This window comes from Galeopterus variegatus, unplaced genomic scaffold (assembly GCF_000696425.1).
Source record: "Galeopterus variegatus unplaced genomic scaffold, G_variegatus-3.0.2 Scaffold94, whole genome shotgun sequence".
Lineage (NCBI taxonomy): Eukaryota > Metazoa > Chordata > Mammalia > Dermoptera > Cynocephalidae > Galeopterus > Galeopterus variegatus.
The window spans coordinates 593,389-732,389 of record NW_007726205.1 but is presented as its reverse complement, the minus strand read 5'-3'; the positions used below and the strand labels follow the sequence as shown (position 1 = coordinate 732,389).

At 42.7% G+C, this 139,001-nt stretch overlaps 1 protein-coding gene across 1 annotated transcript; it reads right to left on the bottom strand.

The window, feature by feature from the left end:
* Positions 1-27,562: 27,562 nt before the first annotated feature.
* Positions 27,563-101,815, bottom strand: PRKX (protein kinase, X-linked). The gene is made up of 10 exons (XM_008582703.1): positions 101,787-101,815; positions 92,298-92,356; positions 90,234-90,402; positions 74,178-74,441; positions 55,841-55,960; positions 45,570-45,665; positions 41,114-41,171; positions 37,151-37,228; positions 34,305-34,453; positions 27,563-32,024 (listed from the first exon to the last, which is right to left on the bottom strand). The coding sequence occupies exons 1-9, from the start codon at positions 101,813-101,815 to the stop codon at positions 34,328-34,330; spliced, it is 999 nt and encodes a 332-aa protein (XP_008580925.1). The 3' UTR covers positions 27,563-32,024; positions 34,305-34,327.
* Positions 101,816-139,001: the final 37,186 nt, after the last annotated feature.

Here is a 139,001-nt window from a genome sequence, read left to right as displayed (position 1 = left end):
TTTTTTTTTTTTTTTTTTTTTTTTTTTTTTTTTTTTTGTCTTTTGTCTTTTTCCGTGTCCGGCAACGGATCGCAACCCTCAGTGTTGCCCCCGTACCGGACCAGGGACCGGCAACGGGATTGCAAACCTCGGCGTTGCTCCCGCGCCTCGCTCAGCCAGTGAGCGGGAGCCGGTCCATATGTGGGATCCGAACCCTCGGGCGGGAGCGCCACCGCGCTTCCCAAGCGGCGCACTACCCAGTGCGCCACCGGGCCGGCCCTAGAGAGTAATTTCTGATTTCAAATATTTTGATGGGTTGTAAGTGGAGATAGCTTCGGGAAAGGTTAGTGGGGGAGGAACAGGAAAGCTTTCAGCAGTGCTAGGCAGCTGAAGATTGAGGCCTAAATTAAATTAAATTAAAATGTCCACAGTGGAAATAGCAAAAATGAACATATATGATATATATACACACACATATAAAGGTACTTCAAAAAGTTCATGTAAAGATCCATATTATCTTCCCATCCTATTTTTCCACAAACATTTTGAAGTACCTTCATATATATTTGAGGCAGGAGAGCTAGAATAAGGCATTTTATCGATCCATGCTTGTATTTTTCATGAAAAATTTCTATTCCATTACTTATAATGTTCACTTAGAGTTACAGTTTTGGCAAAACTATGAAAAGTTTAATACAGAATTTTAGAAATGAGATATCACTATGAATGTTACTGCTACTTCTGCATCAAATGAAATTTGTCTGATCCTGAAAAAAAAAAAAAAAAAAAAAAAAAATGCCTTTCCTAAGTTAAATGAACAGGCAAATGTTTATTGACTCCTCCTGTGTCCTGGGCACAGAACAAAAATAAATATAAAATTCACATAATTTATAAAACAAACTGAGGAACATTCATATATAAATACAAACCAACTTCCAGGTAAAAATGGAAGCATGAGTTTTGGTATATAAATCCACAGATCCCCCAAAGAAGCCCATATTATTAGGCAGAATGTGACAAGTTTACCAAAACTTTAAATAATTTATACCACTAAGAATTTGGCAATTAGAACCAAAACGGTGATAGTATGAGTAAGACATCTGCAAACCACCTTCTCCCCACATCCAAAATAGCAGTAAACTAATGCTAAAGTCTGAATGGCCATGTCCCCCCAAAATTCATATGCTGAAATCCTCACCACCAAGGTGATGGTGTTAGGAGGTGGGGCCTTTGGAAGGTGATGAGGTCATGAGGGTGGAGCCTCATGAATGGGATTAGTGTCCTTATAAAAGAGACCCCAGAAAGCCCCCTCACCCCTTCCATCACATGAGAACACCGAGAGAAAGCACCCTCTGTGAATCAGAAAGCAAGCCTCATCAGATACAGAACCTGCCACACCTTGATCTTGGACTTCCAGCCTCCAGAGCTGTGAGCAATAAATGTCTGTTGTTTATAAGCCACCCAGTCTTAGGTATTTTGTTATAGTAGCCCAAATGGACTAATACAACCAGGAAAGAAACACAGTGGAAAAGAGAAATGCAATGGATCCTCATTAATGCCCAAGAAGTCACAAGGCACGGCTGACCATGACGTGAATACTCACACAACCAGAAGCCTAGAACAGCAACAATATGTTCTGAGTGAATCCGCCCAGCTAAGCTTCATTTTCAATCAGTTCTGAAAACAGAGAAACCATACTGCCCATCTAAATGACGGAGAGGACCACTGAAGAAGGAAAGGTGACTGTTTCTGAAAAAAAAAAAATCTATTGCAAAAGCATGAGAAATATGGTAAAATCAGGATGGACTGTATAGATGTAAAAATCTCCACTGATGATGGTGAACTTCCTAAGAAGTAGCAAATCTCAGATCATGCCCTGCAGAACATCGAAGCAGAGAAGCAGAAGTAAACTCAGAAGGTCCAAAACTCAGAGGAAAATGTTAATGTCATGCAAGTGGTAAGAGGTTTATTGTTATGGGGGGTTTTTTTGCTATGTCTTCATATGAAGAAGAGATCTGGCTACTCCCTATAAAAGGAATCATCCAAGAAGAGAAGCATCTGCAACCAAAAGAAATAGTAGAAGAAAACTTTTCTAAGTGGATAGAAGACCTGTGTCAGTGGATGAAAGGAGTCTACTGAATTTCAAAAAATAACCAATAAATAATTCAGTGATCCCAAACCGTAATGCACATGCCTAAAATAACCATGCTGAAAAAGAAATAGAAACAACATATTTTAAAGTATGAAATAAACTAACCCTGTTATATAAAACCATATCAATAAATTCTGCTTGGTGAATGGGAGCAGTGGAGGATTTATGCACTCAAATGCCTGCTGAGTCCAGCAGGTGAATTTATTATGAGGCAATTGGGCAAGAAAATACAGAGGTGAATGTTAAGAACTGAGGTTGCCCACTGAATCACACTGAATCATCTCCAACTGAGAATTTTTGTGCAGGGATGCTGGCTGGAGATGCTATAATCTTTTAAGGAAAATCACCAATAGGACTGTTTTATAATTCAAAAAAAATACTAAATTAAAAAATATTAAACATTTTAGAGACCACATGTGTAGACTGAAAAGCCCTGGTTTGCCTACAGTCACTGGGTAGTGACCTCTGACTGTGCTCATCTGCCTTGTCTAAGCTGCAAACATGCGGAAAATGTTCAGTCTCCTTTCCCAATTCCACTCTCCATCTCACCTTTTTTCCCCCTATTTTTGAGGGTCACACCAGATACAATTGCATGTCCAATGATTTCATTCTCCTGTTGGATTCCTCCTTTTTTTTATTCTCCTCTGCCACCTGAATTGGTAAGCCCAGGGCCAGCAGAGTGATAAGGGAAGGGGAGAAAAAGAATCGTAAGATTCATATCCCAGTGTACAGGTTAGGAAATGCACCAAAAGGGAGAAACATAGCTTTACCTAATAAAGAAATTTGGACATTATTGCCTGGCAGCAGTCCTGGAAACAAAAGAAAGAGTATCCCCATCTTAAAGAGGAGGAGCCTTCATGCAGATGGCTAAGGGATTTTTTACAAACAGCGAGGTCTAATGTTCAGCGTTGATATGTCTATCGTACTCACGCTGTGTCACTATGAAATTGAGATGCCTATAAAACATATAGGTTTGATAAGGAAGCAATAAAAGGAATAAAATAATGAAGGCAAGGCTCTGAACACCATAGTAACATCATAGCACCAGTGCTGCTAACCTACACCTCCAGAAATGGTTCAAAGGACACAGTAAGTCCTTGTTGCAATAGAATTACTTAAGTTCTTCTATTTGGGTTTTACAAGGAAAGGTGACCTCAAATGCTTGGAGAGTTCAAAGCCCTCAGACACCACTTCTCCATGCCAATGTGATGAAATCCCTCCTGGGCTCTCATAAAAGGCTCCAGATAAAATCCCAGGGCTTTTGTGAGATACCTTTTGTGGTCCGAACGTCTGTCCCCTCCAAAGCTCATGTGGAAGCCTAATCTCCAATGTGGCAGGGTCAAAAGGTCGGGCCTTTGGGAGGTGATTGGATCATGAGGGAATGGATTTATCCATTTATGAATTAATGGGTTAATAGATAAGTGGGTTATCATGGGAGTGGCACTCCTGGCATTGTAAAGAGACACAGAAGCATGTTAATGTGTTCTCTCTTGCTCAGCCCTTGTTATACAATACCCTGCATCACCAGGGGACTCTTCAGAGAGTCCCCACCAAGAAAAAGGTCCTCATCACATGTGCCCCTGGAACTTGGACTTCCCAGCCTCCAAAACTATAAGAAATAAATTCCATTTGTTTATAAATTACCCAGTTTCAGGTATTCTGTTACAAACAATAGAAAACAGACTAATCGAACACCCAAGACCCTACACGCCTCTTCCATCACCTCTCTACCCTCACATTGTCTTGTCTCCCAATCAGTGGTCCTCGACAGGACTGATGCCCTGTCTGTCCCACCTCCCACCCCAACCTGCAGAGAATGGGAAGCAAAGTCTGGAGACAGTTGCTGACATCCAGTGGGTAGGGCCTGGGGGTACACTGCTCAACACCCTACAGTGCACAGAACACCCCCCCCCCCGTGATGAGGAATTATCTGGTTCTAAATGTGGATAGTGCTCAGGTGCATAAACCCTAAACTTTTTGATCCAATGTGGCATCCTAAATTCCAGCCTCTGCTTGGCTCATCCTTTCTCCTTCATCTCTTTGTGTTTACCTAGCTAACTTCTACATTTTTGTTGTTCTTACTTGCATGTCAGTAGCAAGAGGTGAGTTGACTGTGCTTCTAATTCACAATCCCCATCACCCACAGCAAGACACTTCCTTTGTTAGCTTGTTTCTTCTCCTTTCACCCAGATCCCAACTCCCAGCGCCCAGCAGTCCCCTAGTGTGATCTGTTTCACATATGTCCTTAACCATGCCTGTGGTTTATAAAATACGTTGTGTTGCTCTCTAAGTATGTGTTTTCCATTTATATAAATAGGGTTGTGCTATAAATACCATTCCATTTCTTAATGTCTTTTACTCATCAAAATGTTTTTAAGACCCAATCATGTTGATACTTATCCAACTCTTCTGTTGCTTATCTCTCCTCAGTTTGCATCTACCATGTTTTAGGAGCTTATATGGGGATTCCTACCTAAACCCACCTTAATTTTTCAAAGCTATGTGAAATATCTCCTGTATGTGTCCCCTGACCCACTGTTGTAATAATTTCTCTGGGATTTGTACCTCGAATTGATACTGCTGGATCATGAGACGTCCACTTATGTAACAGCAATCTAAGGTCTTGGCATCATGCTTTTCAGAATGGCAGCCCAGCATTAACCCACAGCAAAAAGTTCCCATGTTCTCATACTCTTGAAGACATTGGGTATATTATGGTTTTATATAGCTTGCAATATTTATAGGTACAAAAATGTCTCTCACTGCTGCTTCAATTTGCAATTCTCTGATCATTATATTCTTACTTCTAAATAGGGTGTATTAGTCAAGGTTCTCCAGAGAGACAGAATCAATAGGATGTGTAATAAACATGTGAGGGGGGATTTATTAGTGGAATCAGCTCACACAATTGTGAAGTCCCATGATAGGCCGTCTGCAAACTGGATGCCCGTAGCATGACTCGGCCCAAGTCCGAAGGCCCCAGAACCAGGGAAGCAAATGGTGTCTTGGTGTAAGTTCTGGAATCCAAAAGCTGAAGAATATCAAGCTCTGATGTCCATGGGCGGGAGAGAAAGTGTATCCCAGCTCGCGTGAATAGAGAGAGAGATTCACCTTTTCTCTGTTTTTTGTTTTCTCCAGGCCCCCATCAGATTGGATGCTTCCTGCCCACATTGAGGGCAGGTCTTTCCCACCCGGTCCACTCAGCCTGTCATGCTAATCTCTGCTGGAAACACCCTCATGGACACACTTTAAGAAGATCGTTTTACCAGGTCTCTCGGTGTTCCTTAATCGAATCAATTTGACACCTAGAATTAACCTTCCCACAGGGCTTCCTCTTTTCTTGTATATAAAATACAATATACTACCCAGTAAGATATTAATTCACTGAATGTGTTAAAATAATTGTGGAGATATAAAAAAAATTACAGATCCTATCACTATATTTTGCCCCTTTTTTCTATGCAGTTCCCAGTCATTTTTTCTGCTAATTTCCAGGATTCGCATCAATATTCTAGACAATAATCCCCATTTTTTTTTTGTATTTGGGTGTTGCAAACAATGGCACACTTTCTATCATCTGTTAAACATTGTCTGTGATACCCTTTCCATCTCAGAAAGTCCTAATTTTGATGCAGTAAAACTCCTCATTTTTTTTTAAACCTATGATTTGTGCTTCTAGGATCTGGTTTAGGACATCTTTGCCCACTCCTGAGAACAGAGAGATATCATTCATTTTCTTTTATTGGCTTTATGATTCAATGTTTAGTACTTAAATCTTTAATCCATCTGGCAATGATCTTTGTCGGGGAAAAGGTGAGGATTCAGTTTTACTTGCCTCCATATCATGAACCAGTTTCCCCAACACCATCGTTTAAACAGTTCTATCCTTCCCTTATTTCTCATACAGAGAAGGCACTAACTCAGAGAAACCCACTTTTTTTCCACTTTTCTACTTGCTACTTTTAGCACTGGTAGCATACATTTTCTTGCTGCTTTGACATTTCAGTACACTATAACATTTGCGGATCAAATCCCCTTATTTGAATGTTTTCCCCCACAACTGACTTGATTCTGTTTAGATGTACAAATAATACCCGACTTACAATGGTTCACCTTATGATTTTTTTTTTTTTTACTTTATGTTGCTACAAAAGCCACATGCATTCAGTAGAAACTATACTTCAGGTACCCATACAACCATCCTGTTTTTCACTTTCAGCACATTATTCAATAAGTTATATGAGTTATTCTACATGTTATTATTCAAATATGTTTGTGTTAGATGATTTGTTTTAACTGTAAGTGTTCAGAGCACATTTAAGGTAGGCTGTGATGTTTAGCAGGCTAGATGTATTACATGTGTCTTTGACTTACAATATTTTCAATTCACGATGGGTTTATCAGGACATAACCCCATTGTAAGTCGAGGGGCACCTTTATATATTTTTTTATATCTGCACAATTAATTCAGCACATTCAATGAATTAGTGTCTTACTTGGTAGTATATTGTATTTTATACATATGTGTGTGTGTGTATTTGAGAGGGAATTCTCTTATTTATTTTAGCCTGAATTCCCACAAAAGAATAGCATGAGGCAAAACTTGTGTACAGGTAAGTTTTGGGGGGGATGCACTCCCATATAGCAAAAATAAAGAACAAGCAGGAATGAAGGGACAAAGAAAAAAACAATATAAGAATCCATTTGACTGGGTCATTTGGGGGTGGGACCTCCTGTGGTGCTAGTTGAATTCTGACACCGATTGTATTCCTTTCTTCCAAATTTGGCTCTTACCTCCTTTTAAAGTCTCCTTTGCATCTCAGATCCATCTCCTCTGGTCTATTCGATCATACTTTACTTGCAGCACATGCCAACTGCTATGGTTTGAATGTCTGTCCCCTCCAAAACACATGTTGGAACATAATCTCCATTGTTACACTGTTAAGAGAGTGGACAATCTGGCTGTAGCATTGGAAAGGTGGCGCCTTCAAGGACCAATACGGTTGTAGGGTTCTGCCCTCATAAATCCACTCATGGATTAATGGATTAATGGGATGGATTAATGGGTTATCATGGTAATGGGACTGGTGGCTTTATAAAAAGAGGAAGAGAGACCTCACCATGAGATGGCCTGCACCACCTTGGGACTCTGCAGAGAATCCTCACCAGCAAGAAGGTCCTCACTGGACACAGCCCCATGACCTTGGACTTTCCAGCCTTTAGAACTGTGAACGGGGCTGGCCCGGTGGCGCACTGGATAGTGCGCCGCTTGGGAAGCACGGTGGCACTCCCGCCCGAGGGTTCGGATCCCACATACGGACCGGTTCCCACTCACTGGCTGAGCGAGGCGCGGGAGCGACACCGAGGGTTGCGATCCCGTTGCCGGTCCCCGGTCCGGTGTGGGGGCAACACTGAGGGTTGCGATCTGTTGCCGGACACGGAAAAAAGACAAAAGACAGAAAAAAAAAAAAAAAAAAAAAAAAAAAAAAAAAAAAAGAACTGTGAAAAATAAGTTTATTTTCTTTATAAATTACCCAGTCTAGGCATTCTGTTATAAGCAGCAGAAAACAGACTGAGACACCCACCCAAACAGACTGAGACAGACACCCACCCAATGCAGGAAAAGGGAGCTGGGTGATTTTAACTCCTTCATTGCCTCCTCCCACAAATTTTCCTCCATTGTGCAACACCGTGCATACAAACAGTATGTTCTTATGAATTCTTGAGGTTCCTTCTCTTCTCCAACGCAGCATCCCCTGCCTCAGCTGATCAAGCACTTAATAACCTCCACTGAAGTCATCTCAATCCCCACCCCCCACATGCACACAAGGGCCAGTCCAGGTTCATTTCCTTTCCTTACCCAATGGCTCAGTTAGTGTTGAGTGTCTGGAACTAACACTTGCTAGACTACAGCTGATACACTCTCACACAAACAGTAGCCTTTCGTTAGAGCAGGACACTTCAAAATGTTTGTGGGAAAATAAAATTGAACGAATACAGATCTTCCCATGAATTTTTGAAGTTCGTGGAAGTTCATGGTGTTTTGTATTGTACAACTATGAAAGAAAGAAAGAGAGAGAGAGACAGAGAGAAAAGAACATTTTCTTTATTTTTTCATCTGTCAATGGACATTTGGGGTTGATCCCATATCTTAACTATTCAGAATAATGCTACAATAAACATGGAATTGTAGGTATCTCTTTGCTGTACTGATTTCCTTTTATTTTATTTTTTAATTGTAAATATCCAGTAGTCAGATTGCTGAATCATATTTGTTTCACCAAAATAAAATGTCAGAAAATGGAAAGTCATTAAATTTATTAAGGCAAATGCTATTCTTTGCCCAGAGAAACAAACTGCACCTGTATAAATATTAGATGCGGCAGGAAAGAACTGTTTACTTATTATGAGAAAGGCTTAAAGATACTGGGAAGGGAATCCTGCGTTTATTTTTCAAAACAAAATAATATTTAAATCCACTGTAACCCCAGTAGGAGACGTGACCATCTAAATTAATACAAATATAAAAAGTACTAAAATTACACAGTCCCATCTTCCAGGCATTACTCTACATAATGTTAAAATCATTTAGGATTTCTCATGTGTAGTATCACATACTGGAAGAGAAGGGGTTCAGTGAATGTCCAGCCCTGAAACAAACACAAGTTCAATATTTTTTTTTTCTCCAACTTTAAGAGCTCCGCCAACTCTGGGATAAAGTCCAATCCAGAGGAGAATATCACATTGTTAGCAACGGACCATTAAAGCACCCTGGAAAGATTGACCTATGTTGTGTTTTTTCAGGCTATTTTAAAAGACGATTTCTCTTTTTGACAATCCCTTTGCTTTAATGAATGGAAGGCTTGTTCTCTTATTCGTTAAAATTTGTTGTCTTTCAGTTAATCCCATTTAAACTCTTTTTCAGTGAAAGCATACAGAGATCATAAGGGATTATGCATCTGTCACCAACAACACACGACAGTGCTTTTGACTCATGGTTATCAGTTTAGTAAATAAAAATACAGGATAATCCCAAATATAAGTATGACCCAAACATTGCATGGGATATGCTTACACTAATAAAAATTATATATTGTTAACTCAAAATTCAAATTTAACTGGGAATCCCATATTTTATCTGGCAACCCAAGTTTTATGAATTAAAACAATTACTGTTTTCTTTTGTGTTTTTTTTTTTTTTTTTAAGTAGCACAGGTTAATATAATATACGAATTTACTCTTGGAAAAATATTTAATCATTGGCTCCTGAATGTACTTTAGAAAGTCAGACATGATGCTATGGTTTTTATTATTACTTTTCATTGACATGTATTGATTGCACATATTTATGGGACACAGAGTTCTATTTCAATACATGTGTACAATGTGTGATGATCAAATCAGGGTAATTAGCATATTTATTACCATAAAAATGTATCATTTCTTTGTGATGAGAACATTTGGTCTCCTCTCTTCTAGCCACTTGAAAACACACAATAAATTACAGATGTCTACCACTGCTGTACATCAGAACTTATTTTTTCTATCTAGCTGTGATTTGGTATCCAAACACTATTTTTACAGATATTTTTCTATTATTACAACATTTCAACACATTTTAATAAGCTATCACAAAAACCTAATAAGAACATACAAAATTATAATTTAATCATTCACATAAATTTAGATAAAAACACGTCTTAAAAATTGGCAAAAAAAAAAAAAAGTACTGTCATGAATTTACTGCTCAAGTCACAAAGTGGGTTTAAATAAAGGTTAGTTTTCGGGCCGGCCCGTGGCTCACTCGGGAGAGTGTGGTGCTGATAACACCGAGGCCCCAGGTTCGGATCCCATATAGGGATGGCCGGTTGGCTCACTGGCTGAGCATGGTGCTGACAACACCAAGTCAAGGGTTAAGATCCCCTTACCGGTCATCTTAAAAAAAATAAATAAAAAAAATAAAATAAAATAAAATAAATAAAGGTTAGTTTTCCCCCATGAACAACCAGACATACAACCTTTCCATTTTGGAACATGACCTTCAGCTATTTAAATTCTCTGAAAATGAAAACACATCTTTTAAACATGCGAGCGAACGCTTGTCACGGAATTGCAATGTTTCTTAGAAATTAAAATTGTCTTCCACTTCCAGGATTTTCTGAGATTAAATGAAAACATTTGAGCTTATCAGATGCCACCGGCACCCCATCAGAACCCTAAAGCAGATTCTAAGATAATCTTGCCTGAGGCATTTATAAAATAATAAACAGAGCTTACATCTGTTCTGCCCTGTTAAAAAAAAAAAAAAGAAAGCAATTATGGAAACATATAGTAATAATTATTCTGCCTTTAGTGAGCCAAAGACAGAGTGTAATCACTCCTGATAAACCACGGTCACCTGGTTATAGAGCAAAATGTTCCAAATCTTGTACTCTTTCCTGGAAACCATAATTATTTAGAGTGCATTCTTTGCATATACTAAATTCCAATTTTTTTTTGTTTTAAGAGGAGTACTATATCTATTTCTAAGACCCGTAATGAATCCTTGTCTCAATTTTTTCCTATAGCACTGGGAAATTACATTTGGCCTGAGGTTTCTGCAGACATAGTGAACTGTCACCTAAATAGATCCATAGATAGACTTTAACCTGCTCTTGCAACAGGTATCCGAGCCCCAGACAATCACGGGCTGCCAAGTGTTCAAACCGTGTTCAGAAAAGACACATGTCCAGCTGTAACCCATCCAGCTGTCTCTGCACCTCACTTCCGTTTTCTGCACCTCACTTTCCCCTTTCTGTCTCTAAATCTCAGCCAACCCCACAGCAGACCTGCAGTTGCTCTGATCCTATTCTGCCTCTGGTGGCTGCCCGGTTCACAAATCATTCTTTGCCAGTTAAAAACTATGTTAGATTTAATTTGTCTAAAGCTTTTCTTTTAACGTCATATATGATTGTAATGCCTAACATGTTTGCACGTCTCCAGGTGACAGTGACAGGGATGTGAGAAGTAGGTATCCAATCTGATTCCACAATTATTGAATGGTTGGATAGTAAACATGCATTCCTAGGATACTGAAGGCTGTTTCAAGAAAAGGAAAGGCCAGCTTGGGAAATGCTACGTACAAAACGTGCCCACCCACATGGCCCATGAACCAGCTCAAGCCAAAGCCATGTGATAAGAGCATAGAGAAATAAACTCAGGCACTTAGATGTGTATGGGATTTTAAATTATGCTGGCAATATTAATTTAGGTTTGTTGTCGAGATCCAAACCATAAAAAGAATAAAGAGGAATGGATCAAAAGTTACTCTTTTTCACCTTCCTAAATTTCCTCAGTTATTATATGTTTCATAGGTACGTTCTCAGACCTTTTGCGTGAATTTGGATCGACAAATGCATATTGAAAACTGTGTAGTTTGCATGGGTGCTTCATTTTTACAGAAAAGGAGTCACACTGGAACAACCTATTCTGCAAGTTGATTTCCAACGTATCAATGTCTTAGAAATATTTACTTCACCCAAAATAAAAGTCTTCTGGAATTTTTTGTTTTGTTTTAACTACTGCACCTTATTCTGTATTCTGGATGCACTGTGGTTTATTTTCAAATTCGTATCTAATTTTATGGTTATTTTTCAGACCATTTCTTTTTCTGTTTTGGTTACTAGCTTATTTTTTTTTTTTTTAGTGCTTTTAATGCACAGCAGTAAAACAAACCACCTCCCCAATAATTCCACCACACAGAAATTGCTGTTTTTTAAGTAAGCAACGTTCACGTGGTAAGAAAACTCAAACAATATTAGCATTATCTTTTCAGCATATGTGTCTTGCAAATATAAATCAAAAGAAAAGATGATCAATTATTCCTTTTAAATGTTTGTCAAATAAATACACATTTAAAGATATCAACTAGGAAAAAAGGTGATCGATAAAATGGGAAAATTATATAAACAATTATTTCACACATTAAAAAGCAACACATAGAAAGCAGCATAGATGATTAACTTCATTCATTTAAAGATGAAAGTCAAAATGAAATAATTTTTAGTTACACAATCGGCAAAGAAAATTTAAAAGTATATTAATCCTGCTCTCAAAGGTTTGAGAAAAGTTGTTTTTGTTTTTTTTAAATTATTGAGTGTAAGCAATTTGCCAATGTTTGTCAAACTATAAAATATGCATAAGCAACAAGTTTGGAGGAGAGAGAAGATGGTAGGCATTTGTCTATGTTCTTTTCCCACTTTTTTTCCACTGTGGTAAAATACAAATAACGTAGGGCTTGCCATTTTTACCATTTTTAAACATGCAATTCTGAGGAATTAGTTACATTCATAATGCTATGTGACCACCACCTCTAGTTCCAAAATTTTCTCAACATCCTAAACATAAACTCTGTACCCATTAAGCAATATCTATGCTCTTTCTATGTGCGAATGTTTAAACTTAAAATACTAAAGAGGTACATAAAGCAATGTCAGGAAGCCACATTTTTGCTGCATTCCTGAGGATCTTGGATGTGGGCAGGGAGTTGACTGGACCTGCTATTTCCACCTGATTCTTCCAGCAGGCAGGACACTCTAAGGCAGAGTTAAGAAGACCCTAAATGAAGCCCCGTAGCACCCAGACTGACCACAAGAATGGGATGAAAAGTCTTGTAAACAGTTCCTTGTTCCTCTGGGAACACTAAAATCAATCCACAATCCCTCCTGCCTTGCTCCAGCTCTGGAGAGGTGATTGTTACATTTTCAAGAATTGTGTGAGCCAGTGGTTAGCTTGTTGGCAGCCTGAAATCAGTCATGATGGGAGTCAGTGTTTACACCACAGCAATTGGCAGCAGCTACAATCAGGGCTTCATTTTATCCAGGAGAACTAGGTTACCAGCACATCATCACCCGCAACTGTCTAACCCTATTTAAATTTCCAGCTACAACAGAGTCTTCCATTTTCCTGGAGTCTTTTTAAACATGTATTGTTAATTGAACATATCTGTGGGGTGCAGTGTGCGGTGTCAGTACATGCATAGGTTGTACCATGATTTACATAGGGTAGACAGCATACCTCTCCCCTAAATGCTTATCTTTTCTTTGAGGTGATTTCATTCAAGATCCACGTTTCTAGCAATTTAGAGATAAACAATATAATACGTTGATCTCTAGTGAGCCCAGAACACCAGAACATTCTATCTACATGTAACTTTCCATCTCTTGGCTATTGCGAATAGTGCTGCAATGAACATGGGAGTGCAGGTGTCTCTCTGACAGATTTTATTTCCTGCGGATGCAGAGCCAGTTGTAGGAGGGCTGGGTCGTTGGGTGGTTCTATTTTTGGTTTTTTGAGGAAATGCATGTCAGTGTGTTATTTAAAGGGTTTTTTTCATCTCGTAAGCTGCAAGATGGTTTTCAAGCTGTGATGAAGATGTTGGTGGTGGTGGGAATAGATCAAATAATAAATGTGGGTGAAAGTTCAGAAGGCCTCTAGGAAAAACCCTGAGCTACCAAAGTGTTCTGCAAGTTAGCTAGAGGACACAGTAGCCTAAAGTTTTCGCAGACAAATGACTTCTTTGCACCACTTTCTCTTGAGGACAAGGCAGATGGATAAACTTGGAACAAAAAACATTCTCAATACAGAAATAAACTGTACTGTAATCTCACTATTACTTGGAATAATTTGCAAGACAGACAATACAGTACCTCAAAACATCTGCTAGTTTACTTTCAAATGTTACAAAAATACAGCAGGACCTTCATCTGCTAATGTATATTCAAACGTTCACACGGACAGTAAAACAATATCTAAAGTGGCACTCACATAAAGAGAAATTAATAAGTTTTATTTGGTGTTAAGTACCAAAAATAACATGAAAATCCTTTACTGTGTGATTAGCTGCCCAGTACAGAGGTTGAAGGAATGGCAAAGGAATCGTCTATAATGATTTCTTTAGAACTTTTGCTCCAAAGCATGATTACACTTGAGTGTAAGTATTTCCAACAAAGAGAAGCTGATTATCAGATTTGTTACTGATGCAGATTAGAGACAGACTCGCAGAATGTAAATTAATACAGCCATGATGGAAAGCAGTACAGAGGTTCCTCAAAAAACTAAAAATAGAGCTACCCTATGATCCAGCAATTCCAACACTCTGGGTATATATCCAAAGGAAATAAAATCAGTATGTTGAAGAGATATCTGCACTCCCATGTCTCCTGCAGCTCTATGCACAATAGGCAAGATATGGAATCAAACTATATGTTCATCAATGGATGATGCATAAAGAAAACATGGCTTGTATACATGATGGAATGCTATTCAGCCTCTAAAAGGAGGGAAGTTCTGTCATTTGCAACAACATGGATAAACCTGGAGAGCATTGTGTAAAGAGACATAATTCAGGCACGGAAAGAAAAATACTCATGATCTCTCTGACATGTAGAATCTAAAAAAGTCAAACTCAAAAGTAGAGACTGGAACGGTAGTTACCAGGGTCTGCGGAGTGGATGGAGGGAATGGAGAGATGTTGGTCAAAGGATGCAATATTTCCATTAGGCAGGAGGAGTAAATTATAAGTATTTGTGGTGCCAGATATGTTAATCACATTGATTCAATCGTACGACATTGTATATGTATACCATAGCATCACTTGGTACCCCACAAATACATACAATTATAATTTGTCAACTTCCAATACAAATGGCAAATAAAATCACAGAGCGAGAGAGAGAGAGAGAGAGAGAGAAGCAAATAAACAGTCTAGCAGGAGACTAAGGTATATTGGGAATCTAGGATGTGGTAAAATTGCTACTTCACTCATCAAGGAATAAACACTTTATTCAATGAATAATTAGTAAAAGTCATCAACTAAAAGAAAAAAAAATCCCTTACCACACTACATACATCAATAAATTCAAAGGGTTTATCATTTTGAATTAAAGTAATACTAATACTAATACTAATAATAAAATGAAAAACAAGTTGGTCATAGTGACATAATTTTGGTGAAATCCTATATGGTACCCAGCTGCCAGAAAACATAAGTTCAATTACATTAACACTTTTGTAATGTATTAGATCCATGTTATTATATACAACTATTAAGTACATAAAAAATGCATCAACACATTTTTGAGTAAAATATTAGTAATATATACAATGTGCCTCTATGGAAAATGGTATGGAGGTTCCTCAAACAATTGCAGATAGATCTACCATATGACCCAGCTATCCCACTGCTGGGAATATACCCAGAGGAATGGAAATCATCAAGTCGAAGGTATACCTGTTCTCCAGTGTTCATCGCAGCACTCTTTACAATAGCCAAGAGTTGGAACCAGCCCAAATGTCCATCATCAGATGAGTGGATACGGAAAATGTGGTATATCTACACAATGGGATACTACTCTGCTGTAAAAAAAGAATGAAATACTATCATTTGCAACAACATGGTTGGACTTAGAGAAAATTATATTAAGTGAAATAAGCCAGGCACAGAAAGATAAATACTTCATGTTCTCACTTATATAAGGGAGCTAATAAAAATAAATAAATAAATATATGAACAAATAATGGGTGGGGGTGGTAAAAAGACACAACAATCACAATTCCCTGAACTTGTTAAGACAAGTGAACAGATATGATGTAGTCGGGGGGGGGGGGGGGGGGGGAAGAGGGACAGGGGCAAGTGGAACAGGTAGAGGGTCACGAAAATCAACTATGATGTATATTGATACAATAAAAAATAAATAAATAAATAAATAAATTTAAAAGTTCATGGAAAAATAGAATTAAAACATAATACAAATCTTTCCATGAACTTTTTGAAGTGCCTCCATGTATAACAGATTGGAAGACAAAATGAAAGTGAAATGAACTGGTAAATATTTCCAATATATAGAAAGTTAAATTATGGAACTATGGAATAGTTTTGTACCCTGATTATGGACTGAAGGTTACACAAGTCTATACATATGATCACATGCATAATACTGCATAGTACTAGAGTGCAGAGTACTGTGCACCAGAAGGGAAAAAATGTGCATTAAAAAAAAAAAAGTGAGAACACCGCATAAGGTCTGTAGTTTAACTAATAGTAATATGCCAATATTAACTTTCTGGTTTTAACAGTGTGCTGTGGTTATGTAAGATGCTATCACTAGGAAAAGTGTTGTAGAGTACACCGGAACTCTGGCATTATGATCGCAACTTCTCGTGAGTCTTAAATGATTTCAAAAGAAAAAGAAAAAAACCCTGAATAACAGTAAGACTATACCTTAAACCCGCCTTTTAGACAAAGAAATGATTCCAAAAATGAAATTTAAGTTGCCAAAACGCATGGAAATATACTCAATCTTACCAATAAAGAAATGTGGACTGAAAATATTGATATCACTTCTTTACACCAATTCAGTGTCCAAAAATTACAAAAACTAGCAAAACTTGCTTTTATCATGATTATGAGAAATTTTCATTGCGTGTTGATGAGTGTAAATTGATATGGTGTTTCTGGATTGCAGTCGGCAATATCTGATCATAATTTAATTGTGCAGATCCTTTGATCTGAAAATTTGTTTTCTAGAAACGGATCCTATCAACACACCCACCCACACATGCAAACACGCCATGGCACGCATATGCGTGCACTGGTTATTTTATACAGTATTGTTTGTGATGTAAAAATGGCAAACCACTTAATTCTCTGTTTTTTTTATAAGGCCATTGGATAAATGACAGGGCACCTTATCCATAAAGTGACTATCACACCATCACTGAAAATAAACATGCATGCTGATTAGGAGTTTTACGTGACAAATGTACCTCCAACATCCCAGAAACACAACAGAGAACAAAACCAAAGACCAGATTCTCTGCTTGCTTGGATTTTGCTTTCTACTAAGAAGAGGTAAAATAGATAAATAAGAAAAGTATATAATGCACTGAAAAGTGCTCAGTGATATAAACAAATAATTTATTAGGGAAAGGGTAGAAAGCATAGACAGAAATTAGCTGAAATTTTACATATAGTGCTGGAGGGATTGAGGAGATGTTTGAGAAAAGACCTGGAGATGGTGAAAGAGAAATCTGTGCTGATATTTAGGAGAAGGAAAGAGCCAGTGCAAAGGCCCTGTGGCAGGGGCTTATGGGATGTGCTCTAAATCTGCAAAGAAGCCAGAGCACTTGGAACTGAGCACACGGGGAGGAGACCAGGGGAGAATGGCATAGAAGCAATGACAGTGGATCTTAGAGAGCTTTCTGGACACAAAATTGACCCTCACATCAGTTGGAATGACATTGTCTTCAAGTGCAATAGGGAACCACTGGAAATTTTTGAGGAGAAAGGGAACCCACAGGAATAATTGCTCCTCTTGTTTGGAGAATGAGCAAACTGAAATGGAAACCAGCCAAGGAGCATGTCACCCATGGTGGCCCTGGTCAGAAAGAGAGGCTGGACTTGAACCCAGGCCTCTGAGGCATAGCAGGGGCTCTTTCAATCACACCAGGTGGTCTCCTCCTGTTTATGATTCAATACGTTGCTCATGTGAAATATTTTCAGCTTTGCAAAAGATCAGACTTGATGTGTTAGTGTTTAGCAGAAATTCCAAGATGGAATCAGAGAAAGAAGAGTACCCATTTTTTTAAAAAAAAGACATTTGCATATTCGCTGCAAGAATAAAGATTCATACAGAGATCTTCGTAGCCCTTTTCGCCTTAGTGCACAAGCACTTTTTGGTCTGTTTTGGCAACCCTCCAGATGGATGGACTTGTTTACAGTTTCTCTACCTGATGTCACTAACCCCATAAAAATGAAAGACTGCAAGGGCTCACAGCTGCTTTGGTGTTTTCACATGACATGTCATAGTTTCCAAAACTTGAGAGTGACTCTGTTGATTCAGGATCTTGCTTTTAGCATGTAGATTAATCTTGCAGTAAAAGCTTAAATAAGGATTGCCTTTGAAGTCTTGATTTTCTGTTTTTCTCTTTGTTAATGTCTCCCAAATGGTCCCCAATGTTAAAATAGTCTTTAAGGTGGTGGTTTTCCACCAGGGAAGATTTTACACTCAAGGGTACTTTTGGCAAAGTCTGGAGATATTTTCAGTTGTCACTACAGCGGTGGGGATTAAGGGTGTTATTGGCATCTGGTGGTTGGAGACCACGGACGCTGCTCAACACCCCACAGTGCACAGGACAGTCCCCACCACAGAGAATCATCCAGCCCCAATGTCAATAGTGCTGAGGTGGGGAGACCCTGGGTTAGCATGAGAGTATTTAACCATATCTCACCTACCTATCTCTATCTTTCCATCCATCCATCATCTATTTATTATTTATTATCTATTATCTATCTATCCATCTGTCATCTATCAATATCTAACTATTCATCATCTATCATTTGTCTATTCATCCACCCGTGTATCATCCATCTATATCCACCTACCAATCTATCCATCTCTCATCTCTACCTGTTGTTTATTATCTATCAATTATGCATATTTATCATCTATGTATATATTTATATATCATCTATTTATTGTCTATCTATCTATCATCTAGGGCAGTCATCTGCAATCAAGATTAATTTTTCCCCCAAGGGAAGTTTGTCAAAATCTGAGGATATTTCTGGTTCTGATAGCTGGGGAAGGTGTTTGCTCCTGGCAACGGGTGGGTGGAGCCCAGAGATGCTGCTAAACATCCTACACTGCACAGGATGGTCCCACACCAGAGAATGATTCAGCCCAAAATGTCAGTAGTGCCAAAGTTGGAAAAATCAGCTTTAGAGATGGAATTTGAATATTAAGGTCATGTGTGCCTTTATAAACATGTGAGTCACTAATTGCTCTCTTTGAAATATTTTCTTGGGGCTTCCAGTCAAGATGGTGGAATAGAAAGTCCGCAGCATCACTCTCTCCCACAAATCAACCAATTTACGACTATAAAAAAGCAACAACAGCCAAGCTGGGGCTGCTGGAGCTCAGGGGAAGAGGAGGGGAGACCTACAAAGTGCATGGAGGTGGGAGAAGCCATGATGAGAGAAAGAAAAAACTGCTCTGACAATTTTGTGCCATGGCCACTTTGAGGCTGGAGCTGCTGAGTGCATGGAGCAGGAGCCAGAAGAAGCCACAGCTGTGCCCTTTGGATGAAGTTGCTTTGAGGTAGCAGGGGAGAAGAGGGCCTTGGTGGTCCCTGGGCCAGCAAGACCACTAATAGGGTTCCCATGGATCCATACAGGAGCAAGGAGCCACAACAACTGAAAAAAAGGAGCCACTCAAAGGCCAGTTAGTTATCGCAAGGGACCGGCGCACAGTCCATCCCATGGGAAGTATTTGGAACACAGGTGGTGGGGGAGACAGACCCGCTGGGGGAACACTGGGGCACAGCAATAACAGCTGACTGGCACCCTAATCAGCACAGAACCACTCAGAGGACACTGGTAAGGAATATAGAATTGCATGGGGTGCAGTTTGATGAAAAGACTCAGGCCCAGATCAGAGTTTCTACACAACCCAGGTGCACTAGGTGTCTGGAGAGCTGGAAGTACCTGTAAAGTCAACCATTAAAACCTGAGCTGCACAAAATCCTTGCCTAGGGAATCAGCAGCAAAGCAGCAATTTAGCTCAACAACACAGCTCAAGTACTGGTTCCTACAGGAAATTCCCCCATTTTAGAAGTAAGCAAAGGACAAAAAATTAGTTCTGGCCCAGGCACACTGACAATGCCTCGGGGCCTACCTGGGGATCGGAGGTATGGAGCCAGGGACTGGAACCCCCTCCCACAACCAGGCACAGTACCTGTGCCTCAGGGCCCACCCAGGGACCTGAGGTCTGGAGTAGGGGACCAGACCCCCCTCTGACAACCAGGCACACTGCCAGTACCTCGGCACCCAGCTGGGGACCTGAGGCATGGATCTGGGGACTGGTTCCCCCTCCCACAACCAAGCACACAGCCAGAACCAAGGAGCATGCCAAAAACATCACATCCATGTGCGTGGCCCATGACAGCCACCACCATAACCATGGCTGCCACAAAAGTGGCTAGATGTCACAACCACCACATAGATGGTCCACCAGCCATTGGAGTGCATTGACACAAGGATGCTGGAGACCAGCTCCAGTCGAGTTGTGGGTACCCGAAAAGGGAGAGGGACGGTCGGTGAAAATAACAAACACAGACGGAAACCTCAATGCATCAATATGCATGTTCTCTCTCTGCCGGCTGTCAGCGTGTTGCAGCTGGAACACAATAGAGCATGAGACAATGTCTTTTATTTAGATTTTTCTCTGCAGGGAGTTTTGGGTACTATTTTTATTGTATCAGCAAGCTTGAATCAACAGTCCAAAAAGCAGGGAGGAAACCTTTTTAGAGGTCAGCACGTCTTAGGTAATCAACTCATGCTTCTTTTTCCTGGAATCAGGTTTATCAGATTGGCCATCCCTTCATTGTCTTAAGTTATCTTGTGACCTTTTTCTGTGAGCAAGCTGTGGTTAATATCCAACCTATTAACAGGGTGGCGGCTATTTTGTAGATAACCTATATCTATTCTTAAATGTAAATACAACTTTGCTGAAAGGAAAAATGTTAACATTTCTGTGGCCCTGTAATCTTGATCTAAATGTCAAAGTGTCCTAGTGCACAGCACCATCCCTCATAAAACCAGTTACACTTTTTTATTTTTCTAAGATCTAATTTTGTAGGTTTAATAATTTTACAGCATATATTTTTATCCCAATATCTAATTCTTAATGATTTATTTAAAACTGGACACCTCCAAGTAAAGGGGGTTCTACAGTTTTGTTCCCATATACTTAATTTGTCCCAATCATATAATTTCTCATTAATGCCAACCATTCTCTTGCCATTAACATAACCTCCAGTAAATGATGTTTGCCAGCTTACATCAGGCTGCAGCTCATATTTAGTCATGAGCGGTGCTTTTGGAACATATGTTGGTGTGGTCAATTTATCATAAGGGGATAATTTTAAATTGCCCAATTTACTCGGATCCTCTGTGGGAATGCTTAGTTCAATGACTACAAAGTCATTTGTGTTATTTTTATAATCTTTTGGGAATTCAGAGAACTGCCACGCTAACCAAAATATCAAAAGAGAAAAGGCAAAAGCCACGAAGCCGAGGCAGGAACCCTTACGGTTGCAGCAAGTGCTCGTAGCTGCGGCCTTGCCAACTCGGAGAGGGCAGCTCAAGCTGACTCCTTTAGGATCCTGCCATGCGTGGACCGCGCCACAAGGAGAGTCACCAGCAGAGACCAAAGAAAAGAACAGGATGTCTCTCTCCACAAAGCCCATTCCATAGTGACAGAAGTATCTGCTCTATGATAATATTGGGGGACCTGAGCACACCGCTCAGCATTGGACAGATCATCTGTGCAGGAAATCGACAGAGAAACCATTACTCTTTCAGAAGAATAGAAGAATTCTAGGGTTATCAGAGGTGGGAGGGGGGAAGGACGGGGATGGGGAGAGATTGGACAAGGGGCATAAAGAATAAGTATGATTTGTAACAATATGCGTACTAGTAACATTGATTTGATCCACAGATGTCAACATTGAACCCCCAAAATAGGTATAATCAATTATGATTCAATTAAAATTTTAAAAATGAATAAAAATAAATAAATAAAAGAAATATTTACTTTTTAATATTGGCCTTGATTGTACAATCGATGTGTTTTCTTCTGTTGAAGGAAACCAAAGTGTGAAAAGAGCAGGTGTCTTGGTGTTAGAATGACCCCTGGGGAAGCCTGAACACCACCTGTGTAGACAGGCGCTGACTCTATCAAGGTACACTGACTGGCAGATCTAGGGACAAAGGATAAAATCAGATAACCGTGAGGCTTCTTTAGAAGAGTACCACAAGCTTTGTCATTAACCAAAAATGTTTTAAATGTGAAAGCAACTGAGTAAAAAACAATACAAAAATTGCATTTATGATTAGTTTTATATTTTTAAAATATATTTTTAATATAAATATATTTTATATTAAAGTATATATATATATATATATTCTTTGGTGGCTGGCCAGTACAGGGATTGAACCCTAGACTATATTTTAATAGATTTGTGAAACCTATATAACAATGACCAAAGTAGATATTAATAGCAGAATAATTTTGCACATGATTAAGTAGGTATTACTTCTGGGCTGTGTTTACAGCTTATTTTCATTGTTATAAATATTATAATGCTTGCAATATTAAACATAATATTTACATATTGTAATAGTTTCAATTGTTTTAAGGAATTAAATTATTTTATTTTATTATTTATTTATTTATTTTTTCCCTTTTTGTCTTTTTTCCATGACCGGCAACGGATCGCAACCCTCAGTGTCGCGCCTGTACCGGACCGGGACCGGCTACGGGATCGCAACCCTGTGTTGCGCCAGTACCTCGCTCAGCCAGTGAGCGGCTGGTCTGTATGTGGGATCTGAACCCTCGGCGGGAGCACCGCCGCGCTTCCCAAGCGGCGCACTGTAGCAGTGCGCCACCGGGCCGGCCCCAGGAATTAAATTATTTTAAATAGTGATTGTTACAAATACGAGGGGTTAACCACAGTCCCCCCAAAAGATACATTTTAAAAATTGAGCCATCAAAATTCATTTTGCTTGGGTAAAAAGAGCAAATCTATGACTGTATTTGGAACCTAGAATGAGGATTATTTGTTGTTATCTAAAGAACATTTTTAGGAAGCAGAAAACAAATCAAACCTTCAGGGAAGATTAAGGAACAGAAAATGCTAGAGAATAGCCAAGGGAGATCAAGGTTAAGAAAATAAAATATGGGACCCAGAGAAAAGTAGATGGTTAAAATGGCAGGGTTTTCTATATCTTCGTTACTGAGACCAGCTAAATTCTTAATCCACACAAACTAAAACTCTGATGGGAAGTGGTTCAGGGTTAGGCACCTGGAATTTCACTAGCAGCTTTTCCCCTTTGGAAAGAAAACACACAAATGTATCCAGAACTCAAATGCCCGTCCAGATCTTCAAGGCGGCAGGGCTAGCTGAGGAGCCACCAGCTGCCAGGAGCTGACAGCAATATTCCACGACGGTTAAGGAAAGAAAATCCATCCAACTGGCATCCCAAGGTAGATAGTAAAAAAATAATGGCAACGGGTTGTGGCAATGGCAATTTTGACCCAACGCTTGTTAAAAAAAAAAAAAAAAAAAAGGCTGGACCCACTTTTTGTTAAAGTACAAATTTATAGGTACTGGGAACAGGGGCTGGAGAAAAGAAAATAGGACTCATATAATAACAGAACATTAAATGTACTGTAAAATGCACGTATCAGCCAGAATGCCACTGTGTGCCGTGTTCAGTGAGGCACATAAAAGTAAATGGATTCAAGTTTTTAACTCACAGATGTCATGAGAAAGAAAGCAACAGGTTCTGTCTCCACCCTAAGTGGCCTTTTCTCCCTCTTTAAATCATGAATATTGAGCTTCACTTTAATGTGCAAAAGCACAGATTGAGAGCAGTCATCTACCTTTTTTTAAATCAGCGTATTCATTGTTACAAATCAAACTGATTCTTTATGCCCCTTGTCCAATCTCTCCGCTTCCCCCTCTAATAAGCATAGATCTGTTCTCCCCATCTGATAGATTAACTGTTCCTCTGTTGTGGCCTAGGTGACCCGTCCATTGCTGGGACATGTGTGACCAGGTCCTCTATTATCTTAAAGCAGATGCTTCTTCTATTACTCTGGAGTGTGATTTGTGGAGAGAGAAGACCTCTCCTATTTTTTTGTTGTTGTTGTTGTTCTCTGCTGGTGCCTCTCCTGTGTCAATGCAGTTGACAGTCTGACGTGCCACCTGCTTGGTGGCTGTGACCACTGCTATAGAGACTAGCTGCTTTTGCAGCAGTCGTGGCAACTACAGCGGCTATGATGGGCGACCCACACGGAAACGGTGTTTTTGGTGTGCTCTTTACCTGCATGTGGCTCGGTGTGGGTGACCCTGGCGGGAAAATTGTTTTTGTAAACACTAAGCAAGACCCAAGAGGGGGTCACAGGTTCTATTTTCTAGGTCTCTACTAGTACTAAAAAATAACTTGAAATTAAACAGCAATCTACTTAACCATTAATAAGGTCATATTCGATAACAAGGTTTCTACACGCTTAATACTGTATGGTTTGGATTGCCTCGTTCAACTTTAGTTTCAGGTGTGTAGGGGTTTTGCTTGGTTCTATAAAATACGCTGAATGTATTTCTCACTGGGGTCACTGTAAAAATCTGAAAAACATCGATGTAGAAAATCTCTTGTTAAGCCCCAATTATTTTTAAGATTATATTCTTAATGTATTTTACAGTTTGGAGGCTGGGAAGTCCAAAGTTCAGGGAGCATTATCTGGTGAGGGTCTTCTTCTGGGTGGAAACTCTCTACAGGGTCCTGGGGTGACCAGGGTGTCACATGGTGAGAGTGGGCTGACCAAGAGACAAGCGACCTGCCCACTCACTCTCCTTATGAAGCCATCAGAACCACGCCCATGACTCCATGAGTGAGTCAATCCATGCACAAGGGCACAGTCCTCACAATCTAATCAACTCTCAAAGACCCCACTTTTCAAATACCATAATTGGCTTTCCCACCAATGGAAAGCATCAAGTCGAAGGTATACCTGTTCCCCAATGTTCATTGCAGCACTCTTTACAATAGCCAAGAGCTGGAATCAGCCCAAATGTCCATCATCGGATGAGTGGATATGGAAATTGGAATTTTAATGGGGATTGCATTAAATGGTTTGGAGGTTCCTTAAACAGCTGAAGATAGATCTACCATACGACGCAGCTATCCCACTGCTGGGAATATATCCAAAGGAATGGAAATCATCAAGTCGAAGGTATACTTGTTTCCCAATGTTCATTGCAGCACTCTTCACAATAGCCAAGAGCTGGAATCAGCCCAAATGTCCTTCATCGGATGAGTGGATACGGAAAATGTGGTATATCTACACAATGGAATATTACTCTGCTATAAAAACGAATGAAATACTGCCATTTGCAACAACATGGATGGACCTTGAGAGAATTATATTAAGTGAAACAAGTCAGGCACAGAAAGAGAAATACCACATGTTCTCACTTATTGGTGGGAGCTAAAAATAAATAAATAAATTCACACGCACACACAAAAAAAAACCGGGGGGGGGGAGGGGGAAAGAAGACTTAACAACTACAACTCCTTCAAGTTGATACAACAAGCAAACAGAAAGGACATTGTTGGGTGGGAGGGAGGAGAGGGAGGAGGGAGGGGGGTTTCTGTGATGGGCCATAATAATCAGCCACATTGTATATCGACAAAATAAAATTAGGAAAAAAAAAATAAGCACACTGTAAAATAACTTTAAGAACTCAGGTCTCTATAGATCAAATTATCTCTGTTCATTCCCTGCTTACTGGACTGACGTCACTTCTTCAACGCTGCCTTCAGTAATTTTAAAAAACAAATTTCCCTTTTTCCAAGGCACTTACTTTAAATGGCCTCTGCCCAGATCCTGATTCATTATGAAGAATTGTTTTTCGGCCAGTGGATTTCTGAGACATTGCCCCCAAGGGGACTACGAAAGCTGAATTTGCAGCAGGCTCCATGCCAGACATTTATAACTAGATATGAAAGCATGAAAATATTCTCTGTAATGTCCTTAAGAACTAAAGATGTTTCGGATGACTCAAGACACAAGCGGGCAGGTCCCAGCCTTCTCTGATTTTTGGACTGGGAGCTGGAGCTTTAATGGTCTTTGCCAGGGGCTGGGGAAAGGGGTTTAGGAGGGTTGCTGTTCAATGGGTGTAAAGTTTCAGTCCTGCAGGATGAAAAAGTTCTAGAGATCTGCCGTCCAACGTCATGTTTGACATAAACAATACTGTACCATACACTCACAACTTTGTTAAGAGGGTAGATCTCTTGTGCTTTTTATCTCAGTTGTTTAAAGAAAATTTGTCCGAGTGGTAGCTTCACATGTGGAAAGGGAGCTATTTCACGTACTGCTCAAAGACAACTTACCTGTGAAAATAAATTTGACCCCCCAAAAAGTTGATTGAGCAATTAAAGAGATTGCAGTTTTCTGCCTTATCGCAAAACAGCAAATCCCAAATTCCCTCACCGATCACACTCCCTGTAGGCCCTCACCCTTGACAGTTTTACCCAGCCTCCAATACAATCATCGGGAAATAGAGAACCTTATTATTCGTTTCTTCAAGGCACGTTTTACTATCTTCTTTTATTGTTGAAATGTCGTTTAGTACATTGGCATGAGAAGGTGCCAGATAAGAGTTCAGATCTCAGTTCAGTGTTTTTACTGTGAGACCATGTGTCAATAACAATGTCTTTCTCAGCCTCAATTTTCTTATCAAGGTGGGCAGGTGTCTTATCTCACGGTATTTTCGGTATGAAACTATACCGTATAAAAGCGTGCGTCCGCTCGCCCACATGGAAGGGGGGCTCCTGAGGCAGCAGACTTCCTCTCGGTCTCTGCAAGGAATACCAGAGACAGCAGGGCTTCACCTATCTGTTTTTCTTTAACATCCCTGGAACAAGGTCATCTGATCCTTTTGACAAGAATGCAGAACAAGCTTGGCTTTTTGCAAAGTAAGAGATCTCCAAGAACAGAATGTGTCTAAAAATATACACAGAATAGGCTAAGCACCTGCTCTATAGAAACTCCAGACCAAGCCCTGCTTAACTCCCAGGGAATTCTAGGAAGGGGCTGGAGGATCTTGGCCATAAGTAAATGGGCTTGTGTGTGTGTGACCCTCAGTTGGGGGTGATGCTCCAGCTCTTGGTAACAGCAAGTGCTCAATGTGTGTTAAAAATCACCTATTGATGGATTTGCAGTGATAAAGGCAAGATGTTTTCAGCAAGCTGCAAAACTGACTCAGAAAGCTAACGTCAATCAAATTAGTTAATTAACGCTTTTTACTACAATATGCTACTTCAATTCTAAAGGAATTTTTAGTTATAAAAGGGCTCAGGGACAGGATGTGTGGGTGTGTCATTATCAAACTTTATGGCAAATCAAAATAAAATTTCAGTTTCATAAAACTCAAAAAAAAAAATAAAAGTTCATTCCAAGCTACGTGAGCTGTAAGAGCAAGCAATAAAATATTTTAATTATTTATGAGGATGAGGGGTCACATTTCTAATTACTTGTTGAGGTGATCTGCAAAGTCAACGTAAGAGTGGGCAAATACCGGCCCAAGGTACAAATCTGGCCCTTGGATTGTGTTTGTCAATAAAACTTTATTGAAACACACCCATGCCCATTTGTTTACACTGTCTGTGTTTGCTTTCTGCACTCTGTGACAGACCTCATGTCCTTCAAAGCCCAAAAATATTTACCATCTGGCGATCTACAGAAAACGATTGCTGACCCCTGGATTAGATCAAAGCAGAAAAGCTAGAGCTTGTTCTGAGACAGAAGCAGACCAGAATGAGACTTCTTAGAAGATACAAAGTTTTATTAAACAAACCTGGAATCAATAATTATTACATAAATTAGACAGCAGTAAAATTTTCCTAGGGTCTATATACAAATCACAGTGATTTCCATTGTGCAACAAATAGAATGAGAAGTAGGCTTGTTTTTTCTTTTTTCTACATGAGAAGCTGGGGTCACCCTGCAGGGCTCCCTAAAATAGTCACATGGGCCCTAGAAGCACTAGAAACCTCTATGGGAGAGGCTGCCCATAGCCTGGTATGAAAAAATAATTTAGCAATGGAGGCTGTGCAGAGCTGAGGCCCAATCTCAGAAGACAAGGACGGACGGCTGAAAGGCTTCCAAAGCCAGTCACTAAAACATACGTGTAATGACTTTCACTTAAATAACAGAAGTGTCCACCATGGAAGACCCAACTAAAGCACAACAGATCTTCTCAAAACCCAGTAATTTACAGAAAACTGTTACAGAGAATTCCCCTTTTATGATGGAGGACTGTTCTGCTGGATGCAAGGCCATAGGAGTTTGCAAAGCAAACGTGATATAAAAACATTACACTGGGTGAAAACATACATCTCCCTGCCCACTTCCACACACACACACACACACGCACGCACACCCAAACTATTCAAACACATTAAGACATCTGTTTATGTCCTTTTTGTTTTTGTTAAGTGAACATCATCCACTCAAGTGGAATTACTACTGATAAGACCTCACCTCTGTTGGAAACAGGGATAAACGTTACCTAGGACAACCCACCATGTGTAAAATGCATGCTCGGTTGATGGACAGAAGAAAGATAAAGATCAGATTTTAACTCTGTACAATAGGTGTCTGCAATGGTGTAAAAATGATGCAAAGTCAACTGGCTGGGAAAGATAAAACCCAACCTGGTGTTTTCTTGCCTTTGTTAACCCAGGAGCTGCACCTCTCATCTTGATGGCTCTGGTGTGACGCTTTTGCAGCCTTAGGTGGTCAGGACTACAGAGGTGTGTCTTAGGGTCTTCCATTAACAGTATCAAGCCATAGTTTCACAGTTAAAATGGTCCAAAACCTAGAGGCAACGTCGGTCAAACACAGATTGGCAAATGCATCCCAAATCATTCACCTGTTTAGCTTTACAGTGCTTTTTCAATGAGGGGTGATTTCAAATAATTTAGTTTTTTCAGTATAGGTGTAAAGAATGATACAAAATGTTGCACTAGAAGTTTATTAACAAGTGATTGTGCAGTTGCTCAGTGTGCAATCTTATTCTGTTCCTGGGGTTTCTTCTGCTAATTCTGTCACATCAACAACAAAAATCATGATTTTTCCCATTGCTGGCAATAGTTTTTTTTTTATGCTGAGCAGAATTTAGACGACTGTTGGGAAGGAATCAGAAGTAGACCAGTGCAAACCTATGATAGATAAGCTGCATAATCAGTTGTGGTTTTATTCCCTTCCTGGCTTTAAGAATACCTTTAGCAGAGCATGCTGCTGGGATTCCTGCTTAGGAGAGCAAGATCCACACCAGTATAGTTCTTGCAATATATGCATTTCATAAAGATATTCCTCTACAGTACTCCTATTTAAGAAAATACTGCCAATGCATACAAGTACATAAAAAAAGATAAACCTACTGTTTTGTCCCATTACAAATTTTGTGATTATTTTCTTGGATTTTCCCCAGTATTTTGCACAGTGATTGTATGTGATCATCTACATGAAAATTTCAGAATGCCCCCACAGGATAAACTTTTCTTTAATTATATATAGTGGTTGTTCCATGTTCATGACTCATTTTGATTAAACCAGTCTTTGCACGACAGCTTATCACTTAATTCACTGCCCAGTCATGGGCAGTTAACACGCAGCACGTACCCCTTCGGATACTGAAATGCACACGACTGTCGAAAGTGGGTTTTTATCATCATCACATCGTTGGAATTCTTTTTAAGTTTTAGTTTATTTTGTATGGAGGCTTTTTACAGTATAATCAGTGCATACAAGGGTACTTCAAAAAGATCATGGAAAAACAGAATTAAAAGACAATATGAATCTTTCCTTGAGCTTTTTGAAGTACCCTGGTATTTGTTCAGAATTAAGGCAATGCATTCCTAGCTTTCTTGATGCTAATTTTCATTTTGAGACTAAATCTTGAATGGTAAGAACAAAACCTTAAAAATAGGCATACGGGTTAATGTGCCTATGTACAATTTTTTATGGTGTCCAAGAAAGGTGTTTCATCTATTTTATTTATGTAAACAGAATGCTCAAAAATATAATTTATGTTTATGGTCAGAGGACAAAAGACTTCTTCTTCTGTGTTCACATCTCAGTGAAGAATTTAACCTTCTAACACTCACTGATGAAAGGGTTCAGAAACTGCATGCTAAATTTGTTAGCCAACTTTAGCTCTCAATTTTTAATGCAAACAGTGTGGTAAGTGAGAAGCCAAGACCGAAAATACAGTTCTGTAGGAACATTTCCAAGGCTCACCATGTGAACCTAATTTTTCATTGAGTTATTCACTGTAAATAATATATTTTATTGAACTTTCTCATTACTCTGATTTACTGAGCTGCTGACACAACTTCCTGTAGAGAAGGTCTTTTATGCAAAGGGGGAGGGAAAGGTTTAGTTTCTTCAATGTCACTGTCTCTGAAGGTCTTTTTAAGGGGCACATTCACTTCCTTTTGCTTCCAAATCCACAAAGCCAGTGCCTTCTCACTTACGGATGGACTCTGCCAAATCTGAGAGGCCATGGCATTTCCTCTGACATTTTGCTACTTTAAAAAGTGTATGACTTTCCCTACGAAAAGCTCTCCACAGTACTAGATTTAAGTGCAGAAGAGAGAAGTCCTACGGGGAGAAGTCTCTTCCCAGGCACTCCACGGGAAAACAGCTCCAACAGCAAAGATCCCTGCAGGTGACTCCAGAGATCCTGAGCGGTGGAGATGTGAGAAAGAGTGAAGACTGAGGACACCCAAGCCTTCTCTTGTACTCATTCAATCACACCGCCCTGATCCCATCTGGTGAAAGCGCAGGATGCATGTAGGGTATCAGAGAAAAGGAAGAGGTGAGGAAGGGGTCTCTGAGGTCGGGGGGGGGGGTATCCCTATAGTCACCCAGGCACCCCCAGAAGGCTCTAGAACTTATTTCTCCAATGCACTAACCTCCACTGGGGTTGGGTCCCATGACCATCAAATGCACAACAGATTCTAGCAACATGTTTGGGCTGAGTCAGTAAACACAGCAGGTAGAGCTCATTTAGAATCAGGAAGAAAAAGGCAAACGGCAAAAAGCAAAGAAGATGAGTGATGTATGGTCCAGACCCTGAGGACCCCATCAATGTCCCACGTTTAGGGATGCATACATGGGAGACCCATATTTTGCAATATATGCATCATGACAAAGTCACCATCTGGGTGTTATGAAGTCAGTGCTAAGGAGACAACATTTGGAGACTGCTCTTTAGGGTATGCCTTCCTGACCAGTGCCCAAGAGAAAAATCTCACCCACTAATAATTCTGCACAAATCAATGAGTTTGACGGATGCAAACTGAACATTTACAAAAGAAATGAAACTGAGTCACATGCTGCAACCTACTGATCATGTGTTTCTTACTTTCTCCAAAATGAAAGGTAAGAGAAAATCTCTGCACGAAGGTCGTCTGTGCTGCTGAGCCAAACTTGTTATTCATGAGCTTCAGGACGTGCGTTTTGTTCAAGAGAGATTTAAAGTGGAATTTTAATAGGTAGCCATCCTCTTGTGCAATATAAAATTTTTGGATGTGACCAATTTCTTGAGCACGATGCATTCCTCAAAAAACTTTAATGACACTGAAGATACTCAGACTAAAATTCAACCTCATGTCTTCTTCCTTCCTTGTTTTGAGGTCTAGAGTAACCAGATATTAAGCACTAAAGATACTGGATATAGACCTTCCCATGATATTTTCTTCACAAATAACTATAAAATACATATAAGTTGGTAAAGATGCATGTGCCATCCTCTTTAGATTTTGTCCCCCAGAGAACAGTATTTTTGGAAAGAAAAAAATACCTTTTGAAAAATAAAAATCATAGGCTCTGCAAAGTATAAACATTTACATCACTGCACAATTTCTGTGCATCACTCTTTATATACACACATGCAATCTGTGGTTATACTTGAACAAGTCTAGTTCAGACTCATAAAGTTCAGTCTATGAGAAAAAACCCAAGAAATCACAGTAGGAACACAATGCTAAAGGATAAGATAAAATTGACAACCAAACAATTCTTTAAAACTTCCCACAGTGCAGTAGATTTCCAGTTCCTTAAATAACGTCAGGTCCATAAATTTCAAATGCTCTCCAATCTCTTTATATACATGTGAACGTATATAAATGTGGAAATGTCTTTATCACATCATGGACATTTCTTCAGGAGTGTGTATGTGAAATTCTTGTCTCAGGCAGGCTCAAGTCTTCCTGTTTCTAGCATGAAATAAGACAGAGGACTTTGTTAGTATCTGAATAAGTGGATACATTTTGTGATCACCTTAGTCATAACATTTATGTTTCCTTTTAATGAGTCATAACAGAAAACTTTCCTTGGCATCTCTTATTGCAAAGATCCTCGAAACTGAATCCTAAAAGCGGGTGTGGGATTTTCTAATAAAAAGACACTGTATGGTGTTATAAAGGTAGGTTTTACATGTTATATAATAATCCTCATGCATAAACAGATGAATTTATCCACAGACGAACTGCACAAAGAAAATAAGATCCCTGTTTCAACGCGTTTCACCAGAAAACTTTAAAGCAAGACAAAAAACATTTCATTATGACGTCAAAAAATAAAGCAAAGTGAGCTGTTTTCTTTACCATTTCTCCCAACCTCCTCCCTCCACGTGCTGGAAAGCATGCAGGATATCTCCAACAAAGAAAGGTTTGATCACACAGTTAATAATCAGCTCTCAAGTGCAGTCATTAACCTTAACTGGTGTCTTATCTATGGGGGAAGATATGGCTTCATGCAGAAACACCCCCCTGCATGGTACCTAATGCACCTGACCACTCTTCCCTACAAGCACCAAAGACAAAGACAGAGCTTGGTTCTGCTTCGTGTGCAAATTCCTCTTGGTAAAATTACTAAGAAAGACAACAACATTCATGTGTCTGGCTTTCAGAGGAGAGGAACAAAATCTAAATTTGTTGAATACAGAGAAAGCCATTTGGTCATGACATGACCTCTTGATTTCCAAAGATTCATCGTGAATATCATCAAATAGCCAAAGTATATTAAAGATGATTCCAGTTAGCAAAGATTCCATTTACACACACTTTCCCCAAGAATCTACATCACATTAAGAAAGGTTATTCCTCTCTGTGGAATCTTCTCGTAGCTGGGGCGGCTGGGGGAACAATGTCATAAAAGCCTTCCCCGCGTATAGCACAAAAATCCCTTGGAGACAGCTGTAAGTTTTAATGTCATGTATTGCATATATGTATCAAAATGTCACTCTAACTCCATAAATAAAGTACAATTTAAAAAATGGAAAAAAAAAAATCCATCGGAGGCTTTTTGTTTAAGTAAATTTCACACGTCCAGGGTCTGTATTAGAGAAAGGCTCTGCCCTTGTGGCTTATCTACTAAAAGCTCTTCATTGTAAAACAACCCAAGTCCTGTCCTCATTTTGAAGATTTACTGGATTGACATAATTTGTAAAATGTTGTGGGCAAAGCAGACTAAATGTAAACAGATTATGGAACATCTTGTAATTTTTAAAACCCATACGTAGGGTTCAGTAGCCTTGTTGAAGCTGATAAAGTTTAAGTCAGGGCACTCTTTACGTTAAGACAAACGAGCCATAATCATTCATTAAAAGTCATCACATACTGAGAGATTAAACTATGCCACAGAGACGTGTTAGGTTCTCATGGACATAGCTGGCTATTCCTCTTTCATTTTTTTCTCTATCATTTAAACTTTTATTCAGTTCTCCTCTTGTTATATCCAAGAAAATACCAGCAGAGAGTGAAGTTTTTTCATGGGCCACCTCTCTTAGCGGGAGAGTCCCCCGTCCCAAATCTCAGCAATGGCACGTCTGTTGCAAATAAGTTTGATCAGCCAATTAGCTTTCTGTTCCACATAATTGCGAAAATTGTAGAAATGGGAACAAAAATGGGAAAAACAAACTATGTCAATGAGTAGACATGTCAAAGACCATATTTTTTTTCTTGCTCGAATGTTATAGAAAAAAGGATCTCATTTAATTGGTACAATGGGGCAATTTATTGTTATTTCAGATGTTAATGGGTTAAATTTATTTATTTATTTTTTAAAATTGAAACATAATTGATTATATGTATGTGTGGGGTACAGAGTTGAATATCAGTACTTACGGGACGATCAAATCAGGATAATTATCATATTCATCATTAGAAAATGTAATCATTCTTTGTAACTTTAAAACTTAAAATCAGGAAGTAACTTAAAGGTCTTTACAACCCATAGTAAAAATAAATAGATAATTAAATAAATAGACCTTCAAAGGCTCAAGGAAATAGATTCAAGATAATAATAATATTTTGGTCATGTCAAATTAAGTCTAGCAAATTCCATGAGGTATTTGAGGTACATTTTTATGTAACAGAAAGAGACCTAAGGGTCATGTTCAGATGTAGAGGTTCTGATCCGGTAAACGCAGTATCACCAGGAGGTGGGGTAGTGCCAATTTCATCTTTTTGTAATGACTAAAATTAAAGGTGTACCTTCCAGACATGAGCTCCTGTCCTCAGAAATTCTTGAAGATTTCCAAATCTTCCTGTGTCACAGCAGGGGTGGTTTCCCAGTCATTCTCGGGATATGTTTCAAAATTGGAGGTATCTCCGTCGCCGGATATTTTGGGCACAATGGGGGGCTGTGGGATCCAGCCAAAACACAAAGACAAGTTTAGAAAGGGATGGTGGGCATTTGGACAGGGTGGTCATCTTTGTTTATGAACGTGGAAGGCTTGGAAGGAAGATGGTATGAGTAGGTGAGGTGAGGCTGTGCACCCTTAGTCTGATGGGTGCTTGTGTAGTTTCAGAGATTAAAGGAGGAAGGATGGTACCCAGTGCTTGCATCTCAAATTCTAAAAAGACAACTACCCAAGTTGTTTATTAAAGTGCGTACCCCCAGCTTGCCTAGGTCTGGGTGATTCTGATGTCACTGGTCCAATGGCCAGACTCTGGAAAATTCCAGTAAGATGGAAAGTGCACCAGACTCAGGTGTTAGGTATTATCACCAATGACACGCCTCAATCCTGAATCAATTAAAAGGGGGCCGTAGAGATTGAGAAGGGATTACCAAATTTTTCCCATAAAGGGACAATTAGTAAATATTTTCAGTTTTGTGGGCCATATGACTTCTGATGCAACTATCCACTCTGCCATTGTAGCGGGAAAGCTACCATAGACAACATGTAAATGTACGAGTATGGCTGTGTGTCAATAAAACTTTATTTAAAAAAACAAGTGATGGGCCAGATGTGGCCCACAGGTTAGAGTTGGCGGGCCCATTGATAGATTATTGCTGAAAGATTCTGTGGTGCACACACATAAAACTAGTTTTCTATAATCTTGCAACACTTACACTTTATTGAGAGCTGCCTTGTGTGTGGTGAGCACCGTCTCTCTCCTTAGCTTTCCTTATTTCACAACAAGGAACTTGAGGCTTGGTGATACTAGGGATCCTCAAGCCAAGACCAGGACATGAACCCAGATCTGTTCCCATCTTAAATCCCCAATGCTTCCTATGAGACAATTTCCATCACAAAATAGTTCAACCCATGTCCGAACGTATTTTATGTCGGTTCCAAAAAGATGATAAAAATTTACAAATTTGTACAAAGACATTTTAAATAAAGTAACTATAATAGTGTAATTTCCTTCTTTCTTTATACCTTCATCCAGTAAAAGAGCTATTTGTATAAATCAGGCACCACGATTAAACGGAAAATGCTATTCTGGCCTCCCAGAAATGTCACGCCCAGTCAAAAATCCTAGTGCACTCTCTCAATCATTTTTGCACATTGGGATCACTTGGTGAACATTCAAAAAGTTACACAAGTAAAATTGCATGAAGACACCCTTTTTTAACCATCGGCTTGGCAAAAATCCAAAAGCTGTACAGATCACAACTCTACTTTCTCTGTGGAGGGAAAAAAAAGCACTTTCAAACATTTCCCTTGGAATTACAAAAGGATACAACCTCTATGGAGAAATATGTTGCAAAATTACCTAAATTTCAAATACATTTATGCTTTGACCCAATGATCTCACTTCTGAAAATTCACCTTCACATAAATGAAATGTACCAAGACTATTCACTGTAGTAGAAGATTGGAAGGAAGTGATGTACCCATCAATTGAGGTCTGGTTAAGTAAAGTACAGCAGAGTCACACGATGGAACATGATGTCTTTTAGAAAGAATGAGAAAGCTATCCAGGTACATAGATAGATCTCCAGATTGTATTACGTGTAAAAAAAAAAAAAAAAAAAAAAAAAAGACCAGAACACTTTATGTACTATAGGTTTTGTATAAGAGTGGAGAAAATAAGACTATGTACATCCATATGGGTTTTTATTAGCTTAAAGAAACTCTGGAAGGATACACGGAAAGATCTAATAAAAAGTGATTACCTACAGGTGGCCTGGAGAAGATAGAGGGAAAAAAAAGTGAGACTCAGCGATAGATACACCTTTTTATATTGACTTGATTTTTGAACAATGTGAATGTATAAACTACTTGAATTATTATTTTTTTTAATGCAAGTGAGTACAATAGAATATTTAAAAGTGAAAATCTTGAAAAAAAAAATGATGTAAATCACCCCAAGGTCCAACCCCCATGGAACTCTGATCAGGCTGCTCTGGGGACTGGGAATTAACATTTCCAATAGCTGTCCATTGATTCTACAGCACAGCATTGAAAATGCTGCTATTGAGAAATTCTGCCAAAAACATGTCTGTTCCACCAAAGACATCCCAAAGAACATTCTGCATCTAATTGACCAACAGCACTGTGTTATCTGTGTTATCCCATTTCTTATTCCCCACTAAAAAGAGGAAAGGGATGAGATTCCTCAAAAGTTACAGAGAAAGTAAGAGATGAAGCCAGGTCTTTAATTAAAAAGTTGAGGTCTTCACCCTACTCTGGGCAGATCATTAGCAGTAAGATACTCACTGTATAGGGAACTTTGACAGGAAGAATAAGTTCGGTGTTCAGAGCTGACTAGAGCTCATAATATTATATGGTCTATTTCTAAATAGCTAGAAAAGATGATCTTGGCCATAATCCTCACAAAGAAAAGACAAATCTGCACACGATGGGTATGCTACCTACCCTAAGTAAATCATTGTACAGTATATGCATGTATTCAAATAACACGTGTACCCCACAGGTATATACAAATAAATTTTAAAAATTAAATTAAGAAATTCAACAAAGAGACAACTGGCTGTGCTGAGCATATTAATTATGTGTCAACCATAAATAAATGAGTCACAGAACCAGAGTCCGTCCTGGTTGACGGGAGCTAAAGCATGCTGTGTGGCCCACATACGTATGTTGTACCTTCAATTTCCTCTGCGGGACAGCTTCCCAGTCCACAGATCGGAACCACCGGTGCCGCTTCACGTCATTTGCACCATGCTTCAAAAAAAACCATGTGATTGTGAGCATATTGAATTTTGAAGGGCAGGAAAGAAAAATATTCCAAAGAATCTCTACATTATTTACTAAAGAAACAAACAAACAAAAGAGTTTGCTCTGTTTGGAGAAACTGTCTCTGGAGTGTGGGCTCCGAGGGAAAACTATACATGAAGTCGTTAGTGGTTCATTTTCTTTCTTTCGTAGCAGAAACAAATTGGGTTACGATGCTCATGAACGTGCTACTCTGGACAAAAGACTAGAGTGTGAATGTGATTTCAGCCTCTCCACCTAAATTGGGAAATGGTAATGTCTTGAGTTTGTCACCTGTTTACATCTTGACAATTTTATTCAGTATTTTACAGACACCCAAAGTAGAGTTCACTGAATGATGTACAGGTAGGTTCAACCTATGATTTTTTTTTTTAATTTTTATTTTGTCAATATACAATGTGGTTGATTATTATGTCCCATCACCGAAACCTCCCTCCCTCCTCCCTCTCCCCCCTCCCACCCAAGCGTGTCCTTTCCATTTGCTTGTTGTAAGAACTTTCAACCTATTATATTTTTGACTTACAATAGGTTTATCAGGATGTAACCCCATTGTAAGTTGAGGAGCATCTGGATGTATGAGGATTGGACTTACAACTTTTCTACTATACAACGGGTTTATTGGAGGCATTCAACGAATTTTTAACTGACAGTATTTTCAACATATCATGCATTGTGAAGCATCAATTTGCTAAGTATGATCCAGCAGTTAAATGTCAGGACTGGGAGTCAGACCCAGCATGCCCATCATCAGAGATCTTAACAATGACACACAGCACACTCTTCCCATCAACTATATTTATTGAGCTCTGTCTGCTTCATACTCAAGGATGAAATCAGGGACCAGCTAGCTGATGCGACGTGAGCTCCATGAATAAATTTAATATGAAGTTTTTAACATGTGTATTTGTTCACTTTTTTAAAAAAAGTGTTACTGGGCCAGCCTGGTGGCGCACTGGAGAGTGTGCCGCTTGGGAGCGCAGCGGCGCTCCCGCCGAGGGTTCAGATCCCATGTGGAGACCAGTTCCCGCTCACTGGCTGAGCGCGGTGTGGGCCCAACACCGAGGGTTGCGATCCCATTGCTGGTCCCCAGTACGGGCGCGACACTGAGGGTTGCGATCCCGTTACCGGTCAGTAAAAAAGACAAAAAGGAAAAAAAAAAAAGTGTTACTTATTTTTATACTCAAAAAGAGAATATTGTTCATGACCATATCTCTAAGAGGAAAGAAAGAATGATGCCAATTTTTTTCTAATTTTTTTTTGCAATCCTATGGTTTCATAATTCTTTTTTCTTTCTGTTGGGAAAAATATTTCCACCCATATCTAACTCAAACAACAAATGTCAACTGAGTTTTCCTTCAGTGATGCTGAGAATACAAATAAGACTTGATTTTTACCCTCGAGTAGATACAATTCTATTTTTAGTACTAAGGGGTGTGCACGTAACACATACACACACATACACCCACATACATCCACACCCACATATACACATGAGGGCACTTCAAAAAATTCATGGAAAGATTTGTATTGTCGTTTAATTTTATTTTTTCATGAACTTTTCGAAGTACCCTCATATAAAGTACACACAAACCTTGGTATCCAATGTAGAATTTTATCTACTATAATTTTATCTAACACGTGTGTGTGTGTGTGTATATATATGTATGTGTGTATGTATATACATACACACTTAGTATCCAGAGGGTAAAAGTATGCATATATATAAAGTTATATTACACACACACACACACACACACACACACACATATATATATTTGTACATGTGTATATATGTATAAGTGGGTATGATACGTATACACACGTGTGTATATATGTGTATTTGTGTATATATTTAAGTGTGTGCATATATGTATAAGTGTGTGAATATATATGCATGTGTGTATATATTATTTCCTTTTAATATGAAAGAACAGACAGCTTAAGTGCTAAAAATTTTCCAAGTATGTAGGACAGAGCAGTGTCCACAAAGCACAAAGGAGGTGGACAGCATGGGTATGCTTCCAGAAGAAAAAGGAAAGACACTCCCAGTGAAGAAAGAAAAGCAGCATGGTGTGACCATGACAGGTGCAGGCAGGGTGTGACAAGCACATCCCAGACAGTGTGATGGTTTCCCATGAAGACTGGTGATCACAGGGTAAGAAACACAGCACTGAGAGGACTCGGGGTGGCTGAACACCAAGCCACAGCCCTTGAGCTCTGTGCTACAAATGACAGATCCCCATTCACAGGGAAGAGAATGCAGTGATGGGGACGGGGGGACAATGGTATAGGCAGCTGTAGTACATCCTGACAGGGGATGCGGCACAGGACAGAAAGGGAGAGATGGCCAGAGCTGGGAGAAAGGCAAGGGTCCATGCACGTGGTACCTACTGGAGCACCTGCTCCTCTGGAACACATGTTCATTTTCATTAGGCAGTTTCTTTCTCAATCACAACAGCCAAGAGATGGAACCAACCTAAGTGTCCATTAATGGATGGAGAAAACAGATGAAGGAAACGTGGAGTAAACATACAATGGGCTATTCTGCTGTAAAAAGAAATGATGTTCTATCATGTGCAGAGACATGGATGGACCTGGAGGACATTATGTTAAGTGAAATAAGACAGGCACAGAAATAATAATAAATAATAACCCTAACCCTAATTATTATTATTATTACTATATTATTATTATTTTTATAAACAACCACACGATCTCACTCAAATGTGCAATCTAAAAAAGTTGAACCCATAGAAGCAGAGAGTAGATGGTGGATACCACGGGCTGGGCGTGGGAGGTGGGAACTGAGATGTTGGTCAAAGGATACAAACTTTGTTAGACAGGAGGAATTGGTTTAAGAGATCTACTGTGCAACATGCTGACTACAGGTAATAGCAATGTCCTGTATACTTGGAAATTGCTGAGAGTACATATTAAGTATTCTTACTGCACAAAAAGGTAACCGTAAGATCATGCTTCTTGATTAGCTTGACTTGGCCATTCCACTTGTGTGTGTGTGTGTGTGTGTGTGTGTGTGTGTGTGTGTGTGTGTGCGTAAAACATCATATCGTATACCACACATTTTGCAATTGTTACTTGTCAGTAAAACCCAAATTTCCCTCAGTGGATGAATGGACACACAGAAAATCTCGTCTATTCATATAATGGAATAAGGGATAAAGTACTGGTACAAGTTACAATACGGTACAATTACCAAGCAAATAATACAGTATGTGGAAGAAACCAGATACAAAATGTTTGGTACAATTCCACATATATGGAATAAAATAAAATCTAGAAAGACAGAAAGTAGATTAGTGGTTATTTAGGGCAAAGGCTGATAGAAGGACAGCAGAATCATAGCTGAAGTGCACAGGATTTCTTTTTAGAGGCCAAGAAAACGTTCTAAGATCGACCCTAGTGATGGTTGCACAGAACCACAAGTATATTAAAGCCATTGAATTGTATGCTTTATTTTATTTTATTTATTTAATTTTTTTGGTGGCTGTCCTGTCTGGGGATCCGAACCCTTAACCTGAGTTGTATACTTTAAATGGGTGAATTGTATGGTGCATGGATCCCCTTCCAATAAAGCTGTTTAAAAAATAAAAATAATGCTAATGACTTATAAACGGCTTTGTGCCACTTTGAAGTCAAGATGGGGATTAAACCCAATCTGAACTTGTTACTCCCAGAAACCCAGATTTGAAAATTTGGCCACTGATGACATAGGAATGCTGAGCCTTGGTTTATATTTACAAATATCAATGTTGGTGTTAAATGACAGAAACTTACACCAGGTACCACTTAATATATAAGGAATTAAATACTAACCTTCATGTTTCCCAACCGTCTCGTCCTGTCAACAACGAGGAGTTTCTTAATGAGGTCTCTATTTGTGAGAAGACAAAAAATAGACATGTTGACAGCGACCTAAGCAAACACAGAATGTCAGAGATCAAATCTACCCACTACGCATATGCGTTTAGACCTCAGTTCAATTTCCACTTTGACAAAATGTTTTCCAGCAGTTATTCCTTACCATGGTGGGCTTATAAATAATTTATGCAAAGCTGGCACACAGTTGGAGCTTAAGGGAAGACGGTTGATTAAATCTTTGTAAAGAAAATGTGCCTTTGGGGGCCGGCCCGGTGGCGCAGTGCGCCACTTGGGAAGCGCAGCGGCGCTCCCGTCGAGGGTTCGGATCCCACATACAGACCGGTTCCCGCTCACTGGCTGAGCAAGGCGCGGGAGCAACACCGAGGGTTGAGATCCCGTTGCCGGTCCCAGTCCGGTACGGGGGCGACACTGAGGGTTGCGATCCGTTGCCGGACACGGAAAAAGACAAAAAGGAAAAAAAAAAAAAAAAAGAAAATGTGCCTTTGGATAGGAAAGCGTGAGAAAATTGTGTGTCTGCCTGGAGGATTGAGATGCTCCACGTAAATGTACCTGTCAGGCTGTCCTAGCAAAATAGAAGACGTCTGCTTTTACCAAAATAAACAGTCACGCTTTGCCCCAGGGGGTCTACTTATTTGTGGGATGCCTGTTTTTAAAGGCTCCTTTTCCCATTAGGAGGAGTCTTTTCAAGTCGGCTCATTCAAATATATCTTCCCCCTAAATAACGGGCCAGGTCAGAATACAGCCAGCTGGTCCAGTTGGGATGAGAGGTTTGCGATCAGGTTAAAGATTTCCCTAAGACTGGGTAAGTCCTAAGATAAAATGTTATGGAAGTAAAAAGTGTAGCATCTGTGCATGCATGTGTGTGTACACATATAATATGCAGGGCACATTACGTATAACAATATCCAGGGATTTCAAACATATATTGGAAGTCCCCCAGGATAATCAAATACCCATTGCCCAGCTTTAAGTGTCTAAACTGACATAAACTATGCCCACTATGAGTAGCTCAAAGTCGGACCTGGGCCATGCTCTGGGTTCTGCAACCGGGGGGGAAAGGCATAGTCAGAGAAGTGACCTGACACCCTGGGTCTCTGTGTGGAAGCTGTGAGTTTCACTGGTCCCTTCAGATGTGACACATGGGCAGGGAATATCTGTAAACGCACAGCTCCCCAACACTGTGCATTCTGCGTCACAACAGGGGGTGTGTCAGATGTCACCCCTATCTATAAGAGAAAACCAGAGACTGTCCTCTCACCAAAGGCAGAGATTTGATGTCCATCCAGTAAAGGATAAAAGGTACTGAATACAAGAGCACTGAAAAGTCAGATGCCTTCCTAGGACGTACATGGAGTTTCCCCTTTACTATTGTGACATGCCAAAAAAGAAAAAAATCAAGGTCAAACACCACAGCCCTAAAACATTCCCAAATAAATGTGGAGGGTTTCTTCCCCCTATTATTTGCACCACTGTGCACCTCATTCTTCCACACTACCCAAAGCGATCTACAGATTCAATGCAATTCCCAACAAAATCCCAATGGCGTTCTTCACAGAAACAGAAAAAACAATCCTAACATTCACATGCAACACCCAAAGACCCCAAACAGCCGAAGCAATCCTGAGCAAAAAAAAATAAAGCTGGAGGCCTTACACTACCTGACTTCAAAACCAAACCAAATCATACTACAAAGCTATAGTCATCAAAGCTACAGTTTTTATGGTACTGGCATAAAAAGACATTCAGGTCAGTGGAACAGAACGGAGAACACAGAAATGAACCCACTTACAGCCAACTGATCTTCAACAAAGGCACCAAAAATACACACTGGGAAAAAGACAACCTTTTTAATAAATGGTGCTGGGAAAACTGGACATCCACATGTAGAAGAATCAAACTAGACCTGCACCTGTCGCTACATACAAAAATCAACTCAAAATGGATTAAAGACTTAAATAGAAGGCCTGAAACTTTAAAACTAAGCATACAGGAAACACTTCAGGATAGAGGACTGGGCACAGACTTTATGAATAAGAACCCAAAGCACAGGCAACAAAAGAAAAAAAATTTACAAATGGGATTATATCAAACTAAAAAGCTTCTGCACAGCAAAAGAATCAGTTAACAGAGTGAAAAGACAACCTACGCAGTGGGAGAAAATATCTGCAATCTATGCATCCCACAAGGGATTAATATCAAGAATATACAAGGGACTCAGACAACTTAGTGCATGTGCTTAAAGCTGACTGGACTGGGATTCAAAGAAAACAAAGGTTTATATAAAATACAAAATCCAAACTCTTGCAAAACTAGTTCTGAAAGCAAAGAATTCAGATGAGAAAGGGGGACCCAATACTGACACTGCATATAAAGGAACTGCAGAAGCATCGTGGCTGTGTGTGGGGACCTCGACCCAGGGATGGGATACACGTCTGCTGCTGATCTCTTCATAGACTGCAGCCAAAATTCTCCCTTTTTATTCACCGGCTGTGTTCTCTTGGATGAGACACTTCAAGGCATGAAAAAAATCACTGGGGGGTATGAGTATTAGCTCTACCAACTCAGCAACTAGCCCCAAAGCAAGACAAGTTTACATGGCCAAATATCAAAGTGGCGTGAACTAACCTGTGACCTTCAGAAACTAAGAATCAACCCTCTACTGTCACGGACACCCAGTGGACTGCTGTAGGGTCCCGCTTGCCATCGATTTGATAAGATTTTACAAATCATGGGAAGATGTGAAATTTTAGTCAACCACTCTTGGGAGCCCTCACAATAGTTGGCAAGGGAATTGGGGGTGGGACCCATCTAATGGGGACACCACAGTTGGTTTTCTCTTCTCAGGGAAGGTAAACTATGAGAAAAATGATCTGGGACCTTCACACTGATGATGGGATAAATGGCCTACAATGTATAGATACTGCCTTCGCTTGGAGAACTGTAAATTATTCCCAGCAAGAGGACAGGGGAATAAATCCCATGATTTTCTATAAAATTAAAAGGCTGTTTGCAAGAATCCAAGAAACGGTACACGCTTATTTCAGTAGTAGCAAATTCACCCACCAAAACACCTAAGTCATGTCCACCACAAGCTGGGATCTGCCAGCGTGCACCTGTGCCGAGGCAGCAGACGGTCACACCTTGCAGGCTTACCTGGGACAACTCCAGGTGGTCCAAGGTGCCCATCAATTGTCAGATGCCAGTGGGCATGACTGATTTTAACCCTATCATTTGGTAAATGGTGGGTAAATATATAACTTTATTTTAAAAGTGTGTGGCTATCCATGTGAAATGACGTCACTCAACTCAGGATTTGGGAAAGGAATCCTATATAATCTCTTTCATGTCTTTCTAGAGCAATTGACTTTTGAGTGCTAGATGTGTCCGTGGACATGTCCCTTCTAGATGACTTTTTTGTTCAATAGAGCCTCCTTTTCTCGCTCACCCTGTATACCAAACACAACACAAGCACAAACCACCACCAGCCAAAAGAAACACTGTCCCATTTTCTGTTCAGGACTAAGAAACCTTGATTAGGGTGAGGTGCATTCACCACTGACCAGACACAGCCGGAGGCCCCCATTAGGAGCACACTCATGAAAACCTGCTCTGTTTTCATGAAATAAGTTTTCTCTGAACTCGATTGGTACAAGCTATTTGGAAAAAAAAAAATAGCCAAAAATGAAATAGTTCTTGACTAAACACATTTAGCTCCATTTTGTAATCAGGAGGGGCTGGTATACTCATCTGGGAAATACAGTTAAACAATCAGAGATCAGGACTCACTATGGTGAAAAAATGCTAAAAGGTGTCCAGATTGAAAAAGGTAACTGGAAAACCAAAAGCATTACTATATTTTAAAAATACATATCTTTTTCCCCAGTTGCCACAACGTGCATGAAATGCACACACACACAGTTACTAACATTCAGCAAATGCCAACACGCTGGAACCCACATGCTCATTTAGCATTAAAAAGGACTTTAAGGATGAGCATCATTTAAGCAAGAGAGAAGAGATAAGGTTTGCTAAATCCATCAATGATTTTGCCAACCATGAAACTAGCTAGGAGAGGAGACTCATCCTTGTGAATACCAAAACTGCTCTCTCATAAAATACGATAACAAACTCCTTTATGTGCTAATTTTAAATATCATTTATCTCAAAGGGAATGAAATCTGGCCTAGAGTCATTAAAATGTCATATATCATTACAGTAGAATAATTAAAACCTTTTCCCTTTTGGTGGAAAAGATGACTGTCCTAAAATAGTTTTAAACACAGCACATTTAATAACGCAATATGCTATCCTGCCCAGCCTATGCTTTCACTGTGATTTTAGACGCTTTAAAAATAAACACACCCGATGATGAGGAAAACAGCTTACTTACTTTACAGTGAAATCCAAATGTCTGGGGAAATCGATTTTGCCTGCAAGAATTTTTTGATAAATGCCAAATGGGTTGTCATCAAAAAACGGAGGAAACCTGTCAGAAAAATAAACATCTATTTTTAGTGGACAGCAAGTCTGGAAAAATAGGCAGAAAATAATTTATTACACATATGCATTTTCTTTGCATAGCAAAGTCATCAATATCTCAAAAGGCACACAACAAACAGGTGATTCCACGAGGCAAAGCAGCCTGCCCTGCAGCCTGAATGAAGAAGTTACCTGGGAGAGGAGGTGATGACCACTTGGGAGTTGTTTGCTGCATAAATCACACTTTATCATATATTTCTGGCTCAAGTAGCCCCTCATGGTGTCAAAGCCAATATGTGAATCTCCCACACGGAAGAATTCATGTATGTTATACATGCAGAGGAAGATCAGTCAAATCAACATTGCTCTCTAGTTTGTATCTTTAGTCAACAAAGATCTAGTCCAGGGGTTGACAAATTACGGCCCACAGCCTGTTTTTGTCAATAAAGTTTTATTAGCAAACAGCCATGTCTGTTTGTTGTCTGTGTTTGGTTTTGAGCTACTACAACAGCACATTTGCTAGTTTCAACTGAGACTGTGTGGTTTGCAAAGCTGAAAACATTTACCCTCTGGCCCTTTACAGAAAATGTTTGTTGACCTTAAACTAGGGGAGAGAGAGACATATATGCAACTATAGCCTTGAAAACAGAGGTGAGACCTGTAAAAGCAACACTCTCAAATTATGCCTCATTGCCAGTACTAAAGATTGCAGTCCTGGTGTAGAAACCCACAGACCTATGTTTTCTAATGTCTGGAAATGGAAAAAAAAGAAAATCTGAAATAAGCTAAAGAAACAATACACATAAAACTACAAAGACCAAGATATAGAGAAGTCAACCAATAAATATATACTAGATCCTTACAGTAATTATATACTAGATACTTACATGTCCCCAGACAAAAGTTATACTTCTGATATTTTTTCTCATATTGTACAGGGCAAAGAATGTTAACTCAAAAGCATATTCTCTATCTAGCTTTTCAGAACTAAAGACTCTAACTCAGAAATACAAACAATTAAAATGTAAGATGGAGTTTTCAAATAATATCCTGATTGAAGACTATAAATTTCAATGAGCAAAAGTAATTCTCCTGTTGATTCCAAATTCTTTCCTGACATTAAAAAAAGAAAAAAAAACAAAAACAGACTGTAGTGGGTAGAATGGTGACCCCCAAAAGATACATCCACCTTCTTAACCTGATAACCTGTGAATGGGGCCTTATTTGGAAATAGAGTCTTGGCAGATGTCATTAAGTGAAGGGTCTTGAGATGAGGTCATCGTGCATCAGGGAGGCCCTAAATCCAATGACAACTGTCCTCAGAAGAGACAGAAGAGGAGACACAGACACAGAGAAGCCATGTGAGGACAGAGGCAGAGACTGGAGTGATGTGGCGACAAGCCCAGGGACGCCTGGAGCCACCAAGGGCTGGAAGAGGCAGGAAGGATCCTGCCCTGGAGCCTCTGGAGGGAGCACGGCCCTGCCACACCTGGACCTCAGACTCCTGCCTCCAGAGCTGGGAAAGGACACAGTCCTGTTGTTTAAGTGCCCCCAGTCTGGTAAGTTGTTATGGAAGCCCCAAAAAACCAATATACAAACTACACATTAACTGTCCAAATAGATGACAGAAAAATGAGTAGAAGAATTAAAAAAAAAAAAAAAATATATATATATATATATATATATATATATATAAAGAACGAAAATGCAGAAACCAGTGGGAAAGTTAGCAGAGAAGCAGAGATAGGTTCCATGAGAAACACAGGACACCAGATAAACATGAACGCTCGCCTGTGTGCAACATGGCCTTCAAATAGCCTTTTCTTAAACAAACAAACAAAAATTTCAATTCCTGAGTTTCACAGTTTGGCACAAGGGGGAGGTTTTCAACAGCCACATCTCCCTGAACTGCTGGTTCTAGAGTTACTACTGACCACAGATTGAAAATGACCCAGGCCAGAAGCAGAAGTGGGGATCTGGGTACAGACACATATCCAGTCCTTGCCAACAGTGAATTTAACGACCCCCAGTCAGCACTTAGAATTTTAGACCTTAGATTTTAACGACCCCAGTCAGCCCTTCCTCGTCCACCAGAAACGCTCTCTATCAGGGGTAGGGAAGCCTTATTTCCCCGTGTTCCGGGCTTGGGTGGTGGCCACATCTGAACACTTTCAGCTGTATGACTTCACTGGGGAACTGTACAAATCCAGGAACAGAACATTAAACTCCAGGAGAAAATGTGTCACACATACCTAGAAACATTTACGGAGAATATTAAACAAAGTGCTCTTAGGAAGCAGGCATGACTTGACAATATCATGGGAAAGGTATTTAACAAGTGGAAAAAATAATAACAGATGGGATCTAACTGATCTCGCCCCAAGGCATAGTAAAGCATACACGGCATGTGTCTCAGACCAGCACTTGTGCCCTCTGAAACCCTCAGATTTCTGTCCCTAAATGTAGACTGATGGCTTCCAATTCTAGGAAAGTGGGTAATGACTGCTCAGTGTACGCAATTTGGCATTTTAAGCAACTTAAGTTACCTATGGTGACAGGTACATTTGGAAGAGAAATCTGCTAATCGGCATAAATGCAGGCTCAAGAAATTCATCTTAAAAATTCATGGCAGGGCCGGCCCGGTGGCGCACTGGATAGTGCGCTGCTTGGGAAGCGCGGCGGCGCTCCCGCCCGAGGGTTCAGATCCCACATGCAGACCGGTTCCCGCTCACTGGCTGAGCGAGGCGCGGGAGCAGCGCCGAGGGTTGCGATCCCGTTGCCGGTCCCCGGTCCGGTACGGGGGCAACACTGAGGGTTGCGATCCGTTGCCGGACACGGAAAAAGACAAAAAGACAAAAAAAAAAAAAAGAAAGAAAAAAAAATTCATGGCAATCTTGCCAGTATCCGTGAAAATTAGTGTTTAAATTATTTTTATTTATACATATTTCTGGGGTAGAGAGTTGACTATCAGTATCTGTGTACAGTATGTGATGATCAAATCAGTATTATTAGCATGTTCATCATTACAAATTGTAATTACTTTTTGTGTCCCTTACCCAATCACTGTCTGTCCCCCGTTCCCATCTCTAGTGACTACAGGTCTGTTCTCTCCTTCTGAAAGTTCAACATTTTATGGCGGTCTTTCTTTCCTTGTTTCTTTGCTCCCACTTGTGAGTGAGAACATGGGGTATTTCTCTTTCTGTGCCTGGCTTACTTCACTTCACATAATTTCTGCCCATCTGAATCTTCCAGTAAAATGGGCTGTCCAGGAAAAACTGCCATAGGGCATGACTTGACGTTCTTTGTGACAGTCTCGGTGACCCTGGCTGGAGAAATACCATCCAGACCTACCATTAAGTGATAAAGACAGGGCTGACCTCAGAGAGCAGGTGCTTTGGAAATGAGGCCAGGGAAAGGAAGAACAGTGTTTTGGAGAGAGAAGAGAAGGGCAAAGGGTGGTCTCTATAATTTCAACATGATTTGACTTCATTATCAAAGATCCCTGCCCTGATACCCTCATATTTAAAAAATCAAATCTGTGCTCCTCACACAAAACAGCCTGGCTGAGATTTAAGAGGGGATGGAGAGCTCAGGAGTCACGTAAAGTGGCAGAAAAACAAAGTATGGGGGGATCCACGGGTTGGGGAGGAGTGTAGAGCAGGAAAAAGTCTGAGGGGTACCCTGTCTCAGTCATGATCACAGTGATTCTCAAAGTGGGGTCCCAGGGAACCCTAGGGCTCCCCAAGTTCATTGTAGGGGATTGTTGGAGTCCTTTGTCTGACTACAAAACTGAATGATGATGGATTTTCTTCGTACACCTCACCCAAAACAACATATCATAACAGGTAGGGGGCAGAAGAAGAGAGAAGAATCCAGCAGCCCTTAATTAAGCTGGATATTCAAGAGATTAGCCAAAATGTAAAACAAGGGCACTCTTGTCATAATATATTTTTAATTTTAGAAAGTATAGGATTTTTTAAATTTAAAAATGCTACTTACATCAACTTTTAGTGAGTTTATTATGGTTATTCCACACAAATGTATTATTATTTATATAAGGGGTCTTCAAAAAGTTTGTGGAAAGATTTGTATTATCTTCCAATTCCATTTTTGCATGAACTTGTTTAAGTACCCTCATCCATACACCTATTTATTTATATTTTAATCTCAATTTTAATTTTAAAGGCAGTCCATGTTGACTAATACAACCCACGTAAACACAGGTCTTTGGGTTGTTAATAACTTTCAGGACTGCAAAGGTCCTGAAGCCAAAATGTTTGAGAACCACTGAACTAACAGCTAACGCTACACATGGATGACGCTCCCAACACAGGCAAATTCCACTTTTCCTAAAAGCTTATCTGTAGTGTTAAACTCTCCATTAGGTGGATGAACATGGAGAAAATAATTGGAGAAATCAGAGCTGAGAGTGGGCTTGTGGGGAATGTTCATGAGTGATTCTGTTCCAGAATGTGCCATACAGATTGGATCGGACCTAACCATTTCTCATTCAACAAAAATAAAATCCTAGTCACCTCACGCCACAATCGCATGGCACATTTTACCCAACCAACAGTTTGCCCTGTACTTAATGAACAATGAAAGATTTAAATGACCCATTAAAGCAATAAACAAACAGACAGTATAGTCTCAATTGGTCATGCTAAGAGTGTGACTACAGAAAATGAACATCTAATAAGCAAGCTGGGGACAGGGCTGGGAAGGGAGGGGTGATGATTTTCATCCCAGACCATCTCCACTTCTGCATGCAAGTGCTCCCCCCAGCCACCAGGAAAAGTCCCAGAGCTCAAGGCAGCAAGGAAAATGACTTGCATGCAGTGCTCTTAACGGTGCTCAACACACACAAAACCAAGGTGGTTTCAGACCTGCTAAGTGATACAAATAAAACAGAAAGCGGTGAGTGGGTAGAGCAGGGCTCTGTGATCAGGTTGTAGCTGAGCCTGCAGCATGAGCAATGGAAGAGAAAAGTCCAGCCTGGGAGATGCCTGGTAGGAGCCCTGGTGTGCCCAGAATGTTTCCAGCTTCTTCAAGGAAAAGGTACCATGGGCAGGAGTGGGTGGGTGAGACGGTGAAGAAGCTCTGCAGGGGTCCAGGCAAGAGCCAAGGCTGGCTGGTGTGAAAGAAGAGCAGAGAAATGCCAGGCTAGGAATACATGTATGAATGGATTCATCACCTACAAACAACCCACCCAGGAAATGCACTCTATCTGACTAGACAAGTGGAAAATGGAAACAGAATTACTCCAAATAGATAGCTTCCTGCCTCACTCAAAATGTGACATTCAATATACTGTGCTTTGGATTAGGAGAAGATTTTAATTATTCAATTTTGATTATTCTAGTAATAGAACCTAATAACATATTAGTTTCTAATTATTTTATTTTCTATTCTAGTGAATTCTAATACTCTAATATATTATTACATATATTATACCCTATGTAATAGATCCTATTATCAGGATATATAATTACAATATGTAAAAATATATATTATATCTTAATAATTATTTTAATATAATTCTAATATATCCTAATATCTTATTCTAATTATATTCTATTACAATAATATTCCATTAAATCCTAACAACATTATGGTTTTTTAAAAACATAATTATTCATTCTTATTAGGAGAGATGGGATAATCAGAAATAGCAAAATAATGCTTATTCTATTAAACAACACATAGCAATTAATATGTACGAGGTTTAATTCAAGTATTTCACAAATATTGTCATTTAAGTCAATCCTTAAGACAAGCCTAAAACAAAGATTCAATTGCCATCTCCAATTAAAAGATGAGAAAACTGAGACACAGAAACTTTAAAAAACTTGTCCAGGCTCACATGGCTACTAAGTGTTAGAACTGAACTTTGAACTCAGACCCTTTGGCTCCAAAATCCACATTGTAATCACTTCACTATGCTGCATATTTTTTTTTCTTGGAAGAGCTTCTGTCTGGGGATATGTTTAATCTTTGAACATTTCTGCCTTTCCTACAGAGGCCCAAGAAAAATTGTACTTGTATGGTAGAGATCACTCCATAGGCAAAAATCAATATTTTTATGGGAGAATTTCCCTAGAAACCAGCTTAAAATACCTTTTTAACTCCTAATCACCTTAGAATCATTACTTTAGGAGTTAATAAGCCCTCACCTCTGTAGAATATGCATAAAGCAAATATACTTCACAGGGCCTGGTTTTCCAAAGCCTTGCAGTTTCAAATATTGACCTTACAAAGGACAGAAAATTTTCCCCAGGCTATAGTCCCTGTTGTAAGATAAAGAATTGTAACACAGCAAGGTTGCTGGCTCAAAGACAGACAGGTTACTGACTGACATGTAAAGATACTGGGAAATTGCTATAAGAAGAGAATGTTTGCTAAAATCAAGCTTTTATTAGTGGATCGACTTAATTGCATTATAGAATGTCACCTTGCTTGTCTTACTGAATGTTACCAGCTTCTATTGTTAAACTTGTTAAACTGTACTTAGCAAAAACCCCACCTATGTTCTCTTCCTGTAACTTCATGTTCTGGAGAATAAATGTGGAAAGAGAACCCCAATTCATGGTTAATTTCCCAAATGGAAGGAATGCCTCTCTCTTGAGGGTTACGGGAGATTAACCCCTTTTGGGGGCTTCTCACTGCTCAGAAGAGACGGGCTTTGAGTAATCTTTGGTGACTCCATCACCCAGGGGAAAAGGGCTGACAAATCCGTGGGAGGCAAAGCAACACACCTCCCTTTAGGAAAGACAGGTGACAAAATTCATGTACTGTATATGGCCTCATCGATTTCATAAACATATCTGGGAGCCAAGTGGCAGGAAGTATGCCTACCCTACAGGTGAAAACAGACATTGAGCTGTTCAGTGACTTCTCCGTGTCACAAAGATCCCTCACCTACAGATCCCTGAAAGGGCGCTATGAACTCAGCATAACCCCATGTGCCATCTGGTGAGTCTTCTCTTCTGCACCCATCCTGTTCCAGAGGAAGGAAGCCTGGTACAGTCTACGATTCTTCACAAATGAGACTTCCTGCAGTACAGGAATCATCTGTGACAAGGACCACAAACAGCAAGAATGAAGAAAAATCAGCTCTCTCAAAGAAAGCAGGCCCAGTTAACAGAATGACGGATTGCAGACTAGATTGTGTTGAATGTAACTGGCTCCTTCTTTCTTGGTAAAAATCCTAACAACATGATGTTTAATAGTATATTATACTCTCACAGCATTCTATAATATAGAATTATCCTAATAATAAAGACAAAACTTGGGGCATGTAAACCTCACTCTGCTGAAAACCACTGGAGTTCAGGATTCAACTCTCCTTGAGCAATGCTGTCCTCTTGTGGTCAGAACAATCACAGAAGGAAAATGGGCTGCAGACATCTGGGCGGAAGCTGATCAAAATGCACGAGTTATGGGCCGGCCCGGTGGCGCACTGGATAGTGTGCCACTTGGGAAGCGCGGCGGCGCTCCCGTCCGAGGGTTCGGATCCCACATACAGACCGGTTCCCGCTCACTGGCTGAGCGAGGCGCGGGAGCAACACCGAGGCTTGCGATCCCGTTGCCGGTCCCCAGTCCGGTACGGGGGCAACACTGAGGGTTGCGATCCGTTGCCGGACACGGAAAAAAGACAAAAGACAAAAAAAAAAAAAAATGCACGAGTTATGGGCCGGCCCGGTGGCGCACTGGATAGTGTGCCACTTGGGAAGCGCGGCGGCGCTCCCGTCCGAGGGTTCGGATCCCATATACAGACCGGTTCCCGCTCCCTGACTGCGCGAGGCGCGGGAGCAACACCGAGGCTGGCGATCCCGGTGCCGGTCCCCAGTCCGGTACGGGGGCAACACTGAGGGTTGCGATCCGTTGCCGGACACGGAAAAAAGACAAAAGACAAAAAAAAAAAAAAATGCACGAGTTATGGGCCGGCCCGGTGGCGCACTGGATAGTGTGCCACTTGGGAAGCGCGGCGGCGCTCCCGTCCGAGGGTTCGGATCCCATATACAGACCGGTTCCCGCTCCCTGACTGCGCGAGGCGCGGGAGCAACACCGAGGCTGGCGATCCCGGTGCCGGTCCCCAGTCCGGTACGGGGGCAACACTGAGGGTTGCGATCCGTTGCCGGACACGGAAAAAAAAAAAAAAAAAAAAAAAAAAAAAAAAAAAAAAAAAAAAAAAATGCACGAGTTATTTTTAACCTTCTGCTTTGCCTGGGACTTCACGGGCTACTGTGCACACCGAGAAGTTTAGTTCTATATGATTTGCTAGATATGCCTGAGTAAAGAGTAATGGAAAGTTCAAAAGACTAGATGGACGGACAGATGACAGTTTGGTAAACGGACAGTACATAGGTAGGAAGATGATAGACAGATGGATGGACGAATGGACAGAAAAAGGCAGAAAAGTAGCTGGATGAGTAGGTGGATAGACAGATGGATGGGTGGGTGACAGACATAGCCAAATAAATTCAGGTTTCCCTAGGTCCCACCCCCTTCACCCATCTCCTGTCCCAGTTGCGTGGTGCAATTCTTTGGCAGGAATTCCCCATAGTTGCTTTGACTCGTAAGGTCATCTGGGAAGTAAAGGATTACCTTTCTTTAGGAAACACAGCAGAGATACACACACGCGGCTATGCTCACTGTCAACTCAGCAAGTGCAGGCAGCGACTTGATTTACGAAGCGAGCTGTTGGAATTTCAGTCCTATGTACAGCCAGAAGTGGGTGCTCAGGGCTCCCTGTGCCACACCCTCTAGGAAGAAAGCCTCTCTTCCCGTCTTTGTTTCCAACCGAAAGGGAAGATTTCTGATTTCTGAGTAAAGGAAAAAAAAACTGTGGTCTTTGTCCCCACAGGGCATCAGAGAGATGTGGAAGGGGACCCAGGTGTTTGCTGAAACTGGAACCAAACTGTGAGGATGCAATTGTGTCTGTCTTTGAGACTCACTGGCAAGCAGCAGAAAGAGGAAAAAGGGAAAGAGAAAGAAAATAGTAGCAGGTAGAGTCGGCTGTGGCAAAGCATGTCACAGCGTCCCCACCGGTGTCCTGGACCCTTCCTGGGCTGGGCCACCTCTTGGCTGGAGCATCAGAGAGAAGAGCAAGCCTTTCGTTCAGATAACCACGTAAAGCTGACTGTGTCCTCTGCACACGTCGCTCCCTCCTTCCTAGAGGTTACTGCAGATGGTCTGCAACTTAGCGTGCTCCACTTAGAATATTCTGACTTTATGACGGTGGGAAAGTGATTGACATTCAGTAGAACGTAAATAAGTTACACGAGATGTTCAACACTTTGCTATAAAACAGGCTCCGGTTAGGTGACGTGCCCAACTGAGGCTAACGTGCATGTTCTGAGAATGTTTAAGGTCTGATGCACGGTAGGTCAGGTGCACTAAATGCAGTCACAACTTACGATACCTTCACCCTAGGACGGGCTTATTTGTACGGAACCCCATCGTTACGTCGAGAATCACCTGCATTTGGTAAAGGGCCATACTACTTAGTCTTCTTAGGGAATCCCAGACCTGTTAACATATATTCAAGATGTGAATGGCGAGATGAGGGTCAACCCCGAGTACAGGGTGTCTGAGCGTGGCGTGAACGCTGGATGGCTCTGGAAGGGTAACGTTAACACCGTGTCAAACGCTAGACTTGAACACTGAATCACTATGACACTTTGATGAACAATCAGCTTCCTTGTTATCTGCACAAGGTACAATGAGCCACCTCTCCTAACTTCCAAATCTCACCAAACACAAGTATGAGGCTTTTGGGGAAAAGAAAAAAAAAAATAAACACATTCTCTCCTTCCTCAAAGACTGCTCATTCACAAACTACTAAATCATATTTGACTGATCTACCTTTATCCAACCTGTGCATTCCTCATGTCTGCATGTTATTCCATGCAGAAGATTAATACCATATTTAAGGAAAGTACAGATATTTAGATTCAAAAATCTCAACAGGTGTGCACGAGTGGTTTTTTGCACAAGTTTGTGGCTTTTTACTCTTATTCAAATAAGTGCAATAGTTAACTCACACTGACAACCTCAGCAGTGTAAGATGGGAGTGCGGCCACACTAAATAAGTATTTGCAACCCCAAAGCACCGTTTTAGAGGTTAACAGAAATGGATGGATGCACAGGGCGCCGGCCTCCTGAGCTGACTGTACTCACCCTGAGAGCATCTCGAATATCAGGATGCCCAGCGCCCACCAGTCCACGGCTCTTCCATGGCCTTTGCTCTGGATGACTTCAGGAGCCAGGTACTCTGGCGTTCCACAGAGGGTCCACGTCCTGTATGGGTGACAGAGACAGGAGCCTGTAAAACTCAGCTGTTCATGGCTAAAGCACCAGCCTCAGAAGCTCTGTTACAATAGCTAAATTGATCAAAGCCACACTTTCTTCCCTCCTTTCTGTGCAAATACTTTATTGTGTAAAGACAGTAACATTGTCTTTGCTGACTCTTTTCCTGGGAAACTTTTATGAACCAATATAGAATGCCCCTAAGAATGTATACACTTGTTCGATGTGCATAAATATGCTGCTGATTCTGTCCCACAAGATGAAATTGAAAAGCACTGCAGATTTTCTTTTCAAAAGGTTTGAAGTGTTTTTGATGCTTTTTGGCACAGGGTCCTTGTGCGTTCGCTGTCATATTAATTTCATGGCCAGCGTTCTGAACCTGCCAGGCTAGGGACACTGGGTCGTTTTGGGTTCCAGCGGGGCCACATGCTCTGGGAGGGAAAATAATTCTCAAAAGGTAAGTGAAGACCTGAGAAAAATTTAGCTTCTAGCGCCACCTGGAGGACAGCAGACTGAAGCGAAGGGACTTTGCAGAGACAAGCTGAACCCAGCACCACATGGTGCCAGAAAAACAAGGCATCGAGTTGGGTGGCCCCAGAATTACATCCCCACGTGGAACTTTCTGGTTGGTTTAATTGTTATCTTTCTATTCCTGCTATCCCTTTCCTAATTTTTACAACAGAGGTTTGCATTTTCCATATAGCATGCAGTTTAGACATTCCAGCAGAAACTTTATGAATCTATACATTTTAAACAGGAAGAGGGTTCTCTGATAAGTGGGTTGGATGGCAGAGGAGGGGAATGTGGTTCCTTTCTCCTGCCCCTAATCTGTCATGTCCCTTAAGCCTTGGGAACCACCAGGTGATTCGAAGCAGAAAGCTCACACACTATCGGATGAGGTGTTATTAAGGCTAAACTCAGAAAGCATGTCCCCTCCTAAATTAAGTGTGTCCACTGGGTGCATGGATACGCATGTCAAGGACAGCAGATTTCCCCCCAGCTACATGCATGAACATCATGTTAGCTTCACCTTCACTGCTGATATTTTGTCTTTGGTGATTCTATTTTGTTCTTGTAGAAAAGAAAGAACTATTTAAAAAAATAGCTCACAGCCCCCTCCTCCCCAACACACACATGACCACTCATAAGAGTATTTCCTCTCTGTTTAAGAAGAATCACAGTGTTACCTAAAATCTATGGGTTTGGAATTTCTGCTGAAATCTCTAAATTGTATGTTATATGGAAAAGACAAGAAAAAAAATCTTAATTGTTTTCTTTTTCACATATCTCAATAGTGGGGATTCTGCTAAGAAAAACTCACCTGTGAAATGCTAAAGTTCTGATGAACGGATAAACAAATGTCATCTATCCAAACAGTGGAATACTATGCACAGCCATGAAAAGGAATCGAGTTCTGACACCTGCTACAACGTGGATGAACCTTGGACACAGCAGATCAGTGGAAGAAGCCAGACACGAAAGGCCACATATTCTCATTCTATTTATATGAAATGTCCAGAATATGCAAAGCCATAGAGAAAGCAGATTAGTGATTGCCAGGGGCTATGGTCGGGGGCATAGGGAGTGACTGCTAATGGGTACAGGGCTTCCTTTTGGGAGGACAATATTCTGGAACTAGACAGAGGTAATAGTTTTACATTGTGATTGCACTGACTGCCATTGAATTGCACGCTTTAAAATGGTTTAAATGGTGAATTTTGTGACATAAATTCTTAACACATTTTTTTCTCTTAAAGTTAAATAGTTTTCTTTGCCATGCCCCAAATACTGCATATTGGAAAACTTACTCAGATCTGAGAGACTGCCTAGTCTTGGGTGTATAAAAACACTCTTTTAATGGTATATCACTTATACCAGAATAAGCTGTTTTTAAAAAGTGGGGGGGGGGGGAAGTGCCTTGATGGTAAAACATGCTAACAGCTAATGACGGAAGGGATATTCTGCATTAGAGCTGACAATCCCCAAAGCCCACCTTAGACTTTCCTCTTCGAGGAGCCCTGTTTTTAAAAAGGGGGGGGGGGGGGAAGTGCCTTGATGGTAAAACATGCTAACAGCTAATGACGGAAGGGATATTCTGCATTAGAGCTGACAATCCCCAAAGCCCACCTTAGACTTTCCTCTTCGAGGAGCCCTGGTATGTCCCCCCTCTCTCCTTGCACCCAGAGCTGTAAAAATATAGCTGTGGACACCTCGCGATCCTGTGCTGTAAACTGGGCTTCTAGTCACCAAACTGCTACATGCTCAAGCCCATTGGGAGGACAGAGGACAGAAACAAACAAAACCTGCACCCAGCCCACAGGGAGATAACTCACGATCACAATTTTCAAGTATTCTAGGGTACGATGGCATAATGGGGGAAGTAACAAAAAAAAAGGGGGCAACAAAAAACAGCAATAACTGCAGAGGACTCTGATACAAACGTGAGGCTGGAGTTCTCTCTTCTTTAGCAAAACTCGGAAGGATTAGTATCTGTTCTTCCAGGTATAACTAGACTGTTGGACTCTGAGACTGGGAAGAAGACCTGGAAACCATTTGGTTCCAGCTTCTTTCTTGACATACGGCAAAAATCCAAGGAAATGAATGTCATTTGTGTGACTGTTGATTTGATTAAGTTTGATTGCATTTCTTTCTTTCTCACTGTTCCCATTTTTGGCTCGTTCTGTATCTCATTGCAAAAACTTTTTTTTCTGTACTGCTTTCTCACAGAATCGCTTTCATCCAAACTACACTTAGAGCTGCCATGTACTTGGTGGAAAAAAATACCACTCCTTCGTAATTTCGAGACCAACATAGAGCCATCTGAGACTGCTCATGTTTCCAAGACCTTCCTAAATTCTTTTTTTTTTTTGCCCTTTTTTTTTTGGAGACCGGCCGCCAGTGAGCGTCGTGAGTGCACAGGTCATCCCTATATAGGATCCGAACCCGCGGCGGGAGCGCAGCTGCACTCCCAGCGCCGCACTCTCCCGAGTGCGCCACGGGCTCAGCCCAAGATCTTCCCAAATTCTATCACTACTGTAACAACTAAAATTACCCTTTTGTTATGGATTCACATCTTATATATGCTTCATCCTCTACCCGGCATTTCTTCCCAGTCATTCAAAGTCTACATGATGCGTCACCTGTACAGAGAAACATTGCGACCTACATTGTCCACATATTCCCTGTTATGGTTAGAATACATCCCCCCAAAATATGTTTCCTAACCCTCAGGACCTCAGAATACAACTATATTTAGAGACAGGGTCTTTTTCAAGAGGTGATTAAGGTAAAAGAGGTCACTAGGGTGGGCCCTAATCCAATGGGACTGGTGTCCTTATAAGAAGAGGAGATTAGGACACAGACATGCACAGAGGTACGACCATGTGAGGACACAGGGAGAAGACGGTGTCTACAAGCCAAGGAGAGAGGCCTCAGGAGGAACCAGCCCTGTCACACCTTGATCTCAGACTTCCAGCCTCCAGGACTGTGAAACAATAAACATCTGTTGTTTAAGCCCCTAGTCTGGGGAATTTTGTTACGGTGGCCCTGGGAAATGCATACACCCGTCAGGTGTGACATATCACACCGGCCACTCACATGGTTAACTTACTTCTAAAGCCCCTGCAGTCTCTGCGGTACATATCACGTATCATACACTGTGCTGTGTCATGGACTGTAAGCTAAATGATGGCAGGGGAGTGAAACAGTTCAGAATACAATTTTGGGGGTCAGGACACTTGTCAGAACAATTCCAGGTGTTTGCTTCTTTAAACTCGCCTGCTAAGACCTTGATGAATGACTCGGTGTCACTAATAGGCTGGGACAGCTCAGAAAGAGGGTGCAGCTGGGATTTCTGTGAATGAGGACTTCAGGGCCTCCTCTGGCTGGTCCCCTGATCAGTGACAAAAGTCAAAGTGCAGAGACAATCCCTTCACACCCTCTGGGATGACAACTATGTAAAATAACAGAGAACAGAAAATAATGTTGGCGAGGATGTAAAGAAACGAAAACCTGGTGCACTGTTAGTGGGAACGTAAGTGCACCGACTGTGGAAAACAGTATGGTGGCTCCCAAAAAAGTTAAAAATAGAATTTTCATTTGATCCAGCAATTCCACTTCTAGGTCTATATCCAAAAGAACTGAAAGCAGAATCCGAAACATTTATTTGCACACCCACGTTCATAGCAGCATTATTGCCAACCACCAAGAGGGGGAAGCGACCCAGGTGCCCGTCAATCAACGAATGAATAAATGTGGTCCATCCACACAGTGGAATATTATACAGCATCATCAAGGCAGGCAATTCTGACACATTCTACAGCACGAGGGAACCTCGAGGACATCACGCTCAGTGAAAAAAGCCAGTCACAAAAGGACAAATACCATATGACTCCACTGATGTGACGTACCTAGAGTTGTCAAATTCATAGAGACAGAAAGCAGAACGGGGGTTTCCAGGGGCTGGGGGAGGGAAAATGGAAAATTAGGGTGCAACGAATACAGAATTTTAATCTTGCAAGATGAAAATAATTGTAGAGATGGATGGTGGTGATGGTTTCACAAGGTGAATGTCAGTGTCACAGAACTGTACAGCTAACAACGGTAAAGGAGGTGAATTTAAAGTCACGTACACTCTACCAGATTTTTTTTTTTAAGTGCAGAGACAGAGGAAGCTAAGAAAGCTGGTTGTCCCCCATGGAGAGGAGATGCAGAAAGATGCATCTGATAAAGTTGGGGCAAGGTGACAAGGACCTTGTCAGCCATTGGAAGATTGTGTGGCTTTGGGAAGGAGCTGGGATCAGTCACCCTAGAGAGAGAGGGCCCTGGCTAAGGCGTATCCAGTCGGTGCTCTGCTGCCCGGGAGAATGTCGCTTCGGGCTCTTAGTAATCCAGACCCCGAACACACTTGCAACCCAAGTCAGTCCCTCTTGCCAAGTGTTGCTCTTGTGCACAGGCAGAAGCAAGCAGCAACTTAAATGGAGAAAAATAGGGGCACTATGCAAAAGACCCTTCCTCAAACCAGAGCAGTGACAGAAAATACTCTACCTGGCAAGTTTACTATAAAAGCAACACAAAGCAAGTTCAGCAGAAGCTGGTCACAGATTCGTCTGCCGTCTGTTCTCTCTGCACAGCACCAAGCACGTTCAAAGCCTGTTTCATCCCTGGCATATCTGGCCCGATCCCTCCACATGCCTGGGGTGTGGACGCTGTCTGGGGTTTGGCCTCACAGAGTCCTTCCTCCAGGAACCCACCTGAAGTGTCCCTGCTGGTCTCTTCCCTTCCCCCTGCCGCACTTCCCTACTCCAAAATTCTCTTTTTCGATGACAGAATCTTCCCCGTTTAACCATCAGCCCTTGTGATCACAAGATCTGCACTAACATTTCCAATTCTGTTGGCAGGAGCAGGGAGGTCAGTTTGCACTGGCTTGGATGCGGATGCTGCAGGCTGATGTGAAATAAAAGCAGGGTGGGCCCCAGGGGAGACGGGAAAGGAAAGGAAATTTGAGAGAAGCTGAGTTCTTCCCCCGCAGAGAAAAGCAGGAAGGAGCTTACTCAACCCACCGATCTTTTCAAACATGCTATAAACAACCACCTCGCATCCATTGAAGAGCTTTTCACTCAGACTTAAGTCTATAAACAGAGTGTACGATGCACACTATTTTAGAAACATCCCTACCCCAGTCCACCCAACAGAAGTAAACTCCAAATCAGTCTTGGTCATGTTGACTCATGACACTTATGCAATTCTGCAGGGACATCAATGCACGATCCGTGAATGCCAGATGTCCAGCCTGGTCGCCCAAGATTTCCTGAAATGAGCTGGATGCCCAGATCTCAGCTGACATGGGGTAGAGGTGGCCACAGGTAATTTTATATGTATCAGGGGCAGCGTCTCCACTTACCTGTTGAAAGGTATTTTTGGCTCCATGTTAGGGTGAGAAGCACGTGCCTAAGTCTGAATAAATCTCCAGTTTCTAATGCACCTCACATAGCCTTACACCTCATTAGAGTCTTTCCTTCCTGCAAAAAGTCCCAATGCCATGCTGGATGGAGAAAGAGGCAGAGGTTAGGACTGCAGTGAACTTGCAGAGAACGGACAGCCCCGGATGCTGTTCCAAGACTGCGGGTCCAGGCTGCAAACTACCCAACGTCCTGCTCACATCTTTTTTTGCTCACCTGGCTTTTGGGGTAAAGGAAGATAACACCTGCTCTTCTCAGTTTTCTGAGCCTTATCAGTTCCACTATAGCAGGGGGCATGTTGACCAAGGAGGTGGAGTAGGACAGGGTTCTCAGTAACGTGTAGATGTCGAATTGCTCACGTGTTCCTCATCTCCCATTGCCCTCCATGATACCTGCGCTGGGTTGAACTGTGTCCCCCAAAAGTCCTAACCCCCAGTACTTGTGAATGGGACCTCTTTTGGAAATAGGGTCTTTGCGGATGTAACCAAGTTGAGGTCATCCTGGATTAGGACGGAGAGTGACCACTTAACAGGGATGGGGCTTCCTTTGGAGGTTAACAAAAATGTTCTGGAACTAGATAAAAATGAAGGTTGTACAACATGGGAAATGTATGAAATGCCATTGAATGGTGTACTTTAAAATGGTTAAAACGGTAAATTTCACAGTGTATTTTATCACAATTAAAAAGAGAGAGAGAGAGAAATGGATGCCTCCAAGTTTAGCTTCAGTCCAGTCTCTCTTACTTCCTAGCAAGTGGGTCTCCCCACATCTCCTCTGACCTATGGTCATCATTTTATCTGTGACAAGCATGTCACCTCCCTAACAGAGACAGAGAGAGGCCCAGGCCGCATAAGGAAAACCGTGCAAGCCCTGTACACTTGACTGTACAAACAACTGGATTTTTTTTCTATTTTCTAGGAAAGTGTCAGACAGTGTTGGGTCTAGGTTTGATAATGCAAGAAACAGATGTGACCTCAGTGTTTGTGGTGAAAATATGACGCATATGTACCTTCTTGCTGGAGTTTGGGTTGCAATAAGGAAACCTTGTGTTGGGTTTTTCATAAAAAGGCAAGTTTTCCTCCAGGCCGCGGTCCGTTCCTTGAACCGTCTGGTGGTCTATGCAACAGCTGAGAATTTCACGTCCTTCAAGGGGAAAGAAGCAGGTTGGAGAGCGTGGGGCAGTTTCTGGATGACAGTCCCAAGCCCTGGGAGAAGGTTCGCACTCGGACGAAGTGGGTTTTCTCTGGGACAACAGCTTCCAGATGCAACTTACCAGCAGGGGAAAAAGGGGGGCTTTTGCCAACCCCAGAATAAGAATCTGAACCGCCTGGTACTAACTGTAGCAAAATTCAAACAGGGCTTTAAGGAACGTAACAATAACCACTGCATATATTCCTTAAGGAGAACATCGGACACCTTATTTTTTTCCCTGATTTCCATTAAATATTCTAAGTAAGAATCTAAGGGGAAAGGTCTAAAGAAACGAGAAAGAGGGAAGAAAAGGGATGGACAATTCAGTCCCAAACTGAATCATGGTGCTGTTCCACAAATATGTACACGTGAATGTTTAAAAAAGAAAAAACAAAAAAAGAAACACTGAAGAAACTATTAAAGGAGACAGACACAAACATTTACCTAATAGGGATCAGAGTTTTCAACCCTAGGATGTACTGTATTTCACTATTAATTACATTAAAAGAAATTACATGCTTTGGGGGGGCAGGGGAAGAAACTAGAAAGTAGACATTCCTGGTATTTAAAATTATAAATGACTTTATATTTATAAATATATAAATTTGAATTTATAATTTAAAAATTATGTGTATAATATAATGTATTTATACACTTATAAAACTACATGTAATTATATGTAATCCATATTTCTATATAATTATTATCCATATATAATTAACTATATATTATTTTCTATAATTATAAATACTTTTATGAAAATACATTCATATTATATTATACATTATATTTATAATATATTATTTATATTATAATGTCTATTATATTATACATTATATCATAATGTATCTAATATAAATATTATAATATATAATGTGAATAATTATAATGTAATTATTCATAATTGTACATAATTACAATTTTTATGTATGTATAATTTTCAATTCTGGGAAGATATACATAACATAAAATTTCCCATTTTTTCCATAAAGTTAACCATTTTTAAGTGTACCATTTAATGGCACTGAGTACATTCACACCGTGGTGCAACCATCCACAGCAACCATTTTTCCAGAACTTTTTTTATCTCCTCAGATTGAAATTGTACCCAAACAAGTCCTTATTCCCTCCCTTTCCCCAGCCCCTGGCACCACCTGTTCTACTTTCTGTCTCTATGAATTCATGTCCCTTACTCTAGGGACCTCCTGTAAGTGGAATCACACGGGATTTATGTTTTTGTGCCCAGCGGATTGAATTCAGCACAGTACTGTCAAAGTACATCACTGTGTAGCACGTGTCTAAATTTTGTCCCTGTTCATGGGTGAATAATATTCCATGGCAGGGACACACCTCTTGGGCAGTGTTAACCAGTTCACAAAGCAGGTGGCCTCCCTGAGAGGTCGGCAAACTTCTGTAAAGGGCCAGATGGTAGATAGTTTCGTCTTTGTGGGCCATTGGTCCGCGTTGCGATTATTCAACTCTGCTGTTGTGGCTCAAAAGCCACCACTGACAATAAAGAAACAAATGGGGTCACTGTGTTCCAATAAAACTTTATTTAAAAAAGAAAACAATGGATTTGACCTATTAAGGTAGGGACAATTTAAGTATCCAAAAAAAAAAAAGGTTGTGTTGGGTTAAAAACATACTGGATCATGATAGATTCCTAAATTTTTTTTTAAATAAATAAAAGTTGTAGGTTACCGAGTGCAGGTCGGGATTCTGGAGACCCTTAAATAAAGAGTAAGAATCCAGTCTGCCCAATGCTTGTCCTGTAGAAAGGGTATTCCAGGGTCACCCCGTGGCTGCTGAGGGAAAGCACTTCTTTATAGAAGAATTCCAGCTAAGAAATGCAGAGGGATGGCAGAGAGAGGATGTCACCACTTGGTCACCTGTGCTGAAAAGCTGCAGCCACCCAACCAGCACGGGTGGGCCCCCGTCCACGGCCACCAGGTGGACGGGGCATGAGAGCGGGCGGTGGGCAGGGTGGAGGCTGCGCTGGGGAAACAACAGCCCAGCATCTGCCACCCAGTGCCACAGGGACAAGGACGGGCTCTACGTCTCATTAGCATCCGACACCTGCAGCAACAACAGAGGGCACCACCTGCTTCTCAAAAGCGAGCGAGAGACAGACAGACAGAGACAGACAGACAGAGACAGAGAGAGAACGGGAGGTAGGAGAAAGAAGGAAGGACAGACAGACATAGACAGACGGACAGATGGAAGGAAGGGAAGGAGGAATGGAGGCCTCCCCCATGGCCCTGAGTCTCGCCCAGTCCGCAGATGTAACCACGAGTGACACAGGTGACTGAGGAAGGAAGAGATGATGCCGTGCAGAAGACATTTTTGAGACATTTGGTGGAAATTTAAATACTGAGTGCGTGCTGGGTGACAGTCAGGGTGGTTTTTCTGTTTGTGTTTTGTCTTGATAATTTTGTCCGATGTCCTAATGGCATTGAAGTTTTTTGTTTTGTTTTAATAACTCTACCTGTTAGAGACAGAATGCTGGACTTGTGTTTTAAAACAACTCAAGAAAAATGGGCAAGGGGCAGAAAAAAGATGAAATAAGGTGGAAACACTGATACCTGTTCAGGCTAGGAGTTGGGTACAAAAGGATCAATATAAACTACTCTCTCTACTTTTCGGTATGTTTGAAAATGTTAAAACATCATTTTTATTCATCTTTTCAGTTTATGAAATTGCCGTATTTTAATAGATAAATAGAAGAACCATTAAATAATCATTTTTAAAGATAGGGTTCAATATTTTCTACAGTAAGGGATCAGAAGCAAAAATCTAAAGGGTCACATTCAATTTGACACCTGGATTTAACATGCTGCAACCGAAGAGTCACAAAAGAGCTGCTGCAGAGGAAGCAAGCCACGTCTGAGAAGGTACACAGTTTACTTACGAAATCAAATGAAAGGTATCAGTACCTTCCTTTCATATTTCAGAAAACCAAAAATAATTCTAGTTTGTCCTTTCATCGTTTAGGTGAGCTATCTGGATAATATAAAGTGTGCATGCAAAATTTTTAAAATACAACAATAAGAATTATTGCTACTAGAAAAATCAAGTTAGAAGAGGTTTTCCTCTGTACAAAACTGACCACCTAGGAAAAGCATCCAAAGTCCAGTCACCATGAGCATGAGGTTTAAAATAAACATAAAAAAATTCACGAAGTGAGTAGAATATTTAATTATGACATGTTTAAATGGGTTTTTATGCCCTGGTATTAGAGAAAATGACAAACTTCTCCCCAGCATGTGTTCAAAAATGTTATCAAAGATTAAGCCTCCTTGCTTTTCTCCACCTAATCAGTGGAGATCCCTGGGTATACTAGTACAACTCTTTCAATTTTTATTCAAATATCAGGTCTGTTGTTTGAATACTGAACCAGAGGAGGAGCCCAATAATTAAGTTTTCAGAAGCTCCGTGACTTATGACTAGTAAGATGAATTTCTTTTTTTTTTTTTCCTTTTTGTCTTTTTTCGTGTCCGGCAACGGGACCGCAACCCTAGGTGTCGCGCCCGCACCTCGCTCAGCCAGTGAGCGGGAACCGGTCTGTATGTGGGATCCGAACCCTCGGCGGGAGCGCCACCGCGCTCTCAGGCGGCGCACTGTAGCAGTGCGCCACCGGGCCGGCCCTAAGATGAATTTCTTTGTAAAAGCTCCGTTAACACGATAGTAATGAAGCCTTTTCCAAGATTTTGACATGTTAATTAAGAAACATAATTGCCTGATGTTACGTATTAAAAAATCTTCACTCATTTAATACATAAACATAATAGGTTAACTGGAGAACCACATGGTGTGTCCAACTTATAAATGAACATATGAAACATTTCATTTCTGGGCTGTTTTGAATCAGACTTCCAAACAAAATGACTTAAAAAGGGCCGGCCCGGTGGCGCACTGCTACAGTGCGCCGCTTGGGAGTGCGGTGGCGCTCCCACCGAGGGTTCGGATCCCACATACAGACAGGTTCCCGCTCACTGGCTGAGCGAGGTGCGGGGGCAACACCGAGGGTTGCGATCCCGTTGCCGGTCCCGGTCTGGTGTGGGCACGACACTGAGGGTTGCGATCCATTGCCGGACACACACACACAAAAAAAGACAAAAAAAAAAAAAGGAAAAAAATAAAATAAAATAAAATAAAATAAAATAAAATAAAGGGTCTATTAATATACCACGTGCTGTCGAGAGGGGGCAGCACCAGTGTTATAATCCAATATTTACAAAGCATCTCATTTTTACGGGCTTGATTCTTAGAAATGTAATTGAAGAAATTCTGTAGGGGAAAATCGGATTAAATTTAGCTACATCACAGGTGTGTATAGAAAGACCCTTTTCTAAAAACCACCAGGGAAGAAATGACACATTTAGTGCAAAACTGCCCCAAAATTAAGTTACTCAAAAATGCCGGTGTTTCTAGAATGCTGGGATTATAGTTACCACTATTCCTAACCCAAACCCACCTTATCAAAGAATGAAAAAATACGAGGAAATAATCTGGAAGCCACTCACCATATATAAATACTGAGCCCTATAACTAGTTTTACAGAAGTACTGATATTATTGTCCAATTCAACTTCAGTTAATCTAATTTAAATTGAAAACTGGATATTCAGTGCAGTTCCTGCAAGTCTTTTCGAGTATTTTTGAGCAGCTTAGATGCGTGAATCTACTGTTTCAGCATTAAATTTTATGAACACTCCATAAAAATCAAGTAGTTCTCATGAAAAGTTATCACCTTAAATGAGCTGTAAATGTAAAATACACATGGGATTTCAAACACACAAGTAAAGAATCTCAATTTTTATACTAACGAGTTGCTAAAATGAACATATGTTGTATATACTGAATTCAATAAAGTATATTATTAAAATTACCTTCACCTGTTGGTTTTACTTTTTTAGCACATAGCTACTAGCAAATTTAAAATAATACATAGGGTTTGAATTGTATTTCTATAGGACAGTGCTGCCCTAATAAAATTTTTAGGAGCATAAACTACTAAAATTGTCCAGAGGAAACATCCACTTTTGTCCTTTCAAATGGAATATTTTCTGACTGCACATTATCATCAATAGCTGTGATGGTATTAGAGATCACTTAGTTCAATTTCCAGTTCTGTCTGTCTCCCTCTCTCATGCACAGACACACCTAATTTTACCAGGTGATTTGGTGGACAAGACGGATCCAGGAGTGAACAAAGAGTTTGTGTTTTATTAGGGGTAAAGACAAAAAAAAAAAAAAAAGAAACAAAAAACCCAAAGCAAAATAACTCAAAACAAAAAAAGATCTAGAAAATTAACTTATGATGTAAAAGACAGAAAATGTCAAGATAGTGAGTGAGAAACATTTAGTCATTCAATGACTCCTATTCTGTTCTTCAGATTAAAATTCCAGAATAGCCTTAAAAACAAACCTTCAGAAACCAAGAGAAGCCCCCTTCAGAGTTTTTCTTTTCTTCTACATATTAAAGGCTGCTTGCTTATAACAGAGAGAAGATGCTCTCTACAAGTATAGACACCTGCACTACAACAGGCACGTGAATGCCACACAGTGGCTTTGCAAGGACACCAACCACTGAACACTATAGGATTAAACATCTGTCCCAGTTTAGTGGAGCATTCTGGATTGTGGGGGTGAATTAAGCCAAAAGGCATTTTACATTAAACGCCATACGATTTTATAAAATTATTCTTAACGATACCACGTCTCTGGTGCTAAAAATGTTTCATTAAAATAGAACTATCATATAACCCAACAATCCCTCTTCTGGGTATATACCCAAAGAAAAGCAGTGTCTCATCAAAAGATATCTGCGCTCCCATATTCAATGCAACGTCATTCACAGAAGCCAAGATGTGGAAACACTCCAAGGGTCTGTCAATCAAGAGAAATTGCGATTTATGTACACAATGGAAGACTATTCAGCCATAAAAAAAGGACAAAATCCTGCCATTTTCATTGAATTATATAATTTATATGGATGAACCGAAAGGACATTAAGTAAAATAAGCCTGACACAGGAAGGAAAAAAAAAAAAAAAGCTTCATATCTCACTTATATGAAGAATCTATTAAAACAAAGTCAAACTCATGAAGCAGAGGACAGAATGGTATTTACCAAGGGCTCGGGGTGGAATGGGAAGACGGGGGTTTAGGGGTAAAAAGATGTAGTTATCTTGAATGAGTAAGTCTAGAGATCTAATTAATGCATAGCATGAGGGCTATAATTAATCATATTGCATTGTATACTGAAGTTTTGCTAAGAGTATATTTTTAGGTACTCTTACCACACACACACAAAAAGGAAACTATGTGAGATGACGGGTATGTTAATTGGCTTGAGTACAGTCATTATTTCAGTGTGTATGCATATACCAAAACATCGTTCTACACCTTAACATACACAGAAATTAAAAAAAATATATATATATATATATGAAGATGACCTCAACAAGTTTTAAACGTATAACCTGTTCTTGTCAAAGATGATAAATTAAACAAATTCAGCTCTGCCCCCTCCCCAAACCAGTGAAAATCATATAAAGAATTTTTAAAAACTGTCATGCATAAGAATTAAGAGACGGAACAGACAACAGCAGCCCAAATTTGCAGGCTGTTGGGGAGACGACCTGTGTAACCTGAGGGTTGCAAGTCGGGGGTGGGGAAGGGCAGGTGGAAGGCGTGGTGGCTATAAAACCCTTTGACTCCCACTGTGAGCACGTATGATCGTAATAGAAAAATAAGCTAACATTTTAAAAGAAACAAAGGACACAGTATTTTCCTGTAATGTTACAGAATAGTATCCTTCAAGTTTGAGATGCATTTTCCAAGGACAGTATCTTTTTTAGGCTGCAAAAGTGCTGAATCCCAAACAACTTGGACGGACACAAAGACAACACACCTGAAAAACTGTGTTGGGTGACTCCAAAAAAGGACCTAGGAATGACAAACACCCTAACGCTGGACATATCAGTGCTGTGTTTAAGAAATCCTTCCAAGAAAAAGAAAATAGTGCACACTCTCAAAGAAGAAAAAACACACATTAAAATAATAATAGTGATGATTTCTGGCTGGTACGTTTAGATTTTTATTCACTCACTCTTTGTTAGTTTTCTACGTAGTCCAAATTCTACGTAATGTGCCTATCATAGAAAAGTGCTTATAGTAAGTTTATTTTACATTAAGGTATAGAAGCAATATTATAAAAGCATGCATGATAAAAATAAGAAAAATGTTTCCTATTAGATGTTTTTTGCTTTTATCAACCTTTTGCATTAATGAGCACAGTATCAATATCTTGATATGGTCACATCCTGCTTTTAAGAGCACAATTTCTGACTAAATTTAGCAATCATGGGTCTTTTCTGGTAGTTTAAAATACTTTACCAAAAATCTGCACTTTATTCCTCAAGCCGTCATTCTGGGGCAGTAAAATGACATTATTGCCACCAAATTTATCATGAATAGGTCTTTCCTGCTCATTTAAAATTCACCACAAATTCTCACATCAATCCTCCCAACAACATTCTGAAATCAGTAAAACAATCATCAAAGGTGACTTATGAGTAGGAAAAAACGTAAAGAGTTCTTGTCACTTTGGTCAGCGGACCACATGAGAAAAATATTTTCAACCCTGGCATTTCTCAGAACGTCTCTTTTTCACACAGAGGCAAATGCTGTCACCAGGGCATTAACTCTCTAATTGGCTTAAAACTGCATTTCTTACAGGAAACTGACTGCAACTCACGCCTCGGCTCTTACCCATGACTTTTTAAAATAGTGATGACACACCACATCGCTCAGATATCTTTGAAACCATAGTAAGAAACTTAAAAGTTCTTTGTGAAGTACAAATTTACATATACAGTGTCAAGCTTGCAGAATTGGTCATGTTTACAGGATCAAATGTCACCTCCTGTAACAGTCTGGTGGCTGGATATGTCACCTTTCTGCTGGTGGTACCTACTTCTATGTGAGATATAAGAAAGGACACGGAAGGTCATATTAGAGCATTTGCAGCAAAGTTAACGAACATTAAGGACGTGATGCTCCGTGACAGGAAGACAGACACAGAAGACCACATAGTGCATGACTTCATTGATAGAAAATGTCCAGAACAGGCAAACCCAGAGAAAGCAGACTGCTAGTTGCCTACCTAGGGCTAAAGAGGATGAGGGGATAGAATATGATGGCTAAATGATACTGGGCTTCTTTCTGAAGTGATGGAAATGACTTTGGGGGTGGGTTCACATAACCACGAATATACTACAAACCATCCAACTGTATACTTTACATGGGAGAATTTATGGCGTGTGAATATCTCACCAATGCTAATAAAAAAAAAATGAAAATGGTGCAGGTGGATAGGTAAGGATGTAAAAGAAGCCTCCCAGGAGACATGAGTGGTCAGGTGACCAAGGCAACAATCAGGCAATACAACACACCTGACTACAGGTGTCTTTGTGCCTAGAAGAGGTGTCAGACCATGAAGCGAAGGATGCCCAAGCATCGGGTTCCATGCTTGCCCAAGCCTTTCTGGTACCTAATTTTGACTTGTGGTTTATGCCTTTTTTCCTTAAAAAGGAATCTAAAAACTATATATGCTTCAAGACACACACGGAACCTTGACCCACCTCTGGTTCCTGGGATCCTTTAGCACCATCTTTTTCTTTATCATGCTTCTCAAATTATGTTTTCATTTGCTTTAAGAAGAATAATTTTTTCTCCTATATATAAATATCTAGAGGTGATTAAGGTAAAATGAGGTCACTAGGGTGGGCCCTAATCCAGAAGGACAGGTGTCCTTATGAGAAGAGGTTAGGACACACACACACACACACAGAGGGACGACCACGTGAGGACACAGGGAGAAGATGCTGTCTACAAGCCAAGGAGAGAGGACTCAGGAGGAACCAGCCCTGCCACGCCTTGATCTCAGACTTTGGCTTCCGAGACTGTGAGAGCATAAATGTCTGTTGTTTACACCACAGCCTGTGGGACTCTGTTATGCCAGATCAAGCAAAGTAACACAATTATGTAAATACCTATGTAATAAATTGAAAATATTTATACATGCACCTGTTATAGACTAAATATTTGCATCCCTCCAAAATTCCTGTGCTGAAATCCTCACCCCAAGGTGATGCTATTAGGAGATGGATCCTTTGGGAGGTGATGAGGTCATGAGGGTGCAGTCTCATGAATGAGATTAGTGTCCTTATAAAAGGACCCCAAGGAGCTCCCTTGCCCCTTCCAGCATGTGAGGACACAAGTGAGACAGTGCCATCTGCAACCTAGAGGAGGCTCCTCACCAGACACTGACCACGCTGGCACCCTGGTCTCAAATTTCCAGCCTCCAGAACTGTTGCCCCACCCACCCAGCCAAACTCTGACAATTAGTTAATGCAGTCTTAACTAAGACGACATGTGATGGGTAATGTGACGTGCCAACTTGACTGGACTATGGGGTGCCCAGATACTCAGTTAAACATTATTTCTGCATGTGTCTGTGACTATATTTCTGGAAAAGATCAGCACTTGAACCTGAGGACTGAGTAAAGCAGATGGTCCTCCCCAATGTAAGTAGTCCTCATCCTATTCATTTAGGACCTGAACAGAAGAGGCACAGAGAGAGAATTTGCTGTCCCTGCCTCAGCCTGAACTTGTCCTGCCCTCAGACTGGGATTTACGCCATCGGATCTCCTTGGTGTCTTGCTTACAGGGGGACAGATTCTGGGACTTTTCAACCTCCATAATTACCTGGGCCAATTCCTTATTTTTTATATCTCCAATTGGTTCTTTCTGGAGAACCATGATTAACATTACACACACACACACGCACACACACACACACAAAATGTAATACTATAATATTACACATATCATATATTTTATATTAAATGTATCTATTATGTACACGCATATAATAGACACATATAATAGAACCCATACACAGTCATGTGCCATTATATTTATATTGTCATTATATTTAATTGTTAAATATAATGACATTTTGGTCAAGAAAGGACCACGTATGCAATGGTAGCTGGAGCAATAGGCTGTACCACACACCCTAGAGGTGTAAGTGGGCTACGCCGCTGATAGATTTTGGATGTGTTGTCCCCTCCAAAACTCTTGTGGAAATCTGATGCCCGATGTGGCAGTGTTGGGAGCTGTTTGAGTCATGGAGGCGGGTCCCTCATGAATGGATTAATGCTCTCTCTAGATGGGTGGATTAATGAGTGAGTTCTCGCTCTATTAGTTCCCATGAGAGCTCATTGCTTGAAGAGACCCTGGCACCTCCTCTGCTTCCTCTCACCATGTGATCTGCTTGTACCCACCGGCTGCCTGCCAGTTTCCACCATGAACAGAAGCAGCCTGAGGCCCGTGCCAGATGCAGCTGTCCCAGAATCATAGGCCAAATAAACCCCTGTTCTTTATAAATTACCCAGTCTCAGGTATTTCCGTTACAGCAACATAAAAACAAACTAATACAACCATCTAGGTTTGTGTAAGTACAATCTATGAGGTTTGCAGAGCAATGAAATCATCTAATGACACATTTCTCAGAAAGTAGCCCCATTGCTAAGTAACACGTGACTTTATACATAATAGAAATATGCATAATGGAAACAAATCACTGTGTGTGTGTGTGAGTGTACACATTACATATTCAACTTTAAAAGGTATTTTGTATCCCAATCACTGTGGATCTATTTTATATTTAGGCCAGCCCAAACTAAGATAAGCACATTTCCTTACTTTAGTTCAACAATGGAAATGTTATGATTTGATTTATTCCACAGCAGGGGGTGAGGAAAAGCAACTTCCCATCGACCCACACCTTGGTGGCAATCCCAGCTCACCTAAAACGAGCTGTGCTGTGCATTACAGCATGGCACAGCCATCAATCCTCCTTGCAGGTCCTCTTCATGTGTGAGAGCTTACAGGTGGGCTACAAATCCCGTCCTGCCTTACCACGACAACAATCCACAGCCTTCCTAATTGTCCAAGTTAATCCACTCAGTGTGCACGTTTCTCATACCTGTCTACCAGCTTCTTTGCAAACCCGAAGTCCGTGAGCTTGATGTGGCCTTCTCTGTCGAGCAGGATGTTTTCCGGCTTCAAGTCCCTGTACACGATTTCCTTTGAGTGCAGGTACTCAATGGCACTGATGATCTCCGCGGAGTAGAAGAGCCCGGTGGCGGTGGGGAAGCGCCCGCGGTTCCGCAGGTAGCTGAAGAGCTCTCCGCCTGGCACGAACTCCATCAGCATGTACAGGAATCGCTCGTCATGGAAGGTCCAGAACCTGCAAGACACCAGCACGTGCTTGAGGGCCACGCCACTGACAGTCGAGGAGATGCCCATTCACATAGATTATAAATAGATGTTAGGACACGGGTACAGACAGATGTTAGATATGTGTATAGATCGATCTTAGGATCTGGGAATAGATAAACATCAGGATACAGGTAAAGACAGATTTTAAGAAGTTATAGATATTGAGATACAGGTTAGATAGAGGTTGTCTTAATGCATTGTGACTATCACAACAAAATTACCATATACTGGTGGCTTATAAGCAACAAAGTTTTATTTCTCACAGTTTGAAGACTGGACGTCCAAGATCAAGGCGTGGCAGATTTGGCGTCTGGTGAGGACCTGCTTCCAGGTACATAGATGGTGCCTTCTCACTGTGTCCTCACATGGTGGAAGGGGTAAGGGGGCTCTCTGGGGGCTCTCTTATAAGGACACTAATCCCATGCATGAGGCTCCACATTGTGACCTCATCACCTCCCAAAAGTCCCATCTCCTAACCCCATCACCTTTGGGGTGAGAATTCAACATAGGAATTTGGGGGGGGGAGACAATCATTCAGACCACAGCAGATGTTAAGATTTGTATATCCAGTTGAATGCACCAAGCTCCCATGGTCTCGGAATGAATAAAAAGTAAGTATCATGTCCTGTTGATAAACCAGATAACAGTGTGTTATGGGCTGAATTATCTCCCCCAGTATTTTATATGTTGAAGCCCTAACCCTCACTACCTTCAGAATGTGACTGTATTTGGAGACGGGGTCTTTACAGAGGTGATTCAGGTCAAATGAGGTCACTAGGGTGGGCCCTGATCCAATAGGACTGGTGTCCTTATAACAAGAGGAGATTAGGACACAGACACCTACAGAGGGACGAGCATGTGAGGACACAGGGAGAAGACAGTGTCTACAAGCCAAGGAGAGAGTCCAAAGGAGAAACGAGCCCTGACATGTCTTGATCATGGACTTCCAGCTTCCAGAACTATGACAGAATAAGTTTCTGTTTGTTAAGCCACCCAGTCTGTGGCACTTTCTTATGGTAGCCCTAGAAAATAAATATATGGTCATCTGCTCCATAACAACATTTCAGTCAATGACAGACCACATATATGGAGGTCCTATAAGATTATAATAGCTACTCCACACACCCTAGGTGAGTAGTAAGTTTTACCATCTATGTTTACACTGTGATGTTCACACAACAATGAAATCGCCTAACAACATGTTTCTCAGAATGTATCCCCTACCGACACATGACTGCACAATACATAGATCTTCAGGGATCACACCCAACTCAGTAGACCTGAAAGTGTCATCAAGGCTGGAAATTAAGATTGCACATCAAACCTGCTGGGAAAGGGTATCCATAAAGAAAGTCCCAAATAAGGTATTTCTAAGCAATTACTTGTAGGAGCTTGCTGAGAGTCGGGTCAGGTGCATCCTCCTTACAAAGGTGGTGATTAGCTCTGTTTACAGAAGAAAAGGCAGAAATGATGAGTTGAGAAGGAAATCATAGAGGTGAATGAAAAAAGAAGATGCTGGGACCTGGCTGTATTGTACAAGTCTTAGCAAAAGAAACAAATACCTTCTTGAGAGATAGGTGTTGAAGATGAAACATGAGAAGGTGGCCCAGTGAAAGGCACCCGACAGGACTGGGAAGACACAGGATGACTTTAACCAAGACCAGGACAGGAGAGTCCTTGTATTTTCTCTGATCTGGACCATGCAATGGATGCTTCCCTACAAAGCTGATCCTAACAATCTGCAGCCACCTCGTCCACACAGAGAACAAAATGGTGCCCAGGAGACTGGAGGGTCTACCAGATGGCCATGTCTACCGGGACGAGCTATTCCAATAAAATAGTGAAAAAATGAAGGAAAAAGCACATGAGGAGAGAGCTTGCAATGATGCAGAAATTCATTCAAGGGAAACTCATGCAAAAATAATCATATGCAGTGGTCAGCAAAGTAGAAGATCAATAAAAAGATGTAGTTGTAGGCAGGAATGATGCCCCATTGTGGAAATGATAAACTTTACTCTGCCAAAGAATAGCACTGATTTAAAAAGGGAAAAAAAGGAGGGGGGGGGCAGCCCGTGGCTCACTTGGGAGAGCGCAATGCTGATAACACCAAGGCCATGGGTTTGGATCCTATATAGGGATGGCCGGTGAGCTAACTGGCTGAGCGTGGTGCTGACAACACCAAGCCAAGGGTTAAGATCCCCTTACCGGTCATCTTAAAAAAAAAAAAAAAAAAAAAACACTACTCTGAATTTCAAATGAATGTTTATTTCACCAATCACAATGCTTATATGTGCCGTTGTCCCTTGGTGTCCATGGGGAACTGGTCTCTGGACCTCCTGTGGATACCAACATCCATGAATGTTCAAGTCACCAATACGAAATAGCGTACTACTTGTGTATAACCTACACACCTCCCCCTGTATACTTTAAATCATCTCTAGATTACTTATAATACTTAATATGTAAATGCTATGTACTGTATTTTTCACTTGCATTATTTTTATTGCTATACTGTCATTTTTTATTTATATTTTCATATATTTTTGACCTGCAGTTGGTTGCAGACGTAAGGCCCACAGATACAGTGGGCCACCTGTATTAGCAAAATATTGTATCCTAACCTAACTGTCCATCGATGGACAACTGGATAAGGAAAATGTGGTGTATATACACAATGGAATAGTACTCAGCCATAAAAAAAGAAGGAAACCCTGCCATTTTGCAGCAACACGGATAAACTCAGGGAAACTTACGTTAACTGAAATAAGACAGACACAGAAAGAGAAATACATGTCCTCACTCATAAGTGGGAGTTTAAAAAAACAAAGGAAGTAAGAAAGATATAACAACCACTATAATACGTTCAATTTTCAGAAGAAGAGCACAGAACTGAGACCAGAGGTAGGAAAGTGGGAGGGGGAAGGGGGCTTACTGAGAAATTCGTAAAGAGCTCCAAAAAATGATGACATTGTGTAATGCTGAATGTACTAAGCTCCTGATTTGAGCATCACACCTTGCACACAGGTGTTGATATTCAACTCTGTACCCCACAGATATGCACAATTATGTTTTAATAATAAAATATATATACACGCACACAAACACGTATATACTTTTACCTAATGTACATTTAAGTTTGCACAATAATGCTGGGTTTGCGGAAGTATGTCCTTCCACCTACAGGTGTCGTATAAAAGCCTTCTTTGCTCTGTCTTGCTGCTAGATTTCTGCCACTCAGGCTGCCCTACTACCTGAAGGGAGTTCAGGGACAGGCGTTTCCTTTTTTCAGTTACCTTAGGCTGTTCATCTGTCTCCCGTTTCCCCACCAACTTCTCACAACTCGGCAAGTTCAAGATTTGTGGTTTTGAGGCATAGAGAGATGCAGAAAGCACAGGAAGACGTCGGGGTGGGGCCGGTGGGGACTGGTGTTGCTATTTCCTGGAAAAATCTTCTACTGTTAGAAAGACTTATCAGATACCCCCATTCCTTCTGTCTTAAAGTCGAGATCTCGAGTTGTTTTTTTCTGGCCGAATGCCTTATTGTTTTCTGCTTTGCATCCTGACTCATGCTACAGGAGAATTCCTTTCTGTAATGTGTCATCGTTAAGCACAAAGTATTTCAAATGCATGAGTCGAACTGTGCTTTTGTGGATGAGCATTGAACCCAAGCACAATTTCATCACTGTGGTGGGGAAATATGTTCCCAGGTCCAAATAATATCTTCCTGGTGAACTTGTACAATAAACCTCTACAAGAGTGGGCGACTTTCTAGATTTCTTTAGGGCAGCATGGACATTTAGCTGGAACTCACCAGCACAGGCATGATGAAGTAGGATTTGGGAGTAGGATGAAGCTCTTGAAAAGACCCTAAAAGGGGGGCCGGCCCGGTGGAGTACTGGAGAGTGCGCCGCTTGGGAGCGTGGCGGCGCTCCCGCTGAGGGTTTGGATCCCATGTGGAGACCGGTTCCCGCTCACTGGCTGAGCATGGTGCGGGCGTAACACCGAGGGTTGCAATCCCGTTGCTGGTCCTCGGTGCGGGCGCAACACTGAGGATTGCGATCCCGTTACCGGTCAGTAAAAAAGACAAAAAGGAAAAAAAAAAAAAAAGACCCTAAAAGGGCAAGACCGTGAAGACTATTTTCTACAACTGTAAATTTGCTTGATAAGGTATAGGAATATAGGAGGTCTTCAGAAAGTTCAAGAAAAGGTTTGTATTACCTTTTAATTCTATTTTTCCACGAACTTTTTGAAGTACCTCATACACAGCCCTATTTCCACCAGCCACAGTGCACACACCCACATGCAAGTATACACAGTCCTCATTAACCGGTATGCAATAAATTCTTTGGGTGCATACGATAGCCACCCCCATCTTCCCAACACCAGGGGAATAATCTGCCCAGACCCTCCTAAAAACAACATATCACACTGTGCATCTGAACGTCACCCTTTGGGGGCATCAGATATCATTAACGATGGTGTATGATCAGAACCAAGTCTTGAGAGTGTTCGAATGAAAGAACTTTCCAGATTAAGCAAGCATGTGAAATAGGTCGACCCCTAATAATACTATGTGTGGAGACCACGTGATCCCAACAGCAGCCGTGGGTCAAAGATCTCAGATTTGGTCACCAGGGTTCCAGGTGAATTTGTAATTTCATCAAGGGATAGGTTGATCAATACAGGAAGAAAGTCAGGGCTTCATGTCAAGTGTTCAAAAAAAACAAAAGTTATTGAGTAAGGAAAACTGCCCAGATGCATAAGGACGTATGAAGATATGTCTGTTCCACAAGTGCTGCAGATAAATCAAATGCCAAAGACAGCGTTAATCATATATACAACGTGGATACATCATTTTTACCTAAACACCTCAAACTGATCATGACCACTCATCAGAATCTTTGAGAAGTAACAGTTTGCAAATCAAGGCACTCCACAGCAAGTAGAAAAATATTACCATGAGAAAAAGAAAAATCTAGAAGATTCTAATTCGCCTGCCCTTCCAATCACTGAAGTTAAACCAATACTATAAGAAAACAATGTTTCTTATGACACATCCTTCCTTTAATTCCCCACTAATAAGACTTTTCCTACACAGACAGAATTTGTAAAGAGCTGGATGTTATTAAAGATAGGACCAAAATGTTTGAAGAGATAGTGCCTTTACTAATCCCCAAAAAGCTTACAAAAATGAAGTCCTCATTTGGGGCTTGTGTGTTGATAGGATGAATTCTAAGTGACCACAGACGGAGTCAAATCTCAGTGTAGAAAATTAGAAACAGGATTAATTACATCAGTCAATCCACTTGGTCAAATAATTCCCATTAATTGCAGGACTCCATCCCTTGCATTGAATTGTTAAGAGGTAAAAGTTACAAAGCAAAAAGAGATAAGAGAGTTTATCATAATGGATGTGAAAAAAAAAAGAGAGAGAGCATGTTCCTAATCTGACATTTGGCACGTGTATAAATCTCACTTGAGCAAGATCAGTCAGTAACTGAAGAACCACATTCTTTATTGACCGCCACAAATTTTAGACAGGAATCCACCAGGTGCCAGGTAAGCATCCTGGTTCTATAGTATTGGAGAAGTCAGATCCTGCTTTGACCAGCATGAGTTTTGTGGGCTGGAAATGAAACAGACAAACAGAAACACAGACAAACAGCCAGAGTGAGACTCCACAACAGCAGGTTGGAAGGTGGAGACCGAGAATCAGGAGACATCCCTCCCAGCACAGCTGTAGGTTACAGGAAAACTGGGGAGGGACACAAAGAAGGCTGGAAACTAAGCCACCTGCGGAACCCTGGGGCTGTGGAGGCAGAGCAGGGAGAAAACCCTCTGCTGGGATCTGAAGGCAAAGAAGGACACTGTGTAGTTTTCATTTCCAAAAGAAGACCTGGGCTGCTATGGGGGGATGGGGCTGAGCCCTGAAGAGATCATTATGGACAGAAGACTCCTGAGCAGACGCAACCGAAGTGGACGAACTTTGGCGATGTGTTTTAGGATTGGAGTGTGCAGGATTCTGGGCTAGAGAAGGGAATAAGCAACGGCGCCTAGGTGGGACCCATTTTCGAAAATCAGGGTGGGGGGCAACGAAAAGGTGCAGAACTCAGTTTTGCACACAACGGTCCTGTGTTGCCTGGGGGGGCATCTGCGCAGCATGGCCCACAGCAAATAGGATGCACATGTGTAACCCAGTGGGCGGCAGGTGGGTTTTGAGCCTAGCCGTGCAGCAAATGCATGATCCTGCAGGATGACAGAGTATAGGGGCTGTCATTTCCCACCATGGGGACCAGGAAAACAGTCACCAGGGAGCTCAGACAAGGCATCACATCCTCCCTGCCCTCCTGTGCAACTCTGCCTTGCACGGCTGAGCTTCTCTCCAGGGAAAAGTGGGGCACCTGGCGTCCCCGCTCTGCTTGCCTCACACTCTGGCTGTCCATCCCAGGACATCTGCTCTCCGGAACACCCGAGACGGATCTCCACGATGTTGCCATGAAAATAGCAAGAGGTGAAAAAGTGTGCATGCTATGGAGGGAGTGAGGGAGGAAAAGAGAAAGAAAAGAGTGCACGCCCGTGCAGCTTTTTAAACACAGGGACGGGTACAGGAGGGTCAACACCAGGCTGTCAAATATGGTCACCTGGAGATGAGCTATGCTGGGAGCAGGGAGAAAAATGCATGAGGCAAACCGAAAACAAATAAATAACATGAAAACCATGCATGAGCACCCTCCACCGGAGGGAAGGTGACATCATCATGTATCAGAAATGTCTCCGAGAAGTTGAAAGCAGACACACCAGCAGATATTTGCACAGGACGTGCGCAGCAGCACTGCAACAGCCAAGAGGTGGAAACAGCTCCAGCGTCCATCGCTGGATGAATGAACGAACAGAATGTGCTGTCCACGCACAGTGGGGTTTTATGCAGGATTAGAAAGGCAATTGTGACACGAGCTACAGCACAGGATGATCAGTGACAGAAGCCAGTCACAGAAGGAAGAATCCCTGCAGGATTCCACTTACAGGAGGTCCCTAAAGTGGTCAAATCCAGAGACGGAAAGTAGCGGGGGCTTTCTGGGAGCTGCAGGAGGGAGGATGCGGGTCACCGTTCGATGGGTTTGGGACTTCGGTTTGGAAAGATGAAAGAGTTCTGGAGATGGATGGTGGCTGCACCACTGTGGGAAGGTCCTTCATGTCACTGAGCTGTGCACTTAAAAATGGTTAAGAGGGCAAACTTCCTGTGATGCACATGTCACCACAATTTTTAAAATTAAATGTTATGCTGCATGGAATTATAACAAAATAAAAATTAAAACAGATAAATTTTAAAAAGCGTACTTACACTATGAATCTATGACTAGAAAAAAAACAGTCACTGTAAAAAAAAAAAAGGCAGGCGGGCTTGTTAGTTCAGTTACTTAGACCCGGTGTTGTTATAACTTCAAGGTCAAGGGTTCCAATCCCCGAACCAGCCAGCCACCAAAAAAATAAACTCTAAATAAAATTTAAAAATAAATTAAAACACAGACAACCTAAACAGTTAACAATGAACGGTAGGTTTCCAGCTCCTGCCCCTCCCCGGAACCGCAGCTGAGACCCGCTCCCTGCTCATCTCTGGCTCTCAGCAGCACCTGCCATCTGCAAATCTAATCCATTGGGTTTAATCAGTTGGTTTTGTCTGCCAAGTCTCCAGTCTCCAGTGTTTTTAAGAAACAGGCATTCCAGACTGACTTGTGTCAGGATACCTAATTGATAAGTCAGTCGTTATTTCCTCAAATGCTGTAATAAAGCTGGACTTTAGCCACTAAATACAGAAAATCAGCTGTGTTACCCTATCTCCTCCAACTCCATCTCTCTGTGCAACCTGAGGCTCTGGAACCTTCCTCCAACTTTCCGACGCTGGTAAACAGCCCTTTCCCTGGGGTGACCTGACTCGCTCTGCCTCCCCATCCCCCACCCCAGGGGTCTCCTGACCTCAGTGGCTCCATCCAATGACAACGTTTAAGACAAAGCTGCCCATGGGTCATCTGCACTCAGAGGATCCCAACCTAGAATCCACTGTCTCTCCCACACACACTGCAAGGTCGGTGCTGCAGACTGGAGGCCCCCTCCACCTCTTTGAAGCTTAACTCCTACTGTGACTGTTCAGGGCAGGAAATCCTATTAGGGCAATTGAAGGGTGGAGCCTTGAAGATGTGGTTAAATGAAGGTCAGGGGTGTGGTTCTGAGGGGTTTAAAAGGAGAACAGGTGAGGAGTTAGTCTCCCTCTGCTCTGCAATTTTCTGCCATGTGAAACCCTTGGGTCACTGTTGCCACCGCCAAGACCTTCACCAGATGTGCTCCCTGGACTGTGGACTTCCCAGCCTCCAAAATTGTAAGCAATAAATTTTATTTTCTTATAAATTACCCAGTTCCAGGTATTTTGTTATCAGCAACAGGAATAAACTAGTTCTTCCCCAGGTCCTGCCTTAGCATCCGACAAATCTGAGCTCACCCCATTCCCACACCTGTTTCCCCATCTCCAGAGGTGCCCTGGCTGGTCTGGTTCTCATCTCCTTCTCTCTTACCACACACCCCAAGAATGTGGCCCCTGACCACCCTACCTGAACCCAGAGTGGATCTTCCTCTCACCACACCTGCCCCTTTCAGCCAGTAAGTCCCTACTCCTGCAATACTCTGCTTAGGAGTCCACCTTCCCTCAACCCCGTATCTCTGGCCCTACAGAGCTGATCACTCCCTCCCTGTGCTGAACCAGTGACTTTTCTTATCCTGCCCAGTTCCCCTGAACACAAAGAGCCCAAAGCCCTTTCCTATCTGTGACCCTTGTATCTAGCACAGAATTCCATTCAGGAGACTACATTTTTACTCTCTTGTGAAAAATTAAACCTCTCTTTCGTAAGGATCCACCTGGCCCCCCAAAACTCAAACATGCATTTCATCACTTTCAAACAGAGCACAGGAGAGGGAAAGATTTGGAAGGAGGCTGGCTTGCTTCTGTGACAGCTGTTCTTTGCCGGCAGTGGTGAACACACAGGAAAGGAGGGCTATTTCTAGCTGTTTGTGTTTAAAATTCAAATAGGGAGAGGACAAAAAAGTCAGAACACAGTGTTCTTTCCTCCTCAACTCCCAGGAAAACGAAGTAAGGATTTTTACAACTAACTTCCAAGTGCCGATAACGATGGAGATCAGGCTCGAGTCTGTCCACATCAAAAAAAACATCTTTCCTTGAAGCTGGGCACATACACAATCCCCTAGGAAGGGACCGAGGCCTGAATTCCTCTCAGTGGAGACACAGCCGTGATTCCATCAGTCACCAGGAGGACGTGTCCTGGGGCTGACAGACCTCTTTCCTTCCGAGGTCTGTAGAAGAACGCCAGTTAAACGCTTTAATGACACACCCAACCCACTAGCTTGGCTCTGCTAATATGCAGCTGCAATCGTTGTTTGGCCCACAGGTTAATCAGTAGCACAGAATAATGGGACTCCAAGCTCGGGGATGGTTCACAAAAAGGATAAAAGGGACTCCACACCCTAGGTAATCTCTGTCTGTACCCCTACCACAGTGGCTCTCGATTGGGGAGATTCTGTCCCCCAGGGGACCCAGGGCAATGTCTAGAGACACTTTTGGCTGAGACGACTGGAGAAAGGATGCACCTGGCATCTGGTGGGTGGAGCCCGGGGGTGCTGCTCAACAGTCTGCAGTGCACGGGACGGCCCCACCACAGTCTCCAGCCCCACATGTCAGCCGTGCTGAGGCTGAGAGACTCTTTCTTGGCATGAGAAATTCTATCCACCTGTTACCTATCTATCTACGTGTCATCTACCTATCGATCAATCAACTACCTATCTCATCTAAATCTACCTCATTTCTTATCTATATATCTATCATCCATCACCTACTTAAGTATTATCTACCTATTTACGACCGTCGCCTACCTACCTAAGCATCCTGCTGTCTTCTCTCTGCTGCACTGGTCTGTAACCATAGATGACTTTGCCCCCTGGGGGTGGTTAAACAACATCTAGAGACATTTTCGGTTCTCGCCACTGGGAAAGAATGCTGCTGGCACCCAGTGCGTAGAGACCAGAGATGCTGCTTGACGTCTTACAATGCACAGCACAGCTCCCACCACAAAAAATTCATCTGGCTCCAAACCTCAGTCAACAGTCCCGAGGTTGAGAAACCCTGCTCTGGATCTAAACTCTAAGAGGTCATGAATGTCTGTATGCATAAAGCATAAAGGATCATGGTGTCTGAGTGAACCAGAAGACTTTCCCCCCATCAGCCCTGACTCTGTCACAACCCTTCTGCACCCTGCATAGTGAGTCACTCAGCTCTTATAAAATTCTATTCTACCTTGGCTAAGCTGGCCTTGGGAAACGGCATTATCCCTGGACAAATTGTGGTCTTTAATGAGCACTTCATGAATACCCTGGTATCTTTTCAAACACACGACCTGTAGCAGCTCAAATACTGAACCACGATAATGCCACATGCAAATGTGCCAGATCCTCCAAGTGGAACTTCAAACTCCAAATCGTCATGGTTCAACCCGGTTCTGGCTGTCATCAGCATTACATGCCGTTTCAAGAAATTTAAGAAATACGTGCCTGATGCTTCTGGAAAATGTGGAAAACACGTACTGGGCAAGGCGACTCATGTTTAGAAGCAAGCACAGCTGGGGGGATTAGACACGCTGTTCACTAATGGTGAGCATGTGCTGCTGGAAACCCCTCAGTGTCTTTCACATAGGATGGGCCAGATACAGTGCAATGTCCGTGCAATGTATAGGGAAATCCAAGCGCCTGGCTGCACCAGGGCAACTTTCAACGGCTTCTTAAGCCCACCTGATCCCTCCGGTGATAATGCACAGAAAAAACAAAATGCTGTGAGTCCATTATAATAAGACCCCAGTGCACGGAGACACCTACTCTTAGCACATCAATAAGCAGGCGTTATGGGCTGCGTTGTCTCCCTCCAAACTTCAAATGTTCAAGCCCTAACCTCCAGGACTGCAGAATATCATTGCATTTGGAGACAGGGTCTTTAAAGAGAAGATTAAGGTAAAATGAGGTCACCAGGGTGGACCCTAATCCAACAGGACTGGTGTCCTTATCAGACATGCACAGAGAGACGACTATGTGAGGACACGGGGAGAAGACGCTGTCTACCAGCCAGACAGAGGCCTCGGAAGAAACCAGCCCAGCCACGCCTTGACCTCAGACGTCCAGCCTCCAGGACTGTGACAGGTAAATGTCTGCTGCTTAAGACACTAGTGTGTAGTCCTTTGTTAGGGCAGCCTGAACACAGCAATACGTTAGGCAAACTCATTTTCTCTAATTTTTGGATAAAGGTCACCTGGAAATTTATATAACTATTAAGCCTCTAAAGGATCCCCTATAGACCATAATTCCAAAGACTTTCATGACAGCCGTGGACATAGAGGTGTGCCTGATTTTCTGCACTATTTCAGGACTTTGGGGAAAACAAACACTGATCAAAACCTGTGGGGAAATTTTAAATGAACTCCTGCCACACTGTTCTACAACAAGATGTAATCCTCCTGAGAATAATGCCTCAAGTTGCCTTAAAGTCCACGTACACTTAAATGATGAGGAAAGTCTGGCCCCTCTGCCACCACACACCATTTGGACCCGACCCATGAATAATAGAACACGTCTGCCTGTAAGCAGCACTCAGAGCAAGCCCTGGGGACACAGGATAATCCAAGAAGCATCCAAACTGTTCCATTATGGAGTTATCACGGTGCCAAGAAATTTCTCTCCTTAAAAGATAAAAATAAACCCATGAAGATAACCTTGGGTCGAATTTTATTCCATGAAACCAGGGCTTAGAGACTTTGTGAATATAAACAACATCGATCCTTAACTAAAAGCACGAAACAAGAAAATAAGAATGTCTGTCCCTGGGGGCCCCACCTTGTCTGATAAGGAAAACGGTTGCTGAGCTCTCCTGGCATGAGGAAAGCAGCATTATTTGACTGCAGCTCTGTTTTGCAAGCTCCTCCCTGTCTGTTTTTAACTTGCAAAAGCTCAAGAATTCTATGCTGGGGACTTGCTGGATCTGTGCACGCAACCCGACCCTACACTCATGAAAATCCTGCATGGGAGCCTGGATTTTTTTTAACTGTAAAGCACAAGTGAGCCCCTCCTCCAGAAGGTGAGAGGGCGTGTGTATTAGTCTCTGAGGGTTGCTGTAACAAACTACCATACACCTTAGGACAGAAGGAATTGATTCTTTCAAGATTTTGGAGTTGCAAATCAGAAGTCCAATATCAAGGTATCAGCAGGATGGGTTCCTTTAGGAGGGTCTGAGGGAGAACCTGGTACATGCCTCTCTTCCACGTTCTGGTGTTTGCCAGAAACCCCTGGTGTTCTTGGCTTATGGATGCATCTCTCTGATCTCTGTCTTCATGGGGTCCTCTCCTCTGTGTTTGTGGCTTTCCCCTTCTTTTAAGTCATACTGGATTAAAGGCCACCCCTGCTGCTGTAAACCTCACCTTAATGTGCATCTTAACTACATTTGCAAAGACCCTATTTCCAAATAAGCTCCCAGTCCCAGGTACCGAGAATGAGGACTTCGACATGTCATTTTAGGGGCCACAGTTCAACCCACAAGAAGGAATCGTTGCCAGAATGGCTGGCCCTAGCCCAAGCTTCTATGCACACCTCACAATACCACGCTGAGGACACCTGCACCTGAGAAAAGACAGAATCAAGTGACCAAGACAGGGTAGCGTGCCCACTCTCCACTTGGGGTCGTGGAAAGAACTCCTCCCACTTGCTTCTTCACCCATCTCAAAACTTGTTCCTTCTCAACAGCAGTGTCTGAGGCCTGCTGTTTTCCCCCTCAACTGTGTTTCTCCCCGTGTCCTCCAGATTTCACAGCAAACACATCACAGACCGTGCCACTTGGTTTTTGGAGGCAAACCGGTATCAACTGTCAGGTGCATTGTCTTTCTGTAGGAAAACTCACCTACAAACACCGTCTGGAACATGCCCTGTTTGTTTCTTACATTGGGACTTCCTGTGTGTCAGAAAAGCCCAAGTTTCAGTTGGCCTAAAACATGCGAGATCAATTTGTCATATTATGACGGGGTCCACATCTCCCTTTGAAATTATTTAAAACCCTAGAGAGCTAATGTGCTCTCCCCCAAATCACAATTTTAGCTCAAAGAAGAGAAATAATTAGAAGGTATTCTTAATCACCAGAGGGAAATCTACACATACTATAGTTCTTAATCATCACTGTCCCACTACTGGCCTAGTGACATATGTTGGCTCTACAATGGACTGGCTAGTTTTGCTTTCTTGACTCAGAAGCAGATCTATGGACCCCCCTCAACGTCAACATGAGATCGTCTTTTAGCTCCATAAAGCAACACAGGACAAAAAGTGAAGTGTTTCTCTATCCCCCTCCTTTAAGGTGCAACCTGTCCCTACTCTGGGAAAGATGCTATTTGGGGCTCAGAGGGCCGTATTGCTCAGACAGCTTTACATTTCAAGGCGAAGGCAAACAGGGCACTTTCCGGTGTTGGGGTACACACAAGATGCTTCCACAGCACGGCGGAGGCACCCACCTCCACGGGTAGACAGGTGCAGCACAGAAGAGAGGTGGCTGCTGTTTAGGTACGATGGGTGAAGAGCAGAAGATGGATGCATTTCAGGGAGGGATGGCTCAGGAGAAGCCCCAGAGTGCTGACAGGGACAGAGCCATCCATGTATTACTGTAGATCACTTTCCACGATTGGATCACAAATGAAAGATCAGTAGGAAAAGAGACAAACCTGTAGGGAAAACCAGAGTCCAGTCCACAATGAGACTTTCAAAGGATCCTAAGTCACTGGGGCTTTACACAGGAATTCACGGGGGACTTGAAAGGAGAAAAGCGGGTCATTGGACAGGTATTTGAGGAAGACCTATATGGTTATAAATTGAAGAAGTTTGGGGCCGGCCCGGTGGCGCACTGTGCTAGTGCGCCGCTTGGGAAGCGCGGAGGCGCTTCCGCCGAGGGTTCGGATCCCACATACAGACCGGTTCCCGCTCACTGGCTGAGCGAGGCGCGGGCGCAGCGCCGAGGTTTGCGATCCCGTTGCCGGTCCCGGTCCGGTACGGGGGCGACACTGAGGGTTGCCATCCGTTGCTGGACACGGAAAAAGACAAAAAAATAAATAAATAAATAAATAAATTGAAGAAGTTCTTCAAAGAAAGCAAGGCTGGGAGGGAATGGCCGGCTAAGAGGCCAGTGGAGAAACCAGGGAGGAGAGATGGGCCCATACGAGGCACAGGTTGTGTGGGGGGTGGGAGAGAAATTACTGGCAAGATGGCAGAGAAGACATGGGAATTGGAGGGAAGGCACCCATGTATGGGGGAAGAGAGACATTTGGGTGGAAAGTGACCTTACCCTATGGCTACAGTCTAAGTGTTGATGTCCACCCCAAATTCCTACGTTGGAACCTAATACCCAATGTCATAGTAGTAAGAGGTAGGGTCATTAGCAGATGATTAGGTCACAAGAGCTCTACCCTCATTAATGGGATCAGTGCCCTTATAAAAAAAGGCTTGAGGGAGCCTCCTGCTCCTTTCAGCACGTGAGGACACAGCGAGAAGGCATCATCTATGAACCAGGAAGCAGGTCCTCACCAGACACCGACTCTTCCATGCCTTGATCTTGGAGGCTTCCAGAGCTGTGAGCAATAAATGTCTGTTGCTTATAAATTGCTGACTCTAAGGTGTTTTGTTACAGTTGCCCGTATGGATTAAGACACCAATACAAGGAAATAACGCTAGAAGGATTCATGGGTTAAACATTGGATACGCTTGATGTGAAAGGGTCTGCTTTGCATCTAAATGGAGATACCTCACAGTCAGCTAGAAACCCATTAAATGACTTGAGTGAATGAAAGAAATCACAGTCTACGTGACGGAGGTCCCTGAAAAACTGACAGGAGTTAAGAAATCGGAGAGTCCTGCAGTGCCATCCACACCCTAGAAGAGATAGTAGGCCTGCCCAGGAGGGCAGCAAGGGGTCCCCAACAGACACTTATAGGAAAAGCATCATTCTCTTTGGACCTGGCCAGCCCTGATAGTCAGGAGCCCTTGAGAGTCAGGAGACCCTGAGGGACCCCATCTCTAAGATAAGGGACTAATATAGCTCAAGACCTGTAGTGGATTGAATTGTACTCCCCCAAAGCTCAGTGAAGCTTAAGTTGTGTCCCCCACATTTCATGTATTAGAAACTTGGTCCCTACAGTGACTGCTAAGAATAATAGGAAATCTTATTATGGTAACTGAAAGGTGGGGCCTTGAAGAGGTGATTGGGTTGTAGGACCCTGCAGTAGTGAGTGGATTAGAAATGGTGGTTGGGGTGTGGTTCTGAGGGCTTTAAAAGAGGAGAGTCTGTCTCTCTCACTACTCTGCCATTTCACAATGTGATACTCTGTCATCACTGTCCCCACCACCAAGACCTTCAGCAGCTGTCTTCCCTAGACTTCACACTTCCTAACTTCAGAAACTGTAAGCAATAAGCTTTGTGCTCTTTCTCAATTACCAAGTTTGAGGAATTTTGTTCTAAGCAACAGAAATGGACTAACCCAGGGCTGTTGCCATAATCTGGAGGTGTGCATGCATGCCGTCATGTCACTCCATCCCACTTCTTATTAAAAAAAACACACTTGGGGTCCCGGGACAGTGAGGAAGAAGAGAAGGAGGTGGGGACAGAGCCCGGGCGGCAGACTCACAGCCTCACGAGGAACGGGTGGCTGACTTCCTTCAGCACCGACTTCTCGTTGTGAACGTGCTGCTCCTGCTTCAGGCGGATGACGTCGGGGATGCTCATCACCTTGAGGGCAAAGAAGTGCTTGGCCGTCTTCTCCTTCACCAGGTGCACACGCCCAAAAGTCCCCGTGCCTGGAGGGGGGAGAAGACACGGAAGCCATCAGGTCTCCTGACGAAAGGAAAAACCCACGGTGCCCATGGAATCAACGTGAGACTGTGCCGGGACCTTAAAACAGAACCATCGATGTCACAGACTTGGCACCATCGTGTAGGTGTGGCGCGGGTCGTCCCAAGAAGCTCCCATGGAGGACTTTTGAATGCATGCACCTTACAGAGAGAGAGACAGAGAGAGACAGAGAGAGACAGAGACAGAGAGACAGAGAGAGAGAGAATATAACCTGCCCCTGAATCATTCTTTAACTGGGAGAAACAAACAAGGCTTCCAAAAGAACACACACACACACACACACACGCACACACACACTCACACGTGCACACACACATGCACACACTCACACGTGCACACACGCACACACACGTGCACACACTCACACGTGCACACACACATGCACACACTCACACGTGCACACACACATGCACACACACGCACACACACACGACGCAAAATAGAAAATACAGGGAAATTATCCCTTCAATGACATCTTGTTGTCTTCAGGCTCTCTAGATAAAGACACATGTCCCTTCTCCAGGGCCCTTTAATACACACTAATGCGTGCTAAACTCGTCTAGTGTTTATTTTAAAGTTGGCCGTGATTGGCATAAAGCGCTACCGGCACTGAGAGAGGAAACCTCTGCATGGAAACCGCTGCAAGTGTAACAGAAAGACAGACGCGAGCGCTGGCAGCCTGGCGGGACATTTTCAATACGAATGCCCTCTGCTCCTCGTCCTCCCTGACTTCTCTCTCTCCTCCAACCCTCACTCAGGTGACCATGCTCAACTTCTCCCCACCACCCAGGCTGGCCGTCACTTCATGTGCCACCAACTATACCCCAACCCTCCAGAAAGGTACCAAATCTGACACCCAATTCCCTCATATTCCTCATCCACTTTTTATCCCGTGACTGAAGCTCTGTCCTTTATCACCATCCGTCCCTTGGCCACAGCTTAACAGCCCAACCCCTTCCTCTCCCTGCACCCCCCTAATCATTTTCCTGAAACACAGACCAGGCGATGCCACTTCTCACCTCCAAGACACACCACGGCCTCTTACACCCACAAAGAAAACCCCTCCTCCTACTCCAGTTCTCAACGTCTTGGATGGTGGTCCCAGCTTTTGACTAAACACTAGTGGCCTCCCTCCTGGACAAACTAGAACCTAAAAATGTCCTATGTGAATTTTGAAACCTATAGTATTTGACAACAACAACAAAAAAAAATTCAGCAGGTGTGATTTCAAGGTGATGCAAAGTTGATATTCAACACACATGGTTCGTGTTCGCCCTGTGGCTTCAGGATCTTTTAGCAGATCACCACATATAAGGCCTGGCTAGAGGAAAAAAATAAAGTTTGACCTAAGAAATTTATAAAGGATCAAGAGAGTTTCATTACGTAAAAGTAACACCACACAATGATCGTGTGTGTGTGGGGGGGGGGGGGAGAGAGAGAGAGACAGACAGACAGACAGAATGTGTCTGTGCTTGAATACCAACAATGACTAAAGTGGAAGCATAAATAAAATCCTTAATAAAATGGTCTTGAAAAAAAAATTAGCACACCTGAACTGAGCGTAATTCCTTGCAGATTTTTACACACAGTGGTTTACTCTCATAACCACTCAGCTTCCACCCCACAGCCTAGCTAATCTGACACGACAATGCAAAATTTAATTGTAACTGTAAATTTGTAAGAGGTCATGTAATAGACAAAATAGGAAACATATGATTTTTGTGTTGTCGGCATCTCTGTTTCTTTTCCAGTAGTGTAGAGAACCAAGACCGGGCGGTGGTCCCACCTGTACTCATTCTGAAGCAGGGCTCAAACCCACTCCTCATAAGTGGGAACCAACTTGAAGTGCTATTTCCACATGCAAAGTTTAATCCACACAGGTAAGTATACTCTGACATTCTAAAAGAGCAACATAATCCCTTAATAAGTTAAAAAAATATCTTAGGGATTACAGGAGATGACCAATACCCACAGCCCCATCCTAAGAATTTATATGCAGAAGTCATCGCTCAGCTCCTGCTCATACATGAGCTGGGTTACAGCATACACACCCAGCACAGACCATTTTACCTTCTAATTTTCATTCCTTTCTTTGCTACTGGATGTGAGCAAAGGCCACCTCCTCCCCAACACACATACCCACAGTGGGGCTAATTTAGAGTAACAGTTCTGAGCTCTACAAGATAGATGACTGTGAAGGTTAATTCTAGGTGTTAACTTGGTTAGATGAAGGAATGCTGAGGGTAAAGCTATCTTTTTAGATGTGTCCATGAGGGTGTTTCCAGCAGAGATTAGCACGAGAGCCTGAGTGGGCTGGGTGGGAAAGGTCCACCTTCAGTGTGGGTGGGAACCATCCAATCTGCTGGGGGTCCAGAGAGAACAAAAGACAGAGGAAAAAGGTGAATTTCTCAATCCACTGGAACTGGGATACACTGTTCTCTCCTATCCATGGACATCAGAGTTCCAGACTCTTCAGCTTTTGGGTTTCATGACTTACACCAAGGACACCAACAGCTTCCCCAGTTTTGAGGCCCTTGGACTTAGACTGAGCCATGCTACCGGCATCCAGTTTACATACAGACTATCATGGGACTTTTCTTCACAGTCGCGTGAGCTAATTTCCCTAATAAATCCTTCTCATATAATTATAATGTATCCTATTGATTCTGTCTCTCTGGAGAACCCTGACTAATACAATGACCATTCAAATTGCCCTTGAGGGCACCCCGACCCACACCAAGGTGAGACCAGCAGCAGTGGCAGAACCGCACAGCTAGAAATGCCTCTCCCCTCCTTGGACCCAGAGGGGAGCACCAGCCGCACCCTGTGGGGTCTGACCTGCTGAGGTGTGCCCAGCAGAACCATGAAGTGCTAGGGGCTCATTCTATGACCACAGATTCTGGAACAGGACCCAAGATGGTTTAACATAACCTCCACCACACCTACTGTCAAGCAAAGACAATTCACCACCACAGTAGCAACCACGGCCTCTACACAGCTAACCTCAGTGTAATAGAAGAAGCAAATCCTTTACCAAATGACCAAACATCAACAAAAAAGTACTAGAAGTACAAACAAACAAGAAAAAATGACACCACCAAGAGAATACAGTAATATTCCCAAGTCAGACTCCAAGGAACAGCGAATCCTTGAAATGTCTGCAAAAGAATTTTGAGCAACGATCTTAAGAAAAGTTGAAGAAATAAAGGAAGACTCAATTAGAGAATACAATAAAACAAGAAAAAATATCCAAAATATAAAGGAGGAAATCTACAAAGAGACTAATACCTTAAAAAAGAGTGTAGCAGAACTTCTAGAAATGAAAGATTCACTGAATGAACTAAAAAAACACAACTTGAGAGCTTGAGCATCAGGGTAGAGCAAGTAGAAGAAAGAATTTCAGAGCTTGAAGATGGTCCTTTTGAAATAATTCAGGCAGACAAAAAAAAAGGAATAAATAATTTAAAATAATGAGGAAAATCTAAGATAGATAGCAGACAACCTCTAGCACTCTAACATCTGAATTATGGGTATTCCAGAAGGGGAGGAGAAAAAGGTATTGAAAACCTACTCAAGGAAATATTAACAGAAAACTTCCCAGGTGTAGGGCAAGATACAGACCTTCAGATCCAGAAAGCTCAAAGGTCCCCAAACAGATTCAACCCAAAAAGATCCTCCCCAAGACACATTATAGTTAAATTTGCAAAGCATAAAGACAAAGAGAGAATTCAACAAGCAGCAAGAGAAAAGCATCAGATCACTTATAAGGGGAACCCCCATCAAACTAACAGCAGACTTCTCAACTGAAACCCTACAGGCCAGAAGAAAGCTGAACGATATATTCAAAATACTAGATGAATAAAACTGCCAGCCAAGAATTCTTTATGCAGCAAGGCTTTCTTTCAGAAATAAGGGAGAAATACTGTATTTCCCAGACAAACAAAAGTTGTGCAAGTTTGCCACCACACAATCAGCCCTGCAATAAATTCTCAAGGGAGTCATTCATCTGGAATCTGAATAATGGTGATCAATATCACAAACACATAAAAAAGAGCAAAACCCACTGTTAAAACAAAAATGCCAGCAAAAAAGAGAAAGAAGCTAAATCATCTCACCATAAATTCCCAACTAACATTGAAGAGAAATATAAGGGGAGATAATAATCAAAAGATATTTAAGCCATCTAAACAGGAAGCAATTAAATGACAGGAATTAAGTAACTACCCTAAATGTGAATGGACTAAACTCCCCATTCAAAAGACACAGACTGACTGACTGGATTTAAAAGCTAGACCCAAGTATATGCTGTCTGCAAGAGACCTACCCACCTGTAGAGACACACATAGACTAAAAGTGAAGGGATGGAAAAAGACATACCATGCAAATGGAAACCAAAAGCGAGCAGGAGTAGCTATTCTTATATTTGACAAAATAGACTTTAAACCAAAAAACATTAAAAAAGACAAGGCCACTAACTAATGATAAAGGGATCTGTCCAGCTAGAAGACATAACAATCGTAAACATATATGCACCCAATACTGGAGCACTCAGATATACAAAGCAAACACTCTTAGACCTAAAGAAAGAAACAGGACCTAATACATTAATAGTGGGTGATCTGAACAACCCTCTCTCAGTATGGGACAGATCTTCCAGGCAACAAGTCAACAAAGAGACACAAGATTTAATCTACACCCTAGACCAACTGGACTTGGCAGATATATACAGAACATTTCACCCAACAACTGAAGAATACACTTTCTACTCATCAGCTCATGGTACATTCTCCAGGATAGACCACATATTAAGTCACAAATCTAGTCTCAGCAAATTTTAAAAAACTGAATTCATTCCCAGTATCTTTTCAGACCACAATGGACTAAAACTGGAAACCAATAACAAGCAAAACTCTGGAAACTATACAAATACGTGGAAACTAAATAGGCTCCTTAATGACCTATGGGTCCAAGAAGAAATTGAACAGGAAATCAAAAAATTTCTAGAAACTAATGAAAATAAAGATACATCATATCAAAACCAGTGGGATACTGCAAAAGCAGTAATAAGAGACAAATTTATTACAATAAATGCCTGTATAAAAAAAATGGAAAGACTTCAAATAAACGACCTAACACTACACCTCAAAGAACTTGAAAAACAACAATCCAAACCTAAAGGTAGTAGATAGAAAGAAATAATTCAGATCAGAGAAACAAAAAGTTGGGGGGGGGGTTGAGAAAATAAATAAAAATAGACAAACCATTAGCTAGGTTAACAAACAAACAAACAAAGACCCAAATAACAAAAATCAGAAATGAAAAGGGAGACATTACAACCAATACCACAGAAATACAGAGAATCATTAGAGACTGTTATAAACAAGTGTATGACAACAAATATGAAAATCTGGAAGATATGGATAAGTTCCTAGACACATACAAACTACCAAGACTGAATGAAGAAGAGATAAAACACCTAAACAGATCAATAACAAGCAAGGAGACTGAAGCAGTAATTGGCAATATTCCAACAAAGAAAAGTCTGGGTCCAGATGCTTTTACAGCTGAATTCTATCAAACTTTTAAAGAGGAGTTAACACCAATTCTCCTTGAACTATTCCAAACAATTGAAACAGATGCTACTCTCCCAAACTCATTCTATGAGGCCAACATAACTCTGATACCAAAACCAGATAGACACAACAAAAAAATAAAATTATAGGCCAATAATCTTGATGAACCTAGATGCTAAAATTCTCAACAAAATATTAGCAATCAGAATACAGCAACATATTTTTAAAAATTATACACTATGACCAAGTGAGATTCATCCCAGGGATGCAAAGATGGTTCAACATAGGAAAGTCAACAAATGTGATTCATCACATCAACAAACTCAAGGACAACGACCATATGATTATCTCAATAGATGCTGAAAAAGCATTTGACAAAATTCAACATCCCTTCATGATAAAGACTCTCAACAAATTAGGTATAGAAGGAAAATATCTTAACACAATAAAAGCCATTTATGACAAGCCCACCAACAGTATCATTCTGAATGGGGAAAAACTGAAGGCCTTTCCCTTAAGGACAGGAACAGGACAAGGATGTCCACTCTCACCACTTCTATTTAACATAGTACTTGAGGTACTAGCTAGAGCAATCAGGCAAAAGAAAGAAATAAAGGGAATCCAGACTGGAAAAGATAAAGTCAAACTTTCTCTATTTGCAGATGACATGATATTACGTACAGAAAAACATAAAGACTCCATCAAAAAACTCCTAGAGTTGGTTAACAACTTCAGTAATGTTGCAGGATAGAAAATAAATGCCTCTAAATCAGTAACATTTATATACTCCAGTAATAAATTAACAGAAAGAGCAATAAAGAAAGACGATTTACAATTGTCATGAAAAAAAATAAGATACCTAGGGATCAATTTAACCAAGGATGTGAAAGACGTCTGCAATGAGAACTACAACTTCTGAAAGAAATTAAAGACACAAAAAGATGGAACAATAATCCATGCTCTTGGATTGGAAGAACTAACATTGTGAAAATGTCTATACTACCCAAAGTGATCTACAGATTCAATCCAATCTCCATCAAAATACCAAAGACATTCTTCACAGAAATGGAAAAAACGATGTTACTTCTCATAGGGAAAAACAAAAGACCCCAAACAGCCAAAGCAACCCTGAGCAAAAAAAATAAAGCCAGAGGCATAACACTACCTGACTTCAAATTACACTACAAAGCTATTGTAACCAAAACAGCATGGTGCTGATATAAAAATAGACATTTAGACCAGTGGAGTAGAATAGAGAACCCAGAAATCACCCCTCAGGCTTATAGCCATCTAATATTGGACAAAGGCAACAAAAATCTATGTTGGGGAAAAGACTGCCTCTTCAACAAGTGGTGCTGGGAAAACTGGATATCCATATGCAGAAGAATGAAACTAGACATACATCTCTCACCATACCCTAAAATCAACTCAAAATGGATTAAAGACTTAAGTGTAAGACCCCAAACTGTAAAATTACTAAGGGAAAATATAGGTGAAACACTTCAGCAATTATGTCTGGGCAAAGTCTTTATGAACATGAGCCCGAAAGCACAAACAGCAAAAGAAAAAAATTAAAAAATGGGACTATATCAAATTAAAAAGCTTCTGCACAGCAAAGGAAACAACCAACAGAGTGAAAAGACAATCTACACAGTGAGAGAAAATTTTTGCTAACTATGCATCCAACAAGGTTTTAATATCCAGAATATACATAGAACTCAAGCAATTATACAGTAAATAAATAAATAAATAAATAACCCAATTAAAAAATGGGCAAAGGAGCTGAGTAGACATTTTTCAAAGGAAGACATACAAATGGCCAACAGATACATAAAAAAAATGCTAAACATCACTAGTCAGTGAAATGCAAATTAAAACCACATTGAGATACCACCTCATTTCAGTTAGACTGGCTATAATCAAAAAGACAGTGAATAACAAATGCTGGCAAGTGTGTGGAGAGAAGGGAACACTCTTGCACTGTTGATGGGACTGTATATTAGTACAACCACTATGGAAAACAGTATGGAGGTTTCTCAAACAACTACAGATAGAACTTCCATATGATCCAGCAGTTCCTCTTGTGGGTGTATACCCAGAAGACTGGAAATCATCATGTCGAAGAGATACCTGCGTTCCCATGTTCATCACAGCTTTGTCTACAATAGCAAAGATATGGAACCAACCTAAATGTCCATCGATGGATGATTGGATAAGGAAACTGTGGTATATATACACTATGGAATACTACTCTGCCATAAAAAAGAATGAAATACTTCCATTTGCAACAACACAGATGAACCTGGAGAAACTTATGTTGAGTGAAACAAGCAAAGCACAGAGGGATAAATACCACATGTGCTCATTCACATGTGGGAGCCAAGAAAGAAAGGAAGGAAGGAAAGAAAGACCACAGTGGTGTGTTGGTCTTACAAGAGGGAGGGAACATACCTAGGGCTACAAAGCAGAGTCGGGGGCGAGGGTAGTTGGGGATAATAAGGTTGGGGGCATGGGGTACAAAAGTAATTTCTGGTAATGGGTATGCCCCCAGTATGAATCCAGCCCTCACATCATGGGCACGAGGGGGGACAATTAGCTTTGTATCTCATGAATATTCATAATAAAGAAACAAACAAAAAAACTGCCTTTGTGATCTCTAATTTTACTCCTCCAAACTTCTACCCCTGCTCCCGCCCCCTATATATGAGGCCAAAGATCAAATGAATTTTATTTACAGCCAGAGATGGGATAAAGCAGGGGGCTGCTAGGGGTTGAATGCATCCCCCAAAAGTTCATGTGCTGGAAACCTGATCCCCACTGTACCAATGTCAAGAAAGTGGGAAATCCAATTATGGCATTTGAAAGGTGGGGCCTTTAAGAGGTGATTGTGTGCTCATGAATGCATGGATCCATTCCTGCAGTAACGGGTTAATGGTTTAATGGGTTATCATGGGTGTGGACTAGTTGCTTTACAAGGAGGGTATGTGAGAGTATTAACAGGCTTCCATTTGCATTCTTGCCAAGTGTCACCTGGGGTGTCACAAGACCTTGTAAGAGAGTTTACACCAGAACAAGTTCCTCACCAGATGTGACTCCTGGACCTGGGACTTCCCAGCCTCCCAAACTGTAAGAAATAAATGTCTTTATAAATTACCCAGTTTCAAGTATTCATTATAAGCAATAGAAAACCAACTAATACAGCAGCAGAAAAATGTAGATTTGTGTATGGGAGATCCTGGGTGGATGTTTTTCTGTTGTACATGAATTAGGTAATAATGCAGAGGAAAGAAAATAGTCAAGGAATAGGGCTGTGTGGCTGGAATAATCGCAGTCAGCCTGATAAGAAAGAAGGAACAAGGAATTTAAAGATGGTTTGAGGGGGGGACAAAAAGGGAGAAAAAAAGTTTTCACTTCTACCACCATATACCATGTATTTCCTTTTCTTTTATAGAGTTTGGAATGACATTTGTCGCACGTGATAACATGAAAAGAAAAAGTTATACTTAAGCAACACGGTAAGAATATTTGGCATTTTCCCTAAACTAAAATCCCTATGTTGTGAAATATATACATGAATGAATCTACTAGCTTACAGGAGAGCACAGGCATGCGAGAGAATAAGTTATCTTGGCTTTTAAATGGAGTTTCCAATAATGAGTATTTTATGATGACTGAAGTAGAAAGTGATCTACTCAATAAAGAAAAGAGACTGTTGTGTAAGACGTAAATAAACAAATAATGATTAATAAGTGTTTGAGTGTCTTCTCATTGAAAGATCATTTGGAGATAAAAATAGGATTTTATGAGAGTAAGGCAGTCTCGTCTTGATCAAATTAGGTGGAATCAGGTCAAAGAGAGGAAATGTGGGGAAAGGGCTTTGAGGAGAATTAATTTGTACAATGCAGGTGTTTTTTATATGGCCACTCACGTTTTAATTGGATCAAATGCAACTGGGATCAGAAACAGTGGCATTCTATTCAATCTTTGTCATGGACTTGATGTATGCCCTTGGGTGACAAATTAACTGTGTCTGGTCTCATGTCGCTCACATGTTAACATTACATTTTGGCCACACCCTAAAATTCTTTGTTATTTCTCTCTTTATCCCCCCGTGATAACAACCCATTCATTACTTGACTGTATTTATTGGCTAACATTTCTGTCTTTTTAGCACGTCCATTTGAGCCTCAACTCAGGGTTCTCCACACTTACTTAAAAGACAACACAGCTATGACTCAACAGGTTACCAATGCACTGCAGCAGATCTTGTGCTACCCTAGGAGATGGGGTTGGTCCCTCAGCAATGCCACAATCAGATCACAGAACTACATCAGTAAACAACCTTGTTCGGAGCAGAACAAAACCAGTATGCTGTGATTTTTAAGACTATCAGATTAAATGCACTGGAGACAAAGACATCATTTACTGGTGTTAGTATTGAGTCACTGTTGCACTGTAAAGAGACAAGGCAAACAGACATTTTCCCTTCCTGATGCTGGGAGGCTCTCCAATAAACATTCCCCCAGCTCCCATTACCTCACTTACAAAAGCAGAAATGTCTATTTTTAGCCTTCTCTGCAGCTCAAGATGCCCATGTGTCTTAATCCATTTTCAGTGGCTTATAACAGAATACCTGAAACTGAGTAATTTATGAAGAAATGGAATTTATCTCTTACAGTTTGGAGGCTGGAAAGTCCAAGGTCCAGGGGACACATTTGGTGAGGGACTTCTTCTGGGTGGGGACTCTCTGTAGATTCCCAAAGTGGCACAGGGCATCACATGGTGAGAATGGGCTAAGCGTGGTAACAAGCTTTCTTCAACACCTTATAAAGCCATGAGTCTACTCCCATGATAACCCATTAATCCCTTAACCCCTTAATCCATGAATAAATTAACCCATTCATGAGGGCACAGCTCTCATGTTCCAATCACCTCTTCAAGGCCCCACCTTTCAAGTACCGTATTGGGGAACATGCTTCAACATGAGCTTTGAAGGGGACCCACATTCAAACCATAGCACCACATAACCCAGTTCTGTCCAATAAGACATAAAAGAGTTTTTTCAAGTGTTTCTAGGTAGGTGCTGTAGATTGGATGCCGTGAAACTTCGTTGAAGCTTGAATCCCTACTGTAAATGTTGAGGGAAGGAAATCCTATCATGGTCATTGAAAGGTGGAGCCTTGAGGAGGTGACTGGATTGTAGGACCATGCAGGAGTGAATGGATTAATAATGCTGGCCAGGGGTGTGGTTCTGAAGGCTTTAAAAGGAGAGCATGTGACAGTCTCTCTCTGCTCTGCTATTTTCTGCCATGTGAGACCCCTGCATTGCTGTAAAACCAGCACCAGAGACCCTCACCAGATGTGTTCGCTGGACTTTGGACTTTTCGCCCTCTGAAGTGTAAACAATAAATTTTGTTTTCTTTGTAAGTCACCCAGTTTCAGGTATTTATGTTATAAGCAACAGAAACAGACTAATCCAGTCGGCCAGGCTTTTCCTTCCTGGAACCAGCAGGGAGACCCCTCCCAGGAAAGTGTTCCCTGCTCTTCACACCCTGGCAACCCATCCTTCCTGCCCCAAGCTGGTAGCAGTTTGAGGCAGAAAAAGGAAATTTACTCAGGAATCAAATTTTATGTGGAGGTTACTTCTAAAGTCAAAGCTTTAAGGTGACAATTCAAGTATGGGTCCCACAATCCCTTACCCAGAATTGCTTAATCTAAAAAGGCTCTAAGGACCCCAAGGGTCTTCCTAAACTCACCCAGCCACAAACCTGGACCTCACCGTCATGCCAACGCTATGCAGTCTTGACCCCTATTGAGCGAGTGTTCCTTCGTTTCAGCACTCTCGTGTTCAGCACAGCACGCACCCACACCCTACAGATGTTATATAATAAACAGCACATGCACCTTATCACCACCCCAAACTCACAGAGACTCCAAATTCCAAAACGCACCTGGCCCCGGATTTCAGACAGGTAGACATGCCCTTGACGACCTCTTAGGAAGATGTGGACACCTTTAGGGCGGGTGCTTCCTTTGTCCTAGTAGGTCTACAGCGTGGGTGTTTCCTCCAACATCACAAGAGATCCACGCTTCTTCAGTTGAGTTCCGGATGAGGAAGGGTTTTGGGGTTTTTGTGGACTGTTCTGCATGTACGATTCCAGTCTTTAAATGCTCATGTGGGACAGACCGTGGTCTGTCTCCCCCGGGAGAACCCCCCAGCCTGTGACGCTTCTGCCTTTCTTGCTTTGTCTCTGCAGTCCTCCCTAAGTGACATCCATGCCTTCGTGTCCCACTCCACACAAACACCCAGGATTGCTGTCTGGGGAGTATGGCGGGAAGGAGAGAAAAGACCTCTCATCTCCAAATAGCTAGCAGACATTATAAAATTCCAACTTACCCAGGAAAATTCCCGACACGTATTCTGAGGTACATCCAAAAACAGGCATGTGTCATTGAACACATGCATACACGTGACAGTATGTGAAAAGAGAACCATCCTGAGAGCTGAGACAACTGCAGAGCTGTTACATCACATGAATCCCCTGAATATGAAGGACTCAGCACTTTTGACTCAGCACTGACAACTGGAAATACACACACACCCTCGCACAAAACACGGGGAAGTGTGTGAACGTGCAGAAAGTACATTTCTCATCGTCAAAAGGGACTGTACTTTTTCCCTCTTTCTCCAGCCCGACAACCCCACAGTCCACTTGCAGGTGACGTTGGTCTGAAAGGAAAGATGGAGAAAAAAGCACCTTCTCTTCAGCCTTGCAGGTAAGGGAGTCTTCACGAAGCCCAGAATACAAAAGGGGTGCATGTAAATAGGAGAAACTTGGATTTCAGTTCGTGTTTTGTTTTGTTTTTTATAAAGCTTGCTAGAATGAAAAACACATCAGAAAATCTGCATAGAAAAACATGACAGTGGTATGGAATTCCAAGTGGTTGCAAAAAAGCAAAACAAAACCAAACTCTCAGGACTTTTCTTTGGGGTCAGTGGGTGTGAAGAATAGGGTCAGGAGGGGGACAAGAGAGGGGACGCAGAAGACCCCATCCTCAGATGTCAGTCTGGCAGTCACAGCCCTGCATCCTCTCTGGTCTCCTTTTTTCTCCCCTCTGTATGTTCCACAGACAAGATCCACAGATAGTCCAACATGCAAAAAAAGCACCATTCACTGGAGCCCACTGCAACCTCTATGCTGTGACAAGGACACCCCAGAGGTGGCCCAGCTCTTTATGGGTCACCTTAATACAATCAATCTCACCCTACCACCCACCCTTGCTGTGGGTTGAACTACATACCCCAAAAAAGACATTGAAGTCCTAACCTCTGGTATCAGCCAAGGGACTTTATGCAAAAATAGGGTCTTCAGAGATGCTATTAGTTAAGGATCTGAAGATGCTATTAGTTAAGGATCTTGAGATGAGATCACTCTGGACTAGGGTGACCCTAAATCCAATAACAGGTGTCCTCATAAAAGACAGAAGAAGAGACACAAACACTGAGAAGCCACATGAAGACAGAGGCAGAGACTGGAGTGATGCAGCCACAAGCCCAGGGACGCCTGGAGCCACCAGGAGCTGGAAGAGGCAGGAAGGATCCTCTCCTGGAGCCTCTGGAGGGAGCATGGCCCTGCCACACCTGGATCTCAGACTTCTGCCTCCAGAACTGGAACACATCAATTCCTGTAGCTGTAAGCCATCCAGTTTGTGGTATCTGTTAAGGCAGCCCCAGGAACAAATACTCCTAGGGTACAAATTCAGCCCAAGTGAGTTCCCTACTAAAGGTGGGAGCTCAGAGTCTAATCCACAATTCCACCAGTCCTGAGGGTCTGAGAGCAGCTGGCAAGGTGGTCTGAACACTGCAGACTTCAGCAAAGAGGCGCACGGCAGCATCCCAGGAAAGCAAGGGCTGGGGAGAGACTGAGCCGCCTTCCTGCAAAGGCAGCCTGCACGTGTTTACGCCTTCACAGTCCGATCACTAAAGGATGTCCCTGAAACACAGCTTCTCCCCAGGGTGGGGGCAGAGAAACCTTCCACGGAGCCAGAATGAAGAATCAAGTTCAAATTCAAAACTAACCACTGGTATTTTGGTTATTTGTATCTAAATGCCTGGGATAAACTCCTCTGTGATAAGAGTAACATTTTCTTCCAAAAACAGATTTTAAAACACGGTCATGAAGCAAGAATTCGGGGATGTGGCAGAGGAGAGACCACTTTCTTGGTCCCATCATTTCACCTGGTGAGTGTTTTCCTTAATTGGTAGAAATAGTCTAAGGCTGGGCCGGCCCGGTGGCGCACTGCTACAGTGCGCCGCTTGGGAGCACGGCGGCGCTCCCGCCGAGGGTTCGGATCCCACATACAGACTGGCCGCTCACTGGCTGAGCGAGGTGCGGGCGCAGCGCCGAGGGTTGCGATCCCGTGGCCGGTCCTGGTCTGGTACGGGCGCGACACTGAGGGTTGCGATCCTTTGCGGTCACGAAAAAAGACAAAAAGGAAAAAAAAAAAAAAAGAAATAGTCTAAGGTACACAAAGGTCTGCCTTAAACTATAATCTACATCTGTTTCTGCAGTATTTGCTACTCTGTTACAATATTAGTAGCTAAAAAATAAATGGGAGAAAAACCACCTACAAGTGACAATCATTATGATCTTCCCTATAAGAAAGTGCTGTGCACACATGAACCCTGCATCCTGAAAATGAGTTCCAGGGTCCATAATCCTGACAAACTTCTAGGCAAATGTACTGGTTCGCTGGGGCTGCCTTAATAACATACGACAGACTGGGGTCTTAAACAACAGACATTTCTCTCTCCCAGTCCTGGAGGCTGGAAGTCTGAGATCAAGGCATGGCAGGGCTGGTCTCTCTTTGGCTTGTAGACACCGCCTTCTCCCTGTGCCCTCACATGGTCGTCCCTCTGTGTGTCTGTGTCCTCATCTCTTCTTATAAAGGACACCAGTCCTATTGGAATAGGGCCCACCCTAGTGACCTCAGTTTACCTTAATCACCTCTTTAAAGACCCCATCTTCAAATACAGTCACATCTGAGAGACCGGAAGTTAGGACTCCAACAGATGAACTTTGGCAGGACACAATTCAGTCCTTAATAATAAAGTGAAAACCTGTTCCTGGACTGAAGGCTGCCGGCCTATTTTGTGGAGCCCTGGCTAAGAGGAACAAAGCATTCTTTTCCTAAGACCATCCCATAGGCTGGAGTTCTTCTGAATTCCACTTTGGAAATATCCTGCCTATGTAAAGTGGCGTGAGTTAAAAAAAAAAAAGAAAGAAAGAAAGAAAAAACTAGCTCAAAGCCAGTGAGGAACATGAATTAGCAGCTAGCACAAGGCGAGCTTTGTGATGTGACGGTGCTTCAACAGCAAAGAGATTTTCCCTAAAAGCCCCAGGTTGACACACCCTGGCTGAGCCCAGAAGAAGAAACCGAAAGTCCACAGGAGCTGGAGCAAGGAACCGGGGTTAGAAACCTCAGCCTCTAAAGCGTGCTCAGGAATGTGGCCTAAGACATCCACGTTCTCAAAAACTTGGTTTCCTTTAGTAAAAGTGAGGAACAGCCGGACCCCAATTCCTTCCTGTTGCTGAAATTACTCAGAGTGGTGGGCGAAAGGGCCAAGTTTGAGTTCTACGCATCGCCAGCGCTCGTGGGAATTGCTCTTAGGGACTGTGCTTTGTTCTCCACGATGGTGCCTTTTTAAGTGTTCATTATTCAAAAACTGTTGTCCCTTAAAATTAATTTCCCCAAATGAAAACCTATTGGAAAAAAAGGGACTTCCTACTGGCATCTAAAGATGAGCTTTTCAGACAAGACAGTAACTCACGTCCGTGTTATCTAATCACCTAATACTACGCTAATACTTCTACAAGCAGAATCTGATAGGGTTTTTAAACATCATCTTCTTTTTGTCTGAGGACATGTTTGGAAATAAAAACTCACATTTAAAAAAAATTGTTTACATTGTATAATGATAAAATTAAAATAAAATAATACAACAGCATCCGTTTGAAAGCCAAATAAATAAATAGATAAATAAATAACTCATTTTTTTTGTTTGTTTTCAATGTCCCAAAAGGGCTTCAGGTCAAGTCGTTAAGACATTTATGTAATTTTGGAAATTTAAAGACCAAAATAGAGACACCAGTAACATGGATTTTCCTCATCCTGGTAGATGATGATAAACTCAGAGAAAACAAGGGAAATTTTATCAAAATTTTAAAAATCCAGTCTGTTTTGAAAAAGTGATAAACTTTCCAAAAGCTTATCAAAAGCAGCATTAAAATTGTTAGTACCATGAAATGGAGTAAAATGGCCACTGCCAATACCATCTTTGGTCACCCACGATCATCGCTAAAGCTGCCTTCTCCAGAAACAAGCTGTTTCTATAAAAGGAGGTTCCCCTAAGCTCCAACAGCAGAAGTTTCACCAAAAATGCAGCCAAATCCCACCGTCCTTTCTACGAATTGCATTTACTTCTCACTTTGAATTACTATAAGTCCGTGCAACACACCAGTTTGCAGAATTTCAGGGTGGCTGTGTTTTCTGTACTTGTTGCATTGTGAAGGTAAATCATGACAGTGGTTTCTTTAGACGGAGGGGTGGGGACATGTTTTAAATACCTTTGCAATCCCCAAGCATGCATTATAAATCCACGGACCTGCAAATGAACAAGACCTTGCAATCTAAATAGCTGCAGAATACCTCCTGCTTAAAGGCATAGATTAAGAGGTGCAGAATACCTCCTGCTTAAAGGCATAGATTAAGAGGTGCTTTTGTAAATATGGACAAGCAAAGAGTAATCCACACACAGACAGAAACTCTAGGGCAGTGCTCCAAGCAGGAAGCATGACAGGGTTACAGATGAGCTACGGACAGGCAGGGCTTCTGCAGAAAGACTGTCCAGACTGTCCCTCAAATCAGTCATGCCACGATATATTCCAAGGTATCACAATGATCAGGCTGTCAAATCAGGCACACAAATCAAAGATTGTGCCCGACACCGTCAACTACTTGAACATACTTTTATCTTTTATTGGAACAGAGTTGATTGTACATATCTGTGCAGTACAGAGTTGACTATCAACACCTGTGTGCAATATGTGATGTTCAAATCAGGATATATTCGACATTACGCAGTGTAATTGTTTTTTGTGGCCCTTAACCAATTCCTCCCTTAACCCCCCAACTCAGGTAAACGGTTCTGTTCTCTCCTTTTGAAAGTGCAACAAATTATTGTGATTGTTGTATCTTTTTTAATTTTTTTTTTTTTAAGTTCCCACTTATGAGGACATGCAGTCTTTCTTTGTCTTTAGGTGCCTGGTTTATTTCACTTAACAGAATTTACTCTAAGTTCATCCATGTTGCTGTAAGTGGCATAATTCCACTCTTTTTTTATGGCAGAGTAGTATACCTTGGTGTATATATACCACATTTTCCTTAACCAGTTGTCCAACAATGGACATTCAGGTTGGTTCCAACTCTTGGCTATTGTAAGCAGAGCTGCAATAAACATGGGAGAGCAGGTGTCCCTTCAACATGATTTCCATTCCTTTGGGCATATACCCAGCAGTGGGATTGCTGGATCCTCTGGCAGTTCTATCTGTAATTGTTGAACATACCTTTTTTTTTTTAATGTACTATTTTTTTATTATGGTGAAATACACATCACATAAAATGCACCATCATAACCATTTTTAATTGTACGTGTCAGTGGTATTAAATACATTCATAATGTTGTGTGACTATTACCATCGTTATCTCTTCTGGAACTCCCTTTTAATGGACTCATCTACGGGTGCAAATCAGGTAATGGTAGATAGGGCCGACCCCGTGGCTCACTCGGGAGAGTGCGGCGCTGGGAGCTGGGAGCGCGGAGGCAGCAGGTTCGGATCCTATATAGGGATGGCCGGTGCGCTCACTGGCTGAGCACAGTGCAGGCGACACCAAGCCAAGGGTTACGATCCCCTTACCGGTCACAGGGGAAAAAAAAAGGTAATGGTAGATAAACAATGCAAAATTCTGTGGGTGGGTGAGCTAAGTGTTGATATTTTTAAAAAGCAGCTTGGATAACAACAACAAAGACTGATTTCTAAGATGTTTTGAAGATATTCTACATTGAAAAAGTAAGCCCCTTAGCCTGATGCCTGAATGCAGCTGCTCAACTGTTTTCATTTTCACGTATTTCTTCTCTCCAGACCTTCACTCCATATGCATGTTTTACACTGTTGCAGTCATAGTGCATGTACCATTTTGTATTTTGCATTTCTCAGTTAACTATCATAAACGTTTTCTACTTTTCTATACAGTTAAAATAACTTTAACAGTATAAAATTCCATCATGTTGATCGACTACTATTTATTAAGTCATGATCTTACTGTTGCATTAAGAAAAAAAGATTATACCCAATGGCAAGTTTCATTAATATTTAAGGAAACAAGAGATGAAGAGACTCCACCAAAATGGGCAAAAACCTGAATGGACACCACACCAAAGAAGATATGCAGATGGCAATTGATGAAAAGTCAATCAACATCCTATGTCACCACGGAAATGCAAATTAAAACAATAATGAGGTACCACTACACACACATTCGAATGGTCAAAACCCAGAACACTGACAACACCAAATGCTGGCGAGCATACAGAAGAGCAGAAAAATCTCACTCACCGCTGCTGAAAAGATGCAAGGAGACAGTCACTCTGCAAAACAACAGTTTCTCTCAAAGCAAAACATACTCTTATCCTGCAGTCCAGAGATTGTGCTACTTGGCACCTACCCAAAGGAGCCTACAACTGATGTCCACACAAAAACCTTCATGTGAAATGCACTGCAGTGGATGACAGATTTCTTCCTAATTACTAAAACCTGGAAGAGACTCACAGTAGAGAGTGTTCTAGAACCCTGGCGTGGATTCCCAAGTCCTGCCACCCCACGTCGGACAAGCGCACCTGCCCCAGAATAGCAGCTGAGATTCCAAGGGGTTCCTCCCACAGGAGAGAGCATTTAAATTACTTGCATCATAATCCCAGTGAAGTCTGCCCTGGTGTTAACAGGACTGTACAGAGCCAGTTCCTGATTTTGACAATGTATTGTGGTCACAGAGGATGTTATCGTTGGGAGAAGCTGAGTAGGTACACATGGGAGGACTCTACTATTTTGCAACTTAGTCTTAAACTAAATGGTGAAACTATTTCAAAATCTTTAAAAAGTCATTTTTAAAAGCTATCTCTATCTCGTATGCTTCTGAGTTGTATATCCCACGAAACATTCTTTAGGGAGCCCTGTCTCATCAGCTTGTAGATGAAGGATTTGGCCAGAGACGTTTTGTGAAAGGCATTCTGTAGATTAAGTCTCTTCCTCCAAACAAATCTCTGTCATCTATGTACCTGGAGATCAGGTGGCAAGGGCAATTAACCCAGCTTACCTGCCTGCCTTCCTCTGCCTTCCCTTACCTGCTTTGTACCTCTCACCACCGTTAAAATCAAACAGAAAAACCAAAACACACAGGAACAACGAAACACCACAGGTCCATAAACGTATCAAAACCTGGCACAAAATTTTAAATACCGAGTCAATCACGTCACTATGCAAATATTGTAGAAGAAACGAGGATAAAGAGAGGGATAAATTAGTCTCAAGAGAAGCTCACACACACCAGGCAGGCCAACCCATAAAGGTTATGGGTTAAATGCCAGTAAATTTTAAACCTTATGAAAGTTTTCACATTTAAACAAGTTAAAATTAAATGCTTTCATATAATTAACAAAGAAACGGTGCACCCTCTCCCACTGAGTTTGATCTGAATGTGTTTTCGGAGCTTCCTAGTTTATCAAAATAAATAAAATCTGCATGCGACGATGGGAGTTTATCATATACTGTGGAATGGCTTGTGATTGAACAAAACAAGGAAACTACCTGACGAGTTACCTGTGACCCCAGGACAAGAAGAGCACTGAAAAGTTAAAGAACAGACAGACAGATGATAGAGCCAGAAACACTGATGATAGACACGTATAAATAATGGAAAGCTAAATATAGATGACAGACATAGATACATAAACAGGTAGAGTTGATGGGTGGTAGAAGGATAATAGGTTGAGGTAGATGATGGACACACACAGGACAAATAGATTACAGATAAACAGAAAGCTGGATAGGTGACAGATGACTGCTTGGTTGACACAAAGATAATAGATACATGATAGGTAGGCGGGTAGGTAAATAGATACTGTCTTCTAATCATATTTCTCAAGTAGGAAAGAAAAGCTCCTCAAAACCCACCTGATAATGATCTCTAATTTCCATCTTCATTTAGTCACAGCACACATGACTTTAGGACAGTCAAAACCATTCCTGGAAATCATGGCACAGCTAGGAAAAGTACCCTTGCACACAGATTCTACCGCTTCCCCAAGAGAAGGGTTCACATTTCATTCCTTTCAAGCCCCCAAGGAGCTTGCACACACGACACAATACATGCCAAGGACCTCCACTCCAGGGTGGCCAAAGCCCTTCAAACTTTCAACCGCAGACAGACGTCAAGAGGACTAAATACCCACTCCTGTCTTCAGGACTCCTGCACTAGCAGCACAGGCAATCTCACTCCTGAAGTTTCTCTGGGATTGGGACGCCACTTAATCTCACCTCATCTCACGTTCCACTCTGACAGAGGAGGCACTTTCCACAGGAACATCTCAGGGTCACAAAGAAACCACTGCAGGTGTCAACAGGCGTTGGCCCCCATCTTCAAATCTTCCTTGTCCAACATATGCTCATTGTTGGACTGGGTCACAGACCCCTCATACGCCATGAAGACTAGTTCACAGACTCCTCATATGCAGGTTGTGAGCAAAGTAATTGGAAGGATCCTGGGAGCCATCACAAGGTTGGCACGCTCTATTCAGATGCAAGCTCAGCCCCCAGTCCTCCTCAGCAGCAGCAGATCCAGCAATGGCAGCAGCCCCCTGATGGCCTCCGGGGGACCCCATGGATCAGAGCCGTTTGTCCTTTATACTTAAGTCAGATAACCCAGGGACACCTGGGCGCACATGCACCATTACAGCAGACAACCAAGGAACACCTGGGTGCACGTGCACAATCACAGCACACAACCAAGGAACACCTGGGAGCACGTGCACAATCACAGCAGACAACCAAGGAACACCTGAGTGCACGTGCACCATCACAGCGGACAACCAAGGAACACCTGGGCGCACGTGCACCATCACAGCGGACAACCAAGGAACACCTGGGCGCACGTGCACAATCACAGCGGACAACCAAGGAACACCTGGGCGCACGTGCACCATCACACCGGACAACCAAGGAACACCTGGGAGAACGTGCACAATCACAGCAGACAACCAAGGAACACCTGGGCGCACGTGCACCATCACAGCGGACAACCAAGGAACACCTGGGCGCACGTGCACCATCACAGCGGACAACCAAGGAACACCTGGGAGAACGTGCACAATCACAGCGGACAACCAAGGAACACCTGGGCGCACATGCACCATCACAGCGGACAACCAAGGAACACCTGGGCGCAAGTGCACAATCACAGCGGACAACCAAGGAACACCTGGGTGCACGTGCACCATCACAGCGGACAACCAAGGAACACCTGGGAGCACGTGCACAATCACAGCAGACAACCAAGGAACACCTGGGAGCACGTGCACAATCACAGCAGACAACCAAGGAACACCTGGGAGCACGTGCACCATCACAGCGGACAACCAAGGAACAGCTGGGTGCACGTGCACCATCACAGCGGACAACCAAGGAACACCTGGGAGCACGTGCACAATCACAGCAGACAACCAAGGAACACCTGAGTGCACGTGCACCATCACAGCGGACAACCAAGGAACACCTGGGAGCACGTGCACAATTAACATATTTACATCCAACGGGCCAGGTCATGCTCAGCAAGATTCCAAACAGCTGAGGGAGCCTGACCATTTTTTATTTTCCTTACACTCATCCAGCATCACAACAGCCAACTGATAACAATTTTAAAGAGAAGATAGTTCATACGAGAAAGTGTGATTTGCTCCTATGGCTAAACTTTTCCACAGGCATCCCAGGTAACAACAAAAAAAGACAGGCAAATTCAAAGGGAGAGAGACTGAGGGTAGACGAGACCCAATTCTCCCTGAAATGCAGCAGAAAAGGCCCCCTCCCCCACCTGGCCAATGCTGAGCAGCGGTGGATGGAAATCCTTGTGGAGCTCAGTGTCACAGCGGCACTGCTGAGACGCCCAGAAAGGACTGCACCCTGTTCCTTGTGCATGCTCGGAGAAAGATGGCAACATGGAAATGCACTTCAAAAACAGTCACTCCAGACGTCACCACATCCCAGCCCTGTGGCTATAAATAGCTTGGTGGACCACTAATGGTCTGCACTGGCTCCGAAGGGAACCTGCTCCTGGCTCCATCCCTATAGACCAGTGGATTATGTGAAGGGGCACTGATTCACAGATAAGCTCGTGTGACCCACCCAAGACCTTAAGGAGGAACAGGACAGGCTGCAGAACCTCCTCCGTCCTCCTCTAACCACCGTGGTCCCTGATGGAGCAATTCCACAGGGTGGGGACTCGGGAGAGGATGACCCACCCTTACATCCACACCAAGTGCTCCAGATCATGTGCAGCCATGACCCAGGCACATCACTGGAGGCTGACGCTCAGCAGGAGGGCTCCCTGTGTCAGCCCAGTCGCCTGGCCATCCTGAGCAATCGGGTAGGTCCAGCAGCCCCACTCTCCACGCAAACCATGCTGTCCCCCGTGTGACAATTCCCTGCCATCGGTTTAGAACACCTGGCTGCAAATCTCCATCTAGTTAGAAGTCTCTGCCTCCTTCACTGTTGAGACCGATGAAATTAACTGGAAATGTTTCAAGCAATAAAAAGGAATGACGGATTCCTAACAAGGCTGAAAGTATGTCATCAGTTAGTCATTAAAAGGTCAGTGCTCTCTCCATAGTGATACTTGCTTCTCTATGTAGAAAGGATGTGTGGGGAAATAGACAAGGCATTAAAATGGGTACCTGGGCCAGGGGAGAAGGCAGATTCTAAAAACAAAACAGATGAAAAGATACACAGAATGTGATCCATCCCTCCAGTGGAGTATTACTCAGCCATGAAAGGGAATGAAGCTCTGACACCCTGAAAATATCACGTCCACTAATTCTAAACAGATGGGAGACAAAAATCAGGTTGCATTTCACAATGTACGTTTCTTAATTTTTTTAATTAGTGAACTATAGAAACACATACTTTATGTCTTTTTCTTGACATTTTTCTCCTCCTATTATTATCAGAAAAGATTATTATTCCTCCTGTTTATTTATCACTACATTATTCCTCCTGTTTATTTATCAGTGCATTGTTGGGAAAAATAAGAAAATGGTCAGGGCCCCTTGGATGTTCAGAATCTTGCTGAGCATTTGCTGTAAATGTCCTCAGGTGTTCCTTGTTACTGCTTAATGTAATTGCATATGGGCACCCAGGTGCCCAGGGTTGTGGACTTCAGTATAAAACACTAACAGCTCTGATCCACAGTGCTTCTCAGGACTCTGAGAAGCCAGTAGGGCAGATGCTCCTAGATCTTAATAAATCCCATTCGTTTTTCTATATCCACGGCTCCCAGGACCTATTTTTTTTTCCCTATTACCTAGCTCACAGACCTGTGTGTGGGGAGTTTGTGACCCAGTCTGTGCAACAGACTCGAGGCGTCTGTAAGCCCTAGCTTTACATGCATAAAATAACAAGTGTCTAAAACACGCAGTTTTCCCTTTTAAAAATCAATTTTGGGGCTGACTGGTTAGCTCAGCTGCTTTGAGCACAGCCTTATAACACCAAGGTCACAGGGTCAGACCCCCTTACCAGCCAGCTGCTAAAAAAATTTTTTTAAATTTTGAAACTTCCAATGCAAACAAGTCTAGTCAACTTTCTGTTTCACAGGAAAAAAAAATCCTTTAAAGGGTATTTTTAAAAGAATGTGTGCTAACTCTGTAAATAAAGTAAAAATCATGAAACTACACTTAAAAAGGATGAATCTTAAGGTATGTGAAGTATAACTCACTATAAAAATAATTCTTTTAAATGTGTGCTTTGAATAATATTAATTTTCTTTTTAAAGTGGGAATATTTATCTCAAAAATCAGTGGAATAAACTAGACCCAATTCAGATAAGTGCTGTGTGGTAGGCAGGGTTAGTTTTGTTGAGTTTACTGGTTTAGACAGCTTTAAAAAAAAAAAAACTTCCTCAAAATTTTGCTGACACAAACACTTCATTTTGCATTTTATTTATTTCATTTTAATCTTCCATACTTAGTCACAGTGAACTGTAAGTCCAAACTTGACAGCACAAGAAAAATGACAACAGGAGAGCAGCTTCTTTCATTTCTATGCTACTTTTTCCAAACTGTTCTTTGTTCCTTTTTTAAAATAAGCAAAGGTACATCATTGTTCACTTTATGTCTTGAGTTTAAAAAAAATCTTTTAAAAAGATAATTTTTTTTTCCTTTTTTTTTTTTTTTGTCTTTTTCCGTGTCCGGCAACGGATCGCAACCCTCAGTGTTGCCCCCGCACCTCGCTCAGCCAGTGAGCGGGAACCGGTCTGCATGTGGGATCCGAACCCTCGGGCGGGAGCGCCGCCGCGCTTCCCAAGCAGGGCGCACTTATCCAGTGCGCCACCGGGCCGGCCCTACATTGTCTTATTTTAAAACGTAAAAATAGAACAGATACTTTAGGACTATAACGCTCCTGTTTAACAGTGTATTAAACGATACGCTTTCTCCTGTCAAAGATACAAAATGTGTAATCACAAGAAGAAAGGAAAACAGGAAATTTTCACCTCCCTACACAACAGTAACAGATGTTCAGCCAGGGAAATGCTTGTCATTTCTGGTTCAACCTCAGTATTCACAGGAACACAATATTCGTACCTGTGAATGACTCCTGGGTGAGACTTTACCAAGGAAAACAAAGGTTGGTAAACAAAGGTTGGTTTCAACATGTTCACAATACAAGCCGGCCAGGTTAAAGACAGCCCTGCCCTACATCCCCCAAAGTGACAAAAATAATTACCCTTGAGATGAGGTCCCTCGAGCTCACGCTACTGACAATTCAGGGCTGGACGATTCTCTTGGGGGGGGAGGGGGCTGTCCTGTGCACTGTTGGGTGTTGACAGCATCCCTGGGATCCACCCAGCAGATGCCAGGCGCACCCCTTTCCCAAGTGGTGACATTTCCATGTGTCCCATGGGGGCATAATGGCCCCCAGTTGAGAACCCCTGTTTTGGAGCAAGCACTGTCTTGTAGCATCTCCTGCCATGGTACAAATGCTCTGTATCTGTGCTGTCCAGTACACTGGGTACAAGCTTGCAAGTGCCTCCACGGATCTGCAATGGAACTGGAGAAGCTACTGAGTATTTATTGCATTTCATGTGGCTGGTGGTTACCACGCTGGACATCTTTAGAGTTTCCACCACTCAATTCTTTTATAAATTGTCTGCTTTAGATTTAGAACTGTTTAGAAGACTCTATCTTTGACAAGTAAATGGCTTGTGCCATCTAAGTTATAAATATTTAGGATTGGGGGGGGACGGGGATCAAGTCCATATAATAAAATCCTGCATCCTTTCTATCACTGGGGATATTTCCATGTGTCTCAGGCACTATCCAGGACTCTGGGAAACACAGGCTGGTCTCTGCTCTTGTTTCGTTTAGTTAGAATCACGCTGGAAAGAAGCGATCAGCATTTATTATAACAACGATAATATCTTGGAGGAGCTCATTTAGGTTGACAGACTCTGGTTAGGCTTGAGGACTTCAGAAAAAAGGTGGGTCAAAACTCATCAGGATGGATCTAACCTTGGTCTAGGGGTCAGGGAAGTCCTCTTTAGGGAAAGGAAAATGTCCAATGAAAACCAGAGAGTGGTGCCAACTGGAGGGGCTTGGGAACAATTTAATGTGTAAGGCAGTGCCACGGACAGAATGAGATTCTTGAGGCTGGAGGCACATCTACAGAGCCAGCGATGGGAGAGAGAGACTTAGAAAGGCTTTGAGGGAATTCTCTCGAAGGTACGGGAAATCCCACGGCCGACAGGAGAGAAGTGGCTGGGTGGATCGGAGGGTGAACGGTGTAGTTTTGCTTTAAAGGTTTTCTTTGTGGGCAGCGGGAGAAGCCAACTGAAGGGCAGAAAGACCAGAGTGGGGGCTGCCATGTAAATCTGGGCAGAGACCAGAGACAGGGGCAAGGAGCTTTTGGGTGGTGGGACAGGCACAGTCAGGGCATGGTAAGGAGTAAAAAAAAAATATTTTGGGCATGAGAATGGACTAGGTGGGGCTGGGGGAGGAAGGGTGGAGGTGACCACAGGTTGGGGTTCAGGCTTCTGAGCAGTGAATGTTGATGACACCTCACACAGGAAACCCTGGCAGGTGCACAGAGGTCTCTCGGGTTGTTCTTTTTAGGGGAAGAAAAGGGCACCTTTCATGTTGGACCTTGTGAACGTGATGAGGTTGAGAGGTATAGTCAGCTGAATGGTGTCCCCCAAAAGACATGCCACATGCAACTGGAACTTGTCAACGTGATTTTATCTATTTGAAAACAGGGTCTTTGCAGATGTGTTTAGTTAAGGACCTCAAGATAAGATCATCCTGGAGTAGGACAGGCCCTAAATCCAATGACAAGTGTCATTATAAGAGACAGAAGAGGAGACACAGAGGAGAGACCACGTGAACATGGAGGCAGAGACTGGAGTGATGCGGCCACAAGCCCAGGGACGCCTGGAGCCACCAGGAGCTGGAAGAGGCAGGAAGGATCCTCCCCTGGAGCCTCTGGAGGGAGCACGGCCCTGCCACACCTGGATCTCAGACTTCTGCCTGAGACGTCAGAGCTTGGAGAGGACACAGTCCTGTTGTTTAAGCCACTAAGTGTGTGGTTACTTGTTACAGCAGCCCCACAAAACTAGTATCAGAGGTCTGCTGGATGTCTCAGGAGGGATTAATCCTCCAGCAGTCAGTAGTCAGAGATGCGCCCTTTAGCACTCATGAGAAAGGTCTAAAGTAGACCTGTGCATTGGAGCTGAATGTCCCAAGATGATACCTGAAGTCAAAAGCATGAGGAAGGGCCAGCCCGTGGCTCACTTGGGAGAGCGTGGTGCTGACAACACCAAGGCCACGGGTTCGGATACCATATAGGGATGGCCGGTTAGCTCACTGGGTGAGCGTGGTGCTGACAACACCAAGTCAAGGGTTGAGATCCCCTTACCAGTCATCTTTAAAAAAAAAAAAAAAAAACTAAGATCACCCTTCTGTTTTTGTCTTATCTTTTTTATTTCAGCAATTCTATTTAAAGCTCTTCCTGTTTCTCTCTTATTGTAACATCCTATTTTTGTGGATGAAGATAATATCTTTTCAAATTCCTCAGTGAGACTTTAAAAGAAAAAAAAATTCTTTTAAGTTCCCCTTTTGGCTTTAATTTTCTCAGGTTGCCTAGACGTGGAAAAGTCGGACTCTAGTTTCTGCACATATGAGTGAGGTTGTGGGACACTGAGGGACAGAATTACAACATCATTCTGGAGCACCTGTCTCCCCCACCACGTTCCCTCTTTCTCTCCTACCTAGGACCCACTTTCCCATTCTTTACATTTCTTTACAATGAAAAGGCTACTCTGGTCTAAATTTCTCTGTCTTCCTAAAATTCACATGTTGAAGCTTGCTGCGGTTTACATGTTTCCTCCAAAACTCGTGTTGAAACTTAATCCCCTGTGTGGCTAAGAGAGGTGGGGCTTTGAAAGGGTGACTGTATCATGAGGGATTTGCCCTCATGAATAGATCAATCCACTCATGCATTAATGGATTAATGGATTGATGGGTTATGGTGGGAGTGGAATGGATTGCTTTGTAAGAACCTACCCCTAGGCTAACTCAGGACTAAATATTCTGCAGAGTCCCCACCAGAAAGCAGGCCCTCACTAGATGCACCTCCTCGACCTTGAACTTCATACACTTTTAAACCAGAAGAAATATTCAATCTCTTTATAAATTACCTAGTTTCAGGTGATGGTGTCAGGAGGTCCCGGGGCCTTTGGGAGGTGATGAGGTCATGCAGATGGAGACTTAGGAGTGGGATTAGTGCCTGTATTAGTCCATTTATGTTGCTTATAACAAAATACTTGAAACTGGGTGATTTAGAAAGAAAACAAAATTTATTGCTTACAGTTTCTGAGGCTAGGAAGTCCAAAGTCCATCTGGTGGTGGTGACAGTGACCCAGGGGTCTCACATTGCAAGATGTTGGTGGGGGGAGAGACTCTCCTCTTCTTTTAAAGCCCTCAGAACCATGCCCTTGACCACCATGATTAATCCATCCAGTACGGCACAGTCCTAAAATCCCATCACCTCTTCAAGGCCCCACCTTTCAATTACCATGATTGGATTTCCCACCCTCTAACAGTCACAGTGGGGGCTAAGTTTCTAATACATAAAACTTGGGGGACACAATTCAAGCTTCAGTGAGTTTCGAGGGGACATAATTCAATCCACTGTAGTGCCCTTATAAAAGAGACCCCAGAGAGCTCTCTCGCCCCTTCCACCATGGGAGGACACAGCGAGAAGTTGCCATCTATGAACCAGGAAGCAGGTCCTCACCAGAATCTAAACCCACCACGCCTTGATCACAGACTTCCAGCCTCCGAAACTGTGAGCAATAAATACCTGTTGTTTATAAGCTGCACTGTCTATAGTATATTGCTATGGCAGCCCAAATAGTCCCGAACAGTATTTTTTTTTTTTTCTTTTAATACTGTGGATGGTTTCCTAACCACATTGGGATACGGGGTGATCACAACAGAGACCGTCCCACCTTGGCTTTCAATCCTCAGTCTTGTTAGAGGTGTCAGGGGTGTCTCAGGCCAGCCCTACCCTGCGATAGCTTCCTCCACATTAATCCCACTTTTTTAAAGAGTAAATTTGCCATTTGCTCTTAGTCTTACAGAGTGTGATGCAATTTGGTACCTGCAGATGACGGTACTGTTCCCTTGCTTTTTGTTTATATCTATTTTATTCGGGTAATCCTGATAAGAAACTGCATTATCCATTTAATACACTCTTGGGAGAGGCAGACTACGGGGACTCTGTGTGTGTACAGGTGAATATTTTAATATGCTCAGACTTCCACAGGGGCCTGAAGTCCTTGGCTATACAGACAGTCCCCAACTTATAATGGTTCCGCCTACGATGCCTTGACTTACAAGAGTTTTGACTTAACGATCTTGACTTTATAATTTTTCTACTTTACCAAATGAAATATATATGTGTATATCATAAACTATAAAAGAGTTTTTTACTTTATTTTCTCAAAAAAAGCCCACTGGTCCCCTGAAAAACTTGATTTTCCCCATCAGTGAAGATGTTCTGCTCATATGAAAGTGTTTTGCTATGAAATCATCAAGTAACCTTTAGAAAATACTTTATAAAGAATATAAAAGTTCAGTGTGGGACCTGGAACAAAAGATGTTTAGGAAATAGCAGCTGATATTAATTGCTTTTGAAAAATGTAAGCATTCCTCTGGTCATTTAATTATATTAAGAAAAAGGGGTCTTGGTGGCATATAATTGACCTCTGGTCTCATAATGAATTAAGGCATAACCCAGAATACTATTAAAGGGCTCTTTCCATGGCCAACACTAGCAAAGTCTTAGAAATCACTTAAAAACCATCCACCTCTGATGGCATCTCAGAGAGACTTATTTCTGATTTTGGCTTTTATGTACCGCTTCATGGTGAAAATTCCCAAATGCATAAGCGCACTGTCCAATACGTAGTCACCAGCCACGTGTCTCTTTAAGGAGACGTGCAGTTTGATAAAATTAAGTCACTATCTCAGTCCCACGAGCCTCGTGAGGCTGGGATACGCCACACCAGACAGAGAAGATGACAGAATACGCCCATTCATCATCGTGGGAAGCTCTACTGGACGGCGCTGCACTGAGGATTCCAGGAACAACAGGTGTTTGTTGTGACACATTCACCAAAAGAGACACCGAGGAGTCAAGAACTAGACATTCCAACATGCTGAACAAATCAGGCCAACACGGTGGCTCTACAAGGAAACTGGTCCGTTTGTTTATCAAGTGGCCACCTGTAAAAGAAGCTATTTATATCCAGGGCTCAGGGCGCCATGTTGTTCCAAAGCTATTGAGATTTAGTCTTATTTCATGCAGAAGTGAGCAGGGATTGAACCCTAAGCTTGTTCTTGCTAGTAGAAAACAGTATTAAAATCACATAATAATAATATATATATTTTTTAAGATTAGGCCATTCACACAATATTTAATGGAGAGCTCCAACATCACTGAGTAACTCTTTCCAATCTCAGTCACTGACCAAGTTTGGAGTCCCCCACCATGAGAATTTTTCTTCTAAAGCCATCAAGCCCAATCCTTGCCCCTCCCCTGTCCTGCCTATGACATTACTAAGAGGCTTGGGGGAAAGGTGAGATACATACAGCTATGGTTTGAATGTCCCCCCAAAACTCAGTGAAGCTTGACCCCCATCGTAACAGTGTTAAGAGTGTGGAAAATCACACTATGGTATTTGAAAGGTGGGACCTTTTGGAGGTGATTGGATCATGCAGATTCTGTCCTCATGAATGGATGAATCTGTTCATGGATTAACAGGTTCATGGAGTAATGGGTTGTCACAGGCATCAAACAAGTTCTTGCCCTCTCCCCATATGATGTCCTGCACCAAAGAATCCCCTCACCAGATGCATGCCCTCAATCTTGGACTTTCCAGCCTCAAAAACTTTAAGAAATAAGTTCCATTTCTTTACAAATTACCCAGTTTCAGGTATTCCATTAGAAGCAACAGGAAACTAAGACACCAGTATTTTTAGTTTATTACGTTCTTCACAGGAGACACATTTAGTTTAAGTTTTTTTCAATCTTCCCTTTTAACTCCCATTTAGTACTTATTTTGCTATCATTTAAGAACCCCAAATGCTAGACATGGGCGTTCTGAAAATCCCGAAGCGATAACATCTGTTCTACACTTAGCCAGATGTGTAACTTCCTTTCACATGAAGTGTTTCTAATGGTTCTCTCTTCAAACCACAACCTAAAGTCTAAAGACTATAATCCTCATCTCCAAGATCAAAAATGACACTTGAGAACGTGACTACAATAGGCTTTTCCCCAACAGTATTCCTCCCCCACTTCCTCCTGGTCCTCAGGGATATCTAATTCCCATTGCAAAACCCTCCCTTCCTAAGAACTAAGTAGCTTCTACAGACTAAAGAGGGACAAGTCTTGCAGGACCCAGAAACTGATTTTCGACATGTTCCCTGCACTGCTGGGTTAGAGTAAAAATCCATCCTTCATTCTCCAATGACACTTTGTAGGAAGACCCTTGAAATCTAAACATTTATCAAGGAAAAAAAAAAAAAAAAACAAGTCCATCTTTGAACTCCTGTGCCTAACTTTTGCCCAGCTGAGGCAGGTGGACGTGTTATTTACCCAATGCACATTTTTATACAAGTACAATCAGAGAATTACTGCAAAGTCAACACATGCCAAAAATCTGTCTCCAAGGAAAACAACAGGCCATCCATTTGAGAAGTGAAGTTCTCTGCCAGCAAAAAGTAAAATAGAATAAATAAAAAGACAAAGTCTAAATTCTCCAAATATCTCTCGATAGAAGCCACTCACTCTGCCTCAGTGGTCCTCCTGTTAAACATGCCTTAACCATCTGCACTCAAGGAAACTGCTTCTTGTGCTACTGTCTTATTCTTTGTCAGGCTGGATTACCAATCTGAGAATGATCCTCCTTTCTGCCTTCCCCTCACTGGACAACATTTGTAACTATGCATCACAATATTTGCTTCAAGCAGCCTTGGCACCCGATCTGTCACACATAACATTGCTTTGGGAACAAAACATCCCAGTGGAACAACTGACAAAATCACCTTTTGGAGCGGAGCGTGGGTCTACCTGGAAGGACAACCTGTTCTGCCCACTCAACGGGAACACCAGGAAGCCAGCTTTGCCACAGAAGTTGCAACACTTTGCAAATTGCCCATACAATGCAGCCATTTTCTTCTGACCATGTAGGTGGGCCAGTCTCTCAGGCTTCATCTGAACAGTTGCCAAAATCCAAAGAATTAGAGTGTTTTCTGCAGCCGTAAGAGTTGTCAACAAATCAACTAAAAACCTTTCAATGTGGGTGGGTGGGTGTCCATCTATGTATATTCTAGTAATTACTGTACGTGCAGACATACCACAGAACCACAGATGACACGAAGCACAGCAAAGCATGCCACAAAAATAACTGACCCACTAAATAAAGAAGCAGGTTTTCACTTTTAGTAAGATTAAGGATCTCCACCCCAGACTGCACTTGCCCACCACCCCACACCTTCCTTCTGACGGCTTTGCCTATGATATCCACAGTGCTAGGTGAACATTCTAAATATTAACATCTAGATGCACTCAACACAGGATGCTTTGATTGCACTGTACTTTTTTATTTCCTTTAAAAAAAGACAAGCTCCCGGAACTCACAACAGCTGCCCTGAAATGCATCGCACTGAAGGATGCGCTTCTGTAGCAGGTGGCCGCTAACTTGTTTTCTTCGCACTTATTTCCGTGGTGTTTTGGGTGGAGAATCAGCTGGAGGTGTTGATTGCATGTTGGGAGGAACCCAGGGATAACACAGCAGCAGCTGGGAGAGAGAAACTCAGACCAGCCTAAAAAGCACAGCTCAATCAGAGTCCAGGATTCATACCTACAGAACACACCAGATGATGAAATTCCAAAATTAGGCAGTGAACAAGGATGCTGCCCTGAAGACAGCTGGAATGTAGGAAAAGATGGAGTTTTCTTAACAGTTTCCTTTGGTTATGATTTTAACTCTTCCAGGACTCTCCAGCCTGCAGCACTGAAAGTGGCACCCCAGGATCTGTACATTGCTACAGAAAGAGTCACGTAAACCTAAAGCAAGTGAAAGAAAAATAAAAAAGTGGAGAGGAAATCAATGAAATTGAAAATAGGAAATCAACAGAGAAAAAAAAAATCAAGAAAACCAAAAAGTGGTTCTTTGAAAAGATCAGTAAAATTGACAAATCAGAATCTGTTATCAAAATAAAAGACTCCACTGTTTAAGCATGAACGAAAGAAAAGCCTGAATACATAAAATCATCTCCAACATCCCCTGTGTATATTCAAGTATCCAGGTAATATTTTGAGTCGTTATTGATTTTTTTTTTCCATATAAATTGTGTTAAGGTGTACTGATACATGAAATCAACTGCACACAAAGATAAAAATCAAGGCAGTTTGCCCTCTCAACATTTTTTTAGCTTTTGGAGTCACATTCCAAGCTGTATTTTTCAAACGTTAAGGAATGATTTCCTATGACAATGTCCCCAAATGTAACCCCATGTCCCCTCCTCTCATGCCTCCCTGTTTTTAGCTCCCAAAATGAGCATGCACACCCCAATGCAGGCATGCTAGCACAGGGCTCACTTCTCTCTGTCCGTCCAAAGCTCCCAGGTGCCCCGAGCATTACAAAGGACTCCTGTCTCCTGAGCCGAAGCGCTTGGCTGGTCACACCCAGCCTCACACCCAAGCGGCCTCTTTGTTCTGCAAAGTAACTCCCCAGGTAATGATTCAGCCAGCTGAAATCACCAGCCAAATCAATTGTCAAGGATTTTAAAAGAACCCTCCAAATCTCTTTGATGAGTTGCCACACCCACAGAATGTCCAAAATAACTACCGTGGAGAATTACTGAGCACACGATATGCCCTTAATAAATGGGAGCACTGGGTTGCAATGATCTGTAGGAATGTGCGCATTTTAATAGAGACTCAGAGACAATTCCCTTTTTCTATAACCTGGTGGCGTAAGAGTATGAATTTCCAAGTGGCTAAGGGATGCCAAGGCTCGTTGGTAAGACGTTGTACACAAGTCTGTTGTTTTTCCAAATGTGGAATTACCCAGTGGGCAATGACCCTCGATGCCCAGGGTCTAACCGTGACAGTCCTGTGGAATAAGCAGGATGTGAAAGCCCAAGGTGGCCATGGGAGAATGTCCTCCCCGACAATGATGACTCCTTTACCTGGACACTGTAACACCTGACATGTTGGATAAAAGGCTGGAAGAACTGCCCAGAGGTGTCCTGTGAAAAATTCCTCCAAGGAGAGACTCGCAGGACTGGCATCAGCCTCCCATGTTTGGAATGCCTGCACGGTCTCCCTAGGCCACAGGAAGGCAGGAAACATCAGCCCTGTTGAAGGAAAGAATCTGCATTCCGATGGGGTGAATCTCCAGCACACACATTACGCTTTAATGAAGCAATTGCTGGAGAGGTTCAAATAAATGCACCTAATGGCTACTTGGAACATTTTCTCCTATTCAGATGGAAGCCAAATACCAACTGGATTCCCATGTAAGCACCCTAATGGTAAAGGAAAAAACACAACAGTGCTGTCCCACCCAACACAATGCAGAATCAGAGATGACAGGAAACCATGCCCACCTGTAAAATGCAGCAGAAAACATGCTCCCAGAAGCAGGAGCTTCTTTAAAGCATTCGTAGTTTGGTCTGATTATTCTTCCACAAGGAAACCTCAGGGGGCGGGGGGAAGGGTCTGCTAGGATTACCCCAAAATGTGCTGGTATTATCAAATTCATCAACATGCTCAGGAATGTCTGCAAACAGTGCCTCTTCTGCCTACTTTTCACAATCCTGCTTATCCAGGTGGATACCGGCTTTGCTTCTGGGATTCCACGTTACCAGGTGGCTGCCTGCAGCAGAGCCGGTCTCCTGCATTTCAGAGCTGTGTGTCTGAAAGTCTAGCTCAGGGCCAGGCTCAAGCCTGCAAGGCAAGGCTGTGTTACTTCATCTCTGAGCAATCCTGCAGCTGAGGCCACCTTGTAACACCGGTGCTCCTTGCCCTGCACGCGGCAGGGACTCGACACAGGTGGCAATTAGGCATCCTATCCGTTTCCAGCCAGGCAGAAGAGAATATAAACTTGAAAGTCTCAATTACAATTAACCCCTTCCCCGGCACACCCACTCACACACGCCCACAAGCTCACACATGCAAAGATTTGCAGTTGCATTAGGTGCCCTTGGGATCCAGCACTTCGCCTGCTGGGCAGCGATGGAAAAGTGTTTTATTCTACTGTGGTTTCGCAGTTTATGGAAGTGAACGCTGTTGGACAAAGGCTGAGGCCAGGACAGAGTCCAGCCATCTACCCCACCTCCCTCTCTAAAGTGGTGCATTTTAAGGGGAGGTGCATTTGGCAGGCAGAACAAGGACCCTCTAAAGATGTCTTAGGTGCTCATCTCCAAAACCTGGGAATCTGTTAGGTTACAGGGCAAAGGGAAAAATTAAGTTGGAAGGTGCGGAAATAGGGAGATTATCTTGGGTCATCTGGGTGAGCCAAGTACAAATTCAAGGGTCCTTATGAAGTGTCAGAGGAAGTCAGGGCAGAAGAAACCAGAGAGATGACAAAATGAGAAGGATTTGGCCCAACATTGCAGGCTTTGAAGGTAAAGGAATATGTCAATCCAAGGAATTCAGGTGGCTTCTAGAAGGCGGAAGAGGAAAAAAAAACAGATTCTCCCTCAGCGCCTCCAGCAAGGAACACAGCCCTGCCGACCCCTGGATCTTAACCCAGTGACACGCATTTCAGACTTCCCAATGAGCCCACAGAACTACAGGGTAATAAAGATGCGTTATTTTAGGCCACAAAGTTTCTGGCAATTTGTAACAGCAGCCATAGGACACTAACAGTGTGACTGACCATGGCAGAGAGACCACAAAAGTCAACCAAGGAAGATGATCTTATAATGGACTCCCACACTGCTGCAGGCTCCCAAAGCCAGAAGTCAGAAGAAGGCGGCACTGATGCTCCTGGTACCCTCATGAAAAGATCTCTAAAGCAGAGCAAGCCCCCAATCCATACAAATACCTCCACCATCCATCCCTAAAAATGAGATGAGCGTGGACTATATTCGGCAAAAAATAATAAGAGCGGTGATGATCATGATGATGCTTGCTTTGCTGAGATGAGCTACATCCTGGTGATGCAGAAAAGACACCAGCCATGCGTGTGGCCTGGAGTAGTCACAGGGAGAAGGAACTGAAGCCCTCACTCATCTCAAGGGATGGAAAATCACACAAACCCCCTATACACACACACACACCTGCTGAGAATTCAGCAGGCTGAACTCTAAGGGCTACAAGACATTACAAGCCACAAGGACCCTGGAGAAAAACAAACTCTACCATGTGGAGGGGCTCTGCTATAGATTGAATGCTTGTATCACCCCAAAATTCATATAATGAAGTCCTAACCCCCAAAGCTATGGTGTTAGAGGTGGGGCCTTTGGGAGGTGATGAGGTCATGAGGGTGGAGCCCCATGCATGGGATTAGTGTCCTTATAAAGAGACCCCAGAGAGCTCCCTCACCCCTCCCACCATGTGAGGACACAGTGAGGTGTCCTCTGCAAACCAGGAAGCGGGTCCTCACCAGACACTGACTCAGCCACGCCTTGATCTTGGACTTCCAGCCTCCAGAACTGTGAGCAATAAATGACTGTTGTTTATCAGCCACCTGGGTCTATAGGATTTTGTTTTAGCAGCCGGAATGCACTGAGATGATCTCAGTATCTTTTCTGAGACCTCCTTAGGAGTCTGATAGGACAGATGGAAAAAGCCAGGTCTACTGGCATCGTGAAACCACATCCCACTTGGTGAAAGCAGAGGTGGGAAGGGGGCTGGCTCTGTGCCAATCACTGGGGAATCCGAGCCCTCACCCCATGCCAGTTCTGAAATGCCTTTGTTTGTGAGCAGAGATGGTGGATGCGAGACTCCAGAAGTGACAGAGAAAGGCAGGAAATGTAAAATGCTGCAGCCACTCTAGAAACTGGTATGGGGGTTCCTCCAGAAAATGAACCTAGAATTACCACATGATCCAGCAATTCCAATTTTGGGTATATATCCAAAAAAAAAAAAAAAAAAAAAAAATGACCACAGACTCAAAGAGAAATTTCCACACCCACATACATGGCAGCATTATTCACAAGAGCCAAAATGTGGAAGCAACTCAGGTATCCAACAATGAAAGAATCGATAAGAAATACGTGGTCCGTCCACGTAATGGGATCTTACTCAGCCACGAAAAGGAAGGAAATTCTGACGCATGCTACAACACAACCCTGAGGACATTATGCTCAGGGAAAGAAGCAAGACACAAAAAGACTATTACAATATGATTCCACCTATATAAAACATACAGAATATTTGAATTGATAAAGAAAAAGAGCAGATTAGAGGTTGCCAGGGGCTGGGGTTTGGCAGAAATGGAGAGGTTCTGCATAATGGGTACAGATTTTCCATTAGGGGTGACAAAAAGATATTGAAGATGGACGGTGGTGACGGTTTCACATGGTGAATATAATTAATTTCAAGGAACTGTTACCTTAAAAGTAACTAAAATGGTGAATTTTATGATAGATATGTAAATAATATATAATTTATTCATGTATTACTATATAAGTATATATTTATGTATAAATATATGTTGAATGTATTGTATAAATACATAAATATAAATTATGCATTCCATATATACAGTATGTAATATATAAATATAAATAACATGATTTATATTTTTTATTTGTATATAATTTACTGCAATAAAGAAGTTCTTAAAAATAATAGAATAAGGTAGTGGAACTCCCTGACTATCTACAGTAGTTGCTGAAGGTGACCTTGCAGAAGGGGGAGAGGTTCTGGCCCACGAGGGGCATCCCAGGTCACACAGACATGGTACTAGATGGGAGAGAAGGCTGCCCCATGTCACTGGTGTGTGAGGAAGTCCACCTGATGCCCCAGGATGCCCACAGAAACACACAGCACTTGAGAACCAGAAGCAGGTACCAGCATCCCAGGGAGGGAGCCACAGCTGTCATCTACAGGTGCTGTCCCTTTTCCAGAAAGAAAGAATGCTCGCCCCGTGGGTTCCTTCTATAGGCACTATGTGGATAAACGAAGAACCTTGACAGTTGACGCGCACTGGTGGGCACTGTTTTATATAAGACTTTACACTTTTACCTGAAAGTTTCAAATGTGTGCAAAGAAAAAGAAAGGAGCTTGTGTAGATGGTGATGCACGACAGAGACAGGTATAGCTGAGGCCTGGGCCAAGCAGGGACATGTCCCTTAAAGGAACTATGATGACAATCTTCTGCCTTTGTTGTGAAAGGATTCCAATGCTTGCCGTCATGGCTGATGAGCCGTGTCTACTGATGTGGCGCTAAACTACCACATTAGGGGACCGCCAAAGAGGCTGTGATATTACGTGATGCATTAAAAGTTTCACTGGGCTGAACCGTGTCCCCTAAAAATTTGTATGTTGAAGTCCTAACTCCCAGAACATCAGAATGTGACTGTTTCTGGAGATAGGATCTTAAAGAGGTGATTAAGGTAAAATGAGGTCACTAGAGTGGGCCCTGATCCAATAGGACTGGTGTCCTTATAAGAGGAGGAGATTAGGACACAGACACACAGAGGGATGACCATGTGAGGACACGGGGAGAAGACGCCGTCTAACCAGCCTTGATCTCAGACTTCCAGCCTCCAGGACTGTGAGAGAATAAATGTCTGCTTTCTGAGCCCCCAGTCTGTGGGACTTTGTTATGGCGGCCGTAGCAGACTAATTCAATCAGACCCTGCATGTGTGCTTGTAGAGACTCCTATGGGTTCAGCCTCAAAGTCAGATCCAGGATCCAGGTCCTCTCTCCTGGTTCTAATGGCCACCATCCATCATCCTCCTCTAACAGGTCTATGCACCCAACAGTCTGCTGTCAGCAGATGCCAAAGAGAGCCTTTGGTACCCACAGGAGACCCTGTCAACAGCCCAAGACCGTCCACTGCCTCCCCCACTGGCCAAAGTCTACCATCCTGCAGCACCCGGCCACCTCTCGACTGACGACCTCCATCTCTGTCCTTGCTCTGTGCACTCCAGCCACAGTGGCTTCCTGAGAGGTTCTGGGACACATCAGGCAGACCCCAAGCTTCTTCTCTGCCCCCGTAGTTCCAAAGCACATCTAGGACCAGCAGCATCAGAATCAGCATCACGGGAGCATATTAGAAATGCAAATTCTCAGGCCTTGCTCCAGACCTGTGGAATCAGAAACTCTGGGGTGGAGCAGGTCGTCTTTACGGGCAAAGCCCTCCATGAGTTTCTGATGCAGCTGGTGGCTGAGAACATCTGTTCCAGCTATGCCTCTGCACATAGACTTCTTTCCCTGGGGATCCCCACGGCTAACTCCCTCCCCACCTTCAGTGAAATGACCCGACGTCTGCTTCTGCGAAAGGCGTAGTCCCACTTCCTCTTTCTTATATTATCATTCTCCTGCCCCCCTCAATTTCCTGTCACCCCAGTCCCCATGACCCTGCTGAGCTCTTCTTTCCTCCCAGTTCTTACAACGTTCTGACAAACCAACCATGTGACTCATGCTCAGTACTCACTGCGTGCCTCCCCCACTGCAATGTAAACTTTAGCCTCTATGTCAAGTTTATTGTCACCTGCCAGATGAAAAGGACAGGCCTGACACTTAGTGGGTGCTGGATAACATCCAAGGTATGCGTAGGGACAGCAACCATCCTGCTCTGCCTGGGTTCCAGGGGTTTCTGGAGATGGGGAACTCTCAGTGCTATCAGGAAGAGTCCCAGGCATATGAGGACAAGCTGGACCCTTTAAGTATGAGTGAGTAAAGGAATGGGTGATGGTATTATGGACACCTGCCATTTATCATTCCCACCCACCCGCCGTAGAGTGCAGGCGCAATGCATGCGTACACTAGCTCGTCTACTCACAGAATCTCTGCCATGTCATCCCATCACTGATGGGAAAGAGGGTCTGAGACACAGGGTGCTACTTGTCCAAGGACACTCACTAGCAAAGACGATGTGTTTTACCTGCTCTACGCTGCCCTCATCCAGAGGAAGCAGTGCGTGCACTCTGGAAATAGATGACATATCCAAAGTCATCTACAGTTAACACAGACAGGGCAAAGAGGAGGACTCAGTACTCCCAGAAGCAGTGGCCAGCTCCGTGCAACACCCCCATCCACCCATGCAGAGATATGCTTGTGAAAATCAGGAGAGATGACAGTAGACACCTGGCACATTGGAGATCTCAAAACAATGAACTATAAAGGCTAACAAAGATCCAGTAGTTTCCTCATCTCCCCAGCAGGAAACAGCATATGAGGGTACTTTGAACAGTCCGTGGAAAGATTTGTGTTATCTTTTAATTCTATTTTTCCACGAACTTTTTGAAGTGCCCTGGTATGTAGGGTTTAAAAGAAAAAGAAAAAAAAAAACTTCTATAAAAGTAGTGTATTAGCTCATTTCTGCTGCTCCAAACAGAATACCTGAAACAGGGTAATTTATAAAGCAATAAAGTTTATTTCTTACAGTTTCAGAGGCTGGAAAGTCCAAAGTCCAGGGGGTGCATCTGGTGAAGGGTTTCTTCTTGGTGGGAACTCTCTACAGAGTCCTCTGGTGACCAGGGTGTCACATGGTGAGAATGGGCTGAACAAGAGAGAGCTGACCTGCTCACTAACTCTCCTTTTAAAGCCATCAGAACCATGCCCACGACTCCATGAATGGACGAATCCATTCACAAGGGCACAGTCCTTATGATCTAATCACCTATCAAAGGTCCCACCTTTCAAATACCGTAACAACATTTCCAACCCTCTTAACACTGTTACAATGGGGGTTAAGTTTCCAATCCATAAACCTTTGGGGGACACATCTGACCGATAGCAGGTTAGTAGAGTTGGTGGCATTGTGGTTGTCTGGGGAAAAAAAAAAAAACTTGGGGGAAATACAGAAAAAGTCCTAGGGTGCTCCTCCCAAAGAGACTGAAAGTGCTTTTCTTAGAATTCTGAACACATTTCTCCCAGAAAAAAATTTGTGGGTAGAAGCTCCCCACTGAGCCCAGACTGGGGATGATGGAATGGATGCTTCTGTGTGTGTGATATGTTCCCTGTTCCCCTTTCTTCTGGTGGCCTCCCCAGTGGCTCCCCCACTGCAGAGGGACCCATCCCCAAATCAGGTCTGGGACCATGATCAGGGCACCATGTCTCTGTCCACATGGGTGACCCAAGTGGGGCTGCAGAGGGTTGTTCCCAGTCAGGAGAAGAGATGTGTCCTCTCCTGAGGATTTCAGGGGGTGACAAGGTGAACCTGTTCCTGGGTCAGGGAGCCCACTTCAGCCCCAAGGCAAGAGTTCAAGAGAAGAAAGGCAGGACAAGTAAAGAGGAGTCAACCAAGATAGGGACTGATTCAAGACGGCATCCCTTGGTTTGGCCATGTGGGAAGTTAGCTCTAGCCCTGGATTTACAAAGGGGCGTGACAAGATGAGACTGACACCATGCGAAGGTTTTACGCGGCCGCTCATTACAGTAGGATGGAAGGTAGGGAGGTGAATAGGAATGCAGACAGAAGGAGCAAGTTCTTGGCTCTGGGATGACATTTCTCACGCAGTGAGCCATGGCTGCCTCCTCCTTTGAAATGAACACAGAGCTCTCCCTCCCTAATAGCAACGTCATGCTATCTATGATAAAGTCTCCCCTGTAAAACTTTGCCCAAATTGTAAGTGACTGTCTACCCCTCCAAGGATTTAGGGAAACCATATCATGGACCCAACACACACAATGTCCTAAAGCAGCCTAGAAGGGAGAGCTCGAAGGTTTTTGGTGACCTGCAGAGACAGCAGCCACAGAGGAACTGGTTCCTCAATCCTCTTTGTAACACAAGTCTCCTAGGGCTGCCATAATTTCAGGGCTAAAAACAACAGGCATGCATTCTCACAGTTCTGGAAGCCATAAGTCTAAAATCAAGTTGTCAGCAGGCCTGTGCTCCTCGGAGGATCCTTCCTGCCTCTCCCAGCTTCTGGTGGCTCTGGGAGTTCCTTGGTTTGTGGCCATGCTATGGTTTGAATGTGTCTCCTAAAAGTTCATGTGTTAGAAACTCATTCCCCACTATAAGTGTTATGAGGGTGGGAAACTCAACTACAGTATTTGAAAGGTGAAGCCTTTTAAGAGGTGATTGGATTGTGAGGACGATGCCCTCATGAGTGGATTGATCCATTCGTGGAGTAAGGGGTTAACAATCTAATGGGTTATCAGTGAGTGTACTGGGGCTTTATAAGGAGAGCAAGTGACCATGTTAAAGAGCTATCCCCAGCTCTGGCCACGGGAGACTCTGCACCACCTCGGAACTCTGTGCCTACCAACAAGAAGGTCCTCACCAGATACGCCCTCTGGACCTTGGACTTCCAAGCCTCCCAAACTGTAAGAAATAAAATCTATTTATAAATTACCCAGTTTCAGGTATCCTGCTGTCAACAGAAAACAGACTAATAAAGGCTACATCTCTCCCATCTCTGCCTTTATCTTCATGTGGCTTCTCCTCTGTGTCTGTGTCTCCTCTTCTGTCTCTTAAAAGGACATCTGTCATTGATTTAGGTCCCATTCTAAGGCAGTAAATCTCACATTAATCCTTGACTAATTTCATCTGCAAAGACCTTATTTCCAAATAAGGCCACATTCTGAGGTTCTGGGGTGACGTGAATTGGGGGGGGGGGGGGGGGGATGAATGTTTATGTCCCGAAGATGCATAGGTTGAAACCACGGCAAAGAATTGAGAGATTGTCTCTCTCCAAATTCACATGTTAAAGCCTAAACCCCAAGGTGATGGTGTTTGGAGGTGGGGCCTTTGGGAAGTGATGAGGTCATGAGGGTGGAGCCTCATGAATGGGATTAGTGTCCTTATAAAAGGGACCCTAGCGAGTTCCCTCACCCCTTTTACTATGTGAGGACACAATGAAAAGTTGCCGTCTATGAACCAGGAAGCAGGTCCTCACCAGGGGGGGCGTGAATTTGGGGGGGGGGGTGAGGTATGAATGTTTATGTCCCGAAGATGCATAGGTTGAAACCACGGCAAAGAATTGAGAGATTGTCTCTCTCCAAATTCACATGTTAAAGCCTAAACCCCAAGGTGATGGTGTTTGGAGGTGGGGCCTTTGGGAAGTGATGAGGTCATGAGGGTGGAGCCTCATGAATGGGATTAGTGTCCTTATAAAAGGGACCCTAGCGAGTTCCCTCACCCCTTTTACTATGTGAGGACACAATGAAAAGTTGCCGTCTATGAACCAGGAAGCAGGTCCTCACCAGACACTGCACCTGCCACACCTTGATCTCAGACTCCCACAGTCCAGAACTGTGAGCACTAAATTCCTATTGTTTATAAATTATGTAGTATATGGTATTCTGTTACAGGAGCCCAAGTCAACTAAGACGGGGGTACTCTGTTCATGCCACTCCACCAGCAGGTTTTGTGTGAACCTGTCTGTGATCCATTGGTTCATCCTTGCCTCTCTTATTCTGACCGAACATCTCTACTTCTGTTTAGTTCTCTTCTAGTTCTCCCTGTTCCATATTTTCTTATTATTCTTTCTTCTGTTTCTTGTCTTGTTAAGCCCTTCCTTTCATAAGCCCCCTTTTTTCCTCTCCTCTTGAATGGGAAACTCTTGGCCCCGGGTCACCTCGTCTTCCCTCCCTACCTGCGCCTCATCCCTTTTGAAATGGAAAATGAGAGAGGAAGAGATTGTAAAAATGAAGAGGAACACAAAATAGCCAACTTCTGAGACCGAAAACAGATTGGTGGTTGCCAAGGGCTGGAAAGAGGGAATATAGAGTGTATTAGTCCATTTCTGTTGCTTGTAACAAAATACATTTCTATAAGAAAATGGAATTTATTGCTTATACTTTCAGAGGCTGGGAAGTCCACCGTCCAGGGAACACAGCTGGTGAGGGTCTTGGTGGTGGCTCTACACCAATGCAGGGTGGCTCTCACATGGCAGCAAATGGCAGAGCAGAGAAAGACTCTCACATGCTCTTCTTTTAAAGCCCCCAGAACCACGCCCCTGACCACCATTATTAATCCATCCACTACTGCATGGTCCTGCAATCCAATCACCTCTTTAAGGCTCCACCTTACAATTACCATGATAGGATTTCCCACCCTCAACAGTTTCAGTCAGGATTGAACTTCTACTCATATGGACTTTAGGGGCAGGAATTTAATCATTCCACAGCAGGGAGTGACTGCTTAATGGGTATGGGATTGTCTCTGGGGGTGAAGAGAATGTTCTGAAGCTAGACAGAGGAGACGGTAGCACAATATGAAAATAGTTCATTTTATATTACATGAATTTTACCTCAATGTAAAAAAAATAAATAAAAATAAATGACAAAAAGAAACGGGTAGGACGCCTGTACTTGGAAATATCTGCCTAATATTTAATCTCATCTCATCAAGTTCCTGTGATGCTCTTAAATGGGAACTGTCATTCACACACTCACACCCTGCGTTAGCCAGTTTACCACAGAGCACCCACACAAGATAAATAAGATTAAAGGGCTCAGCTCAATTTTCTGTGCATTGTTAAGCAATCAACAACACTTCCAATTGCGTACGTAAACACCACCCACAAGACTATTCACGTACGGGGTAAAATCTCACCAGTTCAGATTCCACTCAGTGTGGTGGTAAGTTGATGCAACAGGGTGCGGGTGCGATGGACTGAGTGTTTTTGTGTCCCTGAAATTCCTGTGTTGAAACTCTCACCCCCAAGGATATGGTGTTAGGAGGTGGGGACTTTGGGAGGTGATGAGGTCATGAGGGTGCAGCCTCATGAATGGGATTAGTGTCCTTATAAAAGAGACCCCAGAGTGCCGTCTATGAACCAGGAGGCAGGTCCTCACCAGACACTGCACCTGCCACACCTTGATCTTGGAATTACAGTCTCCAGACTGAGAAAGAAACATCGGTTGTTTCTAAGCCACCCAGTCTCTGGTGTGGCTTAGAGAAGAAAATGACTGTAAGAACTTTAGATGTGAGAGCCAGTTACAACTCATTATTCATGAGGATCTCCTAGCTCTTAAGAAAACAAATCTATCGGATCACATGATAGGTGATAGTAAAAAAATAAAGTGCCCAGCATGTGCGAGTGGTCTGTGGGGAGGGAATTTGCTTTGCATCTCAGTTTCGGTGGTGGTGGCTGCACAGATGTACACTGGATAACGCTGCCTAAGTCTACAGGCACGCACGTTCACAAACAGAAACGTGCACCCGGGAAAACTGACAAACCCTGAACAAGGTGTGCGGTCCCCTTACCAGGAAGACACCGACATCCACGTCCTGGTTTTGGGGCTGTGCCTCAGCTTTGGAAGATGTCGCTATGGGGCAAAGCTGGCCGAGGGAGCAAAGAACTCCAGGTGGTGTTTTTGGAATCCCCTGTGAGTCTGTAATTATTCCAAAATTTTCTTTTTAATGAAAAATTGGGATCTAAGAACTTCGAAGACTTCCTCATGATAACCAGGTAGGACAGGTTCTGTTATTTTTTGCATTTTTTTAGATGAGTAAATGGAAAGACAGAGAGGCCAAGAAAGGAAAAATGAAATTTAGACCCAGGAAGTGGCTGCTGTTTTTCTGCTCAACTACAATCTTCCTCACAGGTTAACATTGAGAGTGCCCAGTGGGCTCCAAGATGCAAACCAATTTCATAAGGGTATTTTTGAAAACTAATCTAAGTCCTTTTTATCTGGTATTATATAGAAAGTAATTCTAAAGTGATCATTGAAGTAAGTCGAAATATTGATAACGATGCTGTATAATGGTTTCACAGAGTCATGATCCTATTTGCTCTACGTAGCATAAGTTTTTTAATTTCCATAATAAATTTGTTTTTTAAAAAAGCACCGTAGTTCTTCCTCATGGGAACAAGCAAGACTTGGTGATACAGAAAAGAAATTCAAAGAACCAAGTTGCAAACCATGTTTCCTCTAACAACCAGTGTGACCGTTCTGAAATGCAATTTCTAAACCTAGGAAAGTAGCATTAAGACCACACATGCCCCAAATCCCTTCATACTCTAAAAAAAAATTCCATGATCAGATTGACATGACCGAAAACTACGCTTTCTTCCAAACTACCTCAATTTGTGGCAAACGGGTCAATCTACAATGTTGACAGTTTACCCAGAAGCACAGAATAAAGCAGCACTGAGACCCTGGTGGCCCTGGGGACTACAGAGCCCTGTGGACATGGACTGTCTTATTTCCAGCTCGGTCTTCTGCTCACACTATCTGCCCTGATCGTCCAGCAGTCTCTGCAGCCACCCTGGGCTTTGCTAAATTAGGCAGAAGCAAACAAGCATAGAAGACTGCAGGTGCTTTACCTGTGCTGAAGAGTCTGCATCATCACGACGCTTCTCAAAATCAAACCAGCAAATCTGTCACTTCTCCATGCCCTCGTCACCAGGAAAAGTAAGGGATGAAAAAGCCCAGGAACGTCTCGAAGCTTCTCAGTGACTAAAAACATCACTCACACACAAGAAGGGAGATGAGACAAGGAAAACACACAGCTGTGTAGTGCAGGGACTTAACACAGTCCTTAGAGGAGAACTCAGGAGAGTGAACCGAGCAGTGTCTCTTCATTGACAGTCATATTTGACAAGGTTGCAAGGCTGGGTTTGGGGACGAGAGTAAAGAAGTGTTAACAGGATTGTGGGTTTTCCATTTTTGTTTGGCTTATGTGGATAGTTGTGGAAAACAGCTTTGCTCAACTGTGAAAATGCATACAGACCCCAAAAGGCAATTCAAAAGGCCTGTGGGTGCATGTTTGGAGCAGTTGAAAGTTGGGAATGGGGGAGAAGGCGCAGTTAAGAGGGAATGTACTTTCCTGCCATGATAGCTTAGGATAAAGAAAATCCATGCCTGCCCAGGGTGGGTTCCAACGCCATGGAGAGAGCTCCACCGTGCCCCTCACCTGTAACCATTACACCTTGGGAGTAGATTTAAAGTTGCCGGAGACTGTGGCTGAGAGAGACAATCTCTGGAGGCTCTAAAAGGCATACGATTTTTTTTTTTTAAGATTACTCTTATTCTTTTAAGTTAATCATGCTCAGAGTAATCTTTAATTAACACGAAAGAAAGGGGCTTAGATACAAAGGCCACAATAATGCCACCAAAGTCATGAAGTGGGTGCGAGGGAGTGTACACCAACCTCCCCCCAAACACACCCAGGGGGGTCCTGTCCCCTGCTAGTCCAATGCCTGGAACTTGGGAGCCCTGGCTCTCCTATCGTGCCCCTTTCAGCCCACAGGAAGTCATCCTGGAAAACTGAGCATCCTCCTCCTCAACAAAGGCAGAGACCAGACAGGAAGGAGCTCATTTCCCCCACCCAGTCCCCAGAGATGGCCACATTCTATTTTTAAAGCTGAGATGACTCGCTGGGCACCCTGTGACGACTTGGCATGGAACACAACCCCCCCCCACACCCACCCCCTGGGGAATGGCAGATACCAGAACCCCTGGCCTCTGCAGACCACCCACCCGCCCAGGCCCTGCTCCCTGCCCTGGCCTGCAGCCCTGGTTCCTTCCCAACTGACCCGTGAGAGTCCCCACGAGAATACAATGGCTGGTGCCGTGCGCCAAGGGACGGCTGGACCGCCACCAAGTTTCCAGCGTTGGCTGGTATCCCCACCTACTGTGGAAACTGCACTTGTCCCAGTTCCTGCCCCACCCTTCTTCCCTGCACAACACACCCGGTTCTGAGGTTAGCTCAGCATGGCTTTGCAGTGGGGGCACGGGGGACACGCAGAGATGGTACCCAGAGAGATGGGACCCAGAGAGATGGGACACAGAGGGGAAGAGGAAAGGGGAAGGGAGGACAGACAGAAAAGAGGGAGACAGAGAGACAGGAGCAGGAGGAGGAAAGGGGAGAGGATCGCCCAATGTCCTTCCAAACTCAGGTCTTCCTGGTTGGCCCTTCCTCATGCCAACTCCTCCAAGTGGCAGGTGGGCCACGGAGGGCAGGCTGAGGCCCTCTCTGTCAGCGGCTTTCTTGACACCCCGGCTGCACCTGGGGGTCTTCCGAAGCCATAAGCTCTGACCCTGAGCCCTCTGCTTCCTGCTCTGGCTTCCTCCTTTCCAGGAAGAGGGGACGAGCCGGAGGAGGCCCCCCTGAGGCCACCCGCCCCACGGACACACACGGGACGCCCCCCTACCCCCCTCCGTTTATTTCCCTGACAAGCAACACGTCGGCGCACCCCCCGTTCGCGACAAAAAGTCGCTAAGAAGCCGCAGGCTGGCTGGTGACAACAGTTTAAACCTGGCGCCGGCGTTCTGTCGGGATGTTGTGACCCACTCACGTGGGCGCGTGTGGGGATCCGAGCGCCCAGGGAACTCGACACCCACGTTTCGAGCCGCCCAGTTGGGGTCAAGTTCAAAGGCAGAGGGACAAGGGAAAAGAGTTCCAAGTTTGGGATGCCCAATACGAAAAGCACATGCGGTGTCGGGAAATGCTAGAATTCACCTCCAAGGCCACCGGCGTCCTCTCCATAACGCCGCGGGACACCGGTCCCCCGGGTTAGACCCTGCGACTGGGCTAAGGGACTGGCTGGCCCTGGGGAAGTCCGCAGGTGCCTTCAGTGCCGGCGCCCGTATCCCTGGCGGTCGCTGCCTGGGAGGGCCCACGAGGTCCCCAAGGTGAGGTGACCTCCAGGAAGTTTTGTGACGTGGGGCAGCCCAGACGCCGGGGCGGCGTGTGTGTTGCGGACAGGGAACGAGGACTAAAGGAAGAGTCATCGGAGTCTTGGGGAGGGCACTCGGCGGGGCGGGGAGGCTCGCAGGTCTTGGGGTGGCGGGTGCCCTGCGACCCTCGGGACCGGGGGGACTGAGGGCGCTCGGGGATCCCGAGCCGGAGGGGCCGGGAAGGGCCCTCCCCACGAGGCGGCCGGGCCACGGCACCCGGAGCCCTTTGTCTGACGACAGCGTTCCGGAGGCCACGTCCCCGA

What these genes read in the sequence shown, in the direction of transcription:
- PRKX (XM_008582703.1), bottom strand. Translation starts at nt 101,815, where the DNA reads ATGACGGTGAGGTCCAGGTTTGTGGCTGG. An exon ending in GACGGTTGGGAAACATGAAG is followed by an intron (nt 37,229 to 41,113) that starts GTTAGTATTTAA and finishes TTTTTTTTGAAG; the next exon opens with CATGGTGCAAATGACGTGAA. An exon ending in TCCCGCAGAGGAAATTGAAG is followed by an intron (nt 34,454 to 37,150) that starts GTACAACATACG and finishes TGGATCCCACAG; the next exon opens with CCCCCCATTGTGCCCAAAAT.